This window comes from Hyalella azteca, unplaced genomic scaffold (genome assembly GCF_000764305.2).
Source record: "Hyalella azteca isolate HAZT.00-mixed unplaced genomic scaffold, Hazt_2.0.2 contig1645, whole genome shotgun sequence".
Classification (NCBI taxonomy): domain Eukaryota; kingdom Metazoa; phylum Arthropoda; class Malacostraca; order Amphipoda; family Hyalellidae; genus Hyalella; species Hyalella azteca.
In genome coordinates, this window is record NW_025931949.1 from 1,413 (window position 1) to 145,591 (window position 144,179).

Genomic DNA, 144,179 nt, shown 5'->3' on the forward strand with positions numbered 1-144,179 from the left:
TCGGCAAGGAGGCCGGGGGGTTAAGCGAAGCAGAATTGTAGCAGTGAGTTGCAAGTTCAAGGCCGCAAAATGCTGTGAATGTTCTGCGATGTCAAAAATCGGCGACAGGCCTACGGCCTACTAAACGCTGAAACCGCTATTATAGCGAATTCTATTTTTTTGTCTAGTGATGATGCTCATTGGAAAAAGCTTAATATTTTGAATATTTAATCACATTGCACTCAGGGTTTTATGTGCTCCTGGAGATATGACAGTCGAACTTGTAAAACGAGACAATAGATAGGTCTGTTTCAAACGCGGTGAATCAAGCATCTTGAGCTAATAGAATATTAAAGCTTGGGGTTATTTTCGTACCAGTGATTTATAGTGATATTCTTTAGTTACTAAAAATATGAAAACATCCGGATTCTCTGCAGCATTCGATGGATCTTTGCACGCCACATGTATTGCACTTCGGTATTTCCAGTATTTACGTGTATTACATCGGATTCTTGGACAGACGAGGTCATTTATGAAACAAATTTTTCTGGCTTCTCCGCAGCTCCAAGCGTTCTATAGAATATATAAATCATTTAGTGAGACAAATTTATCATTCATATGGAAACGCTTAAGAAGAAACATAGCGCAAGCAAACAATCGGTAAAGTAGAAATCTAGATGGCAGTTATTCAGGTGTTGAACAACCTTTTACTTAACGCGTAGTGAATCTCTTGCACACGTGGTGAAAATAACTGGTATCATTTTATTTAAGCCTCAGAGATTTCTTCAATGCAGCCCCACGATAGGATGGTCTAGAGTAAAACTGTTGCCACGAGCCGTAGGCAAATGAGCCAAATAGTACAAAAAATGAATAGCAAATGGAATGTAGCCGTGAAAGACTATATTTTCTATTCAATGGATGTATTGTCTTCAGAGGCTTGCGGCTGCTAAGACACGAATTGTCGTATTAACACTAATTATTGGAAGCTTCGTAATTGGTGGGAGGTATCGTTTTTGTCCACGCTGAGCTGGGCAGCATTGGTCACCGATAGGCAACCCTATTTTAGTGGCGCATTTGCTGATGCTAGTTCTGAAAGTCATATATCTTAACCTTTTTGATCATTTTTACTCGGCATTTTACATCTTCCGACTAGCGGAAGATAGGTTAAAATTCAAGACTTGAGGTTGAAAGTTGATATTGTGATAGGAAAACATTTTATTTCAATTGATTTGCAACAAATCAGAAGATTGAATTTAAATTTCGTTTTATATTATTTTCATTATCAGGACCCCAACTCAGAACCCTTGGGATAATCTGTCTATTAATTTTATTCGCTTCGAAGGGTTTAAATAAGTGCATTTCGGGTCACTTCTTATTAAAATCGATTTCTGTAAAACAAACATATAATGGTAAAAATAATTGCTTACAAATTAATATTGCACACGGTATTATAAAACTAATTAAAACACTTTGTTGCGAGTATGAACACATCAAGGACCTAAAACGACTGTATATTCTCTGAACATAATTCCAAACAAAAATACGTTCCATATATTCCCATCAACTAATCAAGTCACGAGACAGCATCGAACTAAATCCAACACGTAGCTTAAAATCGACTATAACTAAGTTGCATACGACACATAATCAACAAGCGGAAAATTTATTAATTTATATAAAGAACTTTAAAGTCAACTTATAACAATGAGTTGAGCAATTCGAAATACAACAATTATCATTATTATTTCAACATTATTATAAATTAAAATTATTTTAAAAAATAAATTAAAAAAAAGCAGTAATAAATTATAATTTATTTTAGGAATTCAACGAACTTGTACTCTTACCCTTAACTAAAGATTTAAACTCAAGTTAAACTTGAGCTTCCTCGATGGTGTACACGATCAAACGCGCTTCTAACGTTCATGAGATATTTTACGAAATCCTTCGCTGAGAATGCTTACGGTATGTTTACTCTTCACCAACTCAAGCAGGTGGTAAACAATCTATGATTCTCACAATTCTTAGAACATACGTTTTTCACATCTCAATTTTAAATACCTCGTGATTGTCTGGGAACTAATGTTTCAGGGAGTAAAGCTTCGGGGGTTATTTAGGGAGATCACGGTTATGAAAAATTGATTGAGTTAAAAATTAAATTTGGGGATCCATGAAGTTGGTATCAGATTCAATCGCTGTTTAACGATTGAATCTGAAATAGTACTGCATTCTTAGATTTATGCTGGCTGTCACATGCCTATCAGTCCCCGTCACAGTTAAACCTACTTCATACTGGTTGTAAAAACCGATTGCATTATACTGATGGTGTTATTTGGTTACGTTCTTTTTTCACATGTTAAGTTGTGGAAGGGATTAAAAATGTCTAGAGATGCTTTGTTCCAAATCGCCTCAAGTAAAATTAATATTCGATTTCACTCACTAATTTTTTTGCCGATCACTCCGAGCTACTAACATTTTAAATTTTCATGCAAGAGAGTTAGGGACAGACAAAATATGATCAGAAAAAACTCAAGACAATGCTAGTTCCGTGCCAAGCTCAGGGAGTGTATGATTCTATTGGAAGTTTTAGCATTCAATAATTTATATAATTAATCTTCCTGATCGGATAAGAATTTACCCACGCTAGTCATGAATAGTAACAAATCAATTAGGGTGAAATTGTCGTACACAAATTGAAAATCATTTGTGTTAATAAATACTGGCAAAATCTTAAACTAATCGTAATTTATGCTTGTATGAACGGTAGTTGTGCACTATGAACGAGAGATTAACTGTTGGGGGCACGTGTGCACCTTACTACATAGGCATCAAATGGCCATGCATTCTGTATGAGGCCATTGATGTACGTGCGGATGAGGTGCCGATGTAAACGGTGCAACCGCCTGACATCATCTATGCTTGCAGTGCCTTGTTGGAGGGGCGCCACTGCAGTGCCGTGCGTGAAGCAGAGCAGTCATGTTCATTTCATAGTGGAACATCAGATGAAACTTACGAAGAGCGGTGTGAAGTTTTTGTTTTTAATCAATAAAGTTACGTTCTAGTTATGACAACGATTGAAATGCGCTTTTAAACTCGGCATGGGTCACGTGACCTTGCGTGATGAGGAAGGAACGAAGGGTCGCGGCAAAACCTGTGCATCTGCCGAACTTTGTTTACTCATGTAATAGCTCACCGCACTTACCATGGCTCTTTATAGGACTTGTGCTTCCCATCGAGCGCACGGCACAATTTAAACTATGAAAAGCTCTGAACTTCAAATTAACTGAAAGTTTCCTATAACATAATTTAACTGTTCATAATTACGCTTCAATATTCACACCGATTAACAGTAGCAATTTATTCCTTACTGACGGCGAGTGCTTGTTTCGTATGTGTTTGAGTAAAGAATTTTTTTTTCTGTTGAACATTTCATCAGTGCTAACCTTCAACTTCTTTCTTAAGATGTAAGTGAAAATAAACTTTATAGAAATTAAACTGTTTATCAAAGAATCAAGCCAATTCCGATTTCGGTGATGTTCATGTCAAAGCACGATCTAGAGCCTGCGCAGTCCAGACTCTCCAGTCAGCAAGATGCCGCGGTTTTGAGGCTCTGTTAAGATATTAAACACATGTACAAAATAAAATACTTAAAAAAAACTTTTTAAAAAACCACGTTTTTCTTGTGGACTAAAAAGTAGAAAATAAATTATGGCTTGCCCAAAAAAACGTGTGTCGGGCAGATTTATGATTAAAGCGAAAAGCACACAACACACGAATTTTGGAAATTTGATGGTGAAAAGTCCACAAGAAAAACGTGGTTTTTTAAAAAGTTTTTTTTAAGTATTTTATTTTCTCCTTTTTAGTCCGTTGCTACACATGAAAAACGTTGTTGCGACTTGCGAGCCAATTTACTTGCCTTGACGTACGTATCGATGATACGCAGCGTAAGCGCCTGCTCGTCTATAACGTAAGCGCCCACACGTCATACTATATATATACTATTTATATATACTTTACTCAATTAAGCCAATTTAGGTCTCTAATTGCTAGTTTTTATGATTGTATCTGAAATTGTTAGGCGAAAATAGCCTGCATGCCGAATTTCAGATCTCTAGAGCAATCAGAAGTGGGCTAATTTTCGTTGTCAATGTTAACCACAAACAAACAAATAAACAAACAAACAAACAAACGCGAAGCTAAGCTAAGAATAAAATACTTAAAAAAAACTTTTTAAAAAACCACGTTTTTCTTGTGGACTAAAAAGTAGAAAATAAATTATGGCTTGCCCAAAAAAACGTGTGTCGGGCAGATTTATGATTAAAGCGAAAAGCACACAACACACGAATTTTGGAAATTTGATGGTGAACGTACAGCCCAACCCACGTTTTTTGGGGCGAGACATAATTTATTTTCTACTTTTTAGTCCACAAGAAAAACGTGGTTTTTTTAAAAAGTTTTTTTTTAAGTATTTTATTTTCTCCTTTTTTTTAGTCCGTTGCTACACATGAAAAACGTTGTTGCGAGCCAATTTACTTGCCTTGACGTACGTATCGATGATACGCAGCGTTAGCGCCTGCTCGTCTATAACGTGAGCGCCCGCACGTCATACTATATATATATACTATATATATACTTTACTCAATTAAATTAATTTCGGTCTCTAATTACTAGTTTTTATGATTGTATCTGAAATTGTTAGGCGAAAATAGCCTGCATGCCGAATTTCAGATCTCTAGAACAATCAGAAGTGGGCTAATTTTCGTTGTCAATGTTAACAACAAACAAACAAACAAATAAACAAACAAACAAACAAACAAACGCGAAGCTAAGCTAAGAAAAACGTTTTAATAAAAACGTGTTAATGAATCGTTATAGTTGTAGATTTTTAATTAGTTCCTGCAATATTTTTGTAGTTGAAAGTATACTTAGAATTCATCCATTAATTTGTCGAACTTTTCCTTGCTGAATGAACTCGGATAAAAAGAAATGCTTGCCCAGACCAAGCAGTACATTGGAAACGGTAAACAACGCTGTCAAAGTTGACGGATTACCGATGCTGTTGAAGGAAATTTCGCTTTTCTGATGAGCAATGCAGGCGATACAGACGCTGACGCGAGACTCGAGAATTCGCTGAGACAGTTTATTTTGAGTCCATAATTCAGTAAGTCTCGCACGGGCTGCAGCCTCATGTCTTCGAAGAAAACAGAAGTATCTTCTACTAAATAACGAATATAAAAAAGAATAACCTATTAATATTTTTATCTAGAAGGATGCATTTAAGGTCTTATACGGCGAAAATGAATTCAAGTTTGGTATTGAATGACATTAGAACAATAAAAATGTATGGCAGAAAGGAATAGTTTAAATTTTAGTATTAAACATGTGTAATCTAGTGATTGAATTAGCGATACCCTCGTTTAACATGAAAGACCAGAAACGTTTATATGAATGGCATTACTGCTCTATAGCTCTGCTTGTTTGTTTCGGTAGAGATTCTGATGAATTGTTAGTCGAAGAAGCTGAATGATCATTTAAAAGTTATTGGATTTTATTAAAATTAAATCTGTTAGCTTTTATATCAACTTCAAAAGATAAAATCTGACAGCTTTCCGAATTTAATGGAACGAAGATACGCAGATCATCAAATTGCTGATATTGCTTCCAGATGAAGCTGTATCTAAGGTACCACGTCTCATTATTTGCTTGGGTCATAATCGTGCCAGGTTATTTTCTGACGACGAATTATCGATTGACATCAGTTGCATTCGTGATGACATATGTGCGCATTTATTTTTAACTAAATTAAATGAAAATGGTTTTCTCGAACTATTGTAAAGGAAACGGTACAGCAGAAATTAGTATCCATTAAGCCTTATTTACATTGCATTAGCGTCTTTCAAGCAATACATTTTTAGACCAGTTCTATAGCGAGATAACGTTTTCTGAAATTCGTGTAATTATGAATACGTTTGATCATCTTATAAAATTGGAGAAATGCGCCTCGATATTTCTTGTTAATCCTTTGGAGGACTTGTTTTTGGTCGTGTTAAGGTTTTTGTTTCATAATATTTCAATTTAAAAAATTTTCACCATGCAAAAATCTCGGTAAATAGTGTGTGCAGAATCAAACAAGATTCACTTGAATTTAACAAAATAAACATTGCTCAGATGTTAAGTTTAATTGTAATTTGGCTTAAGCTACCATGAGAGTACAGTCACCGAGATGGGTTGATCGATGACAAGAACGGTAAATTCGAAGTAAGTTGCACTGTGTGCAATTGTGCATGCTCCAATTTATTAGCGGCCAACGATCGTCACTTCCCTTAAACTCAATACGTCATTCAGCAATCAAAATGGTATTGAATTCCGAGAATAAAAACTCAGTAAATGCTAATATGAAGCTACCATGCCATATATTGAAAAAGAATATTGACCACTCACTTGATACCAGTGGTAGTTCACACAAGACAAAAGATAAGGCAGCTTTATCTTAGCGTCAGAGACAAGGCTGCCTTATCTCTGACGCTGGATTGATTGGATATTCCTCACAGTTACGTTGCCAGCTGTCGATATTGAAGGTTCTGTGTTAGCGTAAGATCTAAATGGTTTGAAATTTTTTTATATTTCAAGAGGGGAAAATAAGACAAACTTGCAATCGCACACTCTAGAGCTGCACCATGGACAATGTATATCAGCAAGACAGTGTCGACTGATTTGTTGAGTAGCTGTGATTAGTCTTGCTGTTACAACTGTTTACTGAGCATCTCATCTATTGTTCGAATAGGAAGCTACACATTCATGGAAATTTGGACTAAGACGATGCAAATTCCGAACAAATTGTAAATGTCATCAATGTGTTTTAATTATATTATAGGTAATGAAGGCTAGAGACCAAGTAGAAAGAAAAATGTAATCAAAGTACTCCGTCGAAGGACGAGGTCTGTTATCAATGTGCCACGCATGCAGTGCATTCATCGTATATAACGCTTTGTTGGCGCGATGGCCAACGGTCATTGTATTCGGATTGCCGAGTTGTTGCGGATGAATTTGATGGTTATGTAGCTACATGATGCAGAAAAAACTGCTGTCCACTTCGGAGGATTATTGAAGTATTTTTGCAAGTTATTAGTGCGCATAAACGAAGAGTTGAGGATATGAATAATTTCACGAATTTGTTATCTAACAGTAATTGGTGAAAACTTTTTATTTTGTAACTAATCTGGCGACATTTTTGATCAAGTTTACTTTAGACTAATGTAATTTTGAGTACAACAAACAATATTTTGAAAGCGTAACTGTAAGCAATGTTTCTTTAATGAAATAATTGATTCTGAAATTTAAAAAAATAAAACCAACACTTTAAGCTCGTGTCTCTCCCTGACAGGGTTTATTTGAGCGGAAATCATGAAGCAGTTAATATTCATATTCATTGCAACTTTCACTGCATTGGGACTTGCCGTTAGTGGAGAATATGATGAAACTGGCCTTTTTCAGCAACCAGCGCTCGGAGTTCCGATTCTCAAAGTAGAAACATCGAACCCTTACTGCAACTTCAGACGCATGTTCGGACCTGTCTGCAATATGACTGGATTCAGCGGGGTGAGAACTACTGTAATAAATGCCTCAATGCATGTACTGGTTAAATGGAATGCAATGGTATGACTCATATGCTGCGGTTAAAGCGCATGATGTTCAGTAACTTCCAATGTTTGGAACCGGGAGAATGCAGTTGTGGAATAAGAATCAGAATGGTCTGGGATGATGAGCAGACAAGTTTCTAAGAGATAAGTTCAAATATTTCTACGATATACTTTATTATTATTAATTGATATTTCAGTCGGAAAATTAATAAATTATTGATATTTCTGTCGGAGAATCGAATAAACGCTCCTTTTGTTAGAGGATAATAAACGTATCCATGCCCCGATGAAAGTTATAAACAATTTTTCAGATCCTAATGATTGATTCTGGCTTGCAATTGCCCGATGCGCTCGAGATTTCCGTTACAAAAGCTGACATGGTTGTCATGAATCCTGTATGTGTGCCGTGGATCAAGGCTTACGAGGTACAAGACTTCACAACTATTTGGCACAAGGTAAGAAAAAAGAACTTTTTTGTTCGTTCTGAGCTTTTGAATCGATCAAAAGAATTACAATTTGACTCCAAGCAGTCGCGTAAAATGTAACAGTACATGTAGCGTTTCTAACATTAGTATAGTAGTAGTATAGTATCTTCGGCATTGAAGAATAGGCTAGGATACGCCTGTCGTCGATTCTTGTACTTTTCTTGACTAGACAACATTATCTTAGAGTGTAGTGGTTTTAAAATTTATTATTACAGCTTAATGTAATCAGGAATAAACGAAAATTTAACGAAACATCTCACTAAATCAGTGAATTTTACAGTCAGCAGAAACCGCAAAGGAAAGAAATTGTCGAACTTGGCTTCGCGTCATTGATTCCCACGTCTCGACTCTGAAGTCGGGAATCCACGACGTCAGTTTGATAAACTCATCAGTCGACACGATAAACCTGGCAAACCTTCGAGACTTTATGGCAATGTCCTCAAACCTTTCAGTTATTGAACATTTAGACTGGCGAGGGTACAGAGGAATGATTGCCTTATCCAACATCAGCACAATATTCCGAATCGAAAGCAACGACAATTTAACAATCGGTGAATCGCACATTGGTAAAATAGCTCAAAATGGATTCGTTTTTAATGGGCGTGAAATGATCATCAACCAAACCATCTTCAATGAAGTCGATTACAATGGCATTTGGCTTAACAGCGGAGTGATCAAAATCGAAAACACCATACTTCAGGATGTCAAAAAAGATGGAATTATCCTAGGCCAGGACGTCAGAGTCATAATGAAAAACGTGACGATTGAAAAATGCCAGAAGCCTTGCGTGCAGATTTATAATATGCGGTATTTTGAACATAAAAATTTTGAGGTGAACGGGAAACCATTCGAGGAGGATGCCGATGTCGTTAACTTTGCTTGGGAGGAACTTTCTGCTGAAGTAAAATCGCTCGATTCCGATGAACATTGCCGGGGAGAGAGCGAGGGTTTGTCGTGTGACTTCAATTATACAAATGAGGTAAGTTGTTCGTTGGCGTGAATAAAAAGTCAATAAAGGAAGCGATGAAAATAATTTAGAGCAATAATTTATGACGTTTATTTACGCGGTAACATTTGTTGACTTCCAAATACATTGTTTCCATTGGTAACATTTGTTGTTTCCAAACTTGTACAGTTTTTAACTATTGGTAGTTGCTCTTTGTTTTGAAATTTTAAATCTTGAGAGTAAACTGAAATCGAATTCTTAAATTAATTTAATGTGAAATTGGAAGTTACAGCTGGTACGAGTTTATTTTGAAACGAATCATTCATTTCAATTAAAAAATTCTATTTTCTGAAACTATTAACACGTTGGCCGCGATGTGCGCCATATATGTACACGCTGTACTTCTCAGAATCGCGATGTGTACACATGTGGTACATTCATATGAAAAATACATATTTTTCTAAAATCTTATTACTCTTTCAATTCAACCCTGAGCGATGTGCACCAAATGCGGCCACAAATTTTACGTGACACAATGACAGAACATACCCCTGCAGAGCTGCACACAACTTTTCTCCTTGCTATCTGCCGGGTAACTGAAGATATACAAGTTTGAACCTATCGCCCGTACGGCATACGGGCCAAATCAGCAATCGCGGCCAAAGTGTTAAGTTAGAAAACATTCACGCTTAAAATGACTGTGAAGAAGCTTCTCGTCTTGACAATGGCATCTCTGATCTAGATCATAAAGGATGTTCATTTATTCCTATACGTTCAATTGTAATTTTTATTCACAACTTGCGCTTCTTTCAGACGGTGACTCTGACTCCGACCGATCAAATGACCGTCAAGCAATACAATATCAGTAATTCAATGGAATTGCACATCGTTGGAGCAAGTGCCTTGGACGTCATCGTTTACAATTCACACGCCATTTACACTGAACTGACAAAAGAATTATTGAAAAACGAAAGTTCATTTGATGCTGGTGGTTCTCTGACAAGCTATAATTCAACGTTCGGAATAGTTCAAGCTGGAAATCTACGGCAACTAACGGCTCTCGACTCAAAACTCACGCAAATACACGCGGGCACGATAGAAAGAGTGACGTCGCAAAACTCGGCATTGCAAGTCAGGCGACTGAACGTTTCTGAGGAGGCGGAATTCAGCAATTCGGAGATCAGCATATTAAATGCAAACATAGATGGCTCTCTCCTTGCGAATTTTACGGTCTTTGGCAACGTATGTTTACAATCGGTGAATTTTAATGTCACTTCATTCAATTATAGTGTATTCAGCAATCACAATTCATGAATATAATATACATGGAAATATTTCGCAATGGTTCATGATTTGAAGCCACTCCTATCATCGTTCATATTTATTTTTCATTCTAATCCAGATCTCAACTCTCCACATTCTGGGCGACGCGAAGATCTTCAACTGCATATTCAAACAACTGAGCATCCATAGCATCACCGTCTCCGGGAACCTAAGTTTAAGTAATGTTACTTTCGAGGACTATGAGTATTTGCCAATCTACGTGGCTGAAGGAGGCAGTCTGGAGCTCGTTAATGTTTGGCCCAAGAAAGTCTGGCATTTCGTTTCAGTCGTCGACAGGAAACAGGTTGGTACTTCGTGAAAAACGTGAAGTTGAGTTTCATTTTCTATGGAATATCCCTTCCTATGGTTATCATGCAATGCGTGTTATGTATAACAGTATGCGAATGTGTTTATTATACTATTTTTATGTATAACGTAACATAACATAACATAACATAACATAACATAACATAACATAACATAACATAACATAACATAACATAACATAACATAACATAATATAACATAACATAATATATTGATCTCGGCGCTGCAGTGTAGGCCTGATGTGGCCTGCCGCCGATTCTTTTCCTTTTCGTGACTTGTTCACAGAAGATCTAAAATCGTGTCATTTGACCGAATCTTTTCAGGACTAACGATAGTTTGAGATAGCTACTAGACTTCCAACGGTTTCGATATGCATAATACACATTCCTATACTTGATAATATATATATATACATTATCAAGTGTGAATGAATTTTTCAAGAACGACTTAGCTCATTCCAGATTAGAGCTACCTCAGTAATTAGAATGACGATATTTTAGGCATTACAACGTTAAAAACAAATTACGAAGTTTTATCAATAAAATTCTCAAAATAGTTTTTTAAACTTATGACGACTCCGAAATTTATCAAAATCAGTTGAATGCACAAATTTCTATCAATTTTGCGAAACTGTGATAATAGAAAGCAATCAAGTCTCGTGAGATGTACCAAGTATCAGCTCAAATAAAAATAAATTCGCTCATTCAACATATACGAGCATGTCTTGAGACTGAATTTGACCGAGGAGCTACGCTGAAAACAACATGCAATACGAAAAATCACGTTAAAGGCTTTAATGACATATATCAACCTAAAGTTATAATTTAAATTTGCAGGTGAATTGGCAGAGTGATGATATAGAACACTTCATCACTATCAGACAGCCGCTCCAGAAAGAAAACGTGCTGCTGGTTGGCAAGAATAAGCTGCACTGTGAACAAAAGCGATTTATGTTTTCACCGGCATTTCGTTTCGATCAACCCTTAATCTGCAACTACACAGATGTTGAGGTAAACCCCGCGATATCGTTTAGCGAGGCCTGCATTAAATTTATACGTTTGTATCGTGCAACGCACTTACTAACGAATCAGAATTCAATTCTGTGTTGATGAGCGTCATCCGCTTGCCTTCTTTCCATTTGATTTGCTCCATGATAAACACTTAAAAATAATGTCTTCTGAAATGAATTGCTAAATTTAAATTTGCTGAAATGAAATATTTCATTCTATTTCCTCTACACGCAGCCCTTATTAAGAATTAGCGAAAGAAGGGAAAATCAAAGTTCAGTTTACAAGTTAATGAAATTAAACGTCTAAGTTAAAAAAAAACTACTGATATGGTGACAGAACAGTGATGTCAGTTCTTTCGGCAGTTAAAGTAGAGTGGTAACTATATTAAGTTCGAAAAATATATGATTGATAAATTAAAGGGTATACTGATGCATAAAATGTAATTGATATTGTGAGGGTGCAGGAAGAAGTGGAGGTTGCGGTCGACCTTAAACCAAAGCCTTTCCCGACTTCAGTGTACATCATAGGCGCCAAGTTTCTCAGACTTGCGAGCATCTGCACCTATACGGTGAGTAATTTCGTGTAGAAAAGCCTGAACAAATAAGTTGATGTAAATTTAAAACTCATTCGCAGTGAATAGATATATGAGAACTGACTTATTTTTACTGTTTTCAGATAGACCTGGATAACGTGAGAAATGCCACGATGGATTACGTCGCTCATCACTGTCACTATCAGCTCAAAATTTCCAACTCTAGCGTCGCGAACATTGTTAATGAACCCGTTACGATCCAGACACTGGACAGCATGGTGGGAGAAATTGAAGCGATTTTTCCACTAGATCAATTAGTTATTAATCGATCAATAGTGCACTCTCTGACAGCATCTCCTATGACTACGGAAGTCTTGAATGCAAACATTTCTTCCGTTGATATGCTAATCTGTTATCGATCGCTGACAATGAACGATTCGTCGATTGGATCCGTCACGTCCATTCAAGTCTTAAAATTTGGGTCGATAATCAATACAAAAATTGATAGAGTATCATATCCGGGAATCTACGTTGATGGAGATTTAATATTTGAGAATGTAACTATCAAGGATCTAGATGTCAAAGCCATAACTTTCGGGGTTGGTGGTCGACTTTCTCTAAAAAACGTCATTATTGAAAAGGGGTATATAGATTCCATTGATCTGTCTTCTGGATCATTGGATCTAATAAACGTCACACTGTTTGGAGCTCCTCTAATTCTCGAAAAACATGTCCAACTCAAGATCAACCGAGAAGAATCTAAGACTTCTGAACCTGCTAAAACAGACTCTCAGCAACCTACACCAATCTTGACTACTCCTTTGAGCGTTTCGACCCCGAGAAGTACAGAAGGTCCTCACAAAGTTGTATCTGAAGCCGTCAAAGCTTCAGTCACCGACGCTCAACTGTCGCCAGATTCTCCAGGAGTTCCGGAGGTCCAGCCGTGGATCAAATGGGCAACCGCTGGAGCGTCCATCTTCCTGGCATTGGTGGTGGTTCTCATTGCAATTTCTTTGGCCGTCGTCGTCAGGTGAAGACAAAACGCTGTTCTATGCAACATCTAAGTAATTTTTACTGAATGATTTTTTAAGCTCCAGTCGTAATGCGGCGACTATAAACAGGAATGTCAATTTATCGTTTTGTTTAATTGCTCGCAGCCTCCAAATTGTTAAATACAGTAGTCAAAATGATACTTTGTGTGTGAACCGTTTGTTTCGAAACCGTCATTCGTGACATCACCTTCTCCAAAATGTGCAATTGCATTTTTATACGGCGCATTAATGCATACAGCCTTTTCATTATTCTGTCATAGGTAGAAGTACCTCAAATTTAATCTTGTTCCTGCCGAACATATTTTTGCGCCGCAGGGCTGTTGACGCTATGATAATTGTCATTTCTGCTGTCAAAACTATAAAAGTTATAACGTTGTCGTGCGTGCATAAGAAGGCTAACGTATGACATTTAGGTTGGGAGTAATACAATATGTTCAAGTTGCAATTGTCTCGTCACATTTAAAAATATTCTTATTTGTACAGGAACAACGGGAGCAGCGAGCCTTTTTCGTTGCGGTTGCGTCGTATGTTCAGAGCAGCGATTGAGGACGAGAGTCCAATCTCGACAGAGCTTGACATGCACGTAGCACACGAGCACCGCGACTCCTTCACCACACACTACTCCCGACTACCTTCTATTTGAAGTGGAGCTGATCTTATATTTTGTATACGATGCCATTTTCGAAATTTAGTATTATTTAGAGGAGTGAGAGAATCCAGCGATGAATTAAAATTCAATCTTTAATGATCCAAATAAAGTCCATCTTGCAGCAAACGTATATCGTACAATACGAATGATTTTTGGGTTAACTTTGAGCCAAACAATAAGGGCAGGGTTGAAAAGTGGTTACAGTTCAGAGTGCCAGGATTGTAGCAGTGAGTTGCGAGTTCGAGACCGCAAAATGCTGTGAATGTTCTGCGATGTTAAGAATCGGCGACAGGCCTACGGCCTACTAAACGCCGAAACCGCTATTATTATTATTATTATTTTTATTATTATTAGTATAAACATGGATTAGTTCGCCGAGGAATTCAGAAAAGAAGTTGTCGCATCTCCAGCTTATTTATTTAGGAGGACTCGCTATTTATTTATGAGAACTTTGTATTGTAAGGACTTTTATTGATTATCAGAAGAATTACTTTATGATTTATTAACTTCTTGTGGAGCCCCGAATTCTGGCGCATCGTGTCAAAAGCCAAATTTCAGCGTTGAGCTTATTAAATTCAGGAGCATGTCCGTAGACTTATTAATCCAAACAAACAATATATGCCAATTTTAATTGTCTAGCATTAATTCCAGTGATTTAATGATAAAAAAATGATTGAGTGGATTAGTACTCACAATAAAAGTGAGTTACTTCAAACTCCATTAATTGTGAAATCCTGTCGAATATTATATATTGGTAGTGCCCTAGAATAGGACACTATTGTATTAACTACTCTCATTTAAGTAAAAAACTTGATAAAAGAAAAAATTATCAATTGAAATAAAATTCATTGATATTCCTGCCACACAACTGGGCTTAAATTGAGATTAATATGAATCCGAAATAAATAAATAAACCGATGCCTGATTTAAGGGTTATTTCCGTGTTCCATTTCATGCGTTGCCATGCCTGACTTATCAAATTATTAGTTATAACAAAACAATTTCATGTACGTAAATGAAAATTTGGTTTGCAGAATCCATATATAAACAAGTTTAATATATTTGAATTCATCAAATTCAGGGACAACATAGCTGCCGTTGTAAACTCAAGGAAATACTATAAGGTACTAATTTTTTAATCGATCTGAAGAAGTTTCCTTTTTGTATTTTGACAGTAATATAAAATACAAGCGGACATGAGCCAGAAATCTGCCATGCTGTACTACGCGTATACATGTAAATATTAGATACAGCATTATCTGGATATACAATATAAATGTCTTGCATTAGAAATACTTTCGATTGGATCCTCCGAAGAATGAATGGAAACGTGATGCAGCACCTATGATTATAATGCCTACTTTATAAGAATAATACTTTTATCTGGCGTCGAAGCGTGCATGATCAAAAGAAATGAGGTAAACCAACGAACACAAAGCGTCAAAAAGCTGCAATGATCAAACAAACAAAAGTAATTTCAAGACAACAAGATAATGTTATTCAAATTCACAACTCAGACGATTTTGTTAGCAGCTCGCTTTCTACGAGTGACTTTGACCTTGTGTTTGGTCATGTGTCGAGTGATAACAGATTTCTTTGTTCTTTGTTGCTGAAAACGTACAAAGAGAACATGTGAAGGGCTTTGCATACTTTTTGTATGGTATCCGAGAAGGAAAAACAGACTCTTTTCTATGTATCGACTCCTGAAGATCAGACGTGAGGTCGGGGATGGAATCTATAATTGAAGGAGCTTGCTTATCTTCTCCAGAGGTATGACGGACCTGTTGTTCTGTTTGTTGGGCTTGGATGTGCTCGTAAATTTTTCCAGTATTTGTAGATTTCTTCAGAACTCTATTATTGATCTTGGTTCTAAATTTAGTAATTGGAGTTATTTCGCTGTTAAATGCTCGATTTCCAGGAATTTTTCCAGTTATTGAAGAGCAATCTGCAGTTGGATCATTCATCAACCGTGTGCTTTCTTCTGGTTCAGAGGCTTTCTTGTGCGAACGACTGGTAGAAAAGGATACAGGGTGGTCGGCGTGAGAATTTAAATATGCTTGCTTGTATGTTATGAATTGTTTGCTTTCTTCATTTAGTACAGCTGCTAAACGACTAGAAGATGAGCGAGCTAAAGACACGGCTCTTCCAATCATCGCAGTCGCACTGCGATGCGCCGATGGCTCTTCAGATGTCTTCATCTTCATTTGGTTTCCTGCGATTGAAGACAGAGGTGCTTCAGGATTCATTAACACCCCAATGTTCTGCTCGATAAATTTTCGCTTCAAATTAGGTGCCTTCATTTGTGTGCTTTGGGAAATACTCGAAAAATTTTCACGCCCTGTCAACTTTGATAGAACTTTATTGGAAGGAGGAGGACTCGCCGATTTTAGAACAGCAGCATGTGATTTGGGTAAGGAATTTGCTCGTTCTCTAGGTTCCGGTTCTCTGGTAGGATGATCAACAGAATGCAAGAAGCTGTGTTGTCTCATAATAGACTCATTAATTGCTTTGAAGGGACAGAAATGGCAACAGTGAAGCCCCGGCCTCGTTTTTTTCTGCGTTTTTGAAGCGTCACACGAGGCACTGATGAAATTAGTTTGGAATCTCCCACTTGAATGAAAATAATGATCTCGATGGACAACAGAAGCCTTTTTACGATCATCGTTTAGAAATTTTTTTGACAAGCATTTAATTTCTTTCGCTTTCAAGTAGGAGTTTTTCGGTTTTAGATTGCTAATTCTAGTAACTGTGGTCAACTCTTCGCCGTGAATAGGACTTGTATTTTCAATAAATAATTTCGTTATATTGACATCTTCAGCATCGGTTGAACTCCGAGTTGTTTCCGTAAAATTTCCAGAAGAGTCGAGCGCCTGCCCATTTTGTTGGACTGGTAAATAATTTTGGAAGGCTGAAGCAGCCATTTTTGTCATAGGAAGAGAGTTTGTAGTAGAAGAACTCGTTTGTGCAATCTTAAAATGTATCCCATTTGTCCTGGGCAGAGAAATAAGCCGCTGCGACGTTTTTGTTGCTGTCGGCGTGTCTTTAGCATCACAGACGGAGCTTGATTTTGAATTTAACTGATAATATCCATTGTTGCCTTTCAGACAAGGTTTTGGAATCACAAAATTTTTGGATGAAATACTATTTGCATGCATTTCTGTATTTAGATTATTGGAAAAAGGGTTTTGGACACCGGAATTCGAAGAGTGAATCGTAACATTACTCTGAGATTGAGTTGTACCTGCAGGATTAGTTTTTTCGTCTGAAGCTGCTTCATTTCTTTTGTTGAGGGAAAAGCCATCTGCGTGAAGAAAATAAGGGAACTTGTCTTGTATAGATTTTAGACTCCAGGCGACGAAAAAGATTTATTATCGCATTTTATGTGCAAATAAGAGAATCAAGTTAAGGTGAAGCAAAAATTTAATTTTCATTCAATGCTTACCAAAATTTTCCAATGATGAATTTGAAGTATAAATCGATGATGACGGAAATTCTTGGTTATGCTTGACCAAGAAAACCAGTGGAGGACTGCTCGAGGTAGCTTCCAATATTGAGACGTAAAATTCACAAGAGTTCGACGAGTCTGGCAACATTTCACGGCTCATCGCACGGTTTTCACGGGCGCCCTGCGTGTTTGAATGACATGAAAGCTTTAAAATATTTATTGAGATTTAATACTTCAGGAATGGAAGACACTATTGGAAATAGTTTCTTCCATTCGTAAAATTTCTCTACAGACCTCAACTCTTAACAGATCAAGTGATCAAGCTATTTTTTTTTATTCGTGATACTGTTGGCAATCGTTTCAAAATTCTCCTGACTTGAATAAATGAAACTTTTCAGCTAAAAATATGCTTCACTAGAGGTAATCATTTTTGATTGGTACAAGATTTTTGGCGCCGATGAGACGAGTGATATTTATCAGTGAAATTAATCACATGCTTGATTGCTTCTTGCATTCGTAATGGCAATCGTTGAGGCCTTAATTGTATTGGTTGGCATGTGCACTCATGTTGGTCAATTGTGAACGTGGCCCCAATTCATCAGCCCGCCAACCTCACATTAAAACTGACATACATTTTGTTCCTACTATACCCTCAATATATACATTTTGGATACATTAGCTTTATAACTTCAATAATTATATATTACAGCTGAACTTAAGTCCGTGACCACCAAACGATCCAACGAATCGGGGCAAAGTGCGCTACGTTGACCACGCGTGTTACGAGCAAACAATCTCTTTTCTATTGGCCTAGTGCTGATATCGACTAAGGTGATGACACATAGGGACATTCTTAAAAATAATATTACATTACATTTGCCAACAAAATTGCATGTAAACGACTTCATCTCGCTTTTATCTACATCATTCAGCGGACAACTAATACAACATTCAATGGATGGGTTCGCATGAAATGCACTGAATGAATGTCAACGTTTCTCCAAATAATACAGAAATTGTCTAAGATAATTAATTTGTAACCGAAAACCAAGTGAAATAACCATTAGAGTTCACCCATCTGTAATTTATCTCTTATCAGAGTTCATCTCTTACTTAACCTATCGCCTTCATTCTAAAACCAGCTCAGATTTGAACACTTAACAATGTTTAAACTCGTAAATAATGCTACTAATCAAAATCCATAACAACGGTAAAGTTTTTTAGAATGGGTCTTCCTGATTAACCACAATTTTCATAATTATGGCGGCACACGTCCGTCACCGGAGAAAATTGAAAGGAAACCGTTCGTATATCTAAGCTAAAGACGGAAGCTTATCACACGTTTGAAATTCCAAGTAATACCCCAAAGAAACATTTGTTTACGTCAATGCTTGCTGCGGTAAATTTATTAGGAAGATTTGAAATTGGATTAAAGTAGTCGAATTTCTATGTGTAATTATTTATTTTTGCAGCAATTTGTTATGTCATTGATTCCTAGAATGAACATAAAATCATAAGATTTTTTATTCACCTTGCGGTTACATTTAAAAAATGTGTGACGCTTCGTATATAAAATGTGCTGAAACTTGATTTAAATTCGTGTTTAAGTAAATGGATGCACCTTTGATCAATAATTACTGCTACAAAGAGTATCATATAAAATATAAATTATCAATAACAATGGGGAACATTGACGATAGTAACTAATATAACGAGCTACAATGTTAAAAAAATATAACTCAGTACCCACTGCAGTGAGTGACAGAGAGCGCATTTTCTCGTCGACGAAAACTTGAGGTCACGGACGGACAGACAGACAGACGGACATGGCGAGCACAATAGTGCATTTTTACATAAATGAGAAAATGCGCTAAAAAGTAAAAATTGACTTCTCTTCATGCAGTTGACCAAGTCGAACTCAAGAGGTTTTGATAGAATTTGGTTTATCATAACTTCAACACCTGTACAGTCATTGTGAATGGATGGGTACAAATAAATTCTTAATTTAAGTGACAAAAAAACGAGCCGTGAAATTAATAAGTTGTGACATGAGAAGAATAGATAAATTTGAATACATAAATTTTATGTAAACGTTTTATCTCGCCGCAGGGGTGAATTTAATTTCAAAATCGAATGACATTATTTCCGTTCAGAACAAAAATATCAACCTAATGAAATATTCAAGAAATTCCCTATGATATACTCTTATTCAGCTACAAACACTGTAAAAATTATGAAGATATGCAACACATGCAAACAAAATGATCCTGATTTAATAAAAAATTATCAAGTTTCGAATCTTATTTTGAGGATCTGCAATAAACTAACTCTAAGCAAGAGGCTATTTGAATTAGATAAAAAAATTCGGATTTTGCGAATGAAAAAGGCAACAGAACGAAAAGGAAATAGTACTTCAAGTCCAATAGAGCCTCACAAGTTTGTTTGACTTAAGCCCAATGTTCAATTTCTTGCAAATAAAATCCAGTTCTCAGTCATCAGATAATGAACACCATTACTTAGGTATACACCATTACTTAGGTATAAGTTCGCGTCGCTGACGCATGCGTGTCACTCGCGGATCTCCGGATCTGTCATGCTAACTAGCTTTAACCTGAACAACGTTCGTAAAACAAAATGGTACTGGGCCTGCAATGGTTTATTTGGTGGTTCAGATGACTGGATTTAGTCTGAAGTTTATGCATCTTAGTCACATAATTTTTTTATGAAACGAAATGTTAAAGTATTGATCGCCAAGTTGATTTTTGACCGTAAACCATTTGCGCTCTGTAATTTCCTTTAAAACATTTAGTGGAAGATTTCAGAACTGCAGCATTTTTTCGAGTTCTGAATCCACATTAGCACTTGGGTTAAGTATACTAACGGGTGTGAATCAAAACTAAAATAAGCAATGCTAAAATTATAGTAAAATATTTACTTACGCGACAAGACAGCCAGTCCAACGGAGGTAAAAGAACCAATCCTCTTCATAACGACGAGCTCCTGGGGGATTGTTCCTGAGCGCCCCAACCGCTAAGCTCGCGGTGTCTGACTGCGACGGGTCCCAGTTGTAGGGTTAAGTTTTCATGTAGGTAGGATTCCTTACATTAAGTTATTATGTTGGTAGGATTTCTTGCATTTCCCTTCTCTGTTTCTCTCGTGTGGGCGGCCGACGTCCCGTGTAAGCGACCTCTTGTTCGAGTGTCTTCGTTTCTGTTTCTTTTCACCTGTCCCTCAAGTCACTTCGTCTCTTTGAGATGCTAACGCTGCTTCTTTCCAGCCAGCTTTAGCGGGCTGGACAATTGAGACCTTCCGCCCCTTGTGGGTGATGAATGATTTTTGACTTAAGAAACTTTTGATAATTGAGACCTTCCACCTCTTTGGTGATGTTAATCTTCACTGTCGGTGCGAGATAGCTAAATAGCTGAAGCGCTAGTAAACATGTGGCAACTAAACTAACTAACTCATCAAGACGAATCAGTCCTTTTCTACCTACTAGCTCCCACGTGGTTCGTCTTCTCTTTGAAGTGTAGCCTCAACCGTGGACCTGGTCGTAGCTAAAAAAGAGTGTCACTCAATCGCTCCCATAAGGAGTGATATCCCATAAAATTATGAATGGACCTGCTGGGGAAAGTCTGAACTGGTGATGCTGGGTATGATCCCGCACGTGTTCGGACGGCACAGCCTGTCCAGAGCTGCTGTTGTGCAATCACATAGGTGAACACAGGCAGAGAGCCCTTCTACGAGCACAGGCACCGGGTACGCATGCAACACCTTACCTCGGGTTGGGGACAACTTGTTAAAACCATCTCAAAGAAACCGACGAAATTCCAGCGTGCAGTAGCTAGAAGTACTGTCCAATTGAGAATACAGAGCAGATTTAAGGGAAAGGTTAACCGAGTGAGAACAATCATTGCTGCCAATCGGAAGTTTCCTCACTTGTTCGACGACTGCTTGGACCTGAACGCTAACGCAGCGCTTCACAACTCGGGCAGTGCTGTTGTGGCTTGTTAAGATTTTTAAGATTTTTCCATCTCCCTCTCCCTAATTTGTACAGTTTTTGGCGATAGTTTGAGTTCTGAACACCTTCAACGCGATGTTGGCAAAGTATTTCGGAAAAAGGCCTCCAAAACTCCTTTTCATGACCGGAAAACTTGTAATCAGAATTGTACTTTCATTTACGTGATTACTTTCCCGAATTTGGTCTCATGACTTTAAACACGCACCTTCCATAAAATATTCGCACAAATTCAAGACATAACTCATGGGGTATATCACCTGATTGTCCATACTTGGCACAATTTTGTTAAGAATACAGTGAGAATTTCTGAAAATGGAGGCTTAATTAGATAACTCCAATTAAGATCGAGATTCAAATAACAATAAATGGCTCTAGGTAGGAATACGTATAAAATCTGCGCACTGCGACTGAAAAGTGACTTCGAAAAGCTACAAACCACTATCTTTCTTTCTTGACAATCTTAACTCGGATATTTCCTAATAACCGGTGAATAAAATGAATACACCTTCATTTCATATCAGTTAGGCGGATAGAAATTCTGAAAATTCACGAGCCGTAAAAGTTCTGGAGAAATAAGCCTAACCTGTCCTAGGTTAGAGTAAGTTAAATTCAACCCCTCGATTTGCACAGTAAATCTATGTTATGCATGAGCTTTAAAGAAGACAAGTTTGCATACCCATTTTCACTATTATTTGAGCGAAAGAAGAGAATGTTGGACAACTTCCCGGCTAATCACACAATTTTTTGCTCTTCATGGGACGTGATTGAAAATTAATGGGAACATTTGGAAAGACCAACGAGAATTCAATAGTTTTTGCTGGGGATTCACGTGTGTACTCATTTAAATTTACACGAGAGGATTTTTATCTTCTTTGGCTCACCTTAGTTCCATCATAAAGGATATGCAACATGTTTCTGTCCATACGAACGAAACGAAATACAAGCAAATTGATCAAGTAATTCGCATACACGTACAATCACCTTCCAACATGCGTTGAAAAATAATGAAATTCGTCCAACATTACACAATACAAAAACCCAAAAGATAAGCATTAAAACGCAATTTGCAGCTGAAATTGCACGAGGTCGATGTAATGAGCACAAGGGCGACTTTGATGTAACATGTAGGCTGTCTTTGGTTTCTACTGAAATAAAAATATTGAAGAAGGCGAGAAGATCACCTTTGACACGTCACTTTTCCGCGACTGTGTTACGCGAATGAAAGTTTTCTTATAGACCATCGTGTTTCTACAGTTCTGATATTTCTTTAATTATGCCAAGTATTCTAATTGAAGATTTAAGTACGATTAGGAAATCGGCATCGCCTGCTTATCTCACTACGTCAAACAAATAAAGACTGAAGGGTAAATTTATTATATGTATACAGACAGAATAGATTTGCTGAGAATCACTCACCAATAGAAGCACATTTCTATTGGCGTATTGTGCTGATTTAAGCTGTACTAAAACATAAATAAATATCCAAGATATTGCATAACTAATCTTCTTGAAGTTTTTGCTTACGATCGCTATTTTTATGACAGCCAAGAACTTTTAGTTGAACCACAGTTACTGATGAGAAAAATAGTAGGAAGCGAAATATCTACTTTATTTGCGTGCCGGGTGAACCGGCAGCTTGCAGGGAAGAAGTCTGCACGAGGAAGCCATTTACTCGTAGATGAGCCATCGTGCGAAAGAGAAGGTCTTGTTTCAAAAATTATGTTGACGCTAGATTTCACAACTCGCTGAACAATCTCGTCGGTATAATCTGAATTATAGCATGAGTGATCTCTAATAAAATTATGATTATTTAGTTTGTAAATAGAAATAAGCATCCACTGAGCCACTTTTCGATATAAAAATTATTTTAATGACTTACTCGTTTATGTGAAAATTTTGCTGCTAAGAAACTCCCAAATTTCAGCAACATAGTTTAATAATAAATTTATTTGACGTGAAGTCTTTTGAATCACCATATAAAGTAGAGATGCACTACTGGCTACTGCAGAGATAAAGCTAATAGAAACATCATCATGTATTGTTCACATGTGAGGTTCTTAAATGGATATAATTTTCTTATCACATAAATCATTGACGAGTAAACAAACTTGGGCCACGCGATGCTATGACTTAGATCAGTTGGATGCGAGCGCCGCTATAAGCAAGGAAAATAAAAATTGCATAAAAACATGCTATGTACTGAAGAAGACCAGATTTTTAGAAAACATTTTGTTAATGTTTGTTCGACTTCAGCCAATAGTGCAGATATACAGTAGCTACGCATAGAATTTCAACTTCTTTTACCACCGGATTTTGTAGGAATAACTTTACACATATCCAAGCAATCAATGGCGAGGTGAAGCTAAACAAGTAAATGTGTTCACTTAAAAACAACTGTCATGTTCATTTATTACCTTTATCGTGTATATCTTTAAATCCATGAGTTGCAAAAAACACGTTCAGTGAAGAAAATTACACGAGGACGATGTTTTGAAAGAACAAACTTACCTAATTTATGGAATTTAAATCACTAAAGAAAATTTGATCTTTCCACGAATGGAATCGGATCTATTGTATCGTTCTAGTGTATCGTTTATTCAGATTTCATTTGGGCGAATATACTAAAATTGGTGTCATGGATGCATTTTATTATTTCATACAAATATTTCTTTTCAGCAATCAAAGTGCGAGGCTTAGTGTAAGTTAATTCAATTTAATTATGACTAATCGTATACAGTGTATCCAAGTGAGAAAGTAAATTCAGTTCTCATAACGCATGCAAAAGAGAATACATTGCCGTGCGTGTTACTTCTATTCATGCATACAAGTTTAGTGATGCTAGCAAGCAGTATTTCAATAATTTCAAAGCTAAAATGCACATTTTCGATCGAAAATCATACTTTAATCAAGTTTATATGAAGCCGCAACGTGCTGGTAGTGTAGATAAAATTACGAACACTTGAATGAAAACTGTCCTTTCATAAATAATACTCAATCGGTAGAGAATTTCAGATCAATATTTCCTAATAATCATTAAAATGTTCAGCCAAAAAAAAAAAGACCATATTACTAAACTTACAAGGCAATGACCAGAAATACACATGGATTTTAGGTGTAGTTCATGACTGCTTGATCGATGGAAATAAGAGTAGTAAATAAGTGTAATGTTTTGAAGCTACAATAATTTACCTCTTCATCTACTAACTGCTACGTTAACAATGACTAGTCTCTTAGTGAATATTACCAAAATCTATATTCAGAGTATACAATTAGTGTAGGTATAGACTAGAATGGGATACTCCCATTAGATCGAGTCAATAATACTGTAAAGACCACTTAAAGGGTATAGCATTAAAGCCCGTGTAATGGAAAGAGAAATCAATTAATACGAAAAATGTTCAAGGTTGTAATTAAATTTTTATACGAGCGTAACTTACTGCCATAGTTTCTTGTGTCATTCCATTACAGAATGAGTAAATAAAACAATAGTTTCACAAACTTCGAATTTGAGATAATGTTTTCGCGATGCAAATTTCCAGTCGGACCATTGTGAAAGAGTTGAAATTACACATAAGAAGTTCAGATTTCTCCTCCAGTCTCAAGCTTTCGCTAAACTGAGCTCCAAAATAATCTATCAGCTGATCAAAGTAATTTTAAGTAAAAAAGTAGGTTTTCGTCGTACGGAAACGGCCGATGAGCGACTATTCACTTTTCAATTTTAAGTTGAAGGGCTTTAATTTTGTGTGGCTGATGACAAGTGGATGGCTTTAGCGAAATTTTCGTGCGCTGAAGCTGATGAGTAAAATATAATGCCATAGCGATAGTTGAGTGATAAAAATAAATATTTTATGAGACTTTTAGCGACTAGGAATTTTAGAAAGAGTAGTCAGGCTGGGCAGAAATGTCGCCATGCCAAAAAGGGTCTCTGCCATACTCCATGACAGACGTCATGCCCTGAGGGACGTACTGATGGCTGGAGGAGTAGTCCAGAGAATCCATCTGGGGTGACAGAGACGAGCTGGATCCTGTCATAGGGTGGCCGTACAGGCCTGGACTGCTGGACGAGCAACTCGCGTAGTAACTGGAGAAAAATTTATCAAACAAATATCAGCTGTTTTATTCATGGAAAATAAGTTAGTAAGAGGCTATTGAATTCCCGATTATTTGCGTGTTGTTTTTTTATTAACCAAGAGGTTAACCAGGATAGGCTTACAGGAAACAAATGATTTTATTTTGACAACAGATTGCCGGAGGGACAAATAACTGAATTATTTACTTGTTATTTCTAATTGACGAAGTGCAAGGCAGACTCACAGGACAATAAACGATTTTATAATAACAACAGCAGGCCATCACTTAGAACAAAGTATAAAATTGAGGTAGTCAGTACCGGAGTGGGGGCGGCATCGCAGTGACGTTGTAGGGAGGGGGGTCGTAGTTAGCGTAGCAAGCGCCCTGCGGCACAGCCAACGTGTTCGCTAGATGGCGGATGTAACGAATGGCCAACCTAGAATTATTAATTAGGAACAATTATTATTATTTAATTATATATCAACTTTCTGGCTTAATGTTAACCTAGGGATTCCATGAAGTTTATGTAAGTTACATTGCACATTAATCCAATGATCATTACACTGAAATGTATGATGGTGAGCTTTGTCGCTTGTCATTGACTTTAGGGAAGATGGCTTGGGTAGATAATTATTCATTTATGTTATCATTGAAATATCAGAGGATTAAATGCCCTGCAATAAATTGGTATTCTTTTATTACTATAATAATATAAATTTTCTGGAAACGATTAACTTTGGTAAGAACAAAGGAAGTATTAACGACGGTGAGCGTGAATGGTTGAAGAAGCCAATACCGGAAGAGTATTTCCGTGGTTCGTCGTGTAAAAAATGTGCAATTAAAATTGTTGTCGTTTAGAAATTCTCAAACGAGAAAAATTGAGAATGTTGAACAAAAATGCAAAACGGCAGGTAACTACTTAATTATATACATTTTAATACTTTTTCAGTGAATCTCAAGCGTATGGGAAGCAGTAAAAACATTAGGCAGTACAGATCTGGTATAAACTTGTATACAACAGTGGTCGCAAAAAAGTATCAAACCAAATAGATAAATGAATTCAGAGACTTCATGTCTGTAATCGATAAAATCGGATAAATTTTGAATTCATAGCGTTAGATACATCACAAAATGAGAAGTTAGTGATCAAAATTTAACAGGGGATGCCAATTTATAAATAGAAACATGGGAGGAGCTTATTTGAGTCTTGCACGCGCCACTCCAAAATTGCTGCAATACAAGTTTTTTTCTGAACTCTATGGTTCTTGTTATTAGCTCGTAGAGGTCTCTAACTACACGGGACTTAAGTGCTAGAAGGAAGTATGCAGCAGATTATTTGGCAGCTGCCGACGAGTTTTTTTTTTTGGTTTATGGAAGGCGTGGCTTGCAAGACGCGTGCGCGTGCGAGGCGCTCTGGGGCAGGTGGTGATAAGTTATGTCTGTTGGGTGTCTATTCCATCGTGATTACTGACAATATTCGAGGCATAAAAAAGGTTCAATTAAATAATTTAATGAGAGGATTTTTTCATAAAAGTAATACTGTCAGACTCAACTGTCGTGTAACTAATGAGAGAATAGACCGAACCTCAGGCACATAAAAATGGCGTTGAACAGATGCAAGACAAATATTAAAAGAACCCATAGTGGAATTTAATGAGAAAAAATTTTTAATAATGATAAATGAAGGTAAAGAGTGTTTTTTGTTATTATAAAAAATAAGTCAGAATTTCATTTAAATTTGAGCGTTCCCTACACGAGGAAAAAAATTGCCGACTGCTGTTTTTTGACAACAATCTATTCAGGAATGCTCCACCATCTGTGGCGCCAAAAAAGGAATGAGGTTAAAAAATTGCTTTCTGAGAACCAAGAACACAATTCAAGAATTGTTTTTTATCGTCGGATTTTCATTTTTTCTAGGTTATTTTACCTCCGAGATTCTGAAAAAAATTGATTGAATTGATTGCAGATTTTTAAACGGATTCAAAGTATGAGAGTTCGATACCTCAGGTTTGCTTTGCCGCATCTCTGTTGACATTTTAGGTTCATTACCTGCCTTGAATATGTCGAGAATGAAAAGGTAGCTCAAGTTTATGAGTCCAAGACAAGAATATCTGTGTCGTAAACTTGTTTTTTTTCTTTAAATTAGGATTATTGAATGAAAGCAGCGTTTAACAGAATAAAAAATCACTTCTATAATGAACACGTCAAAGATATATTGAAAAATATTCTTAGCTTTGGAATCCAATAGCACAGAATCATTTAAAGGTGTTGAAAAAATATTTTTACCCTAGTTACTAGTGTAACTGCTCGATGTTTAGCAATTAGCGGTCAGTGTAGCAACATCGCAGCCGGGGTCAAGCACAATCAACTCTATAAATATCAGGAAGTGAATAATTTCTAAGTTAAAAGCTTTTAGAAGCTACTTTGTTATTGAATTTCTTCCATTGGTCCTATTGATACTGTTGTCCACTTTTAGGAAGCGTAATGAATTATGTGCCAAAGCAATTTTAACGACATTTGTAACTTCTCGTAATTTTTGGGGAAGTATTCAGCGGAAGATAATTCAGACCGTTAAGAAGAAGACACTTTGTGAGGGGAGATACAAATTACAGAAATAGGTTAGAAAAATCTGAACGCTCTTTTCTAACGAAGGTTAGAACGAAACGATTTTTGTAGTCATGAACTCCTCTGAAAAAACTTCAACTCATACTCCCAGAAAGTGTCCTTCAATGAAGAAGACACACAATATCATGACAGCTATAAAAACCATTTGAACGTGCAGATCATGACTAATTCTAAACCATTTCTATGATTTTAGAAGTAAAAATGTGCGATTCCCATCTGTAGCAGCGCAGGTCGCATGAGTGGAGCGAAGTCGGTCTTGCGTGTGAATGATACAATACCTCCAGCAATACACGGCAGAGGAAACATTACTCTCTACAATCATTTCCCTTCTAATGATGTAGAATAATACAGAATTTTTAAGAAAATATTTAAAACATATGAATAATTTTGAATTGAAATTATCACGGGTCATTAGAGGAACAAATAATTCTTTAACTTAATCAAATTATTTTTCCAATTACGTCTTGCACTTTTCGACATGTGTAAAACCAAAGGAAAATCTTCGACACAACACTTGGTACCTATACGCTAACTATGGAATGTAAACTAGCCGTTGAACACTTGTTCAAATTTGAATCTGAAGCTAAAGTATAATCGAAAAGCAAAGGAATGATAGAACATAAGCTAGACAACTTTTACGCTGAAATCGGCAGTAAAGATTGATGATCATTGTAAAGAAAATTCCTCTACTTTTAAGAGACAAAAGAGAGTATATTTCGATTTTGTTGGTTTTCTCCTCTTCACTCCCCCTGTTTTACTGAGGTTACTCAGCTCGATGGAAGGCAGCACAGATGTGCTCAACACTTGTGCACACTCGCCCTGGACTGCGTCACGACTCTTCATTGATCAACCCGTCAAATTTCCCATGAACAACGTCTCATGAGTACACAGCGTGAAATGCATGTTCCATCTTCAAGTGCGTGCATAACCGTAAAATGTATACATTATGCTAAACGGCATTCATTCATTGGCTACATCTGGAACCTTCTAGGCAAATCGACTGTAATCGAGCTTAACATACGTACACCATAGTAAAATAGCGCTCCTTGTGCTATTGTCTATCTTATTAGAAAAATCATAATGTTTTCACGCAATAAAGTATTCTAAAATTAAAATTATGGGGAGAATGGCTTACCTCAAAGTTTCCAGCTTGGAAGGAAATCTATCTCTTCCGCTGAAAAATAAAAAGTGTTTTAGAGCTTGAGAATCACAACCTAATATGAAAATTACATACTTACATCAATAAATTCATTTATTTATTAAGAAACGTCACTATGATCCAATTCAACAACAATATAAATAATTAGATGATTTAGGTTTTATTTACACTGCAAACATATTCAAAGCATTGTCAACCTATATGCTTATTCGCGTATTGAAACAATTGTCGGTTTCGTTGAGGCTGTAACAGACACTAATTTTATTAATTGATAGTGTAAACTGAAGGCTGTTGATTAAATACACCCAATTCTTTGGTTACACAAGCAAATTTTACCTGATATTGTCCATCTTAGAAGGCTTCTTGCCAGGCGGGCGGCAGACAGGCAAGCGGTCTCTCAGCTGGTCGAACGCGTAGTTCATGTCGCGCATTCGCGTGCGTTCGCGATCGCAGGCTGACTTCTTGTACTCTGCTGGCAGAGTATATTGTGAACATCTCATTCATGCATTATATAATTTTATTCTCTTCTGTCAACAGTTAGGGATCGGGAAAACTTTCTCAGACATTGATCATAAACAAGTGTTTTCGTAAGAAACATATTTTTACAGTAGCCAATTACTTAGCACGAAATTTCCAGCTCCATGTAGGATCATCAATACAAATTCGTTGTTTTCGAGAGGTGGAATTGATTAATGGCATCACAGAAAGCAGTATCTGCTCTGTGATGCAGTTATTTAACACTCACAATAAACAACTTTTCAACCTTTCAATGATCTTTCGCCATTTAAACGCACAAAAATATGAGGTCTCTTATTTTTTAAATTTTAACAATGTCATATTTAAGAAAGTATTCATTCTGTGTCTGTTAAAAAAGGTTTTTTAATATTACGTTAAAAAAGATGTGAATTCTATATTCCAAAATCTTACCGTCACGCGAGAGTTTTTCTTGGACCTTTGCACTTTTTCCTTTTCCTCCTCGAGATCCAAGTCCGCCTTTGGGATTTGTTTTCTTGCCCCAAGGCGAAGATAAAGACAAAGTAGAAACGGATGACGTCGTAGCGGCCGATGAGTTGGAGACACCTGAAGGAAGGGACGCCTGGAAAGCTGCTGATGCTCTGCGTGTGACCACGGAACTCGAGCTGTGCTTGGACACGAAGGCGGAGACGGCCTGGTGGGGATCCTGCGACTCACCCGTTGCATATGCGCCCGCAAGGGTGAAGGAGGAAGGGGAGTAGTTGCTGCAGTAGTTTTGGCTTCCCAGATCCATTGGGAATCTGTAGTAGAAACGGTATTAATTATTTGTCAATTTACTTAAATAATTTATAGAAGCGGTTATGGTAGCTAAGTAACAAAAAAAATCGCAGATTTAGAAACACAACTCAGATTTCATCGACCAAAAATTAATCTGAAACTACCTGATTTATTTATGTTCAAATGAATGAAACAAACATAACGGAAGTAACTCATCCAGCTTCCTCATGCACACGTGCCTGGGATAGTACCCATCATGAGTGGGGTACGACGGAACTTGGTAGGCTAACTCATTTTCATTTCGTACAGTCAAGCCACCAGTGATGTTCATGTCGGTTCCGTTGAAGCCATACAGCAAAGAATTGTGGCTCACGCCGTTCGAAGTGTCGTAAGATTGCAAGTGCGGATCTGTGGTCGATGAGAGGGCACGCATGTGAGCTTGGCAGCTTTCGTCTCGGTCTCGAAATTCTTCTTCCGCGTACGAAACGTAGTGTTGGGGAGTGCCTAGAGCCAGCGGCCTGAAAGTTGTGATAAATCAATGCGACAGCCAAATTTTATTCACGTTTGTATAGAGAACGGGTCCCTGCATTGCGGCTACGTTAACTCCTGGGGGCAATGCTTGAAGGGTCGAAATTTGACTCAACTTATTTGACTCAATAATATTGAAATTTATTATGAAATAATAAAGAAGTGCTAACAAGTAAATTAACTCAATTTTGAATGACTCAAATGACTCAATGTGTATCAACATAATGATTTGAAATGCATGTAAGGCTTCGAGGAAAAGTAGCTAAGAAAATTACTAGTACGTAAAATTAAGATTTCGATGAAGAACTAGTAATCCTTTTGGAAAAAAACAATGCAAATAAACCGATTTATAAAATAAACGAATATGTACGAGCATGCATAATATTATTATTTTATTGGTTCATTATTCATATAGAAATGCACTTGTTTAATGTTTCAAAAATATCTATTGCTAAAGTCTTAAATTTCTTACTTAAGAGTCGCATACGAAGGTGCAGGATCTTTCGGGTATCTGAAGGAATCTGCAACTCGACTGAAAGCCGATTCGATACTCGGAAGCTTTGCTGATGACCCATCAACGGAAGTCGACATGTTGCTTCCGCCGTCAGCCAGACTCCCTCCATCGCTGTGGCCGTTCCCGATGGAAACGTTAGCTTCATAATCCCCAATTTTTATGCCCAAGTGACTGCAAGTTAGCGTAGAGGAGAAGGAAGATGAACTTGAATTCATGGCATTCTCCAAACCACTGGTCTCTGATAATCTGTCTTCTATTGCCTCCGATCTTGCTGTTAGACTACTGTAGTCAACAGGGACGATTTGTGGTGACTCCTGAGCCTCGTTTCGTTGTATGAAAGATGACACATTGCTGAAGGTTACTGACGAGGCACTAGGAGCTCCCATGAAAACGTTGCAGGTTTTGAACCCTTTGAAATCCGCCACTGGGGATTTGGCACCGGAATCGGAATTCGACGGTGACGAACGAAGTGCATATGTTTGATCAGATGCGGAATTCTCGTTCTGAAGTGCCGTGTTGTGAGTAATGACTGAAGTCGAAGATGTTTGTGGCAGCAGGTGACTGGAGATTGACTCCGAGGGAGTCGGTAGTTCGGTTTTCACTACTGGTTTCTTTTCGGTTTCTGTTGAATTTTGAGAACTAGAGGCCTGATTGTCTGATAATACGGTTGTGTAAATTTTATTTTCTCTGTCAATAGCAGGGGTTTTTGAAGAAGAAATTTGGAAACAAGTTACGTTGGATGCAGTCGCGTCTTTGCTTACATTGCCAGGAGCCCGGATGACTTTAATAGGATTACTAGTTGCTGAAATATCAGGTTCACTCGAAATTGTTCGTTTTGCGAAAACTTCCAAATGTTTACTGACTCCAACAGGCCGCTTGATGACACTTGCAGTTTTATCTTCAATGAGCAATTTACTCTGAGTTATTTTCACCACTTTTTCGTAATCGGTGCGATGCGATTCCTCTTTGTTGTATGGAATAACTTTCGTCTTAGCCAAATCGTAACGATCCAAATCAGACTTGACTTGAACTTTATATTCATTTTCTATGCTTAATGGCGCGCTATCAGTTGAAGTTTTTGCAAGTTTATTCGGTATTGAAGCTCTGGGTCCTGTAAGGATTCTTTTGGGGTTTATTTGGAGAACTTTTATGGTGTTTGTTTGCTTAAGCGTTCCAGTCTGTTTTGATTCAGGAGTTTGTGCCTTGCTGGTCGTGCAATCTAAAACTGCTTCAGTCATTTCTCGAATGTTCGCCTGATCTTTCCTTTGGATCGGAGCCGAGTAAGTGCTCTTTGCGACTTTCCCAGGTCGTGGCATGCTGAAAAAATTGACAAGTTGCAAATGGGGGCAAAAACGATGATATTAATCTTATAAATATTTTGCAATTACCCATCAGAATAAATATAGAGAAAATCTAAAATGTAAGTTAGATTAATGATGTTGATTTGATAATTAGTAACTGGGCCTTTGTGCTAGCATGAGTAACGCACGAACTGAATAGTGGCTATCCGACATCTGGCATACGCCATTTTGTGTGACATGTCGTTGGAATAGAAATAGATCGATGGTCGCTTGAACAAATTTCTTATGTGTAAAATTGATGATCAGTTGACTAATTCTAAATCACTTATTTCACCATCATCAGTGATATTCCGCAAAATTTTTGAGCGTGTGAGCAAAAATAACATTGACCGCATCTGATAAAATGAATAAGTTTAGTCGTATTTTGGGATGACAGCTCGAATTTTGCAATACGCCATTATTTGCACTCGCTATCTATAACAAATGTGGTTTAATAAACAATATGATCGTTTTGCGTAGATTTCATATTAGAAAGATTTGAAAATAAAAGTCAACAACGTAAGCTCCTAAAGAATTTAAAAACAATAATTGTCGAGAATTTAAGCAGATAAATCACTGCACTCGTCAGTGTGTCAGAAATTCAGTAAGCACTGCATTTTATACTTATGGTTTTTGGCAGTTATGTGATAAGTTTAATATTCGCTGCACAAACATGCTGCACGTATAATATTCGCTAAACGAACTTTCGAGTTCATCATAAATAATAAAAAAAATATATATGCTCGTATATTAAAATAAGGCTCTCATTGATCCGCTTTCACAATTATTGCTGAATTTTTTATCTATACAAGCTGAGTGTACTAGTGTAAAATATAATATTGATTATATTATAAAATAAAATGATGCAGTATAATATGATATAATATAATATAGTATCATATAATATAATATAACATAATATAAAATATTATACTATATATAATCACTGTACAAAATCAAATAAATGAATATTTGCTACTTACAGAAAAAATGTATAAATAATAAACTGTGAAATTTTTGGGAACTTTGAAGGCTCTCAATTTGAAATCAAAGATTATATTTGGATTCTTCCATACCAAGGATCGCTAAAGTCCAGGCATCAAAGACCCGACACATTAACTTGTCTAGACCACATAGGCCAGCTTTGAAAATTTTGCACGTGTGACAGAGTATACTGAGCTGGGTAGTTGTACAAGTGTGAGATGAAGAGCAGCATCTGTTTCAAATTATATTATCCTAAACACTTGACTTCTTTACTGCACCTGTTTTTAAATCACAACACTTGCCGACATGGCACACACTTTCTACAGATGCGAGTAAAGTCGGCTGAAGCGATCAGTTGTGATTGGGATCCAGTGGGTTCCACATCTTTCTTGCACAAAATTTTGCAGACGCTCGAAAAGTTAGCATGAAATTTTCTAGCTCACCGAATGATGAGCCACGCCATTAACAATGAAACAACAGCGGCCACCTCAGCACTTATAAATGCATGACAAGCAGAAATTTTTCGAATTGTCACCAACTAAGACGGGCTTCACTTCAACACAAGAGCCAAAGTTAAACTGATAATTTCCAGCTGGATGGAGTATGAAGAAGCGAGTGTTTGCCACGAGGGGGCAGCTGCCGTCCGATGGAATATCTCACAGAGACAGACACAGATTTTAATGAGGAGCAGGTGTGAGGGGGAGACGATCGTGCAGGTGTTCTTGCTAGCAACTCTGGCGGCCAACGGACATCTGTGTACATATGCACTGGAAACGGCGCTGAAAAGAGTAATAGAGAGCATGTTGCACACAAATTCATTCACACACACGACAATATCGCAGAAGAAAGCAGTATGGATTTCAATAATGTTTATGATAAATTAACGTTTACTTATTTCTGAGAATTTTGACATGTCTGTCGTGCAATGTTGAAAAATGTCCCCGATATTTGAAGTTTTGCCTTCCGGTGTCGAAAAGAGCTGGGCTTCCGAAGAAGAGAGGATTATTGGTGCCACTCAAATCCGCTGCAAGGAAGACTTATCGGAAACCGGACGTGATGGGGCGTTCTGTCGGTTATATAATGAATGAAGAAAGTTTGTCGACCTGACGATAACTTGATTTTATCAGAGAGGTGGTTTAAAAAGTAACTTAAAAGTAAGTAAAACTTGTATAAAATCTCATATTTTTATAATTTATCCCCAACGTTGCTGAGATAATGTTAGAACAAATTAATTATTGTAGAATTTAAAAAGAAATAATTTTAAAGGAAACTTACAAATATTTACTCATATAGTGTTAGAGAACAAATAGAAAAAAGTAGTTAAATTTTAATGACCAAAGATGGTGTTTATTTGTGCTGTGAGTGAAATATAGGTAAGACTGGAATATATAAATTAAAAAAGACATTAAGAACATAATGGATTTTATTGGCAAAGAAAACCCTGTGCAATTGTGCAAAGATAAGGCATTAGAGCGTAGTAATCGCTTTGAACGAATTTGAATACATTTAAGCTTTATCTCCTTGAGCGCGTTTGAACGCATCGAAGTATTGTATATTTGAGCGAGTTTAAACGCATCAAAGTGTTATATATTCGATCGAGTTTAAACGCATTAAAGCATTATATCTTTGAGCGAGTTTAAATGCATGAAAGCGTTATATCTTTGAGCGAGTTTAAACGCATTAAAGTGTATATATCTGTGCGAATTTAAATGCATGACAGCGTTGTATCTTTGAGCGAGTTTAAACGCATTAAAGCGTTGTATGTTTGAGCGAATTTAAACGCATTAAAGCGTTATATCTTTGAGCGAGTTTAAACGCATTAAAGCGTTGTATGTTTGAGCGAGTTTAAACGCATTAAAGTGTTATATCTTTGTGCGAGTTTAAATGCATGATAGCGTTGTATCTTTGAGCGAGTTTTAACGCATTAAAGCGCGTTGTATGTTTGAGCGAATTTAAACGCATTAAAGCGTTATGTCTTTGAGCGAGTTTGAACGTATTAAAACGTCATCTGTAGGAGCGATTTTGAACGTATTAAAGCGTAATATCTTTGAACATATTAGTATAGTATAGTAATTTGGCACTGAAGAATCGGCCTGTTGCCGATTCTTGTACTTTTCTTGACTAGTTCGCAGATCTCAAAGACTGGCCTTTTGATCAAATATTTTCCACGAACGGTAGGTTTAAAATCGTTTGATTAAAATAAAATTAATGAAGCAGCTATTGCGTTAACATATTGACATGCAAATACCATCAAATATTTAGCACATTACTGGGCTCAGCTGCTCCCGGTCACCGTAAAACTTAATACAGATAAATCATACTTAGCAATTTCCTGCTGACATATGTCTTAGTGGAAAAATAAATACAAAGAACAATAGACGAAGCAAAAATTCGAGAGTTAATTTAATTTTAATTTAAAACTTTCCAATAATTTCAACTATAAAATTCCTAATATGACAACTTAATTTCCGTTCCTTAACCCTCTTTATGAATAGAGATAATTTATGGAGAGTAACTGAAATATTTTTTATAGTATTTCCTTCATTTTAAATTTGTCTCATCGATTGATTACATATTCAAAATAACTATACCTCCTAAAAATTAATTTAATACCCACTAACATATGAAATACCACGAATTTATTTCAGAAATTCTACGGGGGCCACAGTGTTGCAGTAGGACATTTTTCTTGACACAATCTAAGAACAAACAGCTGTCGATGGTTTGCTCTGATAAGAATATCTGAGTGAGAAACATGTTGTAAATATTGTTTATCTTGTGATAGACAACTGGAGAAATGTGGCAATGGTGCCTCGGTTCATGACGGACACCGGAGAATAGGACTACGTAGAATTCTTTGTATTTTTTAGATTTTTGATCCTAAATTTCTAAATGAGTGAAAAACTTTCCGCGCGTCTGCAAAAAAGTTCCTTAGAGTCAGTTGTAATAAAATTTCGATAGCGTCTAAATATATATCAATCAATTCACAAAAAAGTGTTAGAATTGGAAAACAAATTGAATACCACCTTTATCTAATTAAATGAAATCATTAGTGCTATTTATCTATTTAGTGAACAAAATTTTCTGAAAGTTGCTTGTGATAATCAGTAACAATTATAAATAAAAAAATGATTTTCATTTAACTGTTTAATTATCCTATTTCAATGGTTTTGTTCCATTGAAAGTAAATAACACTCCTGAATGAGCCAGTGTTAGATCTCAGCAAGATATTCGTTTTGACTGTTCTTGAGATTAGACGGTGACAGCGATGCTCTGAAAAGAGCGATCTTAAGCGGGCGCTGAGTTGCTCGAGCGCAGTTAATGAAATGAACAAAATACAGGAAAACTGACTTGTACAATTTCAAATTTCTAACATTTTTAAGTTTGGAACTGTTTTAGTTGTGCATTTCTAGCTTAGTAATGATTTGATACTAGGAATAAAGGGATTCTGGTTTATCGAAGTACAAAAAATACGAAAGCTCCCGATGCTGGAGCATAAAGTGATTCAAAAATAAATTCAGAACATGAAACTAACGGCCCATAACGCAGTCGTCAGGTGAATATTGCACTTCATTTGAACTGTGAGCACGGATTCTCCATTGAGTGCATTCATATCACAGGAAAATCAGATTTTGCTCTACTGTTTGCTTGTACCACTACGGATTGTTTGAGTGAAACGTTATACTGCGATTAGTGTTCTATGATTTTTACCCGCTTGGCTCTGTTTTGAAACAAATTATCTACATGCATGTGTTCCAACGATTCACGCTGAATTCAGGTAGAAATGAAAAGATGAAGTTCTTTTAAGTATCAGGATTTCATTCATGGCAAATTGAGGTACAGGTAGAATTAACTTTTACTTCTGAACATAACTGGGTGTCAGCATCGAAATAGCCGTCATTGGGACAATCGAAGTGGGTCATGGAGGGTGGATCACACACATAGAAGCCTTGACAGTTATATGGATCAACAATATTACCCGGCTTGACACAATAAGTCTCACATTTGTCGCAGAATTGGTAACATTTATCATTATAATCGACGCAAGTTTCAGCCTCGAAGTCGAAATAGGCCCCATCTGAACCTCCGGGGCATTCGAATTTCTGATGTCCTCCGCCGCTCAAACAAAGGTAATAGGCCCTGCAATCATATGGGTCAGGTCTCAGGGTGCCAGCTACAGAGCACTGAATCTCGCAGGGGTTGCAGAAGCCCGTGCAGTAATCGACATGAGCGTCGGAGATGAGGGAACAGCGGGCGGGAGTCTGGAAGGTGTTGAAGAAGTAGCCGTCTGGGCACACTTCTCGGGACGAGAGCACAAAATTACCTGCAAGTGATGAAGGAGTAGCGTTAGGGGCGTACTGGATGGATGTCCGGAGTTCATAGACAATGGTTTTCTGTAAAATAATATTATTGCTAATGAGTACTGATAACCTTTATTACGTATTACATTTAAGTTTTTGCCATTGAGAATTAATTTTTCAGTTGTTCAAAGTTTGAGCTTCATTCTTGTTTTGTAGAAAATGGTAATGGTGCAAGAAATATTGTCATATATTCCAGGGAATTTTTTTTTCACTTTCATCTTGGGCAAAGTGATGACAGCCATGTATTGTGCAGCTGAATATAATAAAATAGAGCAAAATTCACATTAACATCTATTTTAGAGTAATTAATGACTAAAAGTTTTTGATTGCACTGAGACTTGAGTGCATTGTAAATAATTAAACTAGATTAGAACCTGATGGCAAGTATTTCACTCAGTATTACCACGACTGGTGTTTAATGTTCGCTCTTACTATCAAAAAGGACTATTTCGTTTCATCTGTGCTATGCGTATTCTTTTTACTGTGACGTAGTGATATGACTCATATGAGCTATCGTAGTGATAAGAGCAAGTTTCTAAAACTGAATCATATTTTCCTTGGATGTGTCGCATATAAGTCAGAATGCAATTTTTTGCGATTTTAGCTTGTGTGTTGTCTAGATTTATAGTAATTATTGTGCTTGCGTTCTTACCGTCTCCGAAGACGTCCACGCAGGTGTAGTAGCCGAGGCAGTTGCTGGGGTCTGGCACCAGAGTGCCGGACTCGGTCACGCCGCTACACGTAGGCGCGCATTTGGACTTCTGGCTCAGCGCCACGGGCTGAAATTTACCGTAAATTTCAAAATAAGATCTTGACTAATAACAACGGCGAAAAATTTCTCCTATCTCTTCAGAGATCCGTGATAAGGTCAAACGGATATGGTTACTTATAGTAACCAATAAATGACTTCGACGGGTTAATACTAAATATTGTTACAAACATCGAAATGAAATTATTGAAATTGAAGCGAACGCTGTCCAGCGCCCTAACTTTGTTATTTAAAAGTTTATCAATCAAGTAAAACTAATTATACAGTAAGAAGCTCGAAGCGAGATAACAAAAATTAAATCTGCTACGCTTACTTACCACAAGTAGAAAAGTTAAGAAAGCACCAAGAATAATCATAATGAGAGGTGTGAGGTTCTGACCCAAATGCTGTTGATGAACTGAGGTGGTACTATCGTGTGCAGTATAGTGGTGGGTTTTATATGTTATCTGTACATCTGAAGTGATATGCGGAAAGTTGACCATGTGACGGAGAAGAGATTTCCAAGAACATATGTTGCCATCTTTCTGGTTAATTTTTGAACCTTGATCTCCCGTGAAGGGTCGTAAGCGAAAACTTAAGCTGCTCATCAACGAATAAGGAAAAAAAGATAACCATTTTGTTTTTCGACAAACAAGAACAGAAACGATAATTATTTCAAGATGGTGAGATTATTCATTCGAGGTATTACAATGATCATAATGGCAATGTCCTGCTTGGAAAGTGACAACGTAATGGAGATGAACTTTATCTTGAATTTTAATTAATTGAGAGTAATTCTCTTCTAGATGTAAAAAAATCGACATTCTACAACAATCTAATTGACTTTCATAACATAATGATATGAAAGAATTTTATCAACATGCAATTTATAGTGCAATATGAAACGCGTTTTTAGAGAAAATACAGTTTTTAGATTACGTCACCTCAGCGCTGTGGCCGTGGAGCAACATATGTTGGGAAACCACAGACGTCAATACAGAACCATCCTTTGAGTCCACATCTGTTTACGTACGCGACCTATGCCTCCACGTATTAAAACTTCATGTATCCACTATGTATCCTATGCCTCCACGTATTAAAACTTCATGTATCCACTATGTATCCTATGCCTCCACGTATTGAAACTTCATGTATCCACTATGTATCCTATGCCTCCACGTATCCACTTAATTCTGAATGCAAGGTGGGAGACTTACTGCTGGCGAAACACATGTTAGTTTCTAATTAATTTTCATTTGCTAAATAAACCTAAAGTTGTGGCGAGTCTCTACTATTACGGGCACGCAGTAGAATATTCAATTAATGAATTTCACGTTAAAAATTCGAGCCGTAATTATTCTTTTTTTGGATATCTTAACATTTCACCTTCACTCTCACGAGAAAGTGTTTCAAGACAATGTAAGTTTTTAACAGTTTCAAAATTCTATTCAAAGTTCGGACGAACGTGCAGGCAATTTATCTTAATTCATTCTATGATGTTAGAGATAAAATGAAATTAGTTGTTTGTGGTATGTCTTACATTTCGGTGTAAGTAAATAAATGAAAAATTTATCTCATAAATTTTTAAAAAAAGCAAATGCAAAATATGCCTATGCTCATAAAAGGGTTAATAACGTCAGGGCCTAACAATTATCAGGAATAAACTAATTTATTAATTTGATGTTAATTTTTAGGTAATGTCGCTAGATAATATGAGTACTACCTTCACTACAGTTTGCAAAAAAATTCATCCAATTCTTTGACAGCTTTTTCGGAACGAATTAGGAAATCAAACCAATACTACTATACTATGAATAGTTGCTTAATTTAACGAGTTTTGGGTCATCCGGAAAATGTTAATATTATTTTACTGAATAAGAATTACTGGTAAATGTTCGTAAATGGTTTAAGATATTTACTCCAAGCCATGAGCATACATGGCAAATATTACTGCGGGAATCTCTAGCTAGTATATATAAGAGCATGTTCAGCATCAAGTACTATATAATAGACTTGTGATTCATGTCCTGTACACGTTGAAGCGTTTACCTGCTTTTGAGTGGGGACTTTCCAACGTCCTTGCAGCGAGAATCAAACGATGGAAATGTTTTAAGGCGTTTGATTTGATGTTTGGAAGGTAGTAGTTAATGCAGAACTCTTGAGCTTAAACATTTTCTATTTTTAGCGCATTTTCTCATTTATGGAAAAAATGAACTATTGTGCTCGCCATGTCCGTCTGTCCGTCCGTCCGTGACTTCACGTTTTCGTCGACGAGAAAATGTGCTCTCTGTCACTCACTGCAGTGAGTACTGAGTTATATTTTTTATATTTTTGTTTCGCCAACGACTTTTCTTTAAGTAGGGTAACGTGGGGCAGCGCGCCCCCCACTTTTTTTAAACTAAATTTGTGATGAAGTTTTAATTGATACGAGGTGGTTCTTTGTTTTGTTTAAAGGTACAACTAATGAGGAATGTATGATGTGAATTAGACGCCTATAGAGTTATTCAATTTTTAATGAAACACTATTTTGTAAAAAGTGTCAAAATGGGCCCATTGCCCCACCCCTGGGGCAATGGGCCCAAGCGGTAGAGAACACGGACCAATATCTGCCATACTTAGCGAGAAACCCGCTATGGGCCCGTGACCCGCAGTGGGCTCGCTGCCCCATGTTACCATACCTAGTAAAAGTGATCCTGCTGTGGCACAATTCTTGGCCATGCACTTCAGCAGTAATTAAGAATCTCTTTGATGTATTCTATTATTGTAGATGTACCGCCAACCATCTTCTTCTAATTTTTGTCAATAATAATATCGCAATTTTTGACAGCTAATTTTGAATCATGTAACAGGAGTTTGATCTACATTATGAAAAGCGATTGAAATGAAGCTTTAAATCAGAAATACATAATTTTCCAGCCTGATCCCCACACGAAAAATATGTAAAAACGCAGCCAAAGCAAACTAGAAAATTGGGTTGATAAAGCATCCTCCAAACGGCTTTTTTATTTAAATGATGCCCATATAGTTGGATAATAAAATGGTGGATTAATCTAACTTCCGATAACTTACAAAAATAGGTCAGTTCACAAAAAGGCCAAGATCAAATTACGACACAGTAACTATGAATATATCAGGTGAAAAAAACAATGATCAAAGTTTCTGATGTATTGTGGTCAGAGATAATTCCTCAAATTATTTACCGTTGAGTTTGATGCCGATTTCCCAAGGTTATTTGAAACATTATGGCCTGCATTGAATGACACATTCTGCAGCATTACAAGAACCAGTGTCAGCGTTAAATACTTCGCCATTTGGGCAAGTGAACTGCGTAATGAAGGGTGGATCACATGAATAGAAACTGTGACAATCGTAGGGATCGACAATGTTACCTGGTTCGACACAGTACGGGTTACATTCGTCACAGTATGGGTAGCAGTTTCCAGTAGATGAGATGCAAGTTTCAGCAATATAATCGAAGTAAGTGCCGGCATCGCATTCAAATTTCTGATGACCTCCTCCGACTAAACAAAGGTAATATGTCGTGCAAGAATTTGGGTCAGGTCTTAGGGTGCCAGCTACAGAGCACTGAATCTCGCAGGGGTTGCAGAAGCCCGTGCAGTAATCGACATGAGCGTCGGAGATGAGGGAGCAGTGGGCAGGATTCTGGAAGGTGTTAAAGAAGTAGCCGTCTGGGCACACTTCTCGGGACGAGAGCACAAAATTACCTGAAAATGTCAGGGTAGCGTTAGGGTCTTGCTGGGAGGACCGGTGAAGTAAATGTTTTATCTCATTTTGAAATTCCCGCGCAAGTCTCTGTTACAAGAGTCAATGATGTCAATGACGGACAATTATTACAACAATCTCAATGATTTTATCTACGAATATTTTGGCCCGTGGATTCATTACTAGATCAGCAAAAATGGTTTCGATAGTGTCTCAAACTGAGTCATATTTATCTTGGGCGTGTCGCCCAAGAAAGCAATTTTTCCACCACTTTAGCTTGTGTGTTGTACAGATTTATCATAACTGTCCTTGCGCTCTTACCGTCTCCGAAGACGTCCACGCAGGTGTAGTAGCCGAGGCAGTTGCTGGGGTCTGGCACCAGAGTGCCGGACTCGGTCACGCCGCTACACGTAGGCGCGCATTTGGACTTCTGGCTCAGCGCCACGGGCTGAAATTTACCGTCAATTCATAGCAAAAGATATCGACAGATTACAGCTGTGATCAGTCTTCTAGATATGTTCACATTTATGGGAATGAATTAAAACGCAATATGCATTTTATAGTCTTTAATGCGATTGGATTCCTTAGGAATAAACGCTGCTCCGAATTAGATCGGATTGACAGTCACTACGGTCTAGATTTGATCATCTACAAATACAATTAAAAAAATGCCTTGCAATGCTACCAAGATATTGTGAAATATATTTTATTGTAAAGGTACATGGAAAAAATAATGTTGGCATTGATAAATCAAGACATTGTTTTATGACATATGTTCCCAATTTTAAAGTTAATCGAATGATCGACGTTAAAAAAATCCTAGAAAATTTTCCGATTGGACGGTCTTCAACATTTTTCTATAAAGAGAACAATTCTGTAATAAAAGACAGGGCTATACATTTGAGTGTATGCTATATTTTGTTACTTACAAGGCTCAAAATGATGAAGTAGCTGCACACAACAAACCTGAACATGACTCGTACTAGATCTAATCGTTACTGACTAGAGGCGAGTGGATAAAGGTACTCAGAAATCATGCGAATTTCTCATAATTTAATAAAGAATAAGTACCATTTACATGAGAACATACACCTGAATACCTGTAAACTAGATTACGTAGTCGAAGAAATTCTGACTAAGATTTTCCATGAATTACATGTGACGAAATATAATCAGTTATCGGTTACATCGACCATAAGAAGGTCACGCCAGCTGCCTTTACAATAGAGCTGTCACACGCTATAAGAGATCAATATTTCTGCGTAATAATATAATATATTACGCAAAAATATATATAAATTAATGTTAATATCAATACCGTCCATATTAAGTCAATATCAAGTCAATATAATTAGTTAGCTTTGTCAATACAACTTATTTTTTGACTAAAGATTTTCGGTGAATTTTAAAATTTTTTCAAATGTTTATCTTTTACCGTCCAATAGTCAAATATGAATGCTCGACACTATTTCATCGTAACAAAACAAAAAGGAATAGGCATATAAGATGGATTAAAATTAAACTTTTTGAAAATGGTCAGCAGCAATGCTGAGGGTTCTTAAAGACTCACGGAAAAATATATGTTCAGATTTGAAATGCCTAGCACCATATCGAACCCGGTGGAAGTCGAGTAGCTATTTCAAACTATCGTCAGTCATGAAAAGATCCGGTCAAATGAAACGATATTAGATCTTTGTGAACAAGGCACGAAAAGGAAAAGAATCGGCGACAGGCCACATCAGGCCTACACTTCAGCGCCGAGATCCCTATGTTATGTTTTATTAAAAAAAATAATAATAATAATAGCGGTTTCAGCGTTTATTAGGCCGTAGACCTGTCGCCGAGGTTATGTTATGTTATGACGGTGTTTTCTTCATGCAAAGAAAAGGACATGAAAAGCCCGTCAATATTAAGCTTCGTTAAAATACTTTAATAACCTATTACTATCAATCTTAAGTTGAGGAATAGAATAGTGTTTCGAAAAAACCACTGCAAATGATGACAATGTAGAACTGCAGATCCTCACATTTAATTTTTATGCACTCGTATAATCTGTAGACATCTAAAAGGTTCGCAACTTACGGTCCGGCGGAGTATTCGTGAAATTGCTCGATGTGCATAATCATATATTTGGTGAAAATATTCGATGAAGATATCTGGCCATCTCTACCAAAATCATAAGTAAGAATAATTTACAAAACATTGATCTGTAACTCGACATTTCGAAACACATTTTACCTCAGTCACCACGTCCAAGAAGTGTTTTCTTACTTAAATTTTCGAATAAATAGTTTTCTTTCAAGTTTTCAGCTAAGACTTGACATTTTTTGCTTTTTTAGTGCAAAACTAATGATATATTTCAATATAAAAACAAGATTAAAGACCTAACACGAAAAATTCTAATAAATGGAATGGCACATTGGTTTTGTACCCACATTACTGCAAAATATAATGACAGTGCTACTCATCTCAATAGAGCATAACTATGTAACTCTCTAATAACAATAATAAAAATAATAATAATAATAATAATAATAATAATAATAATAATAATAATAATAATAATAATAATAATAATAATGATAATAATAATAATAATAATAACAATAAATAATATAACAATAACTCTCTAATAATTCATTATACGTGAATCATGGTAAACGATGGGAATGGGAGCGTTTAAAGGTACCTGCGACACTGATATGAGACATCATGTTCGTTTTTATTCCCATCAACCTATTGATATTCATTAAAAGTTTCTCACAAGTAGAAAGGGAAAGAAAATTGGCATTCTGCACATAGTGTGTGTTAATTAGATTATTCCTAATGTAATGTCTACCTCAAATTGAAAATTTAATTTTTACGTCTATTCGATTTTGTCTTCTGTGGTTTATTGAAGAGTTCACAAGTTTGATATGCAGCCCCGACTTCATTAACGAAGATGCTGCGTAATAATACTATGCGCTTAAAAATTACTTTTTGAAGACAACACTTCTAAAGAATACAGTGTCTCCTATGTTACACATCTACAATGAATTTCTAATTTTATTTTCATATATTAGTAAAAATTCATTTTTATTTTTTTAAATATTAATATATGAAAAAATAAAATAAATTTTCAAAATTATTTATTCTGTCAATTGATTCATGCCTTGTCTTCAACTTTGCACAAGTGCGCAAAATTTCAGATTGATTGGACAGGTAGAAGTGTGTTGAATATCGATTATAAGATCTGTAGAAGACAAAATTATTTTTTCAATTTTTCAAATTAAAAAAATTTTTTTTTTATTTTAAAATTATATATTCTGTTAATTGATTCATGCATTGTCTTCAACTTTGCGTAAGTGTGCCAAATTTTAGATCAATTGGACAGGTAGAAGTGTATTAAATATTGATTATAAGATTTGTAGCAGACAGACAAAAAAACAAACAGACAAGAAGTGAAGTTAAAGAGAAGTGTTGTAAAAACAAGGTTGTCTTGCAAGTTAAAGTTTAATCACGTTGTATTCAAATTTGTTTGAGATTTTAGATTGAAATTTTTACATTTCCTTAGACGCAATCATATACAGTATAACTAAACTATGATTAAGCTTAACTTATTTTAGTGACTAACTCTAATCAATAGTTTACAACTAGTGAGTCTCTTTCCGTATCTAATGGTCTACAGCGTCTGTTAGTTACATTCAAATCTTGACCAGTGATCAAATTCTAATTACCACTATTTGGCGCTTTTTCCGAGGCTGAAGTTGGTCATTGTCATAAAGACGTACTATGTTGGTGAAAGAAGTGTGTTGATTTTTCACAATAATGCTAGAGCATGTGTTGTTTCTCATGGTCAGCCGTCCCTTGTAATCTGGTTAAGAATCTGTATCACTGGTCCACAGTTGCACGAAGCCATCAGTCACAACAAGCCTTGCAGTTTGGTGGGTATGGAGTTTTTTTGCATATTTTTAAAAATTATTTACCCAACTAGTTTCATTTTTTGGTTAATATGTCTTGTTATGAGTAAAATTAACAGCTCATTAGAAATGTTTAGGTACAACTCATCCAATTTGAATATTACTCCCTCACTTGAATCATTTTAGTATCGTAAATCCGTACGTAAAATAGACTAATTAAGACCGTGCATTGCGCACAATTAGCACCAAAATTTCTTTAGTAAAACTGAACAAGCTTGCTACTGAATAACTTTGCTGATTTATAAATGCCACGATAATTAATTCTGCCATTGGTCAGAACTTGTGATATAACTGTTGTTTTTCCAGGTACAAGATAACGTACGGGAAGGCCGATATGGAACTAAGACTGGCTTCAATTTTACTTATTTGGATGGTAAATATAATTATAACATTTTATTTGAATTGCTGAAGGTTTAAAAATACTTTAAAGGAACACAAATTTACATTAAATATTTATAAAATTTAAAAAAACATATGGGAAAGAAGTGATTTTATATTCAAAATAATTTTTAATTAATCTGGTGGCAGAACTTAACAATTAAAATATTTTATTTGAGTTCAGATGCTCGTTGGAACGCGTGCGTCGTGCGTCCCGACATGTAAAGACTCGACGGTTAACATCACTGAAGGCAGCCGCGTTCCCAACCCGGCCAACTGCTTCGAGTTCTACGTCTGCAGCGACCCTTTGGGCGGAAACAATTTGACTCTATCTCCGGAACCTATCAAGTGTCCGAACGGGTAAGAACAAAAACAACTTGGTTAACTAATTGTCGGGTTGACACTACCTTGATAATTGAATGATACACTACCTTGATTATTGAATGATACACTACCTTAATTGAATGATACCCTACCTCGATTATTAAAATTTCCGGGATTGAGAGGCTTCATTATTTTCATATTGGATTCAGTCATAGTGCTCCTTTCGCGTCTGGTCTCATTCTTGAGCATGTATAATTAGCTTAAGGTTGTCTCGATTATTTTCGACGTAGAATAGCTGTACAGTCGTACCACGAGGAACGAATCCCGAGTTACAATTTTACTTTGGTTTAATGAAATCACCGGACGCGATGTCTGAAACTCGATGCGTGAACTGTTCTTGTTGGCGCGATTCGAAACGAAATGCAAGTAAAGATTGATTTTTCTTGACTGCCAAGTCTGACTCCAATGAACGTGTAAACAAGAAGTTAATTGTTTTGAAGTGTGAGTCTGGAAGTGCCTGCATGTTTATTTTCTGTTTTTTTTTCTCATATATAATCGGTTTTCAGATTTTCTTTTTATAATTCTATGTTGCTTTTGACGTATTGGGCTCGTTTTAGGCCGTGTTTCGATAAACGTGTGATTTTTTATTTTCTGTTTTGTGGTTGAAAAATTTGAGACTATCACAAATTTACTTCGTATATCATACGATGACTGTGCATTTATTTTTTCACCGGAAGTTTTCAGTTTCAAGATGACATTTGTTCATATAACGAATCCTCATGAACGTTCTTTGTGTATTTCAAGCGGCGCAGTTCTACTGACATTGCTCATTATAAGTAGAGTTGCGGTCAGCCGCGTTGTTCTTTTGTTAGGATTCATAATTATCCTGGCTAGACTAGGATATTGTGAATTTTTCAAGATATTATATTAATTAGACAAGCAGCAAAAAATCTTAGGATAGACGTGCTCCATCTCGAGAAATGAGATATGTAATTTATTTCCTTGAAGAAGTTAGTTGTTGCTTGGCTGAACATAAAAGCCTGGATCGAAGTCTGTGACATGATACGAGTAGATATGCGATATGCTTTCCAATGGCTGCTGCTATCGGTTCATTATCATAAAATATGACTATCACTAACAGTTTATGCTTGTCAAATTGAATTTTTAACAGATGTCTTCATTACTGTCGTACGTTCCGGGGTTTTTGAAATAATTTAAATTAAATTTGGTGCAAATTTTACAATAATGGTGACAATTACCGGATACCCGTTTATGGGAATTTTTGTAACACTACCAAAGGTTAGTGTTATAAAAGTTACAGAATGACTTAGGCTACTCTTCTAAGTAAAAAATTTAAAATCTCTCTTACCGGCAGAACATACTTCGATGTGAGCTCGTCTAAGTGCAAGACGATTCCTTCAGATGGCAGCGCGTATTGCGAAAACTTGTGCGATCCTTGCGATCTGAAGTGCGAGGCGCCTGGTGGGTTTGCACTCAGTTTGGTCAGCCGTAAATGAATACATACGCATTAAAATAATAATTATTATAGAAAAACAGGGATATTGCAACTTTATTCTGATGAATCGGTATTCGTAGGTTATTTGTTATGTTTTGTAACGAATTTTTGAATTTGAAGTGGAAAAATTTTTGCTGCTCCTCTAAACAAGCCTTGAAAAAAAAAAAGATTAGTAATTTTTTTCTCTTTCCCAGGTACTTTAATTCCCGACCCGTATGCGTGTGATTCCTACTACATTTGTTTGGCGAACAATGAATCCATAATTTCTAACTGTGGTGATGATCAAAGCTTCGACTACATCCAGGGAAGCTGTGTGGCCACCTCTGATGCTGTGTGTTACAAGTCCTGCGATCCATGCAAAGTATACTGCGTTCATGAGGGCAAAGTGCCCAACCCTTTTGACTGCGAAGGATACATTTATTGTGAACCTCCATACGGTCAAACAGAGTTCAAGTGTCCTCCTGATCACCAATATGAAATCGGTTCTCAGAAGTGCGTTCCATACGGTGACCCAAATCAAACTTGTGATAATACTTGCACCGACGATCTTACCACTACTTCTGTTACAAGTACCACAACTGAGACCTCACCTACCACTACGGCTGATCAGCAGTAGCAGTGTCTGCAGCCAGGCTTGATATTGATTGAGAAGTCGAGAGGTTGTTTGAAGTATGTTCTTGATTTTAGTATTGGATCATATAACAAACTTATGTATTGAACGCACATTTTTTATAGTTACCTAAGCTTCGGGTTAAACAGCATAGCCTGCTCATGAAATCGTGTTCTACATTTAGTTAAAGCGTCATACAAAAGAAACGTTCTCAAGTTCCTTCAATGCACTTTATTTCTTTCCGGCAGTGCTTTTTTTTAATAACTTTGGACGTTGTTTTTACCATATTTCGAGATGTTAGGACCAAATTTTGTCAAGAAGCCCTCATGCTACACTGTAATGTAGCTCAATCCGTAAGGTAATACATGAATTATTATAAATACATTTTAATTCATAAAATTTATAGTAAAATTGTCGTAAACTATTAACAAAATGAAAAATCCTTATCACGCACCAAGTTACTAATTTGTATTCTCTCCACAACGTTTTGTGTTGGAATGAACATTTTGTGCATTAAAAATATACTGGAAAAATATATCATAAATGATTCACTTACCTGAAGCTTGCGAGTCCTACGAGACTAAGAATGTTAGTCCGTTAACGTAGAGTGGCCTGAACGTGATATGGTAGTAAGCATTTAATTGTCCTGCCCATTTTGATGTGGTACCAGGTAAACTATGTTCTACAGGACTTTTTAAAAGCCAACATTCTCCTACGTTGTAATGTATATTTGTAAGAAATTTTGTCACTGATTCAAACCACTTTCGGATGAACAACTGGTTTTTATTCCTTCATAAAGCATACGGTCGCAGTCGCACTGTAACTGCGCTATATTCTCTTCAACAGGTGCTAGGGAGATTTTGAGCCGTGCAGGCAGCTTGAGGTAGGCAGGGTTTTCAATGATTTGGTAGCGAGCAATTAAGTATTGTGATTGAAGTGATTAATTAGAGTAATTAAAGTGATTAATTAAAGTAATTAAAGTGATTAATTAAAGCGATTTAAGTGATTATTTAAAGTGATTAACAACTATAACTCAAAACTCGGTCGTGGGGCCGCATTGGACTAGTCTTCAGAGGCTCCCGCAAATTTAAAAAGAAAAAAAAAGTAACTGCGCTATACTCCCGCCTTTTGTTGTCGTTCACTCTGCGTAACGAATAGGATGCGCAGCATTGTTCGTGCTCTTGTTAATGATCAGCGTCGAGAGTGACTGCAATCTCATGTCGCGTGAATTACGAGAAATGAGCCTGTAATTTTATAAAAAATGCTTCACTGAATATCGCTCCTGTGGTTATTAGATTACCGCAGTGGTGACCTTCATGATCTCTTGAGTGGGGGGTAAGCCTTTGGGATCTTGTGTACGGTGCATGACACAACGATGACTTTAGTTTAAAGTTCTATTCTGTTGATATGCACAATTTTCAAAATGTAAAAATGCATAGCATAAATGCTGGCATACATACCACTAGCTATCGGTAATTCTGTGGCCGAGCTTAGCTTGATTAGAATATTAAACCTATTTTGTGTATTTAATGGTCATTCCGGGTGGACCGCATGGGCACCAGATTTGTATTCTACTTCGAGGTTCAGAGCACTTCGAGTAAAGCTCCTAGAAATTCCTACTGTATTGCAAGATTTGAAACAAATAAACTTCACCTGAGGAGAAAACCTAGTTCGTGGAATCAGGGAGGTCTCGTTTGCCGTGAATGAATGTGTGAACAAAATTTTCAACAGCGGTATTAGGCCTTTTAATGCCAATGGTTACTCTTGCTTTTCGCAAGATGTTTCCGCAATAAGTCATCCATGCGTTTTTGTGTTATGATTTAGGGGTGTACGGTGAAAAGGGCTCGTTGTTGTATACTTGTTAGCATGTCTGGTCTGTATGGGCTAACGGTACTCGAGACAAACTAGGTTTCAGTTTTTTCTTTGAATATCCCAATGAAGCTTTGTACCTCTAGTTTGTGAGAAGTTTCTCATTATTACTATAGCGTCCACAATATGTAGGCATAACCTTTAAATGTTGGAAGCTCTCGCCAACAGTCAGTCGAGCCAGAACACCAGCAGTCAGTCGAGCCAGAACGCGTCTAGAACTATCAATCCGTTAACTGCGAATCGGACCGTAATATGAAAGAGAGTTCGAATAGGCTAACGGTGAACAATGGATCTGCATTAGTGACGCAATCATTTCAGAGAATCTATTGATGCCACCGTTCTGTTCACCAGCGCTGTTCACAACCAATCAAAAAGTCAAATCTCTCAATCAATCAATCTCAAATCTCAATCAATAAGTCAAAGTCTCAAATATCTTCCTGGAACCTTTGTTGTCCGGTAAGAAAGTTGTACTAACGTCATTTCAAAATTGCAGTGTTGCAAAGTGTTGCAAAACTCTTCCACTACTTGATAATGAATGAAACCTGCATATATATGTAGTCCGCAGTGGACTTCTTCCTAATTCGGACTACACTGGAGTAATTAGACCAACAACTACGACTTGGAGTATTTCAAACAAACAACTTCAACTCAAAATTATCGATGAATTCAACTTGCTTGGTGATGCCTTTGACCCTTGACAACAACGTCGACTCGACTCGACTCGTCGAGTCGAGTCGAGTCGAGTTTGACGTTGTTGTCAAAGGGATCACTAAGCAAGTTGACTCGACTCGACTCGAGGTCAGGATAGTGAATAGTTTACGAACACTGCCAATACACAATACTCAATGATTTAATAAGAAATCACTAGTTTTACACGGAGTTTTTCATTTTATTACAAGAGTGTGCGTGAGACAAAACTGGCTGGCTGGAATTATTTGCAATTGGGAAAAATCAATGAGGCGGAGACGGCAACAATCTTTACAATCTAAATTTATTCCTACCGTTTTGAATTCGATTCTGTTGATTAGTCTTTTCACCAGACGATTCAGTTGGTCTTAGAATTTTCTCGTTGGAATTACGGTGACTGTTCTTGCCATAGTCTGCCATTTTATTCTGCGACTCAGATTCAACCAATGATGAATGTTTCTAATTTTCGTAAATTTTCCGCAGTCTCGCGATATTGCGCAATATCCGGAGCTCCTTCACATAATCCAGTGACTAATGAGCGGGGGTGCATATCAAATCCCATGAATACCTTGATAAGGTAAAGAAAATACGTAATTTATGAGAAATAGTATATCCTTCCGTTAAACATGAATTCTAGCTGATGTCACCACTTGGTCGGTTATGAGCTGGCACATGAAGGACCAGATGACTCAATACCTCTAAACTTTATTTTATGCCACGGAATGTGGGACAATTAAATTAGATTTACTTCTTTTCCGTGAAGACTGTGAAAGTGGGAGCTGCTTTTAGTAACACGAAAGATAAAGATGGCGAAAGCGTCGGAGTCTTAGCTAAGTTCGCTTTATTCTGCAACCAACAACATTAAATAGCATTACTTTTCTACGACAAATTCAATGGTAAAGGGCTGTAAACTGTCTCAAACTCAATTATGAAACGCTTCCTGACCTGATGTCATCGTTATCAACATTGACTATTCACTATTATCTGCTGAAGAGCATTATCTTTGCAACAACATATGTTTATCTCACGTCCTACTTATAAGTTGTACCTCATTACCTGACGTGTGCAATGAATTAACATCAGTGGGTGTTGGCACAGTTTCACGAATCCTACATTCATAGCTAGCCTTGTATAGAAAAAAAGGTTCGTTATTTGATATTTTTGGCCTGTATTTATAACATTATTTCAGATTTTTACCTAATGTTTCCACTTTTTCCAGTGTTTCTTCATTTTTTTTCAACACACGTAACGACCAATAATTTAATTGCAGGTAGAACTCGGCCACTGTTAGACTCGTCACTCATCACAATTTTTTCTCTTGGTAATGCACCTAATAGCGGTAATGCGATAATAGTTTATCTAATTTTTTTCATCAGCATTAATAGCAATACTTTTTTAAAAAAATACACTCAATAATCTCCCCGCAACACTAGTACGAGGACTTGAAGAGAACTTGAAATCGACGTTTTCGAGGAATCATGCGACTCTCTCTATGACCCGACTGTTATATTTATATTTATGCACTTATATTCTCTCTCTTATAATTATGAATTTTCCTGTTACAGGATCAAGTTTCCGAAGAAAAAAATGGAGTATAGCCTGCTTCTAAGTCTGCTCATGTGCGCGGTAAATATCTTCCAAATCATTTAATAAATTATCTTAAGGACTGTCTCATGTTTCAAAGTATTCGCAATTTTGAAAAGATCGTATAAACTCTAAACATTTTGTTTAGGAGTAAAAGGTATGATATTATAACGCAATATTCTTTGAGACACGCAAACATAAAAATCATGACGTTAAATTTCCGCCAAGATGATCGTTCGTACGCATGCGTACTGCGTCGCATCGTGCGACGACGCGGCGGGTGAAGGCAGTCTCGTGCAAAACCCCAGCAACTGCTTCGAGTTCTACGTCTGCAGCGACCCTGATGGTGACGGTAGCCTGCAACTCTCAGACGAGGCTCTCACTTGTTCTACCGGGTGAGTACGAAGGCGATATCGCCACCCGAGTTTGGACGATCGATGAAGTCTCGATAGTTTATAGTTTACGAACACTGCTGCATTTGATCAGAAGTCACTAGTTTTACACGGAGTTTTGCATTTTAATACATGAGTGGGCGTGATAAAAAAAGTGTCATTATCATAAACGTTGTTTCTTAAGTTGAGGATACAATAATGTTTTAATGTTCAATTTACCAAAACCTTCATAGTTTAGATGCCAATATTTATATTACGATTTGGAGAATAAAATGTTGAATGCAATTTGTAATTTTTTTGACAAAGTAATAATTGGAGAAATGTGCAAATTGCAATTTACAATAAAATACGATAACGCGTGTCAATAGTCCACATGTTCTGCACGCATTTTTCTGCGATATAATTCTTCCAAAATCTGTGTATACCGCGATTCTTGATGCGAATGTGAAAATTCTAATGAAAACCAACCTACCGCCAGGATGTACTTTGACGATAATACGTCAAACTGCGAGGCGATACCTACCGACGGCAGCCAGTACTGTGACAACTTGTGTAACCCTTGTGATGTGCAGTGTGGGATACCTGGTGAGTGCGTAGGTAGATCTGCTAAAGGGAATAACAGATTGACAGTTTATAATTTAATTGCAGGTAGAACTCGACCACTTTTAGACTCGTCACTTGTCACAATTTTTTCTTCGGGTAATGCACCTAATAGTGGGAATGCAATAATAGTTTATATATATTTTTTTCATCAGCATTAATAGCTGATGCTTTTCATGATCAGCATAATAGCTTTTACTACCAATGAGTCTTATAGAAAATATTGTTGCCCTATTTTGGTGGATACTCTGAAAAGGAGTTTCTTTTATATGATAAAGCTGTGCATAGACATTCGTTTGCAAAGACATTATATATAGTTTGCTCTTTCCGACCTAATTATCATCTCTTCTTTACTTTTCTGCCTCAGGTACTTTGATTCCTGACCCCTACAACTGCCAAAACTACTACATTTGTTTAGCTAACAATGAAAATAGACTAGGTTCGTGTAAAGAGGGTGAAGAATTTGACTATATAAAAAATGTGTGTTCGACTGAGCCAGGCGTATGTTACAGTGCTTGTAATCCTTGCACCGTATACTGCGTTAAAGAGGGACGAGTGCCTGACCCCTGCAATTGTGAGGGATACATTTACTGCGAACCTCCATCTGGCTACGTTCATTTTGATTGTCCTAGCAACAGTTCCTACGAACCTTCAAGTAATTCGTGCGTTGAATACACTTCTCCCGTGACTAGTTGTGATAAAACTTGCACTGAACCATCATGTCCAGCTGCATAAGTTCCCATGGCCGGCAGTGTTCAATTACATGAGGTGCATATCTTACCTTGATGATTCATGTGATATTCTGAGACTTTGATGCAAATAAACCATTTATCATAAGAAAATAAAGTTAAATATTTTTTTAAACACCATGAGAATAGATTGTTTTGATACTATATACAACGGCTGACTTGTTTGTAATGCTTAGATTTTCAGACAATTTTTCTTGAGTTTTTAAAATAAAAGACCTTCAAATTTTGCATGGTGATTATTTTACCTTTTTAATTTAAACGCTGTGACGGCTTGAGATTTTTTAGAAGACCAAAGACAATATAGTGATCTTTTATAGTGATATCTTGTATTTTTCAGTCGACCAATGTTTCCAGAACAGTTTAAAATTTTATTTAATCAATTATATTTGGAGTCAATAATTAAAAAAACTACAATTCGCTTGAGTCCAATTGGTTAACCACAATTAAGGGTATAGTATATTAAAGCTAAACCCGGAGAGATAATCAATAGGTAGATGAAACTTTTTTATGATATTTTGCCGAATGTCTGCCTGGTAAACTTTATATTTTTGAAACGCCACTATTTTCTTATGACGAAACAAGCGTTTTTTTATCAGGATAGAGTGATCGATGGTGAAGTATGAAGCAGGCTTACGACCAAAGTGTAATGAGTGTAAATTTTGTTGAATGCAAACTTTTAACACAATATGAAAAATATAGATAAGAAATTTTGAGTTCAGGATAAGCTGCCTGTGCAAATATGGCATGACCTGTTATAGTTGATTAAAACGTAGTTTCATGTTACGGGAATTATATTTTACTACGAAATTAATTGATTGTAATGGCTAGACTAAGCACACAAAGATGTTGATAGGCGCGGAAAATTTAAGAAAATCTTTCAGAGGTATCATCGATTTTTATTCAATAATAGATATTTTTTTCGAACAGAAAATCATTTCATGATGCGAAATATGCTAGAGAAATATATTATCATTTAACTGGAAATACTAAAGAAACATGCTATCAGGCATGCAAATAATGCGAAATATGTTATTGATGGATAACTTTCAAAATCAAATCAGAACTAGCAAAAAGCATAAATTTTCTCGGCTTTATTTTCTGAATTGTTGCGACCGTGCGGCCAATCCTGATTTGACGAATGAACAATTCTGCACTGCGTGTCAGAATGACGCACTTGCAAATATTACGAGCCATCACCGATGCATTTGGGTTATTGGTGAAATATTCGTCCAGCCGACACGCATGATTCAATTCCGCGATGAGAAATTATTGTAGAGTAAATTACAGGTTAAGATTGTGCATGTGCCCTTTTGTTGAAGAAACTAAATGCGAACGCGGAATTTTTTTATTTTATGTTAGCTGTGTGATTCACATATAGTAACTTCGGTTGCGAAAGAAATATAATTCTGAAATGGATATATTTGTACTCAACGTCAACATGTAAAGGAAAAAAGTTCAAACATCATTATTTCAATGATTTCTGATATAAGAAAATGGACTAAACCGTGCACACAACTTGTTTTTGTTCATTGCAACTTAATATTCTTTGTCATTGATGAACGTCATTGGAATTAGGACTAAAATAAAACAAATAAAAAAACTTTTCAAAACCACGTTTTCTTAACGGACAAAAAAAGAAAAACATTTACTCATACATAACATTAAAGTTATGTAAAATGTTATGTAAGAGTAAATGTTTTTCTTTTTTGTCCGTTAAGAAATTGTGGTTTTTTTAAGTTTTTTTTAGTTGTTTTATTTCATTATTTTTAGTTTTGTAAACACCAGAAAAACGTGGTTTTTAAAAATGGTTTTGTATATTTATTTATTTTTTACCTTTTAGTTTAGCAATTTTAGCAATTCTAAAATTTAGCGAAAAAAACTCGATTCCCAACCGTGAATTTTTAGGCTTTTTTTAAATAAAAAAAAATATTTTTTTAATTATTACTTCTGAAGATAAAATCTTGAATTGTTAGGCAGCATAAGCATGCATGCCAAATTTCAAGTTTCTAGGACTTTCAGAAGTACTCTAAATTAAGGTTTGAATTTTTGATGACAGAGACGAAGCGAAACTAAGAAAAACGTGGTAATAAGACCAAATGTGAGCTTAAACTAGTAGCGAGCAAGTAGCGTTATTGGTCTGTCCCACCGTCAGATTAACTGTGGGATTGTAAAATATTTATTGAACCTAATCACGGAACGATTATAAAGTTGTAAAATTATGCAGTCCGACTAGGGTTAATATCAAAGTTGCAATAGAAAACTGAATATTTAAATTGAAAATTTAAACAGTGGCAGTAACTTTTTATTATTAACATGCCACAGTCTGAGAGACATCGTATGCAAGCTGCATTAGCTCTTATTGCTGACAATTTCCATTAGGTGTTAAATCTCGAACTTTTTAAAATCGGGAGAAATCTTACAGTTTTAGTATTAACTTTTACTAATACCTGAATTTCTTTCATTTTTTCGTGAGATTCGACTACATAGCAGAAGTATTTCAAACCACACATTGATTTTCTTCCGTAATGCACCCTGCCTCCCTGGCAAAGAATGTTCTTCACTAAAATCATTCGGAATGAAGTGAAGTCTGTAGCGGTTCTTCTAGTTATATTGTTACTAGTTTGTCATCACTAAAAAAATCCCAATATGATGAATGATTTGGCCACGAAAGTTTCTGTACAATGACATTATTCATAAAAATTTTTGCTGAAACATTTTGCGCGCATGAAGAGTTTTCAGGAACACACAATTGCGGTCAATTTAGTTTATTAAATATTTGCCACAAATCGCGTGATATTTGGAGGTGAATGTGAGATTTTTTGAAGTATGCGTCACGCATTAGTATGATCGAATATACTGTGCAGCCGGTATTAATAAAAAGAATTGTTGCAGCTTATTGGTAATGGACGAATGTGCGCCCGAAATTTGTGTATTAAAACTTCATGCTGCCACCAAAAACATTACAAAAATTACAGTGGATTATATCAGAAGAGGCAATATATAAGAATTGCAACTAACCGAATCTCACTTCCCGTTGTGCCTCACTTAGGTGACCACGAGTTAAAACCTCGAGGAGGTTAAGCTTCTCATATCTGGTTCGAGTTCATATCAGTGGCGCCAGTATACCTACTTTCAAGAAGGTTTCAGCCCCTTTGAAACATCCTTAAGCACCCTAAATAATTTTCTTTACATTTGTTAAAATTCTCATTCAAAAAAATAAATAAATAAGTAATAACCGACGAACTCAATAGAATGCGGCTTGAATACGGATAAAAATTAGACAGCCAGTCATTATCAACTTATATAAATTTTAAGGGCTTAGTCCCATTGTCCTTAAGATCAAGTGGCTTAGCCCGCCTGTCGGATTATAGTAAAATATAGTAAAATCAATATCTTAAGACATAGTGACACCCGCTGGCTCTTACTTAAAGATTGGAGATAGTGGGCAGTAAAGAGTTAAGTACTGAGATGTATATTTATGCAAGGAAATTTAAATTTTTAATTTAGACCTTTTCAATTTTGATTACAATAATGTTTACTGGATTTCATAAATGTACGATTATATTAAAGTATTTCTCATGTTTTAATAATGTAACTTTTAAGTCCTAGACATGAAGCTGACAACTGCCTCCTGGAGTGGGCGAATCTCCATAGTGTTATTCCTGAATTTATTAATAATGTGCTGCACTAGAGCGATGGTTTTTACGGCTTTGAAGCAGAAAGCAATACCTCCAGCTGCTGTCCACCACACCTCTGCAGTCAACAGGCGCTGTGAGTTTAGAATAAAGAGTACAGATGAACAGATAAATTATTTTCACATCCAATGTGAGAAGGATGATTGCAGACCAAATACTGGATTGAATAACTGAGAAGTCCTAATAATTCTTCCAAGTAATATGCATCAAAATTTGAATAAATTCAGAGGCGCAGGGATGTTGAACAATCAGGAGTAACAATTCCCAACATGTGCCTCACTTTTATCTTTTAATGAATTCATAAGTATTTTAGGGGGATCAATGCTACTGTTTTCAAATCGGCATACCCGTTCGGTCTGTTCTCTCAAGGTGACTTGGCGAGTAGGTAGAACTGAAACATTTATTCGGGTGGCAAGTATCAAACGCCTGGACCCAAATGACTAGTATAGATCTACTCCACAACCCTTACTGGATTCTCAATGATTAAATTTTTCCAGAAAGCGTATGCCTCTGGCAACTACCTAACCCATCCAGTTCAACCACGCCCCATTCATCTCCCAATGTTTTGCCTATGTGCCATAAAATCTAACCAACTTTAAGGAAGAGTCTTTTAAAAAATGATCGACGAAGTATATGTTGCACCTAACTACATATCATAAATTGATGTTCTATTAGCTTAACTCTCCAGAATCCGTTTGTTTCTCCAGCTCCCAAATAAAAATTATTTGTGGAACATCGATGATTATTGATGGCAATAGATGGAAATTACAGGTGGTGCACCGATAAGACCTATGTTCCACCTATAACCTGCCGATGGCCACCCTACCCGAAAAGCTCTTTTTCCGCCAATAACTACCAATTGGCATAGTTGGCGCATCGACGAGCCACCAATGGCCACTTTTAAAAATGAAGTCGCCAGTAATTTTTCATTTAGTTTCACATCCGATGCATTTTTTGATATTACTTCTTACAATAACCGCTCAGAGGACAACGTGTGAACATCCACCATGGCAGCACAAGTAACAATGTAGCAGGAACAAATAATAAGAGTACCATAAAAACATTTGTATCAAAATCCTCAAATCCCTAACGGCAGGATTCGAACGCCGGCCTCATTTTGCAAAGCCATGCCTCAACCGTTGAGCCATCGGAGAGGAGTTGGTCCTCTAGTCATTTTAAAAGATTTAATTGAACTATTGCTACTATAAATTTCATCAAATGGCAGAAGTCACCGCTCCCACCGTGATGATTAGATGGTTACACAAACAATTTTGATCAATAAGTATCGAAGTTTCATAATGTGAACAGAACACCAATTTTGACAGCGGTCCGATTCGAACTATTTTCTCAAAAAATATTCTTGCGTAAATCAGTGAATTGATATCACTCGATGATTTTGTAATGTTGAGCGTGAAATAACTTCATCACTTTGTGTCACAATTTTTCTCTAGCCTAAACTTTAATCTTTTGATCAGGAGAGATACCGACACCACTTTATTAGCAACGTTAATTTAAATTCAAAATAATTATCTGGCGGCATAAGCAAATTTATCTTAAATAATTATACGTACATCACCATCGAAGTTAGCGAAAGAAATCTGAATTGGTACTCGTATCCCTCTTCGTAAATTTTTACTCGTATCCCACTTTTTTGGCAAGCAAATTACCCGGGAAGCACATATTTCAGGGAAGACACTTTAAGGATTAGTAGGAAAGAAACTCAATGCCGACGCGCGCCAACCCAACAAGTATCATATCAACGCGCACTTACTCGACTCGCTCGCTGCGCTTTAGAGATGCCGAGCCGCTGTCGACTACGTCAAAGAGGCTTTTTAGACTTTAGAGTTTACATAGAGGCGGCAACTTGAGAATAATATAAATATAATGAAACACACTTAATCGATCCATAAAAGTTATACTTGTACAATAATTTAGTCTCAATTTTGATCGCAATATTTACACATAGCAAATTGGCGCATAATCAAAATTCGCATTAAATTTACGCTATATATCAAGCTAACATAAAAAATTGTATTCGCCATAATCTTAGAAAAACTTTATATTTTGAAACAAGATTTTCCATTGTTCCTCGGACAATTTATATCAGGAGCAGTCTGAAACATGCCCAGTTGCTAGGGACGCATTCCAACAAAAATAAAACAAACCAATCTTCATCCCTGCATTGTTCAGCCAGGTGATCGTATAGGTCCTTCCCATTGGCCAAAGTGATAAACGAGTTCTGATTTATCTTTATTACAGATTAAAACCAAGCCTTGGTAAACACGTGAACACCGAAACCAGAACGAGACACTTTCAAGACTATTGCTGAATTCTTGAGCTATTCTTGAGGTTCCGAGATTTTGAGCTATTTCTAAGACTATTGCTGAGACTCCTGAAACACACAAATGGAACAAATAAATATCTAACAAGGTATTAATCTAAACATGAATATCCGATTAATAATCAGCACGAATAAAATCATTAATAAATGCTACTGAAATATTTACAAAAAAGTATACACAGATGGAAACCACAGCTAACTCTATACCTAACATTCACTTTATTCATCAAATCCTATCAACACAAGACGTACCTTACACATCCATGGCACACACGATACTGAATCCGCTTTCTTAGTTTGGACAAGGTCACGTCTAACTCTTTCTAACGCAAAATCACAAATTCGTTATCAGTTCAATCCCCAACACAGTGGCTTCACTTTGGCTTAAAAAATTTGTGAAAATCTTGCTTCTGCATGTCTGTCAGTTCTACTCGTACCTACCGAATTCACGCTATACTTTCGCTAAATTTACTGAAATCGAAATCTTGAAAGCCAAGCATACAGAATGAAGTCATGATTTCGAATGACCCGCAAGCTATTAACACCTTTCTACGTTGGATAAATTACAGTGGCAAATTCATTCGTGCACTGTGCAGTTTAGGCAAACGGTTCTTGGTGTCTTACAATTGACTTGCCTGAAAAGCGCCATCGATGATTCAGACCACATAAATCATCGATGATTCACCGATGACAGCCACCTGTACTCGACACACTCTCGATTTATTGGTGTTTGTTTGTCGATTTTTTGGCAGATCTGGTCACCCACCGTTACGCCACCTATATAATCTACCATCGCCACCTTATTCATCGATGCGTCACCCTCAAATTCTTTTGGTAAAATTAAGATTTTAATTAAAGAAATTAGAGTCAAATCTTCGTGATCATTTAAGTGGCGAGTCTGGGTAAAAATATCATTTGTTTGACTCGACTCTGGATAACTGGCTCTCAAATCGTCTATATTACTTGTTACGAGGATACCAACATGTGACACATGACTCATCGTTGTTCAGTATAGCATGAATAATAATCTACAAACCTATTGCTTTTTTATGGCATCTTAATACCGACTGCCAGAAATTGTATATTTTGCACAATGGCTTTCAGCCCTAAGCTGAGCATGCATAAATATTCCGTTTAATGAATTAAAAGTATTTTGTTCAAAGCTAAAAATTTAGCACATTATTTAAAGCGATGAAGAAATTTATTTTTTCTAAACAGACCCTCCATATAACTGAATGAAATTGATCTTTGCTAATTTATTCTCGCCAGGTGATTGCCGAAACTCTTGCTACGTCGATAAACATTGCACCGGATTCTCAATGCAGCTGAACGCGAGTACGAACCGGTTTGTGTGCTCCATCTCCTACACTTACCTCTTCGACACGGACCTAGCCATCGTATGGATGGGAACGGTTTGGACCTTCCTCAAAGGTATTTTTCTCTTAAGTTTTTGGCAAAAATAGACAAGTTTGTATCAATATTTAAGGAAGGTCAATCATAAATATGGATAACGATGCTAAATCACTTCCTAGACAGTGTTTTTTTGTAATATACTAATCCTAAAAACAAATGACAACAAATCCATAAAACCTTTAAATCGCTGACTGTGACTATACGTGCAGCATTTGTGTGCGCTCCATCGTACGTGTCTGTGGCGGGCACCGGCTGCGTTATCGCAGTGGACGCGCCCCAGAACTTCACAGCCGGCGTGGAGACGTGCCGCGTTCTAGGTTCCGTGCTGGTTTCGCCTCCCACCGACGCTGCTTTCTATCATTTCGCCAGATTCATCAACAACACCATTTTCTCCAGTAAGGAATTTTTTTAATAAGGAGTACTTAGAGCATCAACTAGAATAGTCACTATAATTTTATAATATCTTTTAACTTTGTTGATGCTTTGACACGATATCGCTTGTCTGACAACTAACGAAGAGTTATTTAACACGTTTTTCTTAACTTAGCTTCGCGTTTGTTTGTTTGTGGATTTGTTTGTTGTTAACATTGACAACGAAAATTAGCCCACTTCTGATTGCTCTAGAGATCTGAAATTCGGCATGCAGGCTATTTTCGTCTAACAATTTCAGATACAATCATAAAAAACTAGCAATTAGAGACCTAAATTAGCTTAATTGAGTAAAGTATATATATATAGTATATATAGTATGATGTGCGGGCGCTGACGTTATAGACGAGCAGGCGCTGACGCTGCGTATCATCGATACGTACGTCAAGTCAAGTAAATTGGCTCGCAACAACGTTTTTCAGGTGTAGCAACGGTCTAAAAAAGGGAAAATAAAATACTTAAAAAACTTTTTAAAAAACCACGTTTTTCTTGTGGACTAAAAAGTAGAAAATAAATTATGGCTCGCCCCAAAAAACGTGGGTCGGACTGTACGTTCACCATCAAATTTCCAAAATTCATGTGTTGTGTGCTTTTCGCTTTAATCATAAATCTGCCCGACACACGTTTTTTGGGGCGAGCCATAATTTATTTTCTACTTTTTAGTCCACACGAAAAACGTGTTTTTATTAAAGTTTTTTTAAGTATTTTATTTATAAAAACAACCGAGCCTGTCCAAAGATGAGATTTCATTTACCTTCGGCACGAGGTCAAGTTTAATTATTGTGCTGCAAACGGGTCCGGTGTTTTGTTACTATTCCGGTTGTCCGGTGTTAGGTTACTCAGTAATAACACATCAAACTCATTGATGAAAAGTGTCTTTTGTTGAAGAAATAATATTTTTTTGCAGAGCTGAACAAAAAAGATCGATTCTACGTTGGAATTTCCAACACGAACGGGACGTGGCGCTGGGATGACGGTCACACGTTGACTTCAACTCAGGGTGCGTCTCTGTGGTACCAAGGCGATCCAAACGAAATCGGAGTTCAGTGCGCCGCCATGCTTTTCAACCCAACCTTGAACACCTACGGAGAACTGGTCGACCTGAATTGCACATTAGAGGGACGAATTGTCTGCGCGACACGAGAGACTCAAAACATTGTTCATGATTGGTACTGAACATAACAGTTTCACGCGTTCCTGGTGAACTTATACGCTAGGAATTTGAAGAGAAACTCTAGATATCAAGTGATCGACGTATGAAGTTTCAAATGTTGACGCGAACTTAATTTTTTTTCGCATGTTGACTTCTCGATCAGCGCATCTTTGCTCCCAAGTTTGAAAATTCGCTGTCCGGTGATTGATGGATAACTTACTTTGTGAAACATGTGTAGATTATAGCGAGGTAAAAATTATTGTGGCAGAGAGAGTCTCTAGGAGAAAAGAAAACAGCCTATACTGTATTATAGGAAATTGATTACCTTTCAGATAATATAAATGATATTTAGTGTAACTCTGCAAAATGGCATCCAGCAAGATGAATTTATGAACGTTATAGCTGAAGCTTTGGTTCATTACGTTAATGCAGTCATTAGATTTATTCAAAAAGTTGTCGGACTAACATATACTGTGTTTAGCACAAGTTTGACGGTTTTTGGCACCTATATACATAAACGTAACGAAAAATATTATTCATTATCAGTGCATAAATATAATGTTATTACAGCACCATTTTAACTCATTGTATCTCTTATTATAATTTATGTAAAAGTAACTCATATTCTCATTGATGTTTTTCATAGAACTAGACTAGATATTTGAAAATTACATGCACAATTCATGTTTAATGATTTAATTACATGCAAGTGGATTCAATCAACATAGCTGCGTTGCAAACATATCATTCCTGCAAGATTTACAAGCCGTTGCGAAGGTGAGAAAGGCATGAAGTTTGAGAAGAGTTATTGGTAAGCGCATTCAAATTCTGACGCTCAGTGTGACTGCTAGCAAAAAAAGCAGTCGGAATCCTCCAGAAAGTGAGGCTGCGAAGGCTGTACGGCGAGGTATATTAATGCGCGGCATCATTAAGGGTAACTTATCTTGTCACTTGAAATTAAGCACAAAGTGTGGTTGTTAGCACTCCTTCCACTCAAGCCTTTCTTTACGAGCTGCGTGAGAGGCCGCCATGAGAAAATTTCATTTATACCCCCGACATGAACTGGGCTGTGGTGCTGGTTATGACGAATGGAAAGACTTGCAAGAAGAGGTTGTTTTACATTTTAGATTTTTCAAATGTTTGCAAACGTATCATGCAACATGGATAATTTATTAGAGCTTTTACTGACATTAAATTGATTTTAGTGAAGAAATGTCTTGAATGAAGTACATTTGGAAAAAATAGTTAAACAATGTCGTCAACAACGTCAGCATTATGTTTATAAAATATGTTTAGAAATAATTTTAATAAATGAGGTAGGAGCTTGGATGCATCATTCACTTCAATCCTACCTCATTCCTACCTTACTCCTCACTTCAATCTGCACCAATAAATGTTGTTAAATAAATCAATCGAAATAAATTGAATAGAGATTTGCTAAGCACAAAATAACTCCCACATGTGCTGCTGCTTTCAGCTCGCTGGAGCGGCATTTCAGTGAGAAAAAAAAGTTTAGGGTTATGCCATGTAGGTTTTATTGTAATTGTTTTATGTAACTACTAGCACCAGGTCAAGACTTATAATAAACAGTGCAGTGTGTCGTTGCTTTATTCAACTACTGGCATCAGGTCGAGACTTATTATAAACAGTGCAGTGCGTCATTGTTTTATTTAACTACTAGCATCAGGTCGAGACTTATAATTAACAATACAGTCTGTCGTTGTTTTATTCAACTACTGGCAACAAGTTAAGCCTTTATAAACAGCGCATTGCTTCATTGTTTTATTCGCCTATTTGCAACAAGTCGAGACCTATAATGAACAATGTAGTGTGTAGATGTTTTGGTCAGCTGCTTGGCTTAAGTTTCGTGAATAATGTTAATGATAATATGAGTTGTAATACAAGCAATATTAGCACTAAATTAGCCTAAATAATGTAAATAGAGTCAATCTTTTTCGTTATGATTTTTAAATGACCTCTTTAGCTTGGTTGGTATTGCTGTGTATTGTAAAATATTTACAAACTGTAAATATTTTTACACACCCAATTAAATTTTTAATTCACGCAAAACCCTAGTTTTACTGCTACTGCCTAGTTAGCCTAGTTTCACAATAAAAAAAATATTGATAAACGAATAAAAAGCGAAAACATGGCAGGTTTTTTTATGACTTGATTTTTTTTATTTATTACAATCATTGATAATTAAGCCATTTGACTAGTGGACTCGCCAATTATAACGGCAAGTTGAATCTCTTCATTTTCTTGAGCAATATAAGCATCAACACCTCGTCTAAGTTGTTCAGAGTACAGCTGCTTGACGCTTCATGGTACGGTACTCTGGATCGCTTGCTTGGCACAACTTTCTGCTTGTCGAAACAAGTTAGGCTTTCAAGCATATATCTAGCAGTCGTAAACAACGAACTTGCACGTCTTCATCGATGTTGAAGGTGGTGGAAAGGATATCTGGAAAGTGATTAAGTGAGTAACTTGATCCAATAAATAGGGGCAAAGCTTCTTCATAGAAGAAGAAATCGATAAAAACTTTAAGATGGAGTCGATAGAAAATTAATTGTATCTACCTGAGATGTGGATAAAATTGTCATTTCAATTTATACCCTCTACAATTATTTATTCGATGAAATGGAGAGAAAAATTAAATGCGTACCCAGTGAAGTTTTCCCTCTTCTAAAGAAAAATTTTGATGAAGCGTAAGGATTCGACACCATAAGATAAAGATTGTCGGGAGCCTGTCCTGGCAAAAACCACCGCACAAGTGCCGGGATGACATGATTATCACCACTATTATCTTGGCTTTGGCGTTCTGCGCTCTGAGAGATAAATGCTCACATTCCTCTTCGAATGACGCCATTATCCTGACAGCTGACCAAAAATCTACAGGATGGAGCGGATTCACTGGTAAGCGACAGCAATGCCGAGTCGTGGTGGCTTATTTAAAAATATCTGACTGAGATTTATTTATTTCATAAAAATATTTGATTTAAGAAATGCAGTAAAATCAATTGAATCGTTTAAATATATTATGTGATATTTTAATCATTACTATTTCTTATGAATAATAATTTTCTTCGACTAATTTTTTAATATCAGCGCAAGGTGATTCAAGTTTGAAGTAAACTATACGTTCGACATACAGCATAAATAAGAAAACTATTGTACGTTGAAAATCATTCTTTTATTCGGCCCAAAGTTGATCGAAACTTTGAAAAATACTTTCAAAGCGTTTGCTTCAAAATTATTATAAATTCTGACTGCGTTTACACTTTGCAACTTTTTTGCAGAGAAAGTTTGGACAAATACAGCGACGCTCTTTGCATAAACTCACCTCACCTGGACTAGATTCAATCTAAATGTTTCAAAGGTTGCTAGAATATTCCTTTTGACCTGTAAATTGATTGAAAAATTTTTATTTGAATAATGACTAGACAGTGGAACTGCTGTTTTTCCCGCCTAAAAAATATACACGGTCAATGAGAATTCACAAACTGAGCATAACCACGGGATGAAATTTTGATGATGACAACGTTCAATGAAGGAAATAATAGTGATTATCTGCTAAATTTTACTCCGAAAAGCTAGGCGCCATTTTTTTCAAGAGGAAACCGGTTTATTGAGAAATTAATCTCAAATTGTTTTCAAACTTATAACCAAATGACACACTGTTAAATTTTTACACGAGACAATAAATTCCTCACCAATTTTTACACACAAATATTTAAAATATTAAGAATATATGTGAAAAGCGCCGTTGAAGCCGGCTGGACCGAGGGAAGCTCAATGTTTTACAGCTGCCTTCAACCCATCCGATTTGATCAATAAGCCCATATTCAATCAGTCTCTTTCAGGCATTTGCGTAGTTAGTCGTCATAAAATCTATTCTCTTAATAAATTTTTTATTTCGACTGAGTCTGTACGAAGAATATGAAGTTAGCATAACCCAGGATGTTATTTTTTCCATTAGAATTCCTTCCATGCAGTTACTAGTTTTTAACATGCACAGTAATATGTACCTTTTTTAACAAACTGAAAATTGGAGTGAATATAATGACATTTATTCTCTACTTTTTAATTTCAGTTAATCTAGAGTGATTGAAAGTTTGAAACATACTGTTCTAAATCCTTGCTGTTTTACAAGCTCGAAAAAATTTAAATAAATTTACTGGAATTTATTGCAATCAAAATTATGAAAACCAACAGATTGTTAGAAATCCCTTCAAGCATAGAAATATTATTATTTTAATGGTCAAATACGACGCAAATCAGAAGGACACTCCACCAAAGCCATGATTTCCCTGCTCTGAGGTTTTATTGACCCGAGACACGTCTCTCTGAAGCATATTATCGGGCTATAAATCAGAGGAAGTGCTCTGGGGCTCTTATTGCCGAGAGAAGTGCGATGCAGAGGCTCATTCTTACGAATAACTGCATGACGCGCGTCATGGTTCCATGCATTCCCTGATCTTCACAAAACAATGGAAGATCGTAAAAGCAATTTTCAAAATGGGGGTGCAACCTTTTTTACACGAAGGTGAAGTTTCAGAAAACTGCATCCAAATATTGATGTCATGAAATTTGATTTCGAAAGTATCGTGAAATGAATGTTCACGACCCTCAATGTAAGCCGCCATTCACTTTTTACTTGAGCTAAAAAAATTATCTATTCATCAAGAACGCCTTACTCTCATAAATTATGTAATCAAATCATAGTGTATGCTGATGAGTGCCAGAAATTTTTGCACTCAATTTCTACAAACGACAGGATTGCGAAATAATTTTCGCTTGATGAGACCACTTTATGTCTCTTCGTTAACGCTTTTCGTCAGCATCCACAATTCAGGAAAAAATTTCGTTACAATGTAAGCAAACAATTTTAGTAACGCGTATTCAGGCGAGTATTGCTATAAAAACTTCAAACATGCAGCAAATATTTTGGAACATATTTTCTACTGGTCTCTCAGGATACCAAAATTAAAACTGCTAAGTTTAACTAATTATTTCCTAATTTGTCATGGAAAATTTGAATCCGATGATGTCTCCAAAAAAAGATACTACATCTAATAAATAATATTATTCTAAGCTACGTTAAGAATGTATGTTTCTTTTGCATGCAAGGATTAGAGCGATGAATGAACGAGACAGGATGTATACTTTTTGAATGATATTAACGGAATTCAAAATTCATGCTCCCTATCGTGTTTTGAGTAATGTTGATTGGTTTATTGGCATTTTTATGGTTCTATAACTAACTCGGCTGAGAATTTCGAAATATACTGCGGTGGAACTGTGGAACGGTGGAACGGCTACAAATTACACTTGTGAACAATTTCCCTGCAAAGGCTATTTAATTCCTTAATGGTTATTCTTTCAACGGGAGTGAAGTAACCAGGGCATTAATATTTTAAGAGCGTTTTGAGAGGAGAGTTTTTGAAGTGTTCCTGTGCTTTTTGTCACTGGTGGTTTTGATAGTTTTGTACAAAAACGATAAGTGGAATATCCTGTTTATGGCTCCGAATGTCACCGTTGCAGATACGCTTCAAACTGCGACAAATATTCTATCATCCGGTATTATCACAACAGTGATACACGTGATGTAATTAAAATAATCATCTTCACTATGCAACCGGAAGTTTAGTTCGACGAGGACTATTAATGAACTTTCATTTCAATTCTAAACTTGGCAAGTTTAACAAAAATACTTGTAAAGGTTTGGCTTCATGATTTACGTTCATTGCAATGATTTGTGTGATCTTTGGAAATCTATCATCCAGCGATCCCGATATTTATCCGACAGACAAGCTTCTAGATTCGTGTGCAACGGAGCGCGGTGCGTGATGCCTGGATGGAGCGAGTGCATATTTCGCTCGTTCTCGGTAGCAGTTTTCATTGGCCTGAAAGCAACTAACGTTCTGTGAAGAGAAATATTGTGCCATAAACTTTCCAGCCCGAGACCAGCTTCAAACACTAGTCACGGACCTACAGTACGTGGTGCTGTGGCGATTTTCTTTGGTATGTCTTAAAAAACGGAGCGGTGGTTTTCGTTTTCTTTAATATGGAATAAACGCCCGATAACTTCGAATAATAATGAAATATAGTTATATTATTTTATTGAAGAAAAAAATATAAAATTCGCCATAATTCTAAGAAAAAATAACCACCAAAAGGAAATAATTGATATACGTTTTAATTTAGACGCATCAGATGGTTACGTATCAGCTCACGCAGCACCCACCAATTAACAATGAAGGATTATCAGTTATAGTAATATGAAGTTATATTCATAGGCAACCGGTTGAAATGCAAGTGACTCGAGTCGCCATTAGATTATAATAGTCTCCATTAGAGAATATAATAATCCCAAATAAACGTTATACAATGGACAATAAAAAAATATTAACTTGGCGGATCATGCGCATTAATTTATTGCGTAAAGAACTTCTAACACAAAAATTTGTGAGAAATTTTGCAAGCTGTATCATTTAACTGATATACTGTATACAGTTTAGTACGGTTGTATTGCTATAAAAATGTCGTAAAGAATAAGCTTGTGTAGAGTTCAAGTCATGCATTCAAGAATCTTTTGGGATATATTATTTCGATTGTGCCAAGATTGGCGCATTGTAAGCTGCAACACACAATAATAAATAAATTAAACGAAATTAGTTTGAATGTTTTTCAGTAAATGTGCTTTGTAAATAAGTATATAAATAAATATCCTCAAACATAATTTTCAATAGTAAGCCGCTCTATACAAAAATATACGAATTAAACGATATTAGTTTGAATGTTTTTCAGTAAATGTGCTTTGTAAATAAATAAATCAATATCCTCAAGCATAATTTTCTAATCGATTATAAACTAAGGTCTTTATTTGCTTGTATTGTTATAATTTCGAAGATAGTAAACGTGTTTTTTAGGCCTTCAGCGCAGCCGTCAGGACGAACTGCGAGGAACTGCTCAGGCAAAGCTGCTGGACCACGTCCACTGTGAGCGGCGTATCTGCGTTAGAAATATAATAAATTAATAACTCATACTATCTAATAAAATTCATTGATTCAATAATGACATTTCCATTTATTTCTTTGCATTGACGCCGCGGGGTCGCGCATGTCGAGAAAAAGAATCCGGTTTATTTACTCTTTTGATCGCGTGTGGAATAACAGTAATATCTTGTGTTCTATTTCTATTGATAAGTACGACATAAACATGTTCAAAATATATATGAGTTAAATACGGCATAAATATGCAGCAATAAAATATGAAAAAGAATAAATATGTGATCTACGCGTACAAACGCAGAGAAAATGCAAGTCGGATTAATATCTGTTGATTTACCCAGCTGGAAGTAAGCTGAGTCACCGGCCTCCGCGCGCGCGCTGCCGATTGCTTCCCTGAGCGCCAAGACGACAGCATAGGACAGCGCTACTGCAGGCTCCCCGGTCACTGCGATACAAGCATCAAATTATTCGCATTCACACATTTAACAATAGTACCACATTTACCACATTTACCAATAGTATTAAAGAAATTCCATGTTTAAAATAGGAATAAGTGATTACTTTTGAAAAAATTATTTAATTATTATTTAATTAATTATTATGAACAATTAGATTAGAACATAGTTATTTTTTTGTAAGTTAACACACGATGCTTTTCAGCAGCGTTTGAAATTTATTAAGACGAAAAAATTATGTGCAAAAGCTTGGCAAAAATAAAATGAAAGGTAATTTCTTTAATTTTTTTATAAAAATACGACAGGTCCCAATGATATGATATCAATCCGAATTATTTCTCTCACAAAGGAATTACTTGGATAGAAACTTTAAGTTACTGTACATATATAAACTTTTTGCAGAGCACTAACTGATGTCCTTTGCATTAACAATCATAATGCAATAATTTGTTTATAGTTAGGATTATTTATTTGCGTCATTTTGTCACGGTTTAAAGTTATAGCCGATGTTTACCTTTAGACGACAGAACTCCAACGGGGTTGGGCGCATTGCTGAGGAGCGTCACTCGCAGATCAGTTGGGATGTCGGGTGCAAGCAAAGGTTTGTACTCCTAAGTTAATAGCACGCAGAAAATTTCGTTAGATTTAATTACAAGTTATTTTTGATATTAATCATTAACTTTCTAATTATTTATTCAGGTCGAGATTCGTTGCAAATACTTCCGCCAATTGCTTTAATAAATTACTTTATATTTTAGTAACATCTGGTGCCTGATCCGACATTTTTTCATAACTTTGTGCGTTCAAATGCTGTTTTATGTTTAATTTCCTGGTTTTACCGATTTTAAAACTCATTATTTAATAGTAACAGCTGTTATAACAGCTTCACGATAAACAAATAGGTGTGAAATTTCTGTAACTTGGAAAGAGTAAACAAGAGCAACTATCAAGAAGGACTAACCCAAGTGTCTGTGTTGAGCTTGGCCCCAGTCACCGGGTCATATTTGGGCCCCTCAGTGGTGAAGAGTCCCTGGCCCATCACCCAAGATCCTTCCACCTGACCGATGTCCACCAGCGGACTGATGCTCGTGCCGGCGTCCTCTAAGATGTCCGTTCTTAGCACCTGAATCATTAAAAAACTCATATTATATACATTAAGAAATCAATTGTTTAACAAGACACTCCCACATGATGCATACTACAAGTTGATACTTGATATTCTATACATTACCATATCCTACTTTTCAGGAGAGATACTCCCACCACAGTATAAAGACTACCTTAGGATACTCTAAAATTTTCATGGAGAATATTATATTTTCATCAACAAAGATTTCAGTGGAATGCACTGCAAACCATGTATGCCATAAATTTGAAAGCCACCGGAATAATATTTTGAAGTTGCAAAATAGAGCGAAAAAGGCATACAGCAGATAATCTAAAATATTTTGGACTTATATTTTTCGCAAAATGGATTTTTAATATCATGAGTAATAGTTTGGATAAAAATGAGGAAATTTTGTACATTCGCTTACCAAGAACTGCCCAGTGAGAACATCAAGCTCCACTTCGGTGCTCGCAACTCCGTACACTCCGTAGCTTTTGATCTCATCTGGCCCGTTCCTATCCATAAAAGAAATCTAATAATGCTGAGATTTTTTATTCTAAACTTCGTTTACAGATCTCCTGAAAATCTATTGGATAGTTCCAACTCGTATCAAGACGTATTTTTTTTTTAATTTCATAATAAAAGTGAACTCTTATTTGCAGCAAACAAAAACCTCAAAAGCAGCGAATACTTTTAAACTTTTGTCTCAATGGACGAATAATATAATTAGTCAAGGTTGTTATAAGATTAACTGACCAGTAGTACTCGCAAAGAACGACTCCCTGAGAAAAGGCAGTTGAAATTTTTTCCTCCCAGGTTGTTTCTACTGGCAGGTTTAGTGCATCAAGCCGTGCCTTGATCTTCGCCGACGCTTGAGTCGCACACTGTCGTGTAAAAATTAAAGAGTAGGATTCCCAGCGAAAAAGAGAAACTAAAGTTATTTCATTATTCTACTTAGTGATGGCTTTAGGGAAAAAAATGTATATCCTTAGTGGCTCATTAATGCATAAAGTTGTAATAAGTTTGATTTAGTCCTTAGTTTTCATCAGTGTTTTCATTAATAAACAATCACGTGGAGGAAATTTAAATTTCTTCTGCGAGTAAATTCTTCATTTACGTTGAGTCTTAGGCGTGATTTCTTGCACGGACAGAAAGGACTTCTGAAGCCAGCATCTCCGAATATTTCTATATGAATACGTCATTTAATTAGCAGAAATCACACTTCATGACTGAAATTACATTTTGAATGTATTAGCACCGATCGATATCGTGCGTCACAAAGTTAGTTGCAACTTACGTATGTGGTGGCGTCTGAGCCCGCAGAGCCGCCCGTGGTTGTGGTGTTGGCTCCCATGGTTGTCTCTGAAGGCTTGATTTGGATCTTGTCCAGTGAGCAGCCCAGGGCATAGGCAGTTGCTTGAGCAACCTAAAGGGACAATTAGCTTGAGATCATACTACATAAACGTTTTCATATTGTTTGATTTAGACTGTTATCTTATTTGATCATGTAAATGTGTTCAACGATGTTTTCAATGTTTAATTTCCATTGTTATGAAGTTCACTTCAATTGAAGCATAAGTGCCATTCCCTTTGGAGGATAATTTTCTACGTATCATCACACTGTTTTTGCTGGATAATTAAATCAAACTTCAAATGAGCATCCAAAATGAATTTAAAGTTTTTGTTCCTAGCCTTTCACAGAAGTTTGTAGCCTAATCATCTAAAATCACCATATGAAAGTTGGTAGTATATAAAAGTTATCATAATTCACCTTGGTGTTGATCCCTTGTCCGAGCTCGACGCCCGAGTGGCACACGGCCACGGTGCCGTCGTTAGAGTAGATGGCAATGAAGACACCGAAGCCCATGACAGGTGCGACCAAGTACGGCCACATCATCGGCATGACGGCAAGCCCACGCTTGCGCCATCGGTTTTCCTTAATTAAATAAAAAAGCAAATAAAAATGCAATTCGTAGCAATAATCTTTCTATTACATGTCAGCTAATTTCTATACGTGAACACAAAAATTCCGTCATGTCCCAAAATTTTTGCAATAAGGTCATGATTAACGCAGCTCACAGAGTTGAAGACGACAATCGCAGCCTTGCGGTTCGCAACATCAGCTTGAGCTTCGAGCTGGGATATCATATCACCAATAAGGCTCTTTTCGAGTTTGATTTGACGAATGGCTGGGTTCATGCGTTCCCTGCGGGTCATGAACCGGCGAGCGCTCACGGGAAGCATGTCGATAATAACGTCGGCGCCGTCTGGCTTCAAGTTCAACTTGCGGAATTCCAGTGAATCTACGCCGAGGTCTCGAGCCAAGTGCTCCATAATACATTCTATAAATGTAAGGCCTTCCAGCGTTGCTGCAAAAATTGTGAACAGAAAAATTAGAAATAATCAGAAACGTTAATTTTTTACATGAGCGTCTGTGACGAACCTAAGATTAGGCTTTCAATTCAACGAAATTACCTTTCAAAAGTGGGAATTTTTTATTATCCTGATTATACAAAGCTGCATACAAGCGTAATTTATTTTACAGAAGGACATGGATGTCAGTTATGACGGCGAGAAAATAATTACATGAGTTATCCAGTACATCAGTTGAATAAATAACAACTTACTGGGTGAGCGGCAGTAGGTGTTGCAGGCAGTGTCGGTGGTAACCGCGTGACAGTGCACGAGCCAGTTGGGGCACTTATAGCAGCTGTTCATGCAGATGCCAACGCCTTGAGCTGAGGACATCGCTACTGCGAACCCGGCGTCACCGTACACGTTAGCTTCTATGGCTTGCAGGACCCCATTGTCGTCAACTCCAGCCTATCAGGAGGATTATAAAGTGGAAATGTCATTAAATACCAGTTATTTTTTTTTTTGAGATATTCCAAGAAGAATGAGACACGAATTGAGGCATTGAGGAGATCCAAGAAACAAATTTTACTTAATAAGGCCCAACAAGGTTATTGCTGTAACGTACCTTGTAAGTGAGGTAAAATGGATCCCGCCACCCTATCATGGTCATGTTCGTTTCAAGGTCCAGGCTCACTCTAACGGGCTTGCGGAACTTTTGGGCAGCTACAGCCGTGGCGGTCGAGACTAGGTTACCGGCTACGATCTTAGCTCCAAAGCCTCCACCAAGACGTTTCACAGTCACGTTGATACTGTAAACAGCGAAAATTATCAGATGAGATGTCAGTCGTTGTAGTCATTTCATATTAAGACACATATCAAATTTTTAAACAAGAGAAGCACCAAACTCTGAAATGAAAATAATTGGTAAATTCGTGAGTTGTGCATAAGTTATCTATTGAGGAGAGAGAATATAATGTCCATTGCTCATCTCACGTGTTTGTTGGCACTGATAACACTTGAGCGATGGCAGCCTGAGCTCCTGCAGTCCATTGGGTTGAGCAGAAGACATCGAAGTTGTCCTCGTTAGGGATGACCCGAGCGACTTGGGTCTCCATGTGGAAATGGTACTGACCATCGCGGCTCATGGCGCCCTCAACGATACGAGTACTCGTCCCGAAACCAGCTGGAAGTCAAACATTTTTCTCATTGACTATAAGTAAAGAGAGGTAGCGAGCTTATTAGTAAATAAATTTTCTTTCGGTCTTCGAAATTTGTGGGATTTCAAATTACAATGCGTGTATCACTTTAGATGGAAGTGAAAATTTCTGTTGCCGTACGGACTATCTAATTTTAAAATTTATTTATCAATCTCAAGCTTTAGAATTTCTCACCGTCAACGTCGCCTATGACCAATGGGTCAAATGCTACAGACGGTCGTCCTGTTGCCATGGAGTCAGCAATGGTCAGGACCGGTGTTTGCTCGTCTGCGTAGGTCACCTGTACGAGGTTCGCTGCTTGGCGCACCGCGCTTGAGTCACCAACCACCATCCCGATGGCTTGGCCGTAGTAGCTCACTTTCCCCTCAGCAAACACCTGCAAGTAGTTGTTTTTCAATAATTTCCTTTACTCAGAAGAAAATGCCTTTATAACACTTTCTTACCGAATGCCTTTAGGGAAAAAAAATGTGAAATAACATATGTATAAAAAATATAACTCAGTACTCACTGCAGTGAGTGACAGATAGCGCATTTTCCCGTCGACGAAAACTTGAGGTCACGGGCGGACGGACAGACAGACAGACAGACAGACAGACGGACATGGCGAGCACAATAGTGCATTTTTCCATAAATGAGAAAATGCGCTAAAAAGGATTAAATCTTTAGAAATTTTTTGTTTATAATGATTGATTTGACATGCTAAGTTGGATCATCATTCCTAGGCAAGTGTTGCATTGGTGAGATGTCTCACCGGCTCAATGTTGTCAGGGCTGAAAGGTTGCATGGAGTTGATGCCCTTGATGTCACTTGCTGATACGAAGCCTACTATCCCAGGCACAGTCTGAAAACAAATTCACTATTAATAACCACGAATAATGAACGTAAGACACAGGACAATTCCTAAAATATTACTCCACTAGTGATGCAAACCGAGGGAAAATAAAATTAGCAAATTAACGATTTTGACCCAAATTTTTTGGAATTTGAGCGTAATTCCAACCTTCACTTGGCACATTTACCAAGTTTAAAGTATTGATAGTAATAATATTTTTATAACGAGAATGTTACTGACCAGCGCGGCGGAGGCATCTATAGAGACGATAGTAGCGTTGGCTCGCGTCGACAATACGAATCGTCCCGTGAGCTCGTCAGCCGAAAACGGCGCATCGTTGATGTACTTTACTTCGCCTGAAATAATATTAAGGAATGAGAGGAGAAGAATAGAAGAAGTCAGAAAAAGAGTTAAGAAGTAGAGTCGCGATCATAACTAGAAGTAAAATAAAAATATATATACAAAAATTGTATTTATGGAACACCTCTCACGCTTCGTCTCTCAAAACCAGACGTGTTGCAACTATTACGGTGAAAGAAATTGAGAAAATGGCAATTGACTTTACCTGCGCATTGAGCCTTAGCCTCGAGCTTGGGTATAGGCTGGCCTAGAGGCCAAGTGCTCTGGTTGTCGTCGTAGGCTTGAGTGCCGGAGGACAGCGGCCGTACGAGGCTGGAGGCACCGCTCAGGTATTTGGTGTCCACGGTGCCTCCTTTTTCGCTGATGATGGACATGATGGTCTGAGCATCGGAGATAAGTAAATTCATTACAAATTATCTGATCAATTGACAGTAAATTGTGACAAGGGCGAGTCTTATTTAGACAAGGAGAGATTTTTAGTCAGAAGAAAAACACAGCCCAGTCAATAAAATAATGTTTTAGCAAATGTTTTGGCAAATCATGATTTTTATAGAAATATTGGTGGAAATTATGATGAAAGAAATGCTAATCATAACCCGGGTGCGGCTTTTTCCACCGACGAACAACAATTGTAGAAAAACTATAACAATAAATTCCTACAGTGCAAGCCACAAAAGAGAAAAATATCAATCAAAACAAGAATTCGCTCAGTGAATAAATTGGTTTTGTAAATTTGTAATTGGTTTTACGAAATTTTTAATTGGTTTTACGAAATTTGTAATTGGTTTTACGAAATTTGTAATTGGTTTTAACGAAATTTGTTATTGGTTTTACGAAATTTGTAATTGGTTTTACGAAATTTGTAATTGGTTTTCCGAAATTTGTAATTTGTTTTACGAAATTTGTAATTTGTTTTACGAAATTTGTAATTGGTTTTACGAAATTTCTTATTGGTTTTCACGAAATTTGTAATTGGTTTTACGAAATTTGTAATTGGTTTTAAGAAATTTGTAATTGGTTTTAACGAAATTCGTAATTGGTTTTACGAAATTTGTAATCGGTTTTAGGAGTTGACCTTGTAGAGCAGCGTCTGGGCAACTTGCTTCTTGAAGGCAGGGTTCGGCAGCCCTGGTCCGGCGTCTGGCACGACTTCCGCGTCCAAGGATGCGAAGGCGTTCTGAAGCACCGCTCCGTCACGGAGGTCCTTCCCCACCAGGAAGGCTTCCGTGCTCTTTGCCCGGTTCTTTAGAATATTTGTTCTCTTAACTGACATTTGCAATTAATTTTTAATTGATATATGATGGACACAAACACGATAGAAAATCTCTACTCTAAGCAGTGGATTGGGCTAGTTTCTATGCCATAAACCATGTTAGAAATTATTCCTAGTCTTAACTCGATTGTTTGGCATTTTGACCTGCTTTTTATATCTAGGGGAAGAAGATCTATGGGTTCACTTCTCTCTTTTTCATGCATTTCAACCATTGTAATCTCATCTTCAGTATGGTAAGCATAAACAATAATAAACTCACGAAAGAGGAGCTGATGCCGCTGTACGCCAGAACGGGAGCTCCCGTGACAATGAAGTCGTCGCCGACCTCAATTTTGTGGGCAGCGCCGACGAAGGCCAGGGCAAGGGTGTTCCTTGGGGCTACCTGGTAAAATTTCCAAAAATGTATATCAATAAGTAAACATCAAATCTTTTTATGTGTATTTCAAAGTAACCTTCTTTGTTCGTTATGTCCCGCAATAAAACGGTTTCTTTTTGTCTTGTTAACATTACAATTAGAAGTTATTCAAAATTCTTTCAAATGAAAACAACCATGTAAAGTGTTTTGGTGCTCATATTGATTTGTATCACAGGTGTATTGTGACTCGAGTTACGTTACGATTTACGGGACACAGCGGAGAGTTTTATTGCATCCGGAAATTGATAAATGATAAAAAAATGGACTATTATAAGTAAGAAAATGCAACGTACTTTGTACGAACGATAGTAGGAGTTGTCAGGATGGGGAAGATAGCGCAGAGTGAGCATCACTTCTTTGTTGGCTGTCAGGTCTCTACCAAGCAAACTCTCCACGCTGTACCACGTAGAACTGCCATCTGGCACTCCTGCCCGAGATTTTTTTAATAAATACCAATAATTGTTTTCATATGTTAAATTTTCTTTCAGAGAACTAGGTTTACGACGTAGATATTGCAAGCCAGATTTTGTAAAACGAAGCAACATATGTGTTGTGACCTCGTCATCCTGTTATACCCAGGCACAGGCATACAGAAACTGCTGCATCACTGAATAAAGTCTAAGATAGAAGTTTAGTCTGACGTCTAGGATAGAAGTTAGGCCGTAAAACAAATCATTGCCAAACTATTGCACGATTTAACATGATTTCGTTCGGAAGGGTAATTTTTAGTAATATAAAACAATGGTCCTCATCGGCGTGTTCAAATAAAGTTCTAGTTAACTTGGATTTTGGGAAATAAGTGATGTTGGGATAAATTTTTACATCATACCGAGCAAAACTTGAGCCTCGGCGGCCACAGCGGTCAGGAAAAAGTCGGAGGGGAAGCTTGGGTCCTGCATCTTGAGCGCCAGGTTGCCGCTCCATCCTCCCAGCTGCCAAAGTTTGGAGCAGCATTTTACTTAGGATTATTTACCAAAGCTAACTAGAGTGTATTTACCTGAGAATAAAAGTAAAATCCTTCTGACTGAACAGAAAACTACGCAGCGCAATTTTCAGGGGAGTCTCTAGAATTTGATTTCTAGCCAAGCCAGCGAGCAGCAAATGCTGTAAAATTTACGTTGCTAAATGTTTTATCTGACCGTTTTATTGAAAATAAATGCCATTTCCACTGGTTAGTTTAAAAAGCTAAGTAATAGGCGGTTTCGTATTATTAACTAACTTATGAAAATAGATGGAAATCATATGTATTCAACACATTTTCATTCAATATCTTAATGCCAGACTCACATTCCGGATGGAGGAGGATGCAAGCTTCTGGAGATGATCGTCCACCTGCTGTAGATACGAGAAGCCAGTAAGGCTCTTGGCCTGCTGCAGGGCCGCCCTCAGCGTAGTTACAGACACCGCTGCCCCGGCCGTCACTTCAGTGGGCGTCACCTTAACGCTCGCCAAGTCACTCACGTTGCGCGTAGAAATGATGTTGGCAGCGCGTGGGCTGCCTGACCAGCCTACGAATAATAATATTGTCAATTAATATTGTGGAAGCTTTAGCTATACAAAATTGATATCTATTTCATTTAATATTAACCGGCCTAATCATAGAGCATAACTTGGTTTATAGTAATTATTTCGAGTCAATCTTTCACACCGTTCAAAGTTTTTATCTTTGGATGATTGTATGAACGAACTAGTGCACAAGAAAGTTTCATTATTTACCAACTGGAACATATGATTATTAATTTGACTTTTACAGCAGTTTTGATTTTAATTTACTTCGAAAATTAACAACATTAAAATGCTCCATTTTCAATATAAATGCTGATATGTTCTAATATTTAACATCAAATAAGACTTACCCACTGCTGTGTTGCCAAACATGAATGCGTAGGACGCGCCTGCTGGAAGACCTCCAAGGATGCTCAAAAGCTCCTGAAGAGGGAAATTTATGGTAGATTTGTTAAGAATCATTGAAATATTTAAGTACAGAAGAGTTCCTTGAATGCCTATGTGCTTATTAGCAAATCGAACATAGTTTAGAGGTCAGTTGCTCTCCCCCACAAATTATTTCATGCCAAAAAACTGAAAGAATTTCAAGCTTAGGTACACGAAATAAAAAGCAATTACTGCTATATTCTATCCATGGGTGAGCTATAGAAGCTCTCACCGCGGTCGTAGTGGGTGAGTAGAATGTAACGCCGTCAACGGTGACAGCTTTCTGCACGGCCTTGCGTTGACAACAGCCGCTGCCGCCAACAGTTTTGCCAGCTCCCTTGCAACAGCCTCCTGTCTTTGACTTTGCACAAACCGTCTTGTCGATATCCTGCAGAAAAAAATTATCGTGTTCTCATTGACTTAATAAAATGTCTGGGAATTATTGAGTTCGCAATTAAATTTTTTACATTACCTTAATTATAGTGAAACGAATTAATCCTTCACGAGCTGCTTCCTAGAGTTTTTTTAAATAATTGGAGAGTTAATTTATTAATTATTTTCTTCAAGAGTGTTGCTGTATAAGTGGTTTGATTTGATACGTTTAAATTTTAGATAATACTTTCGCTTTCCATATCTGATGCTATTGTTCAAACGACAAAATACATGTTTTAATATCCCGGCAAACATCTAAAACAGCACTAAAAATTAAAATAATCTACCATTTTTGTGAGCAGCCGTTACACTGCCAACGATAAATTCCATAGTATAAATCATGGATCTGAAATGGGGGGAATATGTGCAGGATCAGGGATCTGGTATGGGGGGATATGTGCAGGATCAGGGATCTGGTATGGAGGGATATGTGCAGGATCAGGGATCTGATATGGGGGGATATGTGCAGGATCAGGGATCTGGTATGGAGGAATATGTGCAGGATCAGGGATCTTGTATGGGGGATAATATGTGCAGGATCAGGGATCTGGTATGGGGGAATATGTGCAGGAGCAGGGATCTTGTATGGGGGATAATATGTGCACTAAGAAGTCTATACTTCACCTCAATGTCCGCGGGTGTGATGCTTTTGAAGGCGGCCAGGATGGGCCTGTAGCCTGTACAGCGGCAGATGTGGCCGTCCAAATGTTTCTCGACGTCGTCGTCCGTCCACGTGCCTTTCTCTTGCGTGAGGCTAAAAGCCGAAATTATGATTTGAAATGAAACCACGGAGTCATAGATAAAATGAAGAAAATTACGATTAGGCATAAATTGGATCTGTAATTAAATCAAAATAGCATTTGAAATCAGAAAAATTTTCATGGACGTGACCGCTCATTTTATACGTAAATAACAGATCATTGCATCGTTTGTTATAATCGTTTCCGTGTTTATAAGATGGCTCGTGTTTATACAATACTCATTCATGACATATTAACTGAACTCAACTATTTTTACCCCATTGACTCACCCATACATATTCATGACCATGGCCGGGGAGCAGTAGCCGCACTGGGTGCCGTAATATTCAGCCAGGCGCTCCTGGATGACGTGGTAGCCATCCTCGCGGTTGCCCAAACCTTCGATGGTGGTGATGCTCCAGCCATCGCAGTTGTAGAGCGAGGCCAGGCACTGCATCACCGAACAAATCCCCATTACTAGGATCAATTAGGTTCACATAAGGTGCTTCAAAGTTTAGTTCACAACTACATAACTATTTATTATAGCATGGAGTGATTTGTAATTTTTCTTTTTATAATTCAATGGCTCACCGAGTTGATGGAAAATGTTTTAGTTCCCCCAGTTGCTGCGTCGGGGGCAGTGGCCACGACAGTGCAGGCGCCACAGCCCCCCTGGTAGCAGGTGATGTGGGTGCCTGTCCCTACCTTGTCGCGGATGAACGTCACCAGACGAGTCGAAATTGACTCCTCAGCGCCCACTGATAACCGAAAACGGTTTGCATTATAAAGGGATTTACTGTGAAAATACTGTAAAATATAAGTGATACTTTCTCAAGAGTAAAATTCATCAGTTTGCTGAGAGAATTTAAATTGGAATTTATCAGATTAAAATAAAAAATGGTGCTATACTCACCAACGTACAGCTTCCCGTTTATTGTGACTTGGATGGAGTCACCCATATTGCCGTGGTAACTGAAGTATGAGATAAAACTTTCATGAAAAGTTTATTGAAGATATCATTCAGTTGAACTTGAAACGAAGCACGCACTAAAAACTAAACGAATAACAGTTAACATAGTCTACGTTAACTTAAAAAATATAACTCAGTTCTCACTGCAGTGAGTGACAGAGAGTGCATTTTCTCGTCGACGAAAACGTGAAATCTCGGACGGACAGACGGACGGACGGACGGACGGACATGGCGAGCACAATAGTGCATTTTTCCCATAAATGAGAAAATGCGCTAGAAAGGAAACGATGAAGGGTCTTCTTACCAACAGAAGTTTTTGCAGAAACAGGAAACCTATTTTCAATCTGAGACGTTCAATTTTTTAACTAGTTGATAATAATAATTTCATGTCTCTAAGATAATTCGCATACCTACACACACTTTCTGGAAGAGAAAAGTGACGCAGTTTTCGATGGCCTTAAAGTTAAACCGTCTTCTTCTTGGAAGTTGATGCAGTGGGTAGAGTGGAAGCTCTAACCGCCATTAAATACTTTTAAGACTATCAATTCACGGCTTATCAAGAAGCGATATCACGCGTAAATTTTTATCGGAGCTACAAACTGCCTGGTAACGCAGGAGATTTATTATTTTTCGTCCGCAGCACCTAAAACTCATGTTATTTTAGAATCGAAATGATTCCAGAATTGAAAATGAGTTTAAAAAGTACAGCAGTTTGAATTTTTGAAATTACGACTGGCTTTAGTTTCAAAGTCTCGTTAACATTAGTTGCTGAGTGAAACGAAATGAGTCATAACATTAATTTGGTAATCAAAATTATCTGATGACCGTCTAGAAATCGAACGTCAACACCGATTATTGCCTTATCAGTGTTTTCAGCATGACAATTTATATCAGTTTGAGTCATAGACACCTCTTTATGTGATGCAATTTACATCATGACTTTTATGGAATAATATGCTTTGAAGTGACGCTTGAATAATTTTGACCAATAAATTTTTCCGGTATCAACTAATATAGACTGGTATCAACTGATAAATTTTATGATTGATATGTTAACACCGTTTTGAATGTGAAAAGGATATCCTCACGCAGTACACTTGTGCACATTGCAGCTACACAATTAGTGGCTAGAATGCTTTCAAGGTCACACACTCACTGCAACCGGGATCGCAGCTAACGAACTATCGCCAGTTTACACGCCATGAGGCAGCAGCTGCCCCGCTATTCGTCTATGTAAGTGCGAAGGCGTTAACAAACGTAACGACGCAAAAGAAAAAAAGATGACGTCACAAATATTCGTTTTCATATGAGGTTAGTTTTCAGATGTTCTTCTTGGTTGCCCTTACACTGAGAACTCTTCTGAAAGCAGCGGTCACTCACGGAGACGTAACAAAAGTCTCCGTTCACCATTCATGCCGGCAGGCAACTAGCGAACCAGGCATAGGAACCCTAGTTACCCTACAGGCAAGCAGCAGACCGGGCCTAGAGGATCGAATGGATTTTAGAATCAGGCAACCAGTAGTAGGCTAGTGTCCTGATTCAGTCTCTACAGTTTGCTGCTATTCGGCAAGCAGCGAACAGCCCTCGGCGTCTCTACAAGGTACGAAGGGACCAGACCAGCCAACTTAAATTAAAAGAAACAACCCGCACAGAAAACGCTAACAGCTACTAAGTCTGGGAACCAAATATTGCAACTAATTAGTCACACATGGAGGCCACGGCCTCTATACACAGTATGGAAACCGGCTCTCGATATTCAACAGGCAACCAACAATGCTCACTTTTTGACCAAATAGGCAACAAATAGACTTGGCGCAGGAACCCCTACAGGTGACTTAAGAATCCGTGCATAGGTTCAATAGACAATTAGCAGAAAAATCCAATTGTAGAGGAAGCCATGCTGTAAGGATTTCATTTATGTTACAAAATAGCGGGTATCCAGAATGATATGGATAGTAGGACAGCTGATCGGAGCTTACCACGAGCCAGGTATTTCATGTCCTGGTAGTTGACCATAAGACTCCAGTCTTTTCTGAAGTGTCTCTCTTCAGAGCGCCCTTCTTGACATATGCACTGTTAGATGTAATGTTGATTTTGTTGCTCATTAAATAAATGAGTGTTGAAACTACTGTGATCTATTCTCCTGAGGAACAGAAAGAAACAGCTGACTGGTAGAACTCTGTGAAATAATGACACATGCAGGTAAGTAGACTAAGCGTGATAATTTACGAGTATAAGGATACTCCAATGTCGTAAAATTTCTGCTGTAGTGCTCACATGCACATCGTATTCCGTACTATACGTAGTTTGTTCGAGTGAGTGACTTCGCTCTAGAATTAATTACACTAATTAGAATTGGCTGGGCTCTTGTACTTACAAGACCTAAACCTACTGTTCTCCTTGTAAGTATTTTGTAATTAGTTTCTGTCTATGCAAGTCCTTTCCATATGAATATATTCCCTTCAGTTTGTCATGTTACTACTTCTATAGTATAGTGTAATTTTGTTCCAGGATGTTGCGTTCTTGATGAATAAAGCCCTGAATGAGTTACCTCGGCTTCCGCTTATGACAGTGTTCGATCAGCAAACCAAATTTACGCTAACTTTTTTTATTTTATTTTTTTATGCAAGTTAGAATATGAATAGTATTGCAATACATGACAGATAATTTACCAGCCAATGAATTCTATAAATGCGAATGATTGATCTACGCATCAAGCAACTCTGGCATTGCTGATGTCGTGCCGAAATCGTGGCATTGCCGATTCTATGGAATTGGCAGCCGGTTTGACGAATCGGTAGAATCAGCATTTCGTTGGTGACTCAGAAAGTCGGATGTTAGCGTTAGAACATAAATCGACAGTTTTAGTTAGAACAGTTCAGAAAAGGTCAGGTTATGTTCGGTCAATTTCCTTCATATTTAAATATTTAAAAAATAACTTGGCTGACTGACTCAACCCAAGATTCATATAGTATTAAAATGCTGATTCTACAGATTCGGCATACTGCTGCCAAACCCAGAGAATCGGCAATTTCACGATTTCGGCACGACACAGACAACGCTCTAACAAGTTTGATTTGGACAGGTTCCACTTGGAGCCAAATAAGTCGTGATATATTCATTACATATCTTATTTTTACGAAGTCAACTGCACTTATGATAAGACGTGCGAAGACTGGCCAGACGTTGACAACACCTGATGCAGTGCACTGAGAAGCACATTGTAGATAAGTTTAAACTGACCTAGCAATATTAATGTCCTCTCGAGAATGGTTCCACTAGTCGTTGAATTGAATATCAATCAGAGAATTAATTGAATTTAGTTACATTTGGAGGGCATGATAAATCCATATAAAAATCAATTTTTTTGTGAAGCCGACAAAAAATTGATTTCTGATCCTCAGACGTGAAGACGCGATTCGATTACATCTGATTTTTTAGTTTGACCAGGCAACTCATATGATACGAAATTTAACCTTACATTCTTCCAACGACTTTATACCAATTATTTTTAGTCTACCATTACATGTACTTGTAACCGTCGGCAAACTGTTCACTATCGCGTATACAAGACCATATATATCCTCGAGAGAGCTGTATGTATGGAGGCCTATTTTCCTGGAGCAGTTTGTCCAATGGTCTAGGCATTTATAGTCAATTGATTCGCTTGTAAGTTGCGTATTTGAAATACAAAGTGAATATCTAGGTTTTTATTAGAGGAAGCGAATGCTCTTTCATCGCAACTTTGCAGTACAATACCACAAATAACCTCAACTCGATAGTTAGCATTCAGAATTCATAATTCAACTCATGGTTAAAATATTAATAAAACTCTCGTACAATCTCCATCAAACACTGTGTCCAGGCTCTGCAGCAGCTGGTGGGTTGCCGTAATTTATTCATTACTATTTTGCAAGCGGTAATCTTGCTTTTTTAAGCCGTTTTGGCGACGGTGTAACTATATATATGTGCTTGCTGATGTGAACAGCCGTAACTTTTATTCAAGACAACAAATTAAATCACAAATGAGCTGCTTTTGAAATTGACTTATAAATAAATTCAAAGGTGAGGCATGTTTGTGAAAATGTATGAATTTCCTCTTCATATATTTTATCATGCATAAAATCTTAATGGAGTGTCAAAAGTAATATGACTATTTTGAAAAGGAATGATGTGCATACAGATCTTATTATATTATCGCAGCAACTGGGTCTTTCAAAACGTTGATCGGGTTACTTAGACTAATTGGTAGCATTATTTGATTCAAATAAATTTTAATGATGACAGCGGAAAATAAGAATGAGCACGAAGAGAATGATTGAATAATTTTAACTTCTCTATTTTCTCGCTGAAATGAATTTATTTGTAGCTTTTATCAACGTGATGTACGAGTCATGACAACAATAGAGAAGCAGACAAAAAGACGTTGACAATTTTGCGTAGTCGCAATGTTTTCAAAATTACTGTCGTCTACCATTTTTCTTTAATCCTATCGAATTTTTGACGAGATTTGATTCAAATACGTTCGAAAAGGCTTACATGGCGATGCTTTCACTTCAGTTTGCTTAAATTACGTATTTTCCCTCTAGCTAAGAAATGAAGCAAAAAGTGAAGTAATTTTGAAATGAAAACTTTTAACAGTACCGAAGTAGTTTTAATCGAATTAATAGTCATGGTATTCCCCTCACTGATGTTGCAAAAATATATTCGTTCCATTACCCTTCCATTACCCTTTAAAGGTATAAATACATTATGCCATAAATTAGAATGAAACTCTTAATAAAAAGATAAATTTTTGCTTTCAGGTACAATGCATCACCAATAATGATTACTAATCTTGATTATTTGTTACATTTTATATTTAAAAATTAGGGTAACATGGGGCAGCGAGCCCACTGCGGGTCACGGGCCCATAGCGGGTTTCTCGCTAAGTATGGCAGATATTGGTCCGTGTTCTCTACCGCCGGTCGACAGTTTCACTGGGATGAAGTGTACGGATTTGCGTTTTGCTAAATGTTTGCGTTATTAAGTTCTTTGCGAATAACTGTTTTAGTCCAGATAAAATTTTTTTTGCCGCTAAATAAAGTTTTTTTCCATTACTATAGATGAAGATTTTGAAATTACTTTGAATTATTTTTTCAAAGTAATATTTAATCTATAGGCGTCTAATTCACATCATACATTCCTCATTAGTTTCACCTTTAAACAAAACAAAGAACCACCTCGTATCAATTAAAACTTCATCAAAAATTTAGTTTAAAAAAAGTGGGGGGCGCGCTGCCCCACGTTGCCCGACCTTTTTTACCTTAATGTCTTTGTTGAACCATAAATTTAATTTTTATTTTTTATTTTTAAGAAGGAGAATCATTTAGAGATTATAAATACAGAAACATATAAGATAAGCATAATTGGTTAGAAGTTAATTTGGATATTATAGCCATATGGATGATAGATCCAAATAGATTATTCAATCGACGAAGCCCAAATTTCTTTCAACTTGAATTATGTTTGTTCGAAAGCTGAAAAATGTTGCAAATTTTCTCAAGTTACAACACTTTTGCTTTCAAACTTTTATAAATTAAACTTTTTCATGAATGCTCTCGAACTTAATCCCTACTTGTAATTTATTCCAAAAAATTTGCTATGTTCCTAACAGGGCACAATCAATAGTAAACCTGACTGGACAGGAGAAACTTCTACAAAACTTCAACTTTAGACGCTGGAGAAAAGTATAATCAAGCTCAAAGGCTTTACTACGCCATCCTCAGAGAACTTAAATATTTACAATATCGAACTATTACTGTGAAATGTGGAGAATTCTAAGTTTAGAAATTTGAATGTTTAACAACAATAATGTAAGGCATAATTTTCAAGTTCGCATTACCGGGATTTTCAGAATAACATTTAATTTCAATAGTGCGCCCTAATTGATCAGATTTTGCGATAAATTATCTTCAAGTACTTCGAAATAATCGAAACAATTGTAAAGAGGAGTTTTGAGATAATGTTCATTTTCCAGTTTGTTGCGGTGTACTTGCTGCATATTCCAAGCGAAGCGAAATTTCATCAAGTATACGGGTCGTATATACAAAAAATTTGACACCAAAAATAAATCTCATTCTCAGTTTAATAATACGTATGAAATTGTAACCTATAACTTTAAATATTAATAAATCTGAAAAAAATCATCAACCTTTGCTGTGTGCAACAATTCAGATCAAGTTTGATTTTTATGAGTGTATCATGAGTCCGTATCTTCGTATCGTAAATAATTGTCACGAGCTGGCACCTACCCTAGTTTTGTGCGATAAGTCTTATGATAAGGTGGGGAATTTTCAACAGACTTTTCTTTTAATCAGAATAGACTGGATTGAGGTTTTCATTTATTTATATCTTAATTAGCAACCTTTAACGAAATAACTCCATAGTTATGTACTGTCTGAATTTTGAGTGGGACGTTTGGCCGGACTGTGTCTGAATGCATAGTATCAAATGATATGGGAGTTTTTTCGTGAATCATGATAATCTACGGCGTTTTGTAATAAATATAATTATAGAAGTGAAACGCTAATAAACTAAAGTAAAAATTAAAGAAGCAACATTCTAAATTAAGAAATGAAATCAGTCACCATGAGTATTAACTCAAGTTTTGAAAAGTCTAAGCTATTACTTTTAATTTTCTTCCTAAAGGGATTAAGTCCTCAATAATGCAAATCAAAATGACGAGAAGCATGTGAGCTGATCCATCATTTGTTTTATAAGTCGCTTGGATGCCTCGCTTGGGAAATCATGATTGGTGGTGACAGAAAACTTAAGCAATTTTTCATTTGGTGAGTTGCAATTTACGACTGCGTATTATGATAGATGATAGCGCTACATTGATAACGGCAAAAAATAAGATCCTTGAAAAGAGCAAACAGGTTTATCTCAGGCGCGATAACTCAATGATAAGACATGTACGTTGATCACGTCGCTTAATTTCGTTAAACAAACATAAAGTATACGAAACAAATTTTATGAGGTAATAAAGAAAAATGAATTAATGAGCGTAAGAAAAATCTTAAAATTGATGGAAATAAATTTTATTCAGGAAAGTTTGAACATTAATTCACTCAAATTTAGATTCGTCCGTTATACAGCCGTTTCATGCCGAACAGAATACTTCAAGGTTTTCCGAAACAATGCAAAGTCTGAACTCATTTTATATAAATCCGCGGATTTTACAACAATCGTTTGAATTGGTTTGGATCTGTCCAGTAATTTCTTGAAAACCCCTCAGTTTTACCGAACATCAACTGAATTAACGAAGACAGTAAAATGCTGAATATTTTTAGCTCCATTGTTATCGCACTTGGAAAATCGAACATAGGAAAGAAAATTAATTTCTACATATAAAGGTGATCCATCAATGATATTGTAAATCAAACAAAATTGCATTTTCATTTGCATGATTGTGAAATAAATTGCGCAAGCATGCAGGCCAAAAAACTAACTAATGTAAAATATATCAAGCGCATTTTTTCTGCAATTATTTACCAATGATCGAACATATTGTACTAGTGTCATCATTGATCTCAACTGATTAATAAGGCGGGTCGTTCCAACATCATATATTTTAAACAAAATTCTTCTTACATATTGTCTGTTAGTGAGCACTAGAAGTAGAATTGCATGAGAACTTCAGACCGTGGACAATAATTGATGGAATTCTGCACTAAAGCTGAAAGGCTACAATTAATTAGACCGAACTGGACCCACAAATTGATGGAATTCGGAGAGTATAAAGCTGAATTTCGTGTCAATCCAATAGATGGAGGTTGAACAATAGAGACGCCTGAGCAACCTCAATATGAAACTATGGAGGAACTCTGCCTGTAGAATAACCGACAAAATATTAAATAAAATAAAATGTAGGTACTTTGTAGCATCTATTTAGTTGAAATAGTGATTACAAAAATTAATTGTATTCCCCTCAAATTATCTCCTCACAAAGAGATCATTTTTTTTTTGTTTTCGTTTGCATATAATTTTGTTATTCCTCGTAAACTATAGAAGTTTTGTCAATTCGTTCTATAATTGTGAGGAAATTTATCCCTGTGCAGTCATCATTTGTTTAAATAAGTGGACTATTGGAGATGAATATTGGTTTTTATTTCTGGGAATAGTCTCTATTTGTAAAATTGTACAACTGTAACAGTGAAATAATTGTATATATATTAGTGCAATATTATAAACTTTGTATTAAACTTTTTGCTGTAGGAGGCATCGACATTCTGCGTAGTAGCGCGTTTGTCATGCCCCAGAATTACGAATCCGCTAGGAGGGAAAAGAACCCAAAAAGTGAATTAACTGCAACAAGACGTGGAGCTCAGCTTCATGGCTAGTACAACATTGGCCGCGGTCGTATTAAGGACTTACTAACCAATTCCTGACGACGGTTTAGTGACAGGAGCACATAAAACAGTGCGGGTCTTGGGAAATCCCTTCAAGGCAATCTCCTGCAGAGGCTTTGGCTGGACTTATCCCGCCGTAGATTTTACGCCCTTTGCAATAGCGACTACTGACGAGGGAGGAAGGCAAGTCAGGAGCCGACAGAGAGCCATGACTTGACTGATTTGGTCTGGAAACTGGCCGGTCAATCGTAGGTATGGTTTAAACTTTTAACCTTGTAGGTACGATTTATAATTTGATTGCACTGATCAGATAATAAGAACAGAGAACGACATAAGTAATAAAAATATTAGAATGCCTTATATTTGATGCAGACATCTTTGCATATTGATCTCATATCACTCAATGTGTAACAGAACGCTGGGAACATTCGAATAAATTGGCAATGAATTACAAAAAGAGATTGCATCAAGCATGCAAAGAAATGCCCAGATCCACGAACAATACCTCGATCGTGATGGGTGAAAATGTCGCTAGAAAAGCTCGAATAAACAGAGTTTTGCCCAGAAATAAGGAATCTTTTCGTTGTGTTTGTATGAAGGAATGGATACAAAATTGAAATGACTGCCTAATTTTCTTCAGCGAGTGAGAATTTAATGAAATATTTTAGAAATTGGAGTGTCACTAGATTTTATTACTGAATCCAGTGCTTATTTGTAACTGGTATCATAATTTTAGGGCCCAAATTGTTGAAAAAATTTGTTGACCTGCAAAATTAAGGATGAATAATGCGAGGATCACGACAGGGGAATGATTAGAGTCTTGTTATAGTAAGCAATTCTATACCAGCGTAACGCGGTGCAACTCTTGGCTTCCATACCAAAATAAAGAAATTTTTAAAATCTGGATTACTCTTTATTTTATTGGAAAGAATCGAAGCAAATGTTGCATTTCTTTTCACTTCTATTCGTCAAAAATTACAAAAATACAAAGCAGTGAGATTGATTTCAGTAGTTTTGGAACGCATGAAAAGAATCCATAGCTGTGCAGAAGTTTTTACTACCATAACGATTATTCTAGTGGGAGATAGATCAATAAATACTTCTCTAGTCGTGCTAGTGTTTTATTGACAGAAAATATTTATATTGGAAGATATCTCTCACACAAAAACAGCATTCACACTCTTTTGTGTGAAGAAAAAATTTCATACGGAATATTTCAAAAGGATCAGCTAAAAACTTTAGGGTTTGATATAGACTACATGCTGTGAAGCGATGAAAAAGTTTCCCCTAGATAGATTGGCGAAAGAGTGAGGAACACCGCACACAGCGCCATGAAGTCTGAAACATAGATCCGATTATAGGAAGATTGGGTGTTAGTTACTTGGTGTCAAAGTATTCAGAAGTATTCTCAAGTACAGATCTGTAACAGTAAGACAAAAATTGCGTTTGGTTGGAAATAACCAATTTATAAACGAAATATTGTGAATCTACGAGTAAAAAAGTTATACTACTTAATTAAAAATTTAAGGCATGAAGAATGATTGCATAAGACGATGATAATTGATAGGTATAGAATTGCACCGAATATCAGTGATTTTTTCACGAATTAATATAAATTGCCGACCGTGCAATCACTCAAATTTAACTAAAATTTAACTTACATTTAACTTAACTGAAATTTAACTTAAATTTAACTTAACTATTAGAATTTTTCATACTGGATGCAGCCTTGATTAGACCATGTTGGCCTGTCGCCGATTCTTAACCACACGCCCGTCATACCGTTTGGGCCAAAAATTTTCCACAACACTTTGTATGCTCTGAAGTCCCTACACGCAGCTTAAATTTTGAAAACCTATTCTCTAGGTAAGAATTGCTTGCTAATTTCGTTAAAGAATTGAAATGGTCTTCAGTTTGTCACTTTGTTTCTTGCGTAAAATGATTTTCTAGCTTATGAAAGCCGTCAGCTCTGAAACATCTCTGCCAGTCTAGAACTTGACTGAGCAATTTACGTTCTTTTTCGTTTTAAACTTGTAAAGTTGCAATAAAATTTCACAGAAAAAGAAAATTTTATCACAAATTTAGACGAGAACATCAACGAAGTGGGATGCAGTTTTTCAAGACGTCAACTCTGCTCATCTTTTTATATGTTGTGTTGCTGAGGACATCCGCGTTGCGGCTCACGGGCTGGAATTAAGTGGGCTTATGAAAAAAAATATTCATTATTCAAAATGTAGAGATAGAAGTTTTCCATGGTCTTAATTTTAATTCCAAAAAATTTAATATTTATTTTAATGTGGAGAAGTACATTACTCTTAATTAATAAAATTTTTAATAGATTAATAAAAAATATTTTAAAAATTCTCCAAATACGTGGCAAAATAAACTATGGAATATTTTATTTGAACTGGCATCGGCGCCACGCTTCTGGCCTTCCAATTAATCGTGGTCAAGGAAGCAGGAGGAGCTTGGCTCTCAATAGTGCGCTCTCGTAGGCTAGATAAATGGACATGTAAATTAACATGAGCCTCAATAAATAGCGTTCATTAGCGTGCGATTGGATTGGGTTTACGCATGACAATTGGGGCGATGCGTGTGGCCGCGACCACGTCCCGACATTTATCATTATTCTAGCCAATCGAGCCTCTCTAGACCCATTCAAATTAATTCAATCTCGCTCGTTTATCATAGCACTTCGAAGGCAGATACCCTCAGCCTGAAGCCTCTGTTTATTTGTTACCAATTAATATGTAGAATTTCTCTGTGCCGTTACCATCCAGCGTATAGCTAGGCTGCCATCGGCCTCGGGGAAGTCAAAAAGCAGTTTATAAATATTTGAGATTAGTGATTGCAGTCGTCATTACGCCGTCAACTTTGCAATTTCATGAAGCTCTGATATTTGCACGCTTCTGATGAACTCGGCTGGGGCAAAACGTCAATAGAATTAAAATAAATGGACGCACGAACAAATAAATAGGATTTGGCAACTCTATACATATTTGATTACAACTTAAACTGTAACATCAAACTGAATCTTTCATTAAAGGACGTGTTTAGAATTTCATCATATTGTGCCGTCTATTAATAATCTAATATGTGCCGTCTATTAATAATCCAATATTTCATACAAATGCAAACTCTAATTCTATAGTCCAGATGACAGTGTTACGACGAACCACTGGAAAAATTTATGAGCAGGTATGTCAGACCGACAAACTTGTAACTAGGCTTGCTACAAAAATTTTCATTACGGGATTATTTTTTTGTATATCTAACTTTTCTGAGCCGAATCTCATGCTAAAGAAGCTTGTTAGAAGTCAGTATATTGATAAAGAACACACAAACTTGCTAAAACAGCAATAGGAAACTCTGCACTGTCGGGATGAAATGCTTGACATTCTTACTCTGTGCTAATCGCAAGAGAACTTGTTTTGTCTGAGCCTTAACTGCTTAAGGGCAAAACTAATTGAACAAGTGTGTCATGCTACGGTCTATACCCCAAAAAAACTGGGCTCCTGCTCTTCAATTTCTGGTATGATTGAACATATTTAATCCGCAATTAAACTGCCTAAACACGATAACTGTTTACCATATTTTAAATTACGAGTTCTTTATTCTAGTCTTGAAGTATCCAATATTATTTAATGCGGAATTTTGCTGCACTCAACTTGCATAAAAAGTTATTCTGATAAAATGCGATTAAAATCAGTGTGACGAGATGTGATAGAAAACTTTTTTATAGTTACGATGCAGAAAAAATCTCAATCTATTAGTATTCGTGGATTTCGGTCAGCCTTCAAAGCGAACATATGAGAGGTGAATTGCTAACAAAGCGTAATTTTGTCTTGTTCAGCAACTGTCGCTGTTTAGAATTAGCTCGCAGTGGTGAAGATTTACTGCTTTCAATCAAGAGGGGAATCTTTTAATTATATTTCAGAGATAACATACATGAAATTTATTGAAATTAATTTAGATGACTTGTATTTTTGAAAGTTTAGGCCTAACTATACATGTCGAATGCAATATAAGTGATAATCAAAGATTATAATTGTAAATTTATCCGTTCAATAATCATTTAATTATAATAATTTCGAGTTAGAAACAGATGATATTTCCTGAAGTTGTTTATTTAAAAGGTCAAAGGGTCATTCCAAAAGCTTGAGGCAATATATAATTCCAATATGAAATTCAGAGTAGGATGGACCAAATTTCTAAACATAAAACTAAATTGATTCCATTCAATAGCTGCGTCACTGACGCAAAACAGTTTCGGACCTCCTTTGATCGCTAGAGTATAAACTAATACAATTTGTTGGTAGCCAATGCTCAAGCTTTGAAGTTTCTTCAAATGCGACATTTTATCAAGCTTCAAGAGCACGCCGCTGCCATTACATCGTAACTTCAGAATGCTTGTGACAGAAAGCCTGCGTTACTCAAGTTAAATAAACTAGGGTGTTACCGTGGCTCATGGGATTTCAGATGTTCAGTCGCTTTGTGTTGAATGAAAACAAGTCGAAGCCTGCAATGTTCATGATACGTCAACATCACAAAAGTTTTGGACTACAGAGAAAAGCAACCGTGGTCAGTCAGTGGAACAAGCGCAGAGTGCGCGGTGACAATGAAATGTTGACGGTCTTATAGATTTGAAACAACAACTTCACCGACGGTATACTTGGATAAATAGGTTTTGAAGAGATTGTCAAACAAACCCTATGGATATATTTTCACACGAATGATTTTTCTCTGCCAACTTTCTCGATCCGCCGAGTAGACCCCAATATTAAATATGAATTTATCATTTTTAGACTAGATAGCTTAGATTCAATAGAATAGATTTATCGTTAACCAGTAGTGATAAATGTCACAATAGGAGTGAAGCACCAATATTCATGAGGGAATTGTTTCTAGGCAATTAATTTTTTGCTAAATATTTTCCGAAATAGTCTTCTGAATGAAATGGAAGAGTTTGAGAAGAATTTGAAGAGTTTAAGCTTCGGTGTCTGATCAAGTGGCTGACTGTCAGTTTTATTTGACCCAGTACTGCAAGTGGCGCCAGACATGTTTTTTATATGCAGGTATCAAAGCAATAGATCTTCTTCATTCGAACGTTAAGTACGCATGGGAGCCGCGCTTGGTTAGAATGGCTCATAAACTGTATCGAATTCAGAAACCTTCTTCAGTTAGACATGATAGGAGTGTCGTAGGCTAGGATATCAGTGAAGTTATAAACTCGAACAAGTTTTTGTTCAAACGAGGACGAGTTTCATGTGGAGCTAGCCTGGCGACTGCAATGCCGTCGACTTCTTCGACCCTTACCACTCCAGAGATAAGGAACAGAACTTATAAGTCGTAAAATATGTCTGCGGTCTTTATGGCCACGCGCTCTGGTATTTTTGTACGGGGTTTTGATTACACTTCATTTATTTTCACGGCGTTCTCTTCATTGTTTTCCAACTGAACGGAGTTCATTTTGTTCGAAACACCGACACGTGATGACAAGGCTCACCCAACCGAGCATTTTATGATCATTATGAAAAAGTCTAAAAATATAACCTTAAAACACAACCTCAGTATGTAGGGTGGTAATTACTCCATAATTTAACGGCTTCTTTCTCAATTAACGATCGCTGTTAAGATGATGAAAAATAATGTAAAACCTCGATTAAATCTTTACTCATTAATTAATGTGTTTATGCAAGGGAGCCACAATAAGATCTGACGCTCAGAATATATTCTTCTCTACAAGAAAAAATTTTCCGTTTTTTTGACCATTTGCTCGGATTTTATAGTGTATATAAAATTTTTATAAATTTTTTATAGTCTTCCCATCTTCTTCACAATTAGTTTAAATGCGATAGAGAATAAGAGGAAAATACCCTGAAGATGGAATAGCTAAAGCCGCGATCAAAAGCAATTATGGGCACAACTTTGTGCTGTAAATTACAGTTCTGCTCCTCATATAGACCGACCGTTATTGCGTCAAGTTCTTGCGGCATCAAATGCGGAGTTCGGCCAGAACCCTGCGTAAACTGGAGGATCTAATCCCTTGAGAGCAGGTTCTGGCGAAGCCGATCGAGTGATCCGCTTAGTATACGAATAATTAATCTGAATGGTAGTTTTGTAGAGCTTTTCATATGCAAGCCGATAGTAAATAATTGAAAGAAAGATGATACCAATAAAATTTTGATTATTTGGCGCTTGTATTGACATTTTTTAATGATGAAGATCAATGAATAGAAATAGAACTGAGAAAATATAATGTGAATCCTGATGCGTGATTACTCGTAGTAATCTGTAATGCTAAGGCCAATGTTCAATTTTTACCACGTTTTTCTTAGCTTCGTTTCGTGTCTGTCGGTCTGTCTTCAAAAATTTAAACTTTAATTTAGAGCACTTCTGAAGACCCTAGAAACTTGAAATTTGGCATGCATGCTCATGCTGCCTAACAATTCAAGATTTGATCATCAGAAATAGTAAAAAAAATTGCTAAAAAAAATAAAAAATAATAAAAATAAAACTAAAAATTCACCGTTCGGAATAGAGTTTTTTATCGAACATCCAGACTTGCCAACCCTGGAAATTTATTTGAATTGCTAAAATTGCTAAACTAAAAAGTAGAAAATAAATAAATCTAAAAAATCATTTTAAAATCTGGTTTTTACAAAACTAAAAATAATGAAATAAAATAAATATAAAAACTTTTTAAAAACACGTTTTCTTAACGGACAAAAAAGAAAACCATTTACTCTTACATAACATTACATAACATTTTACATAACTTAGATGTTATGTAAGAGTATATGTTTTTCAATTTGGTCCGTTAAGAAAACGTTGTTTTTAAAAGTTTATTTATTTATTTTATTTTAACTAATTATGGTTATTTTGCTATAAATGTTTATATGTTCTTGAGGGATTTTTTTGTTTAGGATTCAAATGAAAATCGCTTTGATTGGTTACCGAAAATCATTCATGAGTGGCCTGTCTTTTCTACAAAAGAAAAAAAAATTAATGAAAAAGTTTGTTGAAATGTTTATGGATAATATCGTCCTAATGCTTCACACTTCGACAGTGGAATACTGAAACTTTGATCTTGAATTCGAAAATGCTATAGATGAATAACATACGCTTACTGCCATATTGCTGACAAAATCTTGTAATTTATAATTCACTTTAAATGTTAAAAGGTAATTCATCTCAATTATTTATTAATGTTAAACTTTAAGTGATCGATATGAAATATGTCTCTAATTCTCTTAATTACTATATGATAGCAGAATAAGCTTATTTAAACACGAGTGGTTAATGACCAGAGAAATCATTTATTTAAATTTTCAGGATCGAACAATATTCTGAATGACTACCGGATTTTCTGAACTTTGAGATTGTTTCGGAATTATTTTCACGGTTCCAAAATTTCGTGTTGTATCATATTTACGTGTATCATGTACTTATTTCCGCCAAAATTTCAGTATTCAATGCTTCCTATAACTTGAAAATGAATGATGTCACATTCGAAACGTCGTTAATAAATTAAATTACTTCCTTAAACCTGAATGCTTATCAACCAACGTCCACTAAAGAATATTGTTCGATCCTGAAAATTTAAATCAATGATTTCTTTGGTCATTAACCACTCGTGTTTAAATTCTCTTAATGTATATGTTCAGATAAATAACATAAAGCATTAACAAATACAAATTGTACGTTCATGTTCCTCTTAAACCTTTATTGGCCCAAGGCAAGGAAGGATCACGTTCCGATGACGGGACTTTTTTCTCTTCATCTTCCAGCCCTGAGATTCAAATTGTCCAGATGTGCGGTTGAGTGGTCAGGTAAGATCGTAATCGTCGGTGGTTGAGTCATTACCCGAGAGGAAGTTTGCCTGGACCTCATAAGCTCTGTTGCGTCATCAGCAGTCTTTACATGGGATATTTAGAATAGATTATAATCTATTCTAAATATCCCTTGTAAAGACTAAAGAATTATACAAATTGAAAGCGATACACTGAACGTGCGATAAAGTATTCTCAATTTCACCATGAATAAAAACACTATAAGGGAATTATATTTTGTACTCGGTACTCAAGGTAACTAGAAACAACAATTTCAGTTTTTCGTTTATCTTGCATGAATTTTTTTAAGAGTAGACACGGCAGAAAAGAACCAGATTGAACTATTAATGAAATTCACATAATATTTTCTTTAAATCGTTAGACCTGATACAGATTCATTTGCAAAATTAAGTTTTAAGGTGTAGCACAATAACATGGAGATCGATAACAAACTGTATTTTTTTTTTGAGGCCAAGAGCTAGGATGCCGAGAAAAGAATTTTAAGTATGCAGCGTCAGACCTCGGTACACTGAGATTCTCAAGTAAGACATTCATGGATAACTTCACCTAAAAGGTAACAATCTTCCACCCCGTAACAACCTGTGAGGGAAGAAGCTTCGTGCGGACCAACGTATCATTTCGCGGTTACTAAAGGGCCTCCAAGCTTTCTCCTTCAAGGTCGGTGCAATTAAGACTTCACTGAAGATGGTTGAGTCTCAACTTCGTTTTGAGTTTTGAATAAAAACCAAGGCAATGGCCAGGCGAAGGCTCCAAGCCGTCGAATATTATCGAGCAAGTCGCTGTTTCCTGCCTTGTATCGCGAGATAATCTTTACAGGTCCAGTCGTATTTCACGACCTTATCGATTAAATCTCATCGGAAATTTAGAGGACCCTTTCATTTTCAGGGCCATATAATCCAGAACGTGGCTAAAAGCCACACCGCCGTTCAGATGTCTGAATGGCCGATCATTACCGGCTGGAATTACACGCTTCTTTTATTACTTAATTGGAGGCATGGTCAGTACCTCCTGTTAAGTTCATTAGCTTTACGGGCCATTGTTTTCAACTACAGAAGAAATCGACGGCTTTGGATGAGCAGTGCAACTCATTTCGCACAAAGTCTCAAATTGTTTGACGGCAAATAGTTCCATTTTGAATGAAACTAATTGACTAATGAATTTAAATGGAATCATTTGATCATTTTGTTATTGTAAATTAATCACACAGTATGGACATCTTGGTTTAATTCTCAATAACATTCTTTACTTGTTTTTTAATGTGAAACAAAAATACCAACAAATTTGATCGATTTACAATAATTCCGATGTCTTCAGGTCCGTTGACTATGGTATGGACAATCATCCAATTATCCTCGTAGTAAAACACGTTTGTCTCGCAACTTCTGCAATTACGGTCGCATCATATTTTTTATACAGATGATATAAATCGACTCATAATGATTTTGACCTTTCTTGTACAAATTGTAGATTTTTTCGTTACATTCATTTTCTTTCTTAACATAAAAATTCTTAACATTCGGCCAGAAATAAAACAAAATTGTAATTTTATTTTAACATCATGTAAAATCTTCAGTGTTTAAGCAATCAAGATCATTCCTAACCACTCTGCAAGAAACATAGTTCCTTTTGGTGCACACAACTCCACCTGGATATCTGTGCACTCCAGTTAGACCAAATTTCCATTAGGCCGCGGATCAGAACGGACGCGGTGTTTGGCGAAGCTGCGATGCGAGCTCTGCAGATTTACGAGCAATTACGAAGAGAGCGGCGCTTCATCATAGCCGAGCGCTTCGGCTTTTTTGAATGAATTTTGTTCCATGTGAGCAGAAGTTCTACCTTGATTTATCGGCAAGTTTGCCCATTAAGTTCTCATCAAGTCCTACGATTGTCGGCTGAGAGTATGAGTTACGTCGCCCATGTTCGTGTTTATTTTGTATGAAGAATTGGTGCGGCGTCAGAACAAGATCAGATGGATTGGATCATGACTTGAGTCGTTGATAAGCAAATTGATTGATGGAATATACTTGATGATCTGGATCTTAAAGCATTCATTATGCAATTTATGCAGTGATTGACGAGTGAGTTCTCATGCATCTCTAGATGGGTAATTTGCCAAACTCGTTTTTAATGGTGATGAAGTTGAGGCTACTTTTGGACCTTGAGATAAAAAAAAGTCCAAATGAAAAACGCAAAGTAGCAAATAAATTTTGCGCTGTTTAGCCTACACTAATTTAAGAACAAATTCGTAAAATCGGACGAAATTTTGATTTTCGCAAAAGATAAAAATATCAAAACTACTGAATGATGATGTTACTAAATTACTCTCATGATAACATTGTGCAAAAAAAAGAACACGGCTGTGTTGCGCAAGATTGAAGAGATAACTTATTTGATTAATTCGTGGCGTCTTCAAAACAGATATGCGTGTTTAATTACATTTAGTTTACAAGTGACGCGTCGCAAGACGTCTCAATGAGAGACGAATTAAAGCAAAACAGAACCAGTCGATCTAGTTCTAGAGTATTTTATCTTTAAATATTGATAAATAAAGCATCGGCTGTACATTCTTCGTCAACAACAACAAGTTAATGAGGACATTATTGTACCCGGCCGTCGAATAATTCCGACACAACTGTTAAAGTTGACTACACTGTATTGTAAATACTGAATGGAAATACGATCGGAGTTTAAATAAGCACGAGAGAGGAATTTGGCTACAATTATTGTGTTAAGTGTTTTTTTTATTTTTAAACAGCAATTACCCTCCGTTAATAATTTCGTGGTGATCGGGAATCCAACTGAATAAATGCGAATGCATGCCAGTCATCGAAAAAGACATTGCTAACGAATTAAAAGAATAAATGCAAAGAAAAACTATTGTAATGGAAAAATTACAATGCCTGAACTATATATAACACACAAAAATACTCATTAGAATTTTTAGCTGTCCAGTTCAATAGATAACAGCTATGTTGAATTAGAGTGTTTGTGGCAATCTCCAACTCCGGACCTCAAACAACACTTTCTAGCCTCTCTACGGCTGTCGGGAACTGGTCTAATTTCTGCAGAGGTGTTACGAGTAGAGTAAGAGGTTGTCGATACGAGTAGATTGCTCTACTCTACCACCTACGGTAGACGTGTTAGCGATACCATCGAGTCCCGCTGATAGCTGTGGACGGGTCAACAGAAGCAGCGCCTTCGCAGTGAGAGATCGTTTCATGTCTCTCTGATTTGATGGAGCTGGAAGTTGAAATATATTTTGATAAATCGTACATTTAGCGTAGACCGAATACACCATCATCGCGGCACACGCGGAGTCCGAGAATAGTCCACCGATTTAAAAAAAATTATTATGCCGAATCTAATTTTTGGTGATTTATCCTCTGAATATTCTATATTGCAAACCATGAATGTAACAATAATTTATCAAATCATAAGATATTGTGGATTGCTATAATGTTGATTGTCAATATCAAGTTTCAAGGCACTGTATTATTTCTTCTGTACGAATTTACTTGTCTTTGATTTTGTTTTAAATTAGAACATGTGCAGTTATTGTGAAAATTGCGCAACATGCTCAGGACTGATTAGATTTAAGAATTTCAATACTATTCATGAATATATATAGTAATGAAATATATATAATGTACGCATGCCAAAATCTCGTATTCCTGACTAAAGAACAGAATCTTCATATCTTTCATATGCTTTGGTTTGTACCATTAAATGCTCAGTTACTGCAAATGACCCTATCTGTGTATGAAAATTTGACGAGTTACAAAGTATACGCGCGCATAAAAAAGTATGGGGATGGATTGTGAAATCGGTTATTGAAAAGAACTAAAAGCCTTTGCACGATACCTATACGAAAATGAAACCGTAGTGATTTCCAACAAAAGAAAAAATAATTACAATCCAGAAAGAGTGCAGTGTTAGATATGAAAAGGATCCGGTAAACAGAATATTTTCCATTGTGTAAGCCAAATTAATAAAGATTTATTTTGAACGGCATGCCGGATATTGGCACGGATTCAAAATTAATTGATGAAGATCTCCTTGAAAAACAACGATGTTTTTCAAACGCTTTCAGTTTTCGCAAAAGCATTCTCACTGTAGGATATTGGAGCACATCCACGACAGGAAAGTCGTTCAATAGCTCTCTTGTGTCTAAGTGTATGGGAAATTCTGCTCAGCCGAGAATCATTTCGAATTCAAAATGCAATTCGAAGTCAAGGCTCCGAACGCATGTGGTAGTTTACTGCTCATAGATACCTGGGATATTACTTGGCGGTCGCTTGACGATGCAAGAGAAGTGCCTCAGGCAGGGATTTGATGCACAGAAATGTTGTCTTGAATATTTATGTGAATTTTTTGCACAACTCATTAAATTTATAAATTTATATGCATGCGGTCACTTACATAGCGGTCGCAAGACGTGAATAATTGAATATTACGAAGATACTCGCGAAATTAAAGAAATATTTTTGCTTATTACCTATTCAAGGTGCTGTTCAAGCCTGGCGCAAAAGATATCTGGTTATCTGCTCCAACCGTCAACTGCTCCAACAATCTCATGTCGATCGTGCGCCAGCGTCAATTGAATGCAGCGCGCGCAACTCGAAAGGCTTATTGTCAATTGCCACGTCTTGTATTTATTGCTCCAATTAGTCATACAATTTGAATTTGTCTTGTAACGTCTTAGTAACAAAGCTCGTTAGTGATTAATATTCATAACATATTCATAACCTTCATAAATCGTGCATTTATCTAACAAGGAAATCACGCGGCACTATACTGCACATAAAAACATTTTACTTATTATTCTCGCTATTTTTATCGAAATAAATGACATCGTAAGTTTTACGATTTCCTTAACTAAGCATGCCGTATTTCTAGCATTTATCGTGAACAATGTGTAAAATCGTATCGGAAACATGTACTGATAATACGAGATTTAACAAAATGTTCTAAACTTTTGTTGATGTACCTATTAATTTGAGCCATGACGGCAAAGTTAAAACAAGTAAGATTTAACTCATAACGTGAAAGAATATTTATGAAATAATTTGCCCGAAATTTCAGAGGCTCAGAATCAAAAAATTTTCCACCATTCGCAACAAAGTAAAATTATTCTCCAAGGGCACACGTTAAAGGCAGGCTTGGATGATGAGGCTTGTAGCCTAAGATGCGAGTTATGAATAAACTTCGGTGAGTGTAGCATGGCTCAGCTAAAATGCATCTAAAAGCAAACATTTTCTGCTGTGTAGAGCAATAAGCCTCTTATTGTTATTGGTGCAAGGCAAGCTCATCGTCATGCAGAGCAATACGCTGGGTACGTTGCATCCTCTTGTGCTGTGAACAGCGCGGCAAACGTCGCTTGCATCACTCAAACGGTCCATGAACATGCGCTATTTCTAGTGCGTGATGCCTGTGGGAGTTCAGCACATAAAAATTTTTGGAAAAAACCAACAGCACGAGATTAAAGTTTCGGCGCAAGACAAATGACATGGTGGCTGAGGGAGTGCGAGAGTAATGTTTTGTTATGATAAAATTTTGCTATTGTAAGATAGTCAGGTAGTGCATGTACAAAATATTATGAAATATTCGGCTTATCGCATCGTTAAGAAATGAATACGAGTTCAGCGTCCAATCTCAGCACCGTCGCACTTATTTATAGTTCTTTTCATGAATTGCAAAATCAACAACATAGATTTCCGAACTATTCTTGAAATGATATTATTTGCAGTTAAATTCAATTAGTGCTCGCGCAATTTTTTCTCATAGATTAAAGTCTTCTTGCATTGCCAACACAATGGGAATACAAAGAAATTTCTTCATTGATATGGAAGATCGGATGAGTTTCTCAAGAAGGAAGGCAGTCAATTTATTCTTGCTTAAAATAATGCAGAAGTCCTTCCCGTGGGAGGGCTATTGTCTTGTATTGAATAATCGCAACGCTTTTTCAAGTAATATAACGACTTGCCCCAATTAATCAGCGTTCTAGACTCGCTGTGAATTATGATCGAACAAATTGTTTATTTTTTGTTCAACCTGCTTCAATTTAAAGGTTTTGTGAACTTCTGTACTCAAAAAGACGATTGATAAACAGGGCTCTTCTTTTGTCGTTTTTCAATTAATTTGATCAACTATTTGTCATATAAATACAGTACAACACGTTCCAATGTACAATTCCAGATTGCAGGTCCAACATGTGCAATTTCAGTTCATGGTTTTTTGAATCTACAACGAACACATTCATTACGATTCTTAAAATGAATCTCATTTTCACCAAAATACATATGCGTGAAAATAGAATTTAATCAAATATTATTATTTTTTATGCTTTAAAATACTACATTTGAGCTAGTACATATAGTATATTTAGTAATGAAATTTAATTGGTGGAGGCAAACCAGTAGATACCACTACTCGAACAAATGTTACTAGCAGTCGTCAATAATATAATATAATCGTCTATAATATATAAAATATACAAAATCGTCTATAGTAAAATCTTTGAGTCTTGATGGCACTGCACATAGATCTGATGGTTGCTATTTTGAGTAAAAATTTTACACAATATAAACAATTAAACACTTAACATATGATTCGCTTCAAATGTAACCACTTTGACTGTTTTTTTGGGTTGCTGATGCTTGTGATTTAGAACATGTAGAGAACAGATAAAAATAATTAATTTGTCCGGAAAGTTGATGAGGCTCAAGATGCTTAAGCAAGAAACACACTGCATTTATTTACATGAGTTCAGATAGTAGTATAACAAAGCAATAACGTTAAATTAAAAACTTTGTCCAAGGTGAGAGAAATTGAATTGAAGTCTCGGTCTCAAACTCGGTCCTATTATTGAAGTCTCGTTCTCATTCAAAACAGCCAGATTAAGACTGATCTCTCATCCAAAGAGGAAGAATAATTATTCTTCTATTTTATCGTTGATTGTGAAATTTTATTCTAAAATTGTTTAATCTCTTAGTTTCTTCTACAGTCGACTCCTCTAATGGATTGAACTGTCAGCCCATCGCGGCTCTATTGCGAGTCTTTCTCTCAGCTCACGGCTTACGAAAAGTAAGTAATCTCTTAACCGGAAGTTTTCCTCCGTACTTGTATAGTGGTCTTGATTTAAACTATAATAAATTGACTGCCTTATAACTAAAACCTCTCTGAAACAATGCATTTCAAACAGGAACTAAAAGATTTCAATATCTTCTCTGTTCAAGTTCAAAGGCAAGAATAAGCGAATGCAAATGACGAGTGTAGGCTAAATACAATATCCGGCAATTGTCATGTATGAAAAAGTTATTTGTTTCTAATTGAATGAGCGTTGGAGGACGTCTTGAAAAACAAGAATAGTGTTTCTTTTAATTTACGATTTACATCATTATGTTGATGAATTGTACAGATAATTAGTTTGGTTAAATCGCAAATTAACCAAGAATTTATAAGCACACAATTATCATATCCTCATTTACCAACACCACTAGAGTTCAAACCACTCTAGTCAGAGTTCTAGAGTTCTCTAGTCTGGAGTCTAATCTAGAGTTCTAGTTGTCAGAGACCAACACCACTATCCGTTAAAAGAACCGGAAAAATAAAACACTATCGTTTAACAATTTCACGAGAATAGGACATCTGAGCGCTGTTAAGGCAACGTTTCCGTCTGACGATATGCAGTGAATCCCAAATCCTCAACTCCGTTGCACCAGAGACGCAACGCTGAATCTTAAAATAGCTCTCCGAAACACTCAAGTCGCACTGTCTAGACTCTAGAGTGAATGCGCCCAGCAGAATGAGACGGTAAACCAACTTAATTTCAGAGCCACAACTCCTACCGCGGTGTTCGTCAACCCTTATTTAGAAGTTAAGTGATGTCACTCTGAAGTACACTGATGCGCACAGCACACTATTGTATCCATAAAAACTGTTTGTTTCCGAAATATTTTAGATGAAGTTTCATATGTTATATTCAATTGGCGTTTTCTTTCCTTCAAATTCTTACATAATGATGAAAATTTGGCAATTCTATATCGTAATTAAAATAACACCTGGTTGTGGTTTGATTAAAACTAATATTGAGGCATTCATTTGTTGATAACGATAGATTGTTAATTACGTCTGCGGAATGCAGCACATATCTTCAGCAGCTTCGATATCTTTTGACTGCTATGGAACGATTTATGATGGATTAATCTTAAGCTCGAGCGTAAAATTGTTTCAAATGCATCATTCTCATTAGATAAAAGACACTGAACTACTGCAATACAAATTAAAAACGACCGAACAATGACATTTTTTGGCATGCTCTTAAGAGCATATCTCACGGCCATACATCACCGACATTCTGCACGAGCTCTCGAGGGGTTGTTATTAAAGACCTGCCTTATCTTTATCTTGGTTCGTAGGCCCGTTTCTATCCCGGGGCGAATCTAAGCGTTTCGTACTGGCTGATAAACGGTCGCTTATTTCCGTACATATATTGACATTAATCCACGTACCTTTCTCGTCGCCAGTAATTACTGAGCGTTTACGGACGATAATTATAGCCCCCGAAGACACATGAGACGAGCCAATGATTCTCGGTCAATTGCCCGGCCTGAAGCTTCCTTCCCGCATCATGAATGGTCCTTCAAATTGTTAGATGAAACTATTTCTAGCCGTGGATGCACTTCCTTCCAATAGAAAGTATTTCGCTTTTGTCCTAACGATATTTTAACTAAGTTGCTTCAGACGAATATAGAGATTCAAATCAATGAAATTACCGATTATTGTTCAATGATACATCAAAAAAATATGGAAATAAACAAAAAAAAATCAGAGAAAGCCATCTGTGTGATGAACCAGAGATGCGACAGGTTCCAAAAACCGCAATGCCTTCAATATGCTATTTGTTCAGACGAGTTTGTTGATTGCATATATCACATATTTACTTCTCGGTGGTGATTGCAGGGTATATTTTTCTCCCAGAAGTCGTTAATAGCTTACGGTTCTTTTCGAATCACGTTTATAAACAAATTGTGTATGCATGATAAAGCCTCAAACCCTGCGGCAAGTACTATAAAGAATATATATCTTAAAAATCAACACGATATTTATCTGTATTTTTATCTGTTCATATTATCTGTATTTTTCATTAATTAAAAAAATCGAAGTTATCGCTTCCCACTGGCTTTCCTCGCCAGGGCAAAGACAAAATGTTTAACCCGAGAACAAAGATTAGCAGCTCAATACAAGATTGTCTGAAATAGATAAACCTTGTCTTCTAGATCAACGTAACAGCCCATGACGGTATAAACAACTAACACAGCTGACTCACCCCCCCCCCCTAAAACAGTTATTTATCACCCATGTATGAGCGAATGTCATGTATGAGCATGTCCTCAACGTCGTCATATACTCACATGACGACGTAGAGGACTCAATCGAAAGCTGTCATTTTAGGACAAAAAAAGTGGCTTTAGCCTACGACTTGCCGCATCGTCACACGAGTTTGGATGCCACAGGAATGTCGGTGGGTTGGCGGCAGCGGCTGCCAGAGGGCAGATCGTTACCTGTGAGAGCAAGACAGCCTTGCTCAGCCGCCGGCCGTCGTCCTCCCAGTCCAATGTCGTACCGAACTTCCAGGAAAGTTTTATTTAAGGTTTTACCTTTTGGTAAACTCGTGTATTCTGCTCTGGAGTAAAAAAAGTATTTTTTTATAAAATTTATCCCTCCTTTCAAACGAATAAGTTTTAATGGTCTCATATTTTTGAAGATTGTTATCTTCAACGCAAGGAAGGAATACCCGCGCTGTTTGGCTTATGAAGGTGGAGGGTCAAATGCCCGAAAGATATCAAATTCCTACTGATGCTTTTCCTATTAGCGTTTTTATTAGTTTTTATTCTGATATTGTTGTTTATACGCATAATAAATTTACATTATCATCGCTCGTTTGATAACGTCGCATCATTCGAAGTTTGCCTGTAAGGTACAGAAAAATATTTGTATTGAAAAATCTTCAGTTTATTGAGAAAAATATGTGTAATAAAATTAGAAACTCATCTTATAGACACCAACACATCAGCTTATCCATGGTTCCCTGTGGTGTAGAGAGCAAAAACTAAAATACGGAACTTGGCGATCAGGAATATCGCATCTTCATCAGTCTCAAGTAAGTCATTACAAACGGTGGAGCTAGGCAGTTATGGGGCGTTTCCAGAATTTTCACTTGCATGTGGTTTTCTTCGGCTAAAAGGTTAACATCAAATTATGCAAATGTCTCATCGACATGACCCCTCGAGATAGCCATCGTGATGGACTGGAAGAGCCGCCTGAACCCGAGGCAGAAGCGAGAAGATGTTTACTGCGAGCCGTGACGCCCAAATGATCCCAAACAAGTGGCCGCCCCGACAAGTGCGGTATGTGATGATTATGGTAATTGAAGGCCCGTGTGACTGAGCTTACGAGAAATTTAGATTTCACGGAAAAATCAAGAGTTTTGTCTTCATTAAAAATCTTTCGATACGATATTCTATGTAAACTTTGCAGTAGCTTAAGAATAATTAAACTTAATTATTCAATCAATTAATGATTAAGTAATTAATTTTCACGCAATGACTATGAAAAAGTGAAAATTATGACATATCGATACGATATTGAATAATCCACTTTGGATTGGTAGATTATTAATCGACCTTGCGTTGAATTAATATAAATACCTTAACTCCGAAGCTTGGCGTATATGATAAATTTTCACGGAGTGTTTTGTTCCCTATAAAGTTTCTTGTGCAAATTGAACTTTTTTCAAAACGTAAGAAGATCGCGTGCGTCGTAAATGGTTCCAATTTAGGAAAGACGCTTTGAACGATTTACGCCGAATTGATCACCAGCATCAACAGGAAAGTGCCATCGTTTCGTTTTCACTGGAAAAAGGCCCACAAAAACATTGACGCTTCGAATTTCTGAGAAGAGTTTTTATGTATTCGAGCCTCAGTTCAAGTATTTTAAGGTATCGCTAATGAGTAAACGTTATCTTCGTGTCTTGCCAACTAGCAGCCACGTCGATTGCGCAAGCCTAACCCAAATAACTATCACGTTTTCAATTATAACATAATTTGTATCACTCTTATGTGATTAATTATAGCATAACCTGGCTAGCCTAGCCCAAATACCTATCATGCACGCTTTCAATTATAACATAACTTGTATCACTCTTATGTGCTTAATTAAAGCATTACTTGTATCAATGGTACATCTTCAATTATGGCGTAACATGCATAGTTATTGTCAAGTATTCAATTGCAGCATCAAATGTGGAGCTAGCACTATAACTGTAAACTATAGTCATCAATTATAGCAAAACTTATATGACCTAAATGTCCTCAATTATGAAAAATCTATATCGCTGTTTCGTCCCTATTTACTGTTGCAAGGGATTAGCGGCGGCTGAAAAGAAGATATCATTGAGCACTTCAAACGAGTAGAACTTTTAACGAGAATGTGATCAATCTCTTAAATAATTATAACTAGATAATTAATTTTTCAATTCAATTATTGTGAATTTTAGAGACAACTTTCATATTTATTTTAACCAGAAAAACCTCGTCGCATTGTGGTTTCATAGTTTGAACCAAACCCTCCAACCCTCAGCGCAATCGCTGACGGTGACATATAGAATTATATGTCGCCTCAATTGAGTCAACTCTTTTAAAGTGCCGGGTCATCAAGCAAACAAAGTGCACCATCAATGAGCTTCATGAGCAAATTGCTGCAGTCAAAGAGAGTGATTAAGTCAATAGCCATTTGTATCAAAGCCAAAAATGAACCTGTAGCTGGGCAAGTGTTGGTCTGCATACCAACGGTCCTTTAAATGGAAGCCACTGCTCCGTAACGGGCGTCAATTAGCAAGTCGCCTGCGAGGCATCGGTCATTACACGTCTGGCTTTGGCGAGGATGAAACAAATTCAATTTAATCGCGTGATTGCTGATCATCCGTACTGCTTCATGCACCAGCATGGCTGAAACAACGCGTGATTGTTGATCATCCGTACTGCTTCATGCACCAGCATGTCTGAAACAACGCGTGATTGTTGATCATCCGTACTGCTTCACTCACCAGCATGGCTGAAACAACGCGTGATTGTTGATCATCCGTACTGCTTCACTCACCAGCATGGCTGAAACAACGCGTGATTGTTGATCATCCGTACTGCTTCACGCACCAGCATGGCTGAAACAACGCGTGATTGTTGATCATCCGTACTGCTTCACTCACCAGCATGGCTGAAACAACGCGTGATTGTTGATCATCCGTACTGCTTCACTCACCAGCATGGCTGAAACAACGCGTGATTGTTGATCATCCGAACTGCTTCACGCACCAGCATGGTGGAAAACAATACACAAACTGCACAGGAGTAGAATTCACGCTGAATTTCTCAAAGATCGGCGATTATTCCGAGGGCAGAAATCAATCCTCAAAAAAGCAAACGTAATATATAGGTTTCATTCAATAAAGCACAGTAAAAAATTTTTATCTGTAAATAGTTCAATATGTGGATGAAAATTCTAATCAGGGCATAAAAACTAATACGAAATGATTTTCTGTCGCAAATTTTTTATTAGAATTGTTGGGACGATGGACGAGTATATTAACAAATGTTGTTGCAAGCATGTTATTGACCTTGACATTCATGAAGAAACGCCCATTAATTATTATTCATTTTGGTTGAACGAAGCAATCGTCTGACTTAACAATGTATAAATAATGCAAACAAATTTTCAAGAAGCAATCCTATTTTCAATAGCAATTTTATTTTAGAATGTCGCGTTCTAGGGCTGGTTTGGAAGATAGATCAAGGTTATTCAATTCCTGAGGTTTGCATGTCGCCAAACTGTTAGTTATTTGATTTTTCGAAAGAAAATATATTGCATAACCGATCGATGAATCGCAGAACTCAGTATTTGGTGTAGAGGTCACCATGCAAATGTGTGCAAAAGTGATAGTTCTGTCAAGCAATGGCGTCTAAGTTTCACTCTAAAATTGTGGATTCCATGAGAAATATTCTCTAATTTCATGCATGGTGCCAGCCGCTCAGATTTATTGTAGCGCGTATCAGCCGGAGCGCGCCTTTTCCATCTTCCAGCGGGCAGCCAGAGATACGTAGTCCGGCAGAGACGATCTTGGAAGAGAGTCTCTCGGTTTCATTAATGAACGGACGAGGATTGCAGGCACCTCACCATGCACGGACACACGTAATTTCCTCATCGAGCCCGAATGCTTGTTGGAAATAAGTGGGTGATAACTACCTGTGTATGAGGGCTGCCTCTCAACGGGCAGATGTAATTTACCATCAGAAACCCATAAGTGTTTGTTTGATGTAGAACATCGAAAGCATTTTATTATCAGCTGACCTTAGTCAACGATGCTACTTTTCTCCGATAATTAAAGAAGACATGTAGCAAAGAGACAGGAACTTTTTTTTGCATTTTAGTCCAACACCGACAATTTTATACATGACAGAACCCAAACTTTTGAGCTGAACTCAATAAATTCTGTAAAATTTAATGAAAATATTGTTGAGAGAGAATAAAAAAATGCGAATTTTCTTAAATTTTGTACACATCTATATTATGCTCAGGTGTTCCGAGATTGAAAACTATCATTAAGATTTATTACAATTTTTCAGTCTAAGCAAGTCTTAAAAAACGTGCGCCGCGGTTGAAGGGAGGCGATAGCAAAGCCCATCGGTCACGACTTTATCGGACATTTCTTTTGAAAATTTCACATTAAATATTAACATAACAGCATGCAATTATTTTCCAACAAAAAATTCATATACAGTGTTGTATCTCTTTCTAACTTCCTTATTTGGATGCTCAGTAAAAGGAGTCCCGAAAGTTTCGCGTTCATGTCTTGTTTGTGATCAAATTTACCTCATTTTGTTCACTTCATAAATCAAGTTAAGGCAGAGAAGCCTTTAATTTAAATACGAGCGGGGCATAAATTTGTGCACATGAAACCTAGCATCTACTTGCATCAATTTGCACCAAGTAATCTGATTTTGATAAATTTTTATACATGCCTATAAAGAGCAGAAAATTACTTAATTTCATTGAGTTAAATTGCTATTTCCGAGCTGATCTACTCGATCAATCATAATATGCGTCATCATTTTTTACGAGTATTTTCATCTTAATATGAGTGCTCGGGTCAGGCTAGTTTATCGGCATTTTTGTTCAGCTTAGTCCTTCATTTTCAAAGGAAAGTTGCTCGAATAATTTTAATCGAAAGTTGCTACTCGAAAGTATTTGATTTGCGGCTCACAACATAGTCTCATTTCATTATGTATGTATTTATGTTCTCAAACAATGTTTTCTTATCTTATGGATCGTATAATTGAACCTTTTAAATTTATGTAGAGTTGTTTTTCTGAAACTTCAGTTCTGGAGATCCTCGACAAAACAAATTTAACAGGAATAAATGTATGCAAATGAAGCCCTCTATACACCAGCGACGAAGATATTTCCGGAAACTTTGCAACTTTTATAAATCATCATTTAAAACGCAACGAAGTTTGTACTTTCAGCAAATCGTTCATGTACGGTCAGATTGCCCTATATATACGGTGTGCGGTGAACGGAATTCCATTAAAGATGTAAATAAAAAATTATGAATGAACATGTAAACTTGTTTTGTATCCATCTAACGGTTATGACGTTCGTGGGGAAGATGTCTGAAACATGCAAAGTTGATTACTCTTCTATACAAATATATATGCGGTTAAATTAGAAGCATGAACATTTAGATTTCAATTTTAGATTATCATTAGATTTTCCTGCATACAGTCTTAAATAGATTATATTTTGCACTGCGATAGATGTTCAAAAAAATCAGCGCAGATACGAATCTTAATTAATTTATAAATCAATAAACTTGCCATTTCTCTTATTGATTGAAAACGACAAAATGATGAAAGAGCGGGAAAACCTAATTATCAACATGATTTTAATACATTTATGCATTTCAGGGAGCGTAGAAATTAGGAAACCAACGAGGTCTCCACATTTTTTTGCGCTCAACATTTTGGATGAACCAATTTCATCCCAATTGCGCGCGAAATGCAGCGCCCTGCAAAAATATGGTAACAGAAGGCTTTCCAGACAAATGTAATCACGGGCCGCTAATTAGCATTTCAAAGGTTTTGAAGTTCTTTATTGCATCCCGCATAATTTTCCTCACAATTTGCCCGGCAGCGCCATCAGAAAGGAAGGCTGCGTCGGAATCTTCTTGGAATTTCTGAGTGCCGCGGTCGTCAGCTGACTGCTTATAGTCCTGCTTTCCTCACCACATCTCCCGTGGACTTCTTTTTAGGGAATTAAGTTATCGTGCAAAGCCAAAATCAGCAATAATTCCACAATGCAATGATTGGCCTGCCGATAACAGTTTACCTTTACGCAGTTTACGTTACAGTTTACGTGATAACGTTTCGAAGTCGCAACATATATAGTACACGAGCCTTCAAGGGATGATTTCTTTCAACAGATCAATCAGGTATTGAAACGATACTATTGACTGACTGAAAGTCACTCTAAGGATCTTAATCCATTAATTGTAAAAAAACAAAGAAGGATTTCGTGAGGCTGAAACAAGAGCTCATTTGGACTGAAACCTTCCGTGATGGTGACCGATAACCATTTATGTATTTGCCCTGACCTAGATACTCTTCACAATGATATAATTGCAACGAACAGTAGGACGCAAATAATTTGGTGACAAAATAATAAAATAGTCAAACGTTCTCAGAAGAATGCAACATATGCGAAAACGTAAGACTTACTTCTCGCGGTATAATAAAGCAAAGGTATGTTGAAAATATTTCGAAATAATTCTTTCACAAGTGTAAGTTCTCATAAAATTTTTCCTAGTTCCTAGAAACAGATGCGCAAAAGCATATTGGTCAGTAGGATAAGATCGAGGTGAGGTGACGAGGTAACCACTCCAACATGTGTTCTTATGACGAATGATAGGCTTGATTCGAGTGTGAGATTCAGCGTTGGGTGTCTTTGATAGGCCGCTAAAGGCTTGAAAAAAGCTTTCAATGTTGGTGGTTTTATAGCAGTGATGGATGGAGGGACACTGCACTGCTCTCACTCTCGATTGCCAGGCAACTCCGTTCGGTGGATAATTTAATACTCTACAAGCATCTGCACGCTGATAAGGGAAGCAAATTGCAGCTCTGCAGGACGCAAATTACAAGGCATACGAACCCAGTACTGAGCAAGACGAAGCGGCCTCCCTGCGGGCGGCGGTCGAGCGTGCCTTTATCCAAGCGATCAGCAAGAATTATCGACTTGAAATGAGACGAGAGAGGAACAGCTAAGTCCGCCTTCATCTCTATAAGCTTCTGGAATACCAAGCCTAATCAGATTTTAATTGAAAATGCGCATCTCCGTGCTATGAACTGCCCTCTCACTCTCAGGCCCAGAGACTGTTGTCGAAGCGTTAGCTGCGATAATTGAAATCTTTAGAGTGCCGTTAATCAGACTTTCTCATTAGTAAGCTTTGTAGTGTGAAGAACTTGAAGCAACGCTAGCAAACATCTCTTTGAAGTTTGTTGTGAGCTGGCGGCTCCCAATGATCTATTCTAGTTTAATGCGACTTTATTTAGCATCAGATTTGCAAAAGTTAGACTACTAGAATGGCATCAAAATTCAATCCTGCTAAGATTCAAATATGCGTGTCCTACCATTTGATATAAATATCATAATCTCACTTGACTATGATGCTGATGATCCTCGTTTCATATAAAGATCCTCGTTTCCCATATTTTCACTTTCAAAAGGAACCTCGTCGTTTTATCTCGAGATATCTGGTGGCGGCAAACCATGGAATATTTTCGTCATGCAGCTGTTTACCAAGATGATCCAGGAGCCGCGCACAGAAAATCTCGTGAAAGATGCCGATGAAAATCAGGCGATGTGTTCAGTTTTGGGGATAAACTGAGCACCGCAGACATTGCATGGGTCGTTGTTCTTGCAAGAAAGTCGCTATAAACTATAGCGAGTCATAGGCCATTGACGGTATCTTCATGCAGCATCACTGCATTTGTTGCGCTAAGCGAACTTTTTGATCTTAATCGGGTTCAAGCGAGACCAGCTCGACTGCAGTGTCTTTTTTATGAGGCTTTCAAATTATTCATTACACGAGTTTCGCATTCAAGCTGAACAAAGCAGTCAGGGCTCTGTTTGCATAAAATCGTGTATGAGCTTTTGAAAATCTTCCATTTTTTCTTTAAAAGTAGGTGTGTGCTGGAAGGAATTGCAGCCCTCGTGTGAAATAACTGAGAAGTATGAGTGTTGAATGATCAACGACTCCTCAGTCTTAAAAGTGTTACAAAAAAGAAGTGGAAACGATGAATAATATTACTAAAAATGATTGTATTCAAGAAATTATAAATACTTCAGACTCCATCAAGCCAAATATTTAATCATCACTCCCACTGATACAGTCCCGAAATGATTATATCAAAATTATCATTAGATATTTTTCTTTGCATCAAAGCCTTCTCTTTGCATTTTATATTAGCTTATTTATGCAATCTTTTTTTTTTCTGCGAGAGTCTTTGACTTTAGAAGCGCAATGGTTGGCTTTGCTTACATCCTTGAGACCTGCTGGTGCAGAACACAATCTGTAGTGTATATACGGCCGGTGGAGCTAATGAGCTCACTACACATGCACGATCCAATATTATTTCACGGTTACTCGGTAGTAAGCCATGCATTTCTTAGCAATAGCGACGTCGAAAGGAAAGGGTTCCAAGGTAATATGGATACTAATTAAGTGAAATGCCTCAGTAGTGTAAAATATTTTGTAAAATTTTATCGCGAATTGGGTAAAATTTATTTTTTTTTTCCTGTACGAATTTTACACGCTGATAATGTTTGGAAACACTACTTTTCTATATATTCGGTGACGTAACACGAGAATTAATATTGAATATATTTCATGTAGAATTTTTAGGATAAGTGAAAGAACTAAAATATTGCTCGACTTTCGGTTTTAACGGGACTTTCTCATTTTTAACATAAATACATATATTCGCATTCCTTGATTCCTCCTTCAGGTGTATGAGATATTAGAGCAGTGCTGTGTAGAACGAAGCATAGAATCATTATTCGGGAGTTAGCCATCATATACTGTAAAACCCAGGAGTATCCCTTGAGATTGTCCAAAGAATTTATTCAAAACAGTTTCCTTCCAATACTGCATGAAATTTGTGCAAAGTTCCGAGCGCCAGCAGGGAGCTTACGGCTGTGATTCAAAGCAGAGTTATGATTATCTTTTCCTTCCTTCATAGGTCCCTGGAAATGAAATAAGGAGTCGATATTTGACTCAGCAGCTATGCAGGTATGCGGTGACCAATGTTAAGGCATGAGAAACCTTAGAAAAAACGATTTTTGAATTTTTATTCAAAAACGCTGCAATTTACCTTCGTAGGGTCGTTTGTAGAAGTAAACTGGAGCAAAGCTCATCCGGAGTTTAAAAGGTTCTTCTCGACAGCGCCGAGTGCTTACCTCGGAAAGCTGTTTTAAAGTGCCATATTTTGAAAGAAAAATACGAGCCCTTTTTTGCATCCATATTTCCCGACGCTCGTGCAGCGACAGCAATTTCTTGCGTTGCTTGTGACGTGCCCAAGTTTTGTCAAAACTTCAGATTCAGAACTTCCATATTTTCCTTGTAACGCTCATGCACTGCGGGTCCGTAGGCCCTCGGGCTGTGCAAAAAGAAATGAACTATTTTTACACTATTTTTTCATTAAATTACTGTTTTCAGCCAAGTGTACAGGCAGCAGAAATCAAATGATTCTAAATCCCAAAATGCATACATTTTTTAACTCAGAATGCAACAAACACTTCGAGCATATTCTAATTAGACAGGACCAAACAGCTTAGCAAATTTCCTGACCAGATATGTTCATTCAGAAAAAATCTAAATCATAATGTATAATGCCTGTAATGTAACACATAATGTAACTAATGCCTCGTAATGTAACGGCCTTTTTTTAGATTAAGCTTATTGTAAGCTTATTCTTTTAGCTTATTGTAACGACCGAAACTTGAATTCTGCCTGGGGCGTTTCAACATCGAAATTTAATTATTACCATTAGCAAAATAAACTTACATTCAGTTTCAGACGAATTGGAAGCTAGTTAATAAATCATTGATGCGCAAGTGATTCTTCCACCCTACGACGCTATCCAGATGAAATATTTTATTGAAATGCCACAATAACCAGGAACCGTTCGGTTTAAACAGCAAACAATCCGATATTGGAAACATGAATCAATGTCTGGTTATGAGCGTTACAAATGTAAGTGCTAAACAACCTCCAAATAAAAAGTGGCGACAATTTTGTAATTAAATATATAATAAGTATTTGATCATAACTGCATTCAATTAACTACTAATACCGCAGTAAGCTAGCAATCAGATAATGATAAACGTTAGACTAAAATTTCACTGCAATGTACGAGTGTTTTTAGTGGATTAACTTGAAGAAAGAGATAAACTTTGATCAACATGCTTTGTCTAGCTGCTATTTATGGCGAGATTTCCACAATGTTATAAAGTGTAAAATGACGATTTGTCATGCATAGTAATTGTAATTTTTTGGCCCCATCAGCCTAGATGGGCTTTTAATACTGTAATTTCCCCCAATTCCCTTACCCAGTATGTAATTCCCTTTTTTGCACAAAAATTTACATGTTCGTGCAAAATAGAGGAAAGATTTCTAATCAATCTGAATAGTAATAAATGGTTTAACATTTTCTTTCACTGACCCACCTTGCACATTGATGTTACAAAACATTTCTCATTTTCATGAACATTTTATGCATAATAGAAATTGAAGAAGTGAACTATGTTTGGTAAAATCAGCCGCCAACTGAAATTTTTTGCAAACATCGGTCAAACGTGACCACAGAAATCGTTTTGATTATTTAAAATGCACTATTAATGGGCAATGTATCCGTATATCTACTAACTACAATTACCTACTAACTTTAAAAGCAAAAGCATCCAAATGAGACAAAAATTACTTAGTTTCTTGAATCGCAAATTTACCTGAAATTTATAAGCAAATGAAATGTCACGAAAATTTAACACATGATTTTAATGCAAAACGTCTCAGATTTAAGCTTCAAATATCAGTTCGAAAATTCTGAAATGTCTGAAAAAATAAGTGTACAAAGCAAAATTCACATGCAGTCATTTACTTACCAAATTGACAAATGGAAGATAAGTAAAAATAAAATATTCACAAGCTGACAGGCCTTTCTAATTAAAATATAAAGCGGATAAGAACTCAGCACGGCAGTTCAATTAAACTGTTGAAATTATATAAGGATTCTCTAATTCGCAAGTCAGAAAAACCGCATGCGGATGCTAAAATTCTGAAGTCGCTATCGAAAATCCGGACACCACACTTCTCGGCATGATTTCAGCTGAATGAGAGGGGTGTGCGAGTAGATTTGATGTTTGATAACTCTTCTCGTTATGCTACACCATGGTAAGATAAAAGTTGCGTGACGTCATACCAACGTACATAATAATCATAATTTGTCGGGTTTTCCCATAATAATTTTAGTGTTCCTACTTCTCATGCCACCAAAAAAGTCTCATTGGTGTTATCTCCAATGCATTATTCTATGCTATAAATTATTGTAACTCTATTTTTCATGTCATGTAGCTTTAGGTGTTTTTGACCCATATGTATCAATAATTAATCGATCATTATTTTATGTGAGTGATTAAAAATATTAATAAATAAGGACATTCTTTTTACTTTTTCAGGCCTGAAACTTTTGAAGAAACGTTTTCTTTTAAATCTATATCCACCACCAATGGAGACAAAAGAATTCCAATATATCCTTTCTTTCTACTTATATTATATTATTCTACCGGAAAAATGCCAGTAAAAAAGAAATAACAGAATGTGACCCTGCAACATTAGCAAGAACCGCGTTTTCGGCACGTAGGACGCCAAAATTTCATTAAAAACGCTTCTCGCCATTAAATTACATTGAATGGATCATCGTGAATTGACAGGCGTCTCCTGCCCATATTGTCAGCTGGCTGTAACCCATAATGTATGGGAGCACACGTAAGGCATGCGCTCATCATAAACATTCCATGCTTTAATTGGACGGCAACCAATGAAAATTCTATCCTAAAATTAACTTGCTTATGCACGTACGTAGTTATCTATGAAATGCCATGCCGGGTTTTTATCCTATTTTCGAATTTTTTTACTGCACGTTCCATATAGGTATAGATCACAGATTTTGCTAGAAGCGAAATTAATGTACTTAGGAGTTATTAGCTTTATGTATAACATCGAAATGCACAGCTGCTCACATCACCTCGAGGCGAGCGAAGTGCACAATTGTGTTTGCTAAGTTCGCTAATGGGATTCTAACGAAACTCTCATACCTTTCCCAACTGAAGGAAAATATACGAATAATTATGGAATAAATAATCAATATTATTAATTGAACGAATAATTTAATTCGTTTTCTATACAGCAACATATAATGAATGCAATAACATCGATCAAAAATTTTAATCGAAAAAATCTAAGAGGTTCAGATCCACAAAACTATTACTTCTCAACTCCCAAGTAGAATGCATATATACATAAATTGCACGCTACATTATATTTTTTTGCCAGCAATCTTTCCACTTTTCACCGCAGGTGAAAATTTTTGAGCGAGATGTCTCGAAAAGAAGAGATTTGTAGTAGAATACATTTTGCGCAACATCGGCCGATTTCCACCAGCCCGAAGAGATTACCTGAAGCCAAATTGAAGATTTTTTTCCTCCACCGTGACCGACTTCCTTCCGCAAAAGCGTCTCATTTTTTTCGGGCATCACTTACATTATTGGAAAAAGTCGTAAAGATCAGTCGAGCTTAATAAATGAAAGTAACAGAAGAAATTGTTGTAATCTTGCGCGATTGCAAGCGAAATCCAGCAACGAGGACTCGTGAGGTGCAATTGGGAAGCAATGTGATGCGGATGCGACTGACAAGCGTCGTTCAGGGGCACGACGGACGGCTTCTGCCACTGAGTCTGATCGTAACAGCGGAAAAATAGGCGTCGAGTGCAAGCCCCGCTGGCAGGTTTATGCAGAGAAAAATAAAACCTCGCCTCATTTCATTTGACAAAAGAACGCGCTTCGTAAAACCCTTCGGACGACCTGACAACTCGTACAGTCCTTCCTAAAAAGACATGTCTTTTGTTGCCACCGGTCCAAAATTCGCACAAAATCTAGGAACTAACAATTTTTTTCACAATGTTCATATTTTTATGCTCTCTCATTTTTTGTATGTTGAATATTTTTTGTCTATTTTATTTTGCCTACTCCGGCTGAGCAGTTTTAAATCAATATCGGACAAACGAAATGAACCAGATTTTTAATTCAAAGTTATTGTTAAAGACTGTACATAAAATCATAGTTTGCTATAAAAAATGTTGAAAAACAATTTTAAAGTGTGCAAAGCATGCCCTGATATATTTGAGAACAAATGTAAAGTCACGATAGCAAGTTAGAACGAGTTTGAGTGCGGAATTCATTTGTTATTGAGTAAAATTCCAAACACGTAACTAGAATGTCAGTGAATAAATATAATGCTACAACATCGAAGTTGAACGTTTTTAACAGTTAATCTGTAATTAAATCACGAATTTTCTAACGGGCTTGCAAATGACAACATGGCGCTCTGAATTAATTAAGTTTTTTCCAGTTAAAATGATTCGTAAATTGATACTGGAGACGTTGCCATTAACGAGAGAAAATAAAAGGCAACGCAAAACTACTTTACACATACGCTCACGTCTGAACTTAAATTAGCACTGCATTTAGAGACGTAAAAATCCTACTGTTAATATAATATTCTTTTGAGTTCTGAGGAGAAATTCTGACTGAAGTTCAGCCTTAGCTTTGGGTTCCTTGAAGATTGAATGGGCAAGTCTAATCGTGTAACATCTAACGCTATGAATATGTTTAGCTCGTCTGCTTAGCAAAAAATCAATTTCAATATAATCTATCGCTTCAAATTGTATACTTTAGTTCCAATTCTTAGAGGCATTAAAGATCAAAGCAAAAGTGAAGCTTTTATAAAGATCTGCATGTGCTCATGTGAAAACATTACGCTCAACAATTGCTCAGCAAGCAAGCGGCTTCTCCTTTCTCGATACAAAAGTGGAGTTCTTGACGGTCCAATAAATAAGTGCACAAATATACCTAGTTGTGTGTTGGGACAATACGACACTACACGCGCTGCTGATAACTGATGTAATCAACGTTAGAACAGGAAAGTTAACGGATATAAAATAAGTAAAAATTATTTAAATTCAGTGAACACGTGCCGCAACAGGGCGGTAAAATTAATGCAAAAAGGTAAGATTTTAAACCAATGTGCACTGTTTCACGTTACTCGTCTCGCTTCCCAAATCTTAATTTTTCCAGCAATTTTTAACATGTTTCTCCTTTAAAGGTGACTGAAAGAAGGCCTCGATGTTTCGAAACGCGATATTTTCCCTGCCTTCGCGCGAAGATTGTGGTCAAGCTGAATCGGTTTCCATTCTTTACGGTTCACATAATAGCGACAAAAATTCACAACGTGGCTCTATGATCAGAAATCATCGAAGCTAATGCATTAATTAAAATAGGGTCATTGACCATGTGGCAGAAGTCGGTCTATTATACTCCGCCATCGTTGAGGGTTAGTACAAGAACGGCGCGAACAAGCTTTAAACACAGGACTGGTACTTTATATGCGAAGCTGATCATTGTTCTAGACGCCGCTTGCTAACACCTATGAGTTGTGCTCAATATATCACATTGAAAAATTATAGATCAATGCATTGGTCTAAAAATTGCTCTGTAAATCGTTTCATCGATAAAATCGAACAAGTATTTTATCGCCTTAGTTCCATTGAATGTAGAGCCGACGAGAGCTTCAGCACCCAACTGGCCCGAGGCTTCGGCAATCTACGACAGTTGAATGATAAAATTGCCGACGCCATACATCAAAGTTTTTCCTTCGGTCGGGGAGAATTGATCTTCGTCAGGGTACTAGAAATTTGAGTTATATTGATGTCCTCACCGATTCTGTTCAGAACTGAGCCTTGGAGAGAGCGAAATCTCACAATACATCAACGGATTATTTACCTTTTTTAGGCGTTCCAAATTTCGAGCGCTGGTGCCTGTGAAATATTTCAATATTTCAAATATTTCAAAGATATGTTCAATATTTCCATCGTGATTTAAACTATACATTCAGCTAGTAAACTAAGAAGAAAATCATTTGGGTGCTCCTTTAACATCAATACATTTTGCAAAAGACCAGGTGTTCTCATAAATATACAATGTCTGGGCGAAACTGTTTAGAGATAATTTTTTAGTCGAGCTTGTCCATGAAGACAAACATGGCTCAATCAATCTCATTGACGAGCACCAATGTGCGAAACCGTTGCCTTCAAATGTGTCTGCAGGCCAGCCCATTTTGGGCCTGATTTTTAGCATTGATTAAGACGGATGCAATTACCGTAATTGCCAGTACTGGGCCAGTCCGCGGCCAGCATAGCCGCTTGTAGATCGCAGTATTCGGCGGTGTCTCATTAAGCGCTAATTAGGACTCGTTAAAGCACAGCATGCATTTACTGGCCACTCGCATTCTCACTGCTTAGCTTTTGGTCTTGGATTTTATGTAGTGCGTCTAAAGTTCAGCTGCACGGTCATGCGCTGGTGTCCATCATAACTGAACACCTGTTCATACCACAAGGACACAGCGCACAATGAGTTTCTCGGTAATGATAAGTATTGAAGTTTACTTAGTGTACATTTAGAATGTCACAATGAAGTGAGCCTTGAAAAAAAAAACGAAAAATCTTTTGACGGTTATCATCAATTTCTCAAATTATTTGTTTAGATTTCAGAAAAGAGTGCATGGAACACTTTTTTAGCGGCAAACATGATTTACCTTGTGTCCATCATCTTCCATGAATCTGGTAATGAAAAGTTTAGCTTCACGAATATAGACTAACGGTATTGTTGTCGGGTCGGAAATTTAAAAACAAAGATAAATTTCCAAATCAATATTCGATGTATAGGGCTAGCGTGAGACAGGCTATAACACAATACAGAAATATTTAATTTTACCCTACAACAGTATACACCTAACTAGCCAAAAAACCTTGATATTTCAGCATGTGATACATTTCCTATTAGATACATCGATCAAACATGCCGCCGAGGTCTATTGCCCAGGACGAACGCGTATGGGAAGTTATGCCCCGAGAAGAGTTACGTCGCGCGCTGACTGATGCATTTGGCAGGGGACATTGCTATACGTCGTTGTGCATGCAAATAGGATTGCCATTTTTGACGGTCATCGCCGAATTCCAATAGGACAACGTCGATATGTGTCCTTCGTGGTATTGTGGAATGAATTTGGGGTTTTAAAATAGATTTGAATTGAAAGTTACAGCCCTGTCAAATTCAGATTGGACAATTTTAGCTAAACTAGATGAAAAATATTTGCTCGTGGTTTATTTCTTGAACACAACGCAACAATAATTAACTAGAGTCAAAGTAGTTAGGTAAAAGAAGTATAGAGATAATTAAGTTATAAGAAATTTAACATATTATCCAAACATCATATGTGAAATAGTAGCTTCCTAAGTATGCTCACGATATTCATCTAGAATGCTTTTCGATAAGCAAAGAAGAGAGAAGAATAAATTAATTGTCTTCTAATAATCATTGTTTAGAAGCTTCAATTCTAATTGATTAATAAGAGAATGATTTAAGACAAATAACCTAACAGAGAACGGCAGCAAGTGAGGCTAGTGCAGCCCTAATGAATGTTACATGCAGTGTCCACGTTGCGATCCTTGTTAGGTTCTAATTTGTTCATGTAATAGCAGTCATTTGAAGTTTATATATTATTTGTAAAATTATATTCAGTAGATGGCTCATAATGTAAAGAAGCACCCGGATGTGCCTTCAGAACTTTGTGTTAACCTTTGTTATTATGATTGTGAAAACTACTCTCAAAGAGGATAGTTTTATTTTAAAGATAATAATTGAAAAGGTGATTTGATATTCTACCTCCAAATGGTTTCGGCCCAGGAAACATTTTCTATGGTATTGCGCACTTAAAAATGATGAAAGATCCTTACAAATAAAATAGTGCTAAAAACGAGTCAGTTATTGTGGCTTTTTCTAATTTACCGAAAAAGTGAAAGCAAGCCTGGGTTAAGCGATTGGTATTGGATATCATAATAAAATAACTGCCTTCATTTACAGGAATATCGACATAAGCCACATAAACCGAGCAAATGGATGAGTCTATAGAAGTTTATAGTGGGCATAAGAAAAAGTTTTCACATTCATCAATTCATATTTTAATTCGCTTCAAGATGCTAATAAAATATTCAGAATATATGCATGCCGCCTCGAGACCACAGTCAAATCTTCAATGTGAGACTCAGTAGAAAAAGAAGGCCATCCTTACCTTTGTTGCATGAATTCTGACGAAAGAACTTCCGAAAAATATGCAAAAAATCTAACACATTCAGAGACCGAGTAATTTCCCTTGCTTTTTTAATTGTACAAGAACCACGTTAAAGAGAAAACGAATAATACGAGAAGATTTCTCACGATACTTTTGCAATTTCTTTTCTGTGGGAACTCCCAGTTTCTGGTAGTTTTCTGAGTCAATTACCTTGAAACTCAGAGCGTGGGTCGAGAACAAACATTGGGATAGAAATTTCGTGGCTGCAGGCAATGTTCAAGGGCAAGTTGCTCTGTGGCTGCAAAGTAACGAGGCGATATGCGTGTCACGAAGCTGCTTGCCGGACAAGTTAGATTCTGGGCTAACACCAAGTGAACAATTTTACCATGCAACCTGTGTGCACGGCGATGTTAATAAAATACAATTTAACTCTAATTACTTTTCCAGTTGAACTGGATGAACCAATATTAGTTCAACTACGTATGTGTGAATGCAAATCGTTCCGTTCCTGGTTAATTGGAAAAAAATATTTATGTTGTTATACAGCTGTGTAATTCTTTTCTTTTTCAATCATTCGATTTCTTTATAATCGTTCGGGAAAAATCAGATTTTTATATTCTTTCGATGCTATTTGCCTGCATTCAAATGACAATACATCTCAAGGAACAATTTCCGGAAATTTGATGTCATGAAAAAACTGTGGGGTTTACGCAAATGTTCATGAAGTGACTTGATCCCATCTTTACAAAGGCACGAACTAAAAAATTGAGCAAAGTCTAAAACGACGATTTAGATTTAAAAAGTTTCAAATATCGACGGCAGGTTTAAATCTAGAGTATAACAAGCTATAATGATTTGATCTCGAGGAACAATTAAAATGTAAAGCAGCGCGAAGAAAGCTCATATTTCACTCATTACTATGGATTCTTCTCGCAAGAATTTGCAATGGCGTTATTAAATTTACTAGGGACTCGAAATCCAAAATGGTGTAAAATTAAAAATTCCGAGTTTAAATCACCTTATGAAGTTCTTCAACATAATACACAAAATTTTCTCACCGGGCATTGAGAATAATTGTTGGAAAGTGTTCTCCTAAGAAAGCAAGAACTTTCGATTGCTGTTATCTCATTTTATTAACCTCGTCAAAATGTCTTCTATCGTCATGTTCTTTCTGTCAATGAATATTGCTGCTGTGAATGGTCCCCTGTATTGAAAAACTTGTTTATAATCTTCAAACAATTATTAGTTTTAAATAATTGGGAAACTAGTCGAGCAAAATTATTACCAGTACTACCGTAGTTAGATTGAGAATAAACGTTACGCATCGAAATTGATGCTAAAGTTACTTGACAATGCCGTCCTATATATATGTGGCAAGCCTATTTTTGACTTACCATGAATGTGTTGCTTGCGCGCAAGTGCAAAGTTTCGGTAAGTAAAATTATCTTCCGTTTAGTGAATTGGACCGCCTTTTTTCAAGTTGAATGGGTGAAAATACATTGCATAGTCGTCGGTATAGTGTCGATTTAGTCTGTAGAATATTTTTCATGCGAACTAACAATTTATTTAGTTTTTTCAATTGATTTGCCTTCGATAAGCGAGGGATGATGCTTAGTGCTCTTCAATTATTGAAATGGTAGAAAGGAATTTCTAAAATTACTTTTATGAATCAGTTTTAAAAATAAAATTTTCGTAGTGAATGATGTGTTATTTCTGAAATATTTGCAAAGAAAATTATCCAGAAAAATTCAAAATTAAAATTATAATTTTTTTGACTTGCATTCTAAGTTCCATTTATGCTTAGATTTTGTGATTCAAATTAGTTATCGTTAATCACAAATACCGTCAATAACACATACGCCTGTCGTCACTTTGCAGATGCTGCATTTACTTTGCCACTCGTCACTCAAAACCGTATAATTCTGATCAAAATTAAGATTTGTTCGATTGCCACATAACAACAAAGAAGAGGTTTATTCTATCGCGTTAGAAAGTTGTGGCTCACTATTCTCAACAAAATACATCGTTTCTTTTAAAGGCCGGTGACGTAAGTGCTATAATTGCAAATTTTTGCTTTTAAAGTTGATTAAATTCGGTAACATATGACCGAAATTTTGGACAAATAAGGAAGTTTATATCAGCGTCTTTAACCTCGGACAAGAATTTTTATTATGAATTTGTTCTTATTGTTTGTTCTCGAAGACATCAGTTACCAGGAGCCTCCTGAATCAAATTACTTCTGTGACTTTCAAGCGGGTGAGGTTTATTTTCCATTTTCTTTTATTTTTATTTTAAATGAAATTATGTCATTATTAAAGGGATGAATTAATATGAGAATCTTGTTCGGTAGCTAGAATAGAGAGCATTAAATTTTATAGCTTACAAGGAATAAGTTAAGAAGAATTTTTTAGGGATACTGTAGAGGGAAACAAATCTATTGGAAAGCACCCTAATTAAATGTTCACTGAAATGCACTCCCTTCAATGCATGCACTCATACAGCGAGGCATTGAATGAGTGCTTTATTAACCCGATGAATGGAAAAGCCGAAAAGTGTAAGTAAACATTTGCTCCTGCTTGGCGGCAAAGGCTGAGGTTAGTTTCTTGCTGCAAGCTCATGGTCCACCAAACTGGTCTATTTCACAAAAATCTTATAGAAATCTTTGAACTCCAGATACTCAGGTAAACTCAAGCAGGCTTTCGCTATCAACTCATCTATTTAGTTTTATAGAGGACGCAGAGAAGTTTCCCGGCATTGTACTGGGAAGAAAAGCCTCTCGTAATAGGCGCTTTATGATGAATAATCACCAATCGGATCGACAAGAAGTTGGCGAGCTGAACTTAGCGAAAGACTGAGATGAAGAGCCCCATGCCACGAGAGCACAGCTTGGATATCTCTTACCTAACTTCTGTATAAGTCTTCTTGAGAGATGATCCAGGCAACGATCTTGCCCATTGCATAGACATGAACGTGAGTTTCTTCCATAATTCCGCGGGGAAAGGATATTCGAGCAGGGACGATCTGCATCTGGCCCTGGAAATTAAGTTATTCTCCATCTCCACTAAACTTCTTACCTGTAATGTTGTGCACGAGCTGGCACGGATACTCGTAATGTGTTTCTTATTCAGGTAATAGGCCATTTTAGTTCGTTCAAGAATGTGTATGTGATGTTTTTGCCCTTGTAAAGAACGTTTTTTTTTTAGAAAAGTCCGCATGTGTAAATAAGATTTACTGTGTTTATTCTTTATAAAATTAAGTGCATTCATAATTTCCTGCTCAATTAGTAGCAAGTTTCACTGGCCCCTCTATGCGAAAGTTATTTAAATTGTAAAATTTTAAATTTATGCGGAAATGATTTTTTAAATAAAATTCTAGGTTCAAATTTGCATTTCCCAGATATTTGCAATTTATAGACTTGTTTCCATTGAGAATTTAGATTTATTGGATTTTAATGTTCCATTCGCAATACTTTTCAACTTATGGCGGCATAAATTTTCTTCCAAGTGCAGAATATCTTAGAATACTTTTAGGCATTGCACCGTAACAACTCTTCATTAGCGAGCAAAAGAAAAGACTGAATACTTCCTCTCGTCCAACAGCGCGCTGAGCTCTAACAGTGCCTCGCTAATTTCTTCCGCTGGCCAAAGTTCCGTTCCCGAAATTAAGAGTTGAAACTCACGCGTTTTTCTGGATTTGTGGATACGTTTACTCCTTTAGTTGCCAGGGCAAAAATCCGTTTAAAACAGACAATATTGTTATCACACGAAAATTAAGCATCATAATAAATTCGAGAGAAAATATATTCAATAATTATTTCATAGAAACTTTTTTCGCTGAAAATCCTTACCGTCATATCAATTAATATTAAAAAAGCTTTGATGCACGACAAAAATACTTCAAGCTCCAAATTCGGAAAAATCCTTCGAAATTTTTGTCTGGTCGAATAGCAGGCACCCGAGACCTTCAACAATGAGACACATTCTTCGTGCAGTCGGCGGTCGGGAAAAATAATTCCCTATTGACAATTCTACGTAAAAAGCTCCGCATATTTGGACTAGGCAGCAACTAAGAAAAAAGTCGCCACGCCGGTGGGGGCTGCGACGATCGCAGAGGCCGCCACGTGTTTTATTGCATGATTATTAGCCTCCTTATAAGCGGGCAGCGGCCGCTCTAACCTGATACAACCTGCAATGTGAAGTGGCTGGCAAGTAGCCTGCGAGTAGTGAAGGGTGCCTACAGCCTGCAATGTGAAGTGGCTAGCAAGTAGCCTGCGAGTAGTGAAGGGTGCCTACAGCCTGCATTGTGAAGTGCCTAGCAAGTAGCCTGCGAGTAGTGAAGGGTGCCTACAGCCTGCAATGTGAAGTGCCTAGCAAGTAGCCTGCGAGTAGTGAAGGGTGCCTGCAACCTGCAATGTGAAGTGGGTAGCAAGTAGCCTGCGAGTAGTGAAGGGTGCCTGCAACCTGCAATGTGAAGTGGATAGCAAGTATCCTGCGAGTAGTGAAGGGTGCCTGCAACCTGCAATGTGAAGTGGGTAGCAAGTAGCCTGCGAGTAGTGAAAGGTGCCTGTAACCTGCAATGTGAAGTGGCTAGCAAGTAACCTGGAAGTAGTGAAGTGTGCCTGCAACCTGCAATGTGAAGTGGGTAGCAAGTAGCCTGCGAGTAGTGAAAGGTGCCTGTAACCTGCAATGCGAAGTGGCTAGCAAGTTGCCTGCAAGCAGTGAAGTGTTCAAGCAACATGCAATGTGATATTGTTTGTCTGTAGCCTGCAAAAAGCAAGCAGCTAACTTGCAATTTGGCGTGGCTCGCCTGTAGGCTGCAAGTAGTGAAGGGCGCCTATAACCTGCAATGTGGCGTGGCTCGTCTGTGACCTGTAATGTGTATTTCCTAGCCGCAACCTGTAACGTTTAGCTTACCCACTTAATAGCTGTAACGTGCTGTAGTTCGTTTGTAACCTGTAATGCTTTTTTTGCGCGCCTGACAACTACAATGCATCGGGGCCCGCTTGTATTGTGCTATACATTGTGGCCGACAGCCTTCATGTGTTGCTTTACCGTGAATAAATTTTGTCAATTGCAAGTTCTCTTAGTAAAAAAATCAGTGTTTAATAGTTTTTAACTTCAACAAAAAGTCATGCTCACATTTATATAGATTATGGTAAACATTGTCGTCTTGCCGCAAACATTTTAGTTGTAGGTGACATTTATTTTAGTTACGTTGTAACAAGTAACCTATGCAATGAGCAGCCCTCTTACACATTTAGTTGTAACAAAAATGCTTTGAGGTTCTCTCGCATCCTGCATCGTACATTGGCTTGGATTACTTGCCAAGTTCTGTGGATATTTAACTGCAATCCTATTTATTTACCGGTATTATTCTGGCGGCTTGGATTATGTGAGGTTTTGACGGTTATTCTAAGTGTTAAAGCCGTTGAAAGGTTTTGATGAATTTGTAATGCATGCAAATACTAAAGGTCCAATTAAATTTTCATTGCTCTCAGGGTGGTTTAACGAAGAGACGAATTCCAATCAAACGTTTCGAGAAGCTCTTCAAAGACATGTTTTATTAGCTTTCATCTCAAGATCCAAGCGAAGTGTACAATTAATTACCACATTCTCAGCTTGCCTGAACATTAATTAACTCACAGGTAGCTATATTAACAAATGAAAACATTAATTGGACTCCACTGGCTCCACTGAGGCTGAAAATTAACCGAAAAGTGGGACGAATATCAATCGCTACACTTCAGAACTGGAAGTGATCGCAAAACTCACATATTAGATCATATAACCCTAATTCTTTGCAGCCCATTCGAGCCGCTGAAAACGAGGTTCGTAACGGGTTCATGAGGCGCTTAGTAACTGATTTGTAACGGGTGTACGAGCTGTGGTTAATTAAGGTTTCATTACGGGTAAACGAGTCGCTGAATAAGAATTTGATATAATGGATATAAGAGCCACTGACTAAGAGGTTCATAATGGATATAAGAGGCGCTGAATAAGTGGTCCGTAACGGGTATATGAGCTGCGATTAAGAAGTTCATTACGGGTAAACGAGCCGCTGAATAAAAGTTCATAACATGTATAAGTGCCACTGAATAAGAGGTTCATAATGGATATAAGAGCAGCTGAATAAGAGGTCCGTAACGGGTATATGAGCTGCGATTAAGAAGTTCATTAAGGGTATACGAGCCGCTGAATAAAAGTTCATAACATGTATAAGTGCCACTGAATAAGAGGTTTAAAACGGATTTGAGCCGCTGAATAAGAGGTCCGTAACGGGTAAATTGGAGCCGCTGAATAAGAGGTTCGTAACGAGTATACATGCACGCCGGTGAATAAGAGGTGCTATCAATCGTGAGAATGAATGCATATGATGCTTCTCCATAATGAGGCCCTCGATCGCAGGCGCTGCTTTAGAAGGCAGATATCGTGTTTCACGTTCAAGGAGAGCATTTGGATGAACTTCTGTGCAAGACACAAGTTTGCCTTTCTGGAGAGAAGGATTTTTCAAATGGCATCGTTTTTCATTACGTCCATGCTTGTTTTATACTCCTAAAACATTCTTAAAAAACAAATAATTCTTTATAATATTTATAGTTTTTCATAGATTCGCACTACGAATATAAATCGCAATTCAACAACTATTTCAATGTCGAGTCATTTCCTAGTGTGTACGCTTTATCAAGCAAGATCCGTGATTTGATATTACCTCACAAAAATAGTTAATAAATAGTAGCGTTCGATGTAAAATTAAAGGATAGCTCAGTCGTTACTGTAATGGGTTTAGCCAGCGTTGGCATGGCTGTTGCCATCCAATTAAGTGCCTTGCATTGAGTCCGTCCGTCATGTTTTTATCAGGCCGATATAAAGTTATTGTGACGCAGTTTTCCACCGTTAGCTTTGCATTGCAACAATTAAAGGCAAACACGACAGTTGTTTGTATTTGTAATCGATGGAAAATTCCCTGCACAGGTTTGGCCGCGATCCACGTTTTTTGAATGTCATTCGCTCTAAACAATTTACATGGTAAGCTGGAAAACACTGGGAAAGGATAATTTGTTTTAAAAACTCACTGTTCTATTTTCATCGAACATTAGCCCACTGTAATTTTGTAGTGTACATTTACTTCATGAGGTGATGGAACATTTTAAACTTGCAATAGTATTATTGATCAACAATACGGACGACGTAATATAAAATCATTGGAAACCTTTCCAGTTCTATCAGATTAAACCTCCTGTTTATTCTTCCTATTCAGCAGGGCACGATTATTCACAGATTTTTCCAAAAGAATGTTTCTATGAGCTTCTCGAATTGCGATGATAGCCGATCGCGACTGCCGGTCGTAACTCATGTTAGATCGACCGAAATTTGGCCCGAATCTTAATGCAAATACTTGAGATCATTTCAAGTGATCGCCAGTCAGCCAGAAAACAATTTACTGCCTGAATAAATTGCCTCGCCTTAAAATGGAAGAGATCTTCACAATTGTGGGGATTTCCACTTGGGGAGGGGGGAGTACGTGTGCGGTTCTTAATAATTCTTTCCTGGGCGAATCGATTCAAAATCCATCGTTACTTCTGTTTCCGGCATAATTCTTGTCTGCCGTCGCAGCGTTCCAAGGCAATGTTATGTGCTTCATATATTGATGTTCACACAGCATCAAATCAATTCTGAATGGACTGAAAGTATTGCCATGATCGATTCAAGAAATCCGTCAATTTATCTTTTACATCAATAACGTACAGGTTTATATAAAAAAATCGTAAATTTTTCTTTTATTGTTACTAAATCCGATTTTTTTTAATCACAAATCATCTAAGTATAAATTGTTATCAGCTATTTGATAATTAATTCATTTAGTACTAGTTGAGAAATTATTAGATGTGGGAAGAAGCCTTGTGACTTCATGAAAGATCTGGCTTCTTTATCTGATCGAACACCCCTCAGACACTATCTGTCGTACCAAGTTGGCGCAGTATCACTGTACGAAAAACTAATCTGCATGCAAATTTCGGAAGCCTTATTTATGCATCCGCGTCCTTTATGGTATCGATCGCAATCTCAACAACTTACAACCTTGCCTCCTTCAGTTCGTGTCTTAATTAACTGGCCAAGAATCCAATTTAAATTAAACATTTGAATGCACTGACAATCATTGTTTGCATTGTTTTAGCTATTGTTCCTTAAAAACATGTATGATAAAATTGCATCCCAGTGTCAACATCGGATTTAGTTTGAACGATAGTGTGTCGATTCTCCTTAGGAAGAACACTTACGACAACCAAACAAGTTTGGCCCCCCAATTAGGCTTGATTGTCAAAGTCATGGCGTTACGGCGACGAGTCGCAGAGCACCGCAACTAAGTTCCCGTGCGAGTTTTTGGCGGTCGCCACAAAAGGCAAAAGACGAGACAGTTTTTTTCTAGCTCAAAGCTTGCGTAAAATGAATACCGAGTTATGAGCATCTAGCCTTGCTAGTTCTCAGCATTTGATTAGCTTTATGTTAGCCTTTATTATTTTTCGAGAGCGGTGACCTGCCTCTTTTCGTGTTGATGAAATGAACTAACGGCATTTTCTCAGCTGTTTTTCATCTTAAGTTGACGTACATGGCTATCTCACGATGGCGACTCATCAGTTCCATGTTCCAGTCACGTTCACAACGCGTACGGCGTTGCGGAGCACGAGTCTCGATCCCGGAAAGGTGAGATTTACCTTGAATAGATAAAATTGGCAATTCCGCATTTTTTGGGTTGTCAGGGCGGATTGACCAGACGGTGTTATTGGTGTATCTTCGCTGACGAAATCGATAGCTTCAGAACGAAAGCAACCGCTGCAAAAAAAGAGAGAGCTGAAATAAAGCTTCTCGCGAAAGATTTCCGGACTTCTATTCCCTAAAATCAACCCAGCTCGAACCTTAATATAAATGAAAACCCCAAATATTCTCCCCGCATTTCGATGCAAAATTTTGAGATTGCAAAAAAGTGAAAGATTCATAAATTTTTTTTAATATAAGAATTGATTTGAATGAATTTAACGGTGTTGAATTAATGCTAGCAAATTTTATATTGCAGTTCAACCAATTCAGTTATGTAGTTTAATTTAAGCAAAAATTCAGAATATTTGCTTACCTATTTATTTTTTTCCTTTGGTGGTTTTTTATTATGTTGAAGCTGTCGTAATTTTATTGTAAGTATTAAAAAATATGTTGCACATATTTATTCGGCGCGCTGAGAAACGCCGAGTCTTCATCATAATTTTTCCATCTTGAGATTTTAATTTATTTCCTACCGATGAATTTATGAAAATGCACAAGTTTTTTCATCTTACTTCCCACAAAGTTTTACGACAGGAAAATGGATAAATTTGTTGGCATGTCGTGCGTAAAATTAAACGAGTCTTCAGCATACATGTCTCTTAAAGCTAGGTGGGCCTGCCAAAATGCAGAAAACTTCAAGTTTTTAGCTCCTCAGCTTCTTTTCTTGACGCTAAAAAATGCATATTTTAAGACCAGACTCGGTGACGTGAATGCGGCTTGTATGACACAAAATACAGCATCTTTTAAAGATTAGACGATCATTTATTGTCCATTCTTCCTTTCTAAGACTCTCAGTCCAGATAAAAGCTTCAGGGCACGCCAAATTACAACAACGTTTAGCACTGATAATTTACGCTCATCTTTGAACTTATGTGAACTTATGGTAGGCTGAACGCTTTCACGTATTGTTTGCATAAAATAAAGTAACTGCGATCGTCGAAGCGCTCAGATATATATTTGTAATATTATTATTTAATTAATTATTATTAATTAATTTAATTTTTATTATTGGATATTTATTTAAGTATATTTGAACACATACGGTATGGAAACAGCATAGGCCTCAGCAAAATAATGACTGCTCCCAAAAAGGCTGAGGTTCGCCTCACTGAAGATATCAACCTATTTAAGTAGTTTCTATTGCTGCTTCTAGTTCCTTCTTTTTCTTTATTATACGCTTATATGTATATTGTTGCTGGATTCTATCAACTGTTCAACTGTTCAATGCCTTCAATAGTTTTTCTCCGTTATGGTGCTCGATATACTTCACATTTTCGAAATGAGGCCGACTGAAATTTGCAGCTTCTTATCTGAAAGGCAGAGCGCAAATGAAAAGTGAAGAAATTTTTCGTCCGTAGCAAACTCAGATCATTTCAGTTCGATTTAAATCTACTTTAAACAACATGCCCATTCGTGCAACTGAAGCAAAACTATGCAGCTTTTGAAATTATACAGCATCGATCACAGATAGATAATCGCAATTTTCACGGAAACTACATCATAATGTGGCATGAGTCTACCAGAAAACAAGCAATTTCATCAATACAATACATAGGCTAGGAACTATCGTTTCCGAAGCCTTAATTTGTTTGAAATTTAATTTCAAGTAGTATTATTATATATATATAAGGATATAAAGTACCTTTCTGTAAATATCATGATAAATGTGTGGATCTATCTCGGTCCTGTGCTAGACTTCATCTTTAAAAGACCTGCAAGACGAAAGATTTTAGCCCCTATTTTAGCGAGCTCTTAGAATGCAGCATTCTCTCGTTTTTTATTCAACCTCTTTATTAAACATTCATTCCTGCACCGTTCCGTTCTGTTTCATAGAAGTTAATTTAGTTGTATCAGTAGAATTTTTTAATCTTCATTGAGTTCTTCAGATATTATCATCATAATATTTTATATTTATCTATATATATATATATATATATATATATTAGTTTTCTTTTACGCTCCTCAATTATTACTCTTAATGAATCATCGGTCGAGTCAACATGTTAAAGAACCCTTGAAAGTGAAAAACTTTTACTCCAAAACAGCGTCATACAATAGCAAAAGATATTAAATTCAAGCACAAAATACAAATATATTGGAGAATACAATCACAGTGCAAAAAGTTATAAGTTCAGGACAAGAAGTAACAATTCTTTTGCGATGCCACCATTTGTCGGAGCTGTTGAAATGATTGACCGGCCCTTCACTGCGAGCTTTGTTTGGCGATCAGAAAATGGCAATCACAGAGCCATGAGGAGTTGCGCTAGCTGCCTCTGTGTTTGCTGCGCTATCAGATGCCCGTAATGCGTAAAATATGTCGACGCGAGAGTGGCACCCGTCATCTCAAGCTTCTGTTTACCTGTACCGCCATCTGATGTAGTGACCACGTCGTCATGCGCACACCCTGACTTGGGCCATTATCAAGATTATTACACGGAGTCCAAGACGAGATTATCTCATCAGGTCATCGCCTGTTGGTCGTGCACAAGTACGAGCGAAATTTAAAATTTTTCTATGCTCCACATTCGCACCTACATACTTGTTGATGGGACCGACAGCTGCCGTACCAATCATTAAAACGTGTTGTTCATCGCCTAAGCTGTAATGTCAAACGCACAGCACTTCGATGTTAACAATCTAACGTACGGCTTTTTATGTCAACGAGAGCCACATGGCTGATTGCTACAAGGTTCCTGGTCTATTCTCTCAACAATAGCACTTACAGTCAAACTTTGATGAAATATCGCTGCCTCAGTAGCAATTTCATTCCCAGCGCCGCGCTTACTTCAAATTCTCGATCCAACAAGGTTCGCTTTGGAAATTACAGCTCCCTGAAACATCTGTATGGAAATTCCGTATTCTGGCTGAAATATTTACCACTTGCTGAAACGGAGTCTCTACTTGAATTTAAATTGATATTCGTGGCAAATAGAGAGCGGCGGAATTCAGGTATTTAAACGAGAGACTGTGTCTTGGGTGCTATATTATGTGCGCCATGCATGTGCAGATCAGTTTTCTCGCTGTTATGGATAAGTAACTTATAACTGGAACTCTGAAATTCATTGTTAATAAAACCATTAATACTGTTAACAAAACATTTTTATGTAGTGTATGACCATTATGGTCATTCAATAAAATAAACATTTTTTTTGAATTTAGGTTAATATATCTGCTTAAGCAATAAAGCTAATTAGTGGCTATTGTAAAATTAACTCGACAATTCTATTGGCAGAGACAAATCAGTGGAATGATGCACCACTGCACTTTTATAATCTTAATAAGTATTTTCTTGTATACTTGCCGCTTAAAAGTTTTACATTTACCTTAAATTTTTTGTAATTCATCAAACGGAATCGAAGTGCCAACGATTCTCTTTCTTTTTCTAACAACCAGCATTATTGAGGCAATCGCTTCCGTGCTCAACCTCAGTGCAGGCTAAGACAGAAACAAAAGAGGAACGAATTTCACGTGATGAGAGTTGTCGGCTGGCGCAGAGAAGAATTCATCGAAGCCGTGACTTGCGGCTACCGTATAACAAGAGCGTCGTCGGTTCAAGTGAAGAAACAGTGACTTGCGAAGCTTGGGGCTGGCACTTCAGCTCTCGAGCACCGGCAAAAATGCTCCGCTCTTTCCAGACTTGAATCAATTCACTTGTGTATGAAGAATATGAAGTCATTCTCTGCTTTTCCTAACACTGGTAGCACACTTTCACGAGGTGCGATTTTTTTTTACAGCGAAATCGACAACTTCCCGGAAAATCTTAGTTTTAAATGTGGTTATTTTTCTTTCGATCTGCCTTTAGTTTGCAGGTCCAATTATTCCAGCCATAAAAATGAAAACGCTCCTAATTATTTGTTGCGAAACATCACAAAATTGTTCTTCGGTAACCATCCAGCAGAGTTCATATACTTCGCCAAATCTGCTCATTATTTCGAAAAAACGAATTAGAGCAAAGAACAGAAATTACTTCACAATCTAAAAAATCTAAAGAATGTCCAGCGCAAAATGACAGCGTAGCTTTTGCTCAGCGAAGTTTTGGGTTTTATTCTCTAAAACTAAAATGTCAAGATTGCAGGTTTATCGAACTGCTCCACAAGTTATGAATACATGAATTATTCATGTAAATGTGGCGGTGGCGCTACTGAATAGCTGTTGATTTATGTTTACATGCTTTGAACGTCGATACTGCCATAAAGTGACCTCAAGGCGGTCATTAAAAAGTCAACTCAGATACTTTGAAGCCGACTAACCATATAGGCTTAAAATATTCTGACATTCTAGCCTGTCATCAATATTTGACTGTGTTCTCTTCACTAAAACTTTAAAAACAAGTATATTTGTCTGTATGTGAGTCTATGGTTTCAGGGTGCCTTTGCGGCAAAGCGAGGCTCGACTCAGAACATGGCGAGACGTTTTACTCCATTAATGCTAAGAGCCCGATCACTGCATGAAGATTGTCGCTTGATTAAATTATGTATGAATGAATTGTATATAAAGCATGGATAGGAAAAAATTTAATCTTGTGACGAGCGTCGGTCATAAATGGAAATAATTATTTAACATGCCAGTAACTGAATAATTCAGTAAAAATTTAATGGATTTAAATTTTTTGATGTTGATGTTAATTTTGATAATGATAATTGTGATATTGATAATTGTGATGATGATAATTGTGATGTTGATGATAATTGTGATGTTGATGTTAATTGTGACGAAGGAATGCTCGGCCTATTACCCTCACCAACAGGAGCAAATACGCCGGTTTAAGCTGTCAACACGGGCGCTGTGCATTTGACGGAGCACAGCTTATGCAAACTATGATGGCAAATGTAGCACGCGCCAACATACAAACAAGCTTGCACGTGCTAAGTAGCATTATAATTTTCTCCCTTGGCATAAGTGATGTGGCGACAGTGTCGAATCGCCTCGCTGCCACATCATCTAGTTTCTAAGACATCGCGTAGTGGTTATTAGTTAGGAAACACTAATTCCTCTGTATGCCTCGTCGTACCAGTCATCATTTGAAAGCAAAATTACAAATGAAATAAACATGACAGTGCAAATTGAGTGAAACTAAATCAACATTTCGATGCTGTGATGCAATTAACCATAAGAAATGCATGACTGATGTTTGTATTTCTCGATGCTACTAAGACGCAATTAAATGAACGAAATAGAGTAGAAATTTTCATTATTATGTATCCTATTAGTGCATTTTTAAAACTTCTCTCATTCTTCGTACAGAAGCCAAGCAAGGTTCGAGTGAACATCTATCGCGCGCTGCTTACGGCACCAGCCGTTGCAGCTGATGACACTAATCGCCCCACAAAAGGCGATCTGCCGCTAAGGATCTTGTTATTGTGCCGCGCACAGCCTGAGATTGGATCAGCTCAAAATTATCCTTAAGTTGACAGTCAAACTTAGACGACTGCCGCAGCAGAAAATTCGTTAGGTTCTTTCTCCTCCGTTGCTTAATACTTGGATCGTATGAGTTTCCTGAGGCCACGGAAGCGATGCTTCTTAATTGCTATTCACAACGTCAATCTGCCATGACTTCATCAGTGCAGTATTTAGGAGACGCCCAAATAAGGGCTGCCTGCTCGGCTTTGTTTATTTCGTAAGTGAGGCGCACCCGACATCTAGACAGATTAAGGGCATGCGTGTATTTCTTCCGTCAGACCCAAGATAATAATCAGAAATCTTAGGATCGCGGTAAAACTTTTAACTGTATTCCAAACTATAAGTAGATTAGACAGTTTTTACCTGACTCGCGTTAATGGTCGTAAAAGCATTGGTGTCAGTTATTGAGCTCATATTTAAAGGAGGATCAACTGAGTAAAACGAAGAAATTGCCAACCTTTACTCCTGAGCCAACAGCATTGAAATCTTCATGAATGGGTATCAGGTGGCATAATCAGAAAGATCGAGCCGTAAAACGCCTCTTCCCTGCATATCTCGTTCCGGATCGTAAAATAAATGCTTATTGTGCCTATAACGCGGAGCTTGCACTTTCCCTTAGGATCGTACTTAAACTTAGTTTATTGCCATACGCTCGATACTGGGCTGTTGTTACGCTGTCGTGAAATTTTCTCCCAGTACATAAAGTGAGAGTGCGATGCCTGCACTTTTACGAGAAACACCCCAGCTCGGGCCAACCAACCATTCAATCTTTTAGGTCATGTCCTACCATAAAGGAATGCTCCGGATTAAAGCTACGCCGTATCTTCCGCGTAATAAGTTTACTCGACGTTAGGCTTTAAATTTCGCCATGTTGTGATAAGGTCTTTGAGATTTTTTTACATGCAAGGCCGGCAAATTGCGCACCATGAAAAATTGAGTGCAGCTCAATGTATATTATATTGCATATTATATCGTATAAACCACATATATTATTAAACCTTGTGAATATATAAATTCCAGTGGCCTTTCATGACATTCTTTGAATGATAAACACTGCCTTCGAAAATTATTTTATTTGTTCTGATTAACATCAACATTTTTCAAATAGGCTTAGGCTTTTTTCATCCGTGATTTCTTGGATAATCTTAGAAGGAATATATTGTTAATTAAAGGATAAATCAACTTCACCATTATCGTATTACTAGTCGAACTTTCAAACTAGGTTCGAATATGTTAATAAGCATTATTGACTCAACCACCGGAGCCTAATGCAACTCGAGTCGATTGCAAACCGTTAGGCAACTTGTCGGTCGCGCAGTTTGCTTAGGTTTGAACGAGTTTGATGCCAATAATTACAGTCTCAGTTTCTATACGTTTGTTGGTCTTATACGGTTCAAAATTAATGGGAAACTTAATTAGCTGAAATTTACAGAACTCGCCGGTAAACACATATGAAGGGAGGTGGTTGTTGAAGTCTTTAATCTTGTATGGACTTAGCCAAGCACTCCATACGAGCCTCAATGAGCACTCATATAGAATGTAATCCAACCATGTTAGCCATGATGATTAATCCTGTAGATTAGATGCAGCGTTGACTCGTATTTTTTGCAGCTATTTGGATCAATTTTTCGTTAATTTAAACGTTGTTTCTCGGTGAGCTATTTCTAGCATGAGTATTTGTTGTCAATTCGTATTTTAAATTTTCGGAGCAACGAAATCTATTGTAAAAATGTATCAGATGTATATATTCCTCATATGTTGTGAAATAGTTTGCTTTCTAAAGACGGTCACTATTTCTGAATGGGTGATTATTTAATTTGTGGTCATAAACTAAAAAAAATATAACTCAATACTCACTGCAGTGAGTGACAGAGAGCGTATTCTTTCGTCGACGAAAACGTGAAGTCACGGACGGACAGACAGACAGACGGACGGACAGACGGACGGACGGACTGACGGACGGACATGACGAGCACAATGGGGCATTTTTTCCATAAATGAGAAAATGCGCTAAAAATACTCTTCATCAAACGTAAATGTAGCAAAAAAAAACAAGAATGTTTGAAATGACGAGTAAATAATTCATATATCTACTTTTATGAGCTCTCTATAGTCAAATGTAATAAGCATGATGAATATTAGGTGGTATATTATATGCAGCGTACGAATCGGACAAATTATTGCAATAACAGCAGCGTTACAAACTGTCAAACTGCACGCAAAACGCCGGCTAGTGGTAATATGTTCAATTTCACGTAAATTTTTTATCTCTCATTATTATTGTCAACTTGGGGGCACAATGGTATTCGAATATTAAAGCATGTACCGTTCTTCTTCATTCCTCTATATATTTTACAATAGGAATTTTAATTAATGTAATTAATTACTGTTTTATATTTTTTACTTTTCATGCAAGTTATTCATTTTAAGTATTAGAAATTTACGTTATGTACATTTGAGCACATTATTCTTGAATGTCTGAGAATGATTCAGGGTTTTGCATTCCTTTGGAAACTTTCATCCGGTCTAGATATAATTTACTTACATGAAAGCGCATTTTTTATCTCAGCATCTCATGTAGTATCTTATCTTATTTATATTCCATCAACGCAATTTTGTGAGTCTGCAACGACTGATATGAGGAATGAAAGCAATCCTGTAGCAATTATTGAAGCCCAATACTAGCAATTATTCTCGACGTTCCTCTGGATTTTAGATATTTTATGTGAAGATGTTTTTGATCGGAGAATTTGTCAGCATTCAGTCTGGGATTACGCTCAATAAATGCGAGCAGGAATTGCCAGCAGTGATTGGAAATACGGTATTTCTCCCATTCTTCTTACATTGGGAAATTTACTGCGCCAAGCTATGCGACGGAAGTGGCATTTGTCACGTTACGCGGCGCAATCCAGAGCAAATGGTCTTCATATTTTCTCAGCAGTTTTGTTATGGACACTTTATTATATGAAGAGTGGAGCTTCAAGAAGCGTTTCCTTTCTGCAAGTCGTAAAAAGTAGGACCTCGTAAAATCAAGCTCATAAAATCTCTACCGGAGACATTTTAAGTATTTCAATTCATTCGTGTTTTCGTGTAACTTAATTTCTATATCAAAGAATTTTATCGTTGCAATGTTGACGCCAGGATTTTAAAATAGCCGTCAGCTGCCATATGCAATAAGTTTCGAGATGTTGTTCTTGCTACCTGGCCGTGCACTAGCTTGAGAAATTTTCAGTTTTTTCTGCTCTATTCAGTGCCATTAATTTGGCTTAAGCCTCGATATAGATCAGGAGTTGTGACGCGGTAGCAACATCTCGGAGCAAACAAACCTGCGTTGTAGATCACGCCGAGCTGCGCGATGTCAAGCTATTTTGCACGGCGCCTTTACTGCACTATAAGAGGCAGGTGTATTGATGAGTGGTTGGTTTAATGGAGAGGTGCCGGGGGCTATCGAATTCCGCTCGGGCACCGCACTCGGCGACTAACGAGCTGCGATGGCATCCGTCACGAGGGATTAGCATTTCAATGAGACGCTTGGGACCGATAATCTCGGAGCATCTGTACGCTCCGCAACGCTTCCCCCACTCAACGTTAGGAATATCTTCTCCCCCGCACGCCATCATTTTATTTGATGTTT

At 36.9% G+C, this 144,179-nt stretch overlaps 9 protein-coding genes across 15 annotated transcripts; 4 read left to right on the forward strand and 5 right to left on the reverse strand.

The window, feature by feature from the left end:
* The first annotated feature begins 7,365 nt into the window (after nucleotides 1–7,365).
* Nucleotides 7,366–14,182, forward strand: LOC108669467. The gene is made up of 9 exons (XM_018156808.2): nucleotides 7,366–7,578; nucleotides 7,931–8,074; nucleotides 8,385–9,083; nucleotides 9,864–10,292; nucleotides 10,453–10,677; nucleotides 11,537–11,710; nucleotides 12,174–12,278; nucleotides 12,386–13,272; nucleotides 13,778–14,182. The coding sequence occupies exons 1-9, from the start codon at nucleotides 7,384–7,386 to the stop codon at nucleotides 13,935–13,937; spliced, it is 3,018 nt and encodes a 1,005-aa protein (XP_018012297.1). The 5' UTR covers nucleotides 7,366–7,383; the 3' UTR covers nucleotides 13,938–14,182.
* A 163-nt stretch (nucleotides 14,183–14,345) lies between these two features.
* Nucleotides 14,346–17,562, reverse strand: LOC108669447. The gene is made up of 2 exons (XM_047883467.1): nucleotides 17,386–17,562; nucleotides 14,346–17,244 (listed from the first exon to the last, which is right to left on the reverse strand). The coding sequence occupies exons 1-2, from the start codon at nucleotides 17,546–17,548 to the stop codon at nucleotides 15,485–15,487; spliced, it is 1,923 nt and encodes a 640-aa protein (XP_047739423.1). The 5' UTR covers nucleotides 17,549–17,562; the 3' UTR covers nucleotides 14,346–15,484.
* Nucleotides 17,563–23,588: 6,026 nt separating this feature from the next.
* LOC108669466 lies at nucleotides 23,589–34,682 on the reverse strand. 2 transcript variants are annotated; one of them, XM_018156806.2, is made up of 8 exons: nucleotides 34,157–34,682; nucleotides 31,513–32,871; nucleotides 30,752–31,030; nucleotides 30,189–30,535; nucleotides 29,598–29,730; nucleotides 29,238–29,276; nucleotides 25,797–25,913; nucleotides 23,589–25,487 (listed from the first exon to the last, which is right to left on the reverse strand). In XM_018156806.2, the coding sequence occupies exons 2-8, from the start codon at nucleotides 32,868–32,870 to the stop codon at nucleotides 25,280–25,282; spliced, it is 2,481 nt and encodes an 826-aa protein (XP_018012295.1). In that variant the 5' UTR covers nucleotide 32,871; nucleotides 34,157–34,682; the 3' UTR covers nucleotides 23,589–25,279. The 2 variants fall into 2 exon arrangements, with proteins under 2 accessions (XP_018012295.1, XP_018012296.1); XM_018156807.2 differs by having other exon boundaries at nucleotides 33,878–34,682.
* Nucleotides 34,683–37,676: 2,994 nt separating this feature from the next.
* Nucleotides 37,677–39,405, reverse strand: LOC108669453 (low-density lipoprotein receptor-related protein 2). Its single transcript, XM_018156782.1, has 3 exons — nucleotides 39,326–39,405; nucleotides 38,892–39,018; nucleotides 37,677–38,202 (listed from the first exon to the last, which is right to left on the reverse strand). The coding sequence occupies exons 1-3, from the start codon at nucleotides 39,362–39,364 to the stop codon at nucleotides 37,697–37,699; spliced, it is 672 nt and encodes a 223-aa protein (XP_018012271.1). The 5' UTR covers nucleotides 39,365–39,405; the 3' UTR covers nucleotides 37,677–37,696.
* A 2,732-nt stretch (nucleotides 39,406–42,137) lies between these two features.
* On the reverse strand, nucleotides 42,138–43,747 carry LOC108669456. The gene is made up of 3 exons (XM_018156786.2): nucleotides 43,640–43,747; nucleotides 43,032–43,158; nucleotides 42,138–42,712 (listed from the first exon to the last, which is right to left on the reverse strand). The coding sequence occupies exons 1-3, from the start codon at nucleotides 43,682–43,684 to the stop codon at nucleotides 42,228–42,230; spliced, it is 657 nt and encodes a 218-aa protein (XP_018012275.1). The 5' UTR covers nucleotides 43,685–43,747; the 3' UTR covers nucleotides 42,138–42,227.
* Nucleotides 43,748–46,583: 2,836 nt separating this feature from the next.
* Nucleotides 46,584–50,035, forward strand: LOC108669454. Its single transcript, XM_018156784.1, has 5 exons — nucleotides 46,584–46,633; nucleotides 46,976–47,042; nucleotides 47,232–47,407; nucleotides 48,747–48,853; nucleotides 49,082–50,035. Exons 2-5 carry the CDS (start codon nucleotides 47,004–47,006, stop codon nucleotides 49,501–49,503), a joined length of 744 nt encoding a protein of 247 aa, XP_018012273.1. The 5' UTR covers nucleotides 46,584–46,633; nucleotides 46,976–47,003; the 3' UTR covers nucleotides 49,504–50,035.
* A 663-nt stretch (nucleotides 50,036–50,698) lies between these two features.
* LOC108669455 (peritrophin-44) lies at nucleotides 50,699–55,605 on the forward strand. 3 transcript variants are annotated; one of them, XM_047883472.1, is made up of 6 exons: nucleotides 50,699–50,832; nucleotides 52,537–52,630; nucleotides 53,619–53,679; nucleotides 53,866–54,032; nucleotides 54,508–54,614; nucleotides 54,997–55,605. In XM_047883472.1, the coding sequence occupies exons 2-6, from the start codon at nucleotides 52,614–52,616 to the stop codon at nucleotides 55,362–55,364; spliced, it is 720 nt and encodes a 239-aa protein (XP_047739428.1). In that variant the 5' UTR covers nucleotides 50,699–50,832; nucleotides 52,537–52,613; the 3' UTR covers nucleotides 55,365–55,605. The 3 variants fall into 3 exon arrangements, with proteins under 3 accessions (XP_047739428.1, XP_047739433.1, XP_018012274.1); XM_047883477.1 differs by lacking the exon at nucleotides 52,537–52,630 and having other exon boundaries at nucleotides 50,702–50,832; XM_018156785.2 differs by lacking the exons at nucleotides 50,699–50,832; nucleotides 52,537–52,630 and adding an exon at nucleotides 53,126–53,196.
* Nucleotides 55,606–58,994: 3,389 nt separating this feature from the next.
* LOC108669457 lies at nucleotides 58,995–65,917 on the forward strand. Its single transcript, XM_018156787.2, has 4 exons — nucleotides 58,995–59,149; nucleotides 62,684–62,845; nucleotides 63,037–63,222; nucleotides 64,164–65,917. Exons 1-4 carry the CDS (start codon nucleotides 59,056–59,058, stop codon nucleotides 64,430–64,432), a joined length of 711 nt encoding a protein of 236 aa, XP_018012276.1. The 5' UTR covers nucleotides 58,995–59,055; the 3' UTR covers nucleotides 64,433–65,917.
* A 5,190-nt stretch (nucleotides 65,918–71,107) lies between these two features.
* On the reverse strand, nucleotides 71,108–84,063 carry LOC108669464 (xanthine dehydrogenase/oxidase). 4 transcript variants are annotated; one of them, XM_018156804.2, is made up of 28 exons: nucleotides 83,932–84,063; nucleotides 83,455–83,513; nucleotides 83,133–83,299; nucleotides 82,832–82,992; nucleotides 82,426–82,555; nucleotides 81,602–81,757; nucleotides 81,294–81,366; nucleotides 80,725–80,945; nucleotides 80,267–80,369; nucleotides 79,731–79,864; nucleotides 79,282–79,404; nucleotides 78,825–78,992; nucleotides 77,955–78,129; nucleotides 77,630–77,745; nucleotides 77,309–77,398; nucleotides 76,732–76,933; nucleotides 76,334–76,523; nucleotides 75,966–76,149; nucleotides 75,613–75,808; nucleotides 75,065–75,354; nucleotides 74,757–74,921; nucleotides 74,283–74,411; nucleotides 73,742–73,869; nucleotides 73,413–73,500; nucleotides 72,839–73,000; nucleotides 72,392–72,488; nucleotides 71,760–71,867; nucleotides 71,108–71,423 (listed from the first exon to the last, which is right to left on the reverse strand). In XM_018156804.2, the coding sequence occupies exons 2-28, from the start codon at nucleotides 83,498–83,500 to the stop codon at nucleotides 71,338–71,340; spliced, it is 3,888 nt and encodes a 1,295-aa protein (XP_018012293.1). In that variant the 5' UTR covers nucleotides 83,501–83,513; nucleotides 83,932–84,063; the 3' UTR covers nucleotides 71,108–71,337. The 4 variants fall into 4 exon arrangements, with proteins under 4 accessions (XP_018012293.1, XP_018012292.1, XP_018012291.1 ...); XM_018156803.2 differs by having other exon boundaries at nucleotides 83,926–84,063; XM_018156802.2 differs by having other exon boundaries at nucleotides 83,922–84,063.
* Nucleotides 84,064–144,179: the final 60,116 nt, after the last annotated feature.

Bases quoted from the DNA above. Each gene is read 5' to 3' on its own strand.
- LOC108669467 (XM_018156808.2), top strand. From the start codon at position 7,384: ATGAAGCAGTTAATATTCATATTCATTGCAACTTTCACTGCATTGGGA. The intron at 10,293-10,452 runs GTATGTTTACAA...ATTCTAATCCAG, and splicing joins ATTTTACGGTCTTTGGCAAC to ATCTCAACTCTCCACATTCT. The intron at 11,711-12,173 runs GTAAACCCCGCG...GTGAGGGTGCAG, and splicing joins GCAACTACACAGATGTTGAG to GAAGAAGTGGAGGTTGCGGT.
- LOC108669447 (XM_047883467.1), bottom strand. From the start codon at position 17,548: ATGAGCCGTGAAATGTTGCCAGACTCGTCGAACTCTTGTGAATTTTAC. The intron at 17,245-17,385 runs GTAAGCATTGAA...TTCTTCACGCAG, and splicing joins TTCATCATTGGAAAATTTTG to ATGGCTTTTCCCTCAACAAA.
- LOC108669466 (XM_018156806.2), bottom strand. From the start codon at position 32,870: ATGCCACGACCTGGGAAAGTCGCAAAGAGCACTTACTCGGCTCCGATC. The intron at 31,031-31,512 runs GTAAGAAATTTA...CACAACTTTCAG, and splicing joins CCTTCGTATGCGACTCTTAA to GCCGCTGGCTCTAGGCACTC. The intron at 25,488-25,796 runs GTACTGACTACC...ATTTTTCTCCAG, and splicing joins GCGATGCCGCCCCCACTCCG to TTACTACGCGAGTTGCTCGT.
- LOC108669453 (XM_018156782.1), bottom strand. From the start codon at position 39,364: ATGATTATTCTTGGTGCTTTCTTAACTTTTCTACTTGTG. The intron at 39,019-39,325 runs GTAAGTAAGCGT...GGTAAATTTCAG, and splicing joins TCTTAACTTTTCTACTTGTG to CCCGTGGCGCTGAGCCAGAA. The intron at 38,203-38,891 runs GTAAGAACGCAA...CATCACTTGCAG, and splicing joins CGTGGACGTCTTCGGAGACG to GTAATTTTGTGCTCTCGTCC.
- LOC108669456 (XM_018156786.2), bottom strand. From the start codon at position 43,684: ATGTTCAGGTTTGTTGTGTGCAGCTACTTCATCATTTTGAGCCTT. The intron at 43,159-43,639 runs GTAAGTAACAAA...GGTAAATTTCAG, and splicing joins ACTTCATCATTTTGAGCCTT to CCCGTGGCGCTGAGCCAGAA. The intron at 42,713-43,031 runs GTAAGAGCGCAA...TGACATTTTCAG, and splicing joins CGTGGACGTCTTCGGAGACG to GTAATTTTGTGCTCTCGTCC.
- LOC108669454 (XM_018156784.1), top strand. From the start codon at position 47,004: ATGGAACTAAGACTGGCTTCAATTTTACTTATTTGGATG. The intron at 47,043-47,231 runs GTAAATATAATT...ATTTGAGTTCAG, and splicing joins CAATTTTACTTATTTGGATG to ATGCTCGTTGGAACGCGTGC. The intron at 47,408-48,746 runs GTAAGAACAAAA...TCTTACCGGCAG, and splicing joins CCTATCAAGTGTCCGAACGG to AACATACTTCGATGTGAGCT.
- LOC108669455 (XM_047883472.1), top strand. The intron at 53,680-53,865 runs GTAAATATCTTC...ATTTCCGCCAAG, and splicing joins TAAGTCTGCTCATGTGCGCG to ATGATCGTTCGTACGCATGC. The intron at 54,033-54,507 runs GTGAGTACGAAG...ACCTACCGCCAG, and splicing joins GCTCTCACTTGTTCTACCGG to GATGTACTTTGACGATAATA.
- LOC108669457 (XM_018156787.2), top strand. From the start codon at position 59,056: ATGTGCTGCACTAGAGCGATGGTTTTTACGGCTTTGAAGCAGAAAGCA. The intron at 62,846-63,036 runs GTATTTTTCTCT...CTATACGTGCAG, and splicing joins GGTTTGGACCTTCCTCAAAG to CATTTGTGTGCGCTCCATCG. The intron at 63,223-64,163 runs GTAAGGAATTTT...ATTTTTTTGCAG, and splicing joins CAACAACACCATTTTCTCCA to AGCTGAACAAAAAAGATCGA.
- LOC108669464 (XM_018156804.2), bottom strand. From the start codon at position 83,500: ATGGGTGACTCCATCCAAGTCACAATAAACGGGAAGCTGTACGTTG. The intron at 81,367-81,601 runs GTGAGAGCTTCT...TTCCCTCTTCAG, and splicing joins ACTCACCCACTACGACCGCG to GAGCTTTTGAGCATCCTTGG. The intron at 74,922-75,064 runs GTGAGCTGCGTT...TATTTAATTAAG, and splicing joins CGATTGTCGTCTTCAACTCT to GAAAACCGATGGCGCAAGCG.